Source organism: Manduca sexta, chromosome 27 (assembly GCF_014839805.1).
Source record: "Manduca sexta isolate Smith_Timp_Sample1 chromosome 27, JHU_Msex_v1.0, whole genome shotgun sequence".
Classification (NCBI taxonomy): Eukaryota; Metazoa; Arthropoda; class Insecta; order Lepidoptera; family Sphingidae; genus Manduca; species Manduca sexta.
This window is the reverse complement of record NC_051141.1, coordinates 13,099,289-13,243,467: the sequence shown is the minus strand read 5'-3', so window position 1 is coordinate 13,243,467 and position 144,179 is coordinate 13,099,289. Positions and strand designations below refer to the sequence as shown.

Below are 144,179 nucleotides of genomic sequence, written 5' to 3'. Positions count from 1 at the left end.
TTTTTAAAACTCTCCATACACTTGGTATTAGTAAAATGTTTGTGTACCGGGCTATTAATAGGTACAATGAGACCTCCTCTGTTTGTGACAGAAAAGATCTGGCCGTCCACGTAGTGTTCGTACGAAAAAGGTGGTCAAAGCAGTAAGGGAAAGAATTCGAAGAAATCCTGTCCGAAAGCAAAAGATTTTATCTCGGGAAATGAAGATAGCACCTAGAACCATGTCGCGTATTTTAAAAGATGACTTAGGACTTGCAGCCTATAAGAGACGCACTGGCCATTTCTTAACTGATAATTTAAAGAAGAATAGGGTGGTAAAATCGAAACAACTACTGAAGCGGTACGCAAAGGGAGGTCACAGAAAAATTTTGTTTACGGATGAGAAAATTTTTACAATTGAGCAACATTTTAACAAACAAAATGACCGTATTTATGCTCAAAGCTCTAAGGAAGCTTCCCAATTAGTCGACAGAGTGCAACGTGGACATTATCCGACTTCAGTGATGGTTTGGTGGGGTGTTAGCTATGAAGGAGTGACTGAGCCATATTTTTGTGAAAAGGTATCAAAACATCGGCACAAGTGTATCAAGATACCATTCTTGAGAAGGTAGTTAAGCCCCTTAACATCACCATGTTCAATAACCAAGTATGGTCCTTCCAGCAAGACTCGGCGCCGGGTCATAAAGCTCGGTCCACGCAGTCTTGGTTGGAATCGAACGTTTCGGACTTCATCAGAGCTGAAGACTGGCCGTCGTCTAGTCCCGATCTTAATCCGCTGGATTATGATTTGTGGTCAGTTTTAGAGAGTACAGCTTGCTCTAAACGCCATGATAATTTGGAGTCCCTAAAACAATCTATACGATTGGCAGTGAAGAATTTTCCCATGGAAAGAGTGCGTGCTTCTATTGATAACTGGCCTCATCGTTTAAAGGACTGTATTGCAGCCAATGGAGACCACTTCGAATAAGCTTTTTATATTTTTAATTGTTTTATATTTATGTATTAAACTGACACACTGTAAAAGTAATAAATGTTATTTGCAGTTAACAATTTTCTTTTTTCTTTATTACAATATTTATGGCAAGACTAGGTATATAAAATGAATCCCTATTTCCCTTGGTCACGACATCACGCGTGAACGGCTGGACCGATTTCACAATTTTTTTTGTTGTTATGTTTGTTATTGTCAGGAAAAGGTTCTTGAAAGAAAAAAATCAAAAATTGCGCGGAATATTAAAAAAATTAAGAAAATTTAACGACAATATTAATTTTACATAACTGTCAGTGGTTTGAAATAACTGTCAGCGATCGACAGAATACGCGCGTGCATACATAGTTAAGACAGGACAACGTCTGTCGGGTCAACTAGTTATCAAATAAATGTCAAAAAGAATTACGTGATGACAACACATCTCCACATTAACAGTAAAAAAGAACACAAAATGATATTTAAAATTACCAAACGCCATGGTATACGGCAATCGGCTTACTAGCCTGAGACGCTGCTTAAGGCTCTCCCTGAGTAAACGGCCTTGAGCGATTCGTTTCGTACTTAGCGGCGCCCGAATTACGGGTGAGAATATACAAAGATTAGCCTAAAGATATTAAGATACCTAGTAATTACTCTGATTACAATGTCATTAAAACCAGAACACCTCATTATGTACACGATTCTGCGCTAATAGACATTGGGATGGTACGTGTCATGGGCACGTGTTCAATCAAAGTTACTGACGAGAAAGCACCAAGAAAGCGGTGAGATTTAGCCTTTGTTTGTTGTACTTTATTCGCAGACTAGTTTAATGTTATTCTAAAAAAATATGCGTACCTACCTGTAATTGCAAATATTAAATATTATTTTTGTACGTTTGTTCGTTTATTTGGAATTATTTAGTACATATCTAGTTTCTCTAACAAGTTTTAGTAGTCACCGACTACAAAATTATTAACCAGTAACCAATATAGAAATGTTAAATTATATTTAAAGTTTTATCGATATTAATGGCGGTTTAAATTTTTGTAAAAAAATTTTTTTTGCTTTTTTGTGTTAGGTAACAACTAGACTCTCTGGATGGCGTTGTTGTGTTGTGCACGCGATACGACTATCGCGCTGAGGTGTTGCATCTCTGTCTACCCCTGAATAGAGGGAAAGGTATGATGCTATGCTTCGTTACATGTAAGTATTAAACTCAACCAAACCCAACGTAAAACCGCGGCTGAAATGTCACAAAAGCGAAATTCGCAATTTCGTTTACTTGGGCGATATAACATACTTATTCCAATTATTTTCTTTCTTGGACCCACTTCTATTCGTTACCTTCATTGACGATGTAAATTCCTGTTTTTGTCACTCTAAGATCATTATCTATGCTGACGATATGAAAATTAAGCCTCAGGACCTTTTATACGTGCTGCAAGCTAACGCAAACCAACTTTATTACATGTCCCAAGTCTTAGCATTATACACAGACAAAATAGCTTCCTAGTACGGGCGTGCAAACTATCATGTGAATTTGACTTGGACTTGTTGAATACCAGTCTTTATTATTTTATTTTTATCACTGACTAAATTTCAATACCTGTTTAAGAATACTTTAAATAGCCATTAAACTAGAAAATCTATACTATTATATAAAGCTGAAGAGTTTGTTTGTTTGTTTGAACGCGCTAATCTCAGGAACTACTGGTCCAAACTGAAAAATTCTTTTTGCGTTGGATAGCCCTTTGTTCGTGGAGTGCTATAGGCTATATATCATCACGCTATACCCAATAGGAGCGGAGCAGTAATAGCTAATCTCAGGAACTACCGGTCCAAACTGAAAAAATCTTTTTGCGTTGGATAGTCCTTTGTTCGTGGAGTGCTATAGGCTACATATCATCACGCTATACCCAATAGGAGCGGAGCAGTAATAACTAATCTCGGGAACTACCGGTCCAAACAGAAAAAATCTTTTTGCGTTGGATAGCCCTTTGTTCGTGGAGTGCTGTAGACTACATATCATCACGCTATACCCAATAGGAGCGGAGCAGTAATGGCTAATCTCAGGAACTAGCGGTCCAAACTGAAAAAATATTTCTGCGTTAGATAGCCCTTTGTTTGTAGAGTGCTCTAAGTTATATATCATCACGCTACAACCAATAGGAGCGGAGCAGTAATGGCTAATCTCAGGAACTATCAGTATGAACTGAAAAATTCGTTTTGTATTGGATAGCCCTTTATTTGTGGAGTGCTATGGGCTATATATCATCACGCTATGACCAATAGTAGCGGAGCAGTAATGAAACATGTTGCAAAAACGGGGACAATTTATTAGTTTTGAGAGCTTCCGTTGCGTGCGCTGCGTAAACGGTTAAAGTTATGCAACAGTGATGTATGACGGGATTGTTCCTCTTAAAAAGTTCTAAAATATTATTATAAAATAAAACAAAGTCCCCCACTGCATCTGTGTGCCTGAACGTGTTAAACTCAAAAACTGCCCAAAGCATTAAGATGAAATATGGTATGAAGACAGTTTGAGACCCTGGGAAGAACATAGGCTCCCGGGAAACTATTACTTTTATAACGGAAAACTTTAGCCTGAAAAACTTTATAACGCGGGCGGAGCCGCGGGCAAAAGCTATATTTTATAAATTTATTCGATATACTGTTGTCTGATAATTTAATTGGCAAATTAGCCCCAATAAATTATTTTATAATATTTTCTAATGTTTATATTACAATAAGTGTACATTTGTGCTGCCGACCGATTAACTCTTGTACTGTATTCTATTTGTGAAAACTTTAAATGGCTTTGTCATATTAAGTAATATTTCTCTAATATTATTTAATCTAGCTGTAAGTTTTTAGAAAATAATAAATAGAAATGAATAATATAATCATCCAAAACCTATTTGATTTGAACAGTTTCCCTCCGCATATCCGCAGTCCTAGGTTCTATAACAATAAAACTAAAATAGGATCCTTCCGGAACTATTCGAAATCCAACGTAAAAATAATCACTTAAATTCGACCACGGGGCAAAAATTTATCCTCGAACATATATGACAAATGGATAACCTCTCTCCTTTGGAGTCGGTTAAAAATAATCTCAAACAAATCAAATGTATTAAATATTAACATAGTAAGGGCCGGGTTACGTTTTGTAATAAGAATGCCTTGTTAATGATTAAATATAATTAAACGAGAAACAATAAAATAATAAAAAATTAAGGTTCAAGTTAAAGATGCGGTCCTACTTATGAGTGGACAGCGAATACCTATATACGTATATAAAAACTAATCTTTATTTCCCTTCGTCATGCCATAACTTGAGAAAGACTGGATCCGTCTCACTCATCTTTTTTTTAATTTTCTAATACTTTGTGGAAAGTTTTTATAAGAAAAATAATTAAGAAAATTGTGTATTCAAATCCAAAATTTCAGAAAACTTTAGAACTATTTTAAGTTCGCGTTTGATGAATTTGAATATAGCAGACAGCTGTATTTTTTGTTTTGTTTTGATAATTATATATAATTTTCTGTATGTATGTCACTGGACTCCTAAACTGCTAGACCGATTTTGTTGAAATTTTTAGGTGTTTCCGGATGGGTCCATGGATGGTTTACATTCACAATAGATGGCGCTGTACGCGGTTGCTAGGATTTTATCTACTTTTTAGATTGGAAAAACGTCAGTGAGGACTCTCTGAGCTCTCATCCAGTATATGAATAACAATTTTAATAAAATGTAGGTAGACCGTACTATTTTGTTTCAACTCTCCGCGCAGAATTGGTACAATAATGCGAAAAACAAGAGATCCTGAAATTGCTTTTCATAATACGTTCGGGTAATTAAGTATAGTTACCGTCATGGTTGGTAGGTTACTCGATTTCTTTCCCCGTGAAAACCAAATTAGTCAATGTCACTCTACACAACAGTACAATGTTATATAATATTTATTCGGCTTTATTGAAGTTTATCTGAAACAATGAACTTACTAAATAAAAACGGTAAGATGACGTCATAATAATGCGCATACCTAAAGCAAACACTTTAAATTGGACCGATTTGTATTAATGTTGGGACGCTATCGGTTTTACTGAAAAATTGTCTCACCGGACTTATATCTAACAAAGACTATTATTATTCAGTCTAAGTACTGATGTTTTAGAATATTCAAATTCTGGTTGTAATGTTGCTAAACCTCAAATTCGATTTCGTGTAAATGACAATATTAAGTGAGAATTCGTAATGAATTCCTGTGTAATTCAATTGTAATGAACAGACAGTTGTCGGAAATCGGACAAATAATTATTGTACAACAGCAGTTGTGCCATTAATACGTTAATTTATATTATTACCATGTTAGCATCCCAGCGTCACAGTAATTAAGAGATATTTGGAAAAGCAAAACATTATAAATTATATGATAGGATAAGTTTAAATACAATAGTTACACACTCGCTTTGCTTTGTTAAGTGAGAGCCGACGAAGGTCATGACCAAAGCTCTTTAATACACAACAATTTATACGGTAGCCGTGCATCGGCTGATCATATGAAATAAAACGTTGCGAGAGCTGTATTTATTATATTTTTATAATTCTTAATGAAGGTGTACGCAGTCAGTCCACCGCCGCAGCAGCGCACAAATGAACGGGTGTGCATAACAATGTAGCGGCCGAAACTTCGACCTGCCATATTATGATATCGTCGAGTGAGTTATTTTCTTGTCGTATAATTATGGTACAATTTATACATTTTTATATTTAGTAAATTAACTTGATGGTTACAAGTTAAATTTGTCATTCTGAATGATCAAGGACATAATGTCTAATAGTGTACCTTTAAGGGTGTTAAAACATGGTGACTAATTTTATTTATCATTGCCTCACGAATGCGCCCGCTTGAAAAAGTTTTTCCAGGGTAAAAGTGTAGCTATATATTTTCCCGGGATAGAAAGTAGCATATCCCAGGATCTCAAACTATCTCCATACCCAATTTAATCGAAATCCGTTGGGTAGTTTTTGAGTTTATCGCGCTGACTGGCAGACAGATGCGGCAGGGGGAATTTGTTTTATATTTTACCGTATTTTTTAAGGATAACAATTCCGTCAAAGATATTTGTTGCGTAACTTTAACCGTTTACTCAGCGTGCGCAACGGAAGCTGCCAAAAGGAATACATTTTCACCATTTTTGGAACATTTTTCATTGATGCTCCGCTCCGATTGGTCATAGCTTGATGTTATAAGCCTATAGCCTCCACCGATAAAGTGGCTTTCTAACACTAAAAGATTTTCGATTCTTGCCAATAGTTTCTGAGATTAACGCGTTCAAGCAAAACAAACAAACAAACAAACTTTTCAATTTCGTATAGTAGTATAGATAAGTATGTTTTAATATATTTATTAGAAATAAGCACGCGTACATTTCCTTACCTTGCTGAAACTGTTTCCATCATTTTTGTTGCATGTTTACTGGCTGATGTTTACATAAAAGCCGCAGCATAAATATATTTAAATATATAGTTTTATAAAAGTCGGCTTGTTTCCATCATAATACAGGTTGAAAGATGTGTACAAAAATATAAAGCACTAGCTTTTGCCCGCGGCTCCGCCCGCGTTATAAAGTTTTTCAGACTAAAGTTTTCCGTTATAAAAGTAGTAGTTTCCCGGGAGCCTATGTTCTTCCCGGGGTCTCAAACTGTCTCCATACTAAATTTCATCTTAATACGTTGGGTAGTTTTTGAGTTTAACACGTTCAGGCAGACAGATGCAGCGGGGAACTTTGTTTTATAATATATTTTTTAGAACTTTTTAAGTGAAACAATCCCGTCATACATCATTGTTGCATAACTTTAACCGTTTACGAAGCACAGGCAACGGAAGCGCTCAAAACTCATAATTTTCCCCGTTTAAGCAACATGTTTCATTACTGCTCCGCTCCTATTGATCATAGCGTGATGATATATAACTTTGAGCACTCCACAACAAAGGACTATTCAACACAAAAAATATTTTTTTCAGTTCGAATCGGTAGTTCCTGAGATTAGCCATTACTGCTCCGCTCCTACTGAATATAGCGTGATGATATATAGCCTATAGCACTCTACGAACAAAGGGCTATCCAACGCAAAAAGAATTTTTCAGTTTGGACCGGTAGTTCCTGAGATTAGCCATTACTGCCCCGCTCCTATTGGGTATAGCGTGATGATAGGCGCACAGGCGTTACGTGGCAAGGTTTCTTGATTGACGGCTTAATGGGTATTTTTGGGGGTAATTTTCTTCACACGCAACAATTTGTAAAGTTACAAGATACTTTGAAGTTACAAGATGCTTATAGCACTCCACGAACAAAGGGCTATCCAACGCAAAAAGAATTTTTCGGTTTGGACCGGTAGTTCCTGAGATTAGCCATTACTGCCCCGCTCCTATTGGGTATAGCGTGATGATATATAGCTTATAGCACTCCACGAACAAAGGGCTATCCAACGCAAAAAGAATTTTTCAGTTTGGACCGGTAGTTCCTGAGATTAGCCATTACTGCCCCGCTCCTATTGGGTATAGCGTGATGATATATAGCCTATAGCACTCCACGAACAAAGGGCTATCCAACGTAAAAAGAATTTTTCAGTTTGGACCGGTAGTTCCTGAGATTAGCGCGTTCAAACAAACAAACAAACAAACAAACAAACAAACAAACAAACTCTTCAGCTTTATATAATAGTATAGATAAGAACATACAGAAGAGCAAAGGCGTCCACACAACCGACGTTCTAAATTCAATTCTAGCTTAATTCCCAAATATAATTCTAGCTTAATGAGAATTAAATAACAATTTGATTTTTTTATTTCGCGGCGCTGCGGGCGCCTTTGAAATTGTTATGTTACGTTTAAAGTTTGAATGAATAACACTTTAGAGGGCCGCAGAGGACGCCCTGCGGTCACCGAGAGCCGCCTCGGGTGACGACTGTTCAATATAACCCGCTTGTCAGTGGGGTTCCTCTTCTACGACAATGGCTCCCAATTTTTCGACATACGACAAAATAATATAATTAATTATGAATACTGCCAAAAAATGTCTTTATAATGCAAAGAATAAGGAGTACAAAAATGATATACAGTCTCCTAAGAAAATTTTCTTGTGCCTACAGCCGTTAAGATTGCTGCCCTTGCTGCCCCATCCCAAAAATTCATCTGTACCTACATAACGAAATATCCGAACGCTTTTAACTATATCGCAGGCGATCAACTTCACGTATGCTAATTTAAAACTGTTTTATAAAAATTAACTACTGTAGATATTGTACTGATAGACCTTAATAACTGCCACTAATGTATTGAGTGCCTACAATTATATTCATAATTGTAAAATAAATGACATCCCTCAGACTTGTACAAAATCACACAGATGAACTTTGAGAGCCGCTGATGCAAATAACAGAAAATGTGGGTACTCGAAAGTTTACCGGCGGTTTTCGGGCGTGGTAGGCACTCGTTCACCCCTAAATGTCGCGGGGACATAGTAAATCTAATTTGGCAATTTGCGATATGATTTTTGTGTATTCCTGAACGTGAAAGTGACATATCATATAATATAGTTATAAAATATCACGAACATAACATGTTTGTCAATTGTAAATACCCTATTCAGTATGTAGATACAATAAATGTAATCGGGCGTAACTAGCGGGCGGAGGGGACAAGGGTGGGCAGCAATAAATCTCTGAACAATTTGTCAACGAGCAACACAAAACGACTAGTATTATAATAATAAAGCACATTACATAGCGACCTGGACGTGCACTACATGCGCACGTAATGTTTGCGCTTCGAGCGGCGCGGCGTGTGGGGTTCGACGCCGGACCGTGTAATTTCTAAGTCATAAATATCGGCCGCAAATAATACAATATTGAAGTGGAAAACAATTTGATTGATGTAAAATCACCTATAAACACGCGTTTACAACGATTTGACACGACCGCCGCGTGATGGGAAACGCGCACAGTTTCGGCTTACACGGCCTCGCTATACTATATATCACATTTCAAAATTTAACACCAAAATACGCCCAGGCAAATTGAGCATTGTTTTGCGATGGAAACAAACCGACATTTTATAACAATATTATGCCGCGACTTTTATGTGCATTGAGTATACATCAGCCAGAAACATGCAACAAGAATGATCGAGACAGTTTCAGCAAGGTAAGGAAATGTGTGATAATTTGTAACAACCATATTAAAACATAATAATCTAATATTATATAATATAATAATAATAATATCAGCCCTGTATTATATACTTGCCCACTGCTGAGCACGGGCCTCCTTTACTACTGAGAGGGATTAGGCCTTAGTCCACCACGGTGGCCTAGTGCGGATTGGTAGACTTCACACACCTTCGAAATTCCTATCGAGAACTTCTCGGATGTGCAGGTTTCCTCACGATGTTTTCCTTCACCGTTAAAGCGAACGATAAATTCACAAAGAATACACACATGATTTTTTTTAGAAAAGTCAGAGGTGTGTGCCCTTGGGATTTGAACCTGCGGACATTCGTCTCGGCAGTCCGTTCCACACCCAACTAGGCTATCGCCGCTTAATTATATAAAACTGAAAAATTTATTTTTTTGTTTGAACGCGCAAATCGTATCCTGAGATATAAATAAATAACAGTATTTGGTGAAAAGTTAGTTGAATAAAATACACAATTGAGAGGTTTAAGAGAAGAAAGAAGTAATATCAAACTTACCTCAAAAAAGTTGTAATATCAAAGTTATCGTATCTTTGAGACATATTATTGTTTATTATGGAGGCTTAGTATGTTAAATATTATAAACGACAAAAATCCCTAAGCCCATTAATTCGTTTTTTTTTTTATATTAACGATAAAACGTGTTATTTACAGTGAAACCGTTTATACCAGTGGCGAAGAGTCTATATAACTCGATTCCTACCGGCTTCGATTTATGCAGAATTTATGTAGAATCTAATAATCATTAGAACGATTCGCAGATTGTATTTATGTATATTAGTACCTATATATTGAGTCGGGTTCCCGTTCGGAAAATTTCACCTTTTGCCACTGGTATATACCATGGATTTTTCTAATTTCTCTGCATTAGTAACATTCCATACGGTTTAACTCATCAACATAAATGTTGAGAAATATATTATAACCAGGTGAGAAATATATTAATTCCATGATGATTTGCCAATCGTCATAAATAGGAACTATTTGGCTAGATATTGCTACTCATGCAACTATTTCGCGCCCGCAGCCTCGGCCAAAAGCTAGTTTAGTATAGCTTTGTACTAAATATATAAAAATTCATCGACGGAGGTCTTCAAACCACGCTAGCAACAATTAAATGGCCGAGATCTCATATTTATCAGAAACACTTAAATATCCCGCGATATTTTAAATGTTACCCTCACATCTATAATTTCGGCTGGCCGATCGTTAAACTTTTGTATTTATAAAAGGTAAAATATAATTTTTGCGTCAGGAGAGAACAATTTATTTACTGTAAAAAGAGCAGAGAGTTTGCGGATGCAACATGTAATCTGTGATAAATTAAAGCCGAGCTCAAGTAATGTTTAATATTGCTAAGTATTATATGTATGGAGCGGGGTAGGCCGCGGTGCATCTCCGATAACTCGACATTATATAAATTATTTCTACTGATAGCATTAACTGCACTCGATATAACATTAGCTAGAATGAAGCATTATTAAATCATCGCCTTATATTTTTCTTTTTTTGAGGGTAGGTGGAGGTGATTGAATATATTACAATCACATTTTGCCAGCTGTTAATTATAAGTAAGTGTGTATTGCGAGTCTATTTCCATTTACCGAACACAAAATTTAGGACTTCAATCTGATACTGAGAAGAAAAACCTAATATAATTTTAGGTACCTGTCAACCTGATATTCATAGCAAATATAGAAATTAGCACAACAAAGGCAACACGTGGTACCGCATACGCAATATAGGTCGTTACGTCGGTTAGCAACCACTTAGTTGAGTTAGTAACTTCAGTCCAGCCAAAATATATGTATTTTACATGTAAAATCGACGGGACCCATATAAATTGGTCCTTAATGTATTCAAATTGGAAAATAAGATCACCGATGTTGCCTGGCATACACTTCTGGGGTGTCAATCTACTAGGGGGCATAGGTTACCGTCTGCTATGTGTAAAGGATAACCCTGTGTAGGAAAATGCCAATTACTATAACTATTGTCGCAGGATGTGTAAAATATTTTAAAGAAAGCAGGCAATTTCAGGTACTTTTCAATCATTAGGCACCTGTTTAATTAAATCAGGGCACTAACTTATTAGATATTAGGAGATAGGACTAAATTTGCATGACCATAAGGATCTGATTCCGTCTTAAGTTAATATTTTGATTATCTGGGTCGATCTATTTTTACTTAATAAATCAATGAAAATGTGTGAATTGAATTAAAGTTCATTATTTGAGAATTTTGGTTATGTGCAATCGATGAATTTTATTACATATTTTTAACATACCTACTATTCAAGTTCAAAGAGTAAAATAATATTACACATTGACATGCCTATCTCCAGGCGATAACAATAAAGCCTCAAGTTATGTTTATATGACCTCGAATAAGGACACAAAATTAGCCTTTTATATATTTATCCTGTGAAGTCGAAAAATCCTCAGAGTAGGTAACTCAAAAACAAAAATATTATAAGAACCTTAAACTTAATAATTACCTTTAATTTAAGAAGAGTTACAATAATTCATAATTTAATTGGAATTAAGATAACACTACTAACGCCATCTTTGATGAATGCTTTCATTTCAACACAATTTCATCAGGTAGCTAACAATTGAAACTCATTTTAACGTTTCAACGTTGAAATGGATCAATTGTAATAAATAAGAAACCATGAGTAACCGTTATCAATAATTCATAATGGTTTATTTTCATAATGCTGTGCAATATATTGTCGTCTCTTAGGAAGAACTTTATATCTACTGGCGTGCTGACTTAACGTATGCAAACACTACACATGCCATCGCTTCTAGAAATCCTGATGGATTTGCTGCAATAGTTACCAAAGATTCAAACAATTAGAATCGATGTTCGGAACATCAGATTATGCAACCGATGTCAGCGGTTCAAGGTGGAGGAAGTGACCAGGAGGTAAAACTAATAGATTTTTAGATTATTATCCCATTTCACACAAAGGGGCGAGAGTGACGCAAAGCTTCGATTTGTGTTAATGAGCAAGAATTTTCATAAATGCGACACAAGCGACATGTGTTTTAAATAATTTTGTCATTAATCTATGTCTATACTAATATAATATAAAGCTGAAAAGTTTGTTTGTTTGTACGCGCTAATCTCAGGAACTTTTGGTCCGATCTATAAGTATATTTTTATTAGAACTATATAACATCACGCTATTGCAAATAGGAGCGGAGCATAAATGAAAACTGATGCAAAAACAGAGAAGATTATTCCTTTTGAGAGCTTACGTGTGCTGAGTAAATAATGTAAAATTACATAACAATCATGTATATTGTATAATGGAATTGTACTTCTTGAAAAGAACCACCCAACAGATTTCGACTAAATTTGCTAAAGACATAGTTTGAAACCCTGGGACGACATAGGCTAATTTGTATTCCGGGTAAATATATAGCGGCGTCAATATTTTATAATGTTTGTCATATTAAAAAATATTTAAACAAACTAAAGGTCTGGAAAGTTTCTTTATTTATCCACACTGTGGCTCTTGTGTCGGTTTGGCGCTGCTACCTATAGTTCGTCCATGTTCCCTATCGACGATGACGATTTCATATTTTGTAAAGCTCATTTTGCGAAGAACACTTTTTATAAGATTAAACTGGAAATTTATTCTCCATTAATATGTAGGCACACCTATGCAAGTAAAGAACATAATGTCAATAAAATTAATTTGCCAGATAAATAAGCTAAATTGTAGACTGGTTTCAATTGACAAATTTCTTAACTATTTTGGGTAAACATTAGATGCGCGGCTAAATTGCACTTGTAAGAATCAAACTACGGGAAAAGCTGAACCGCTGAATCAATCGTGATGAAGTTTGGTATGTTTAAATATTTTAAATCCTAATCTACTACAATAAAACAGGAGAGAAATTCAATTGATGTCTGTTTTTTTCATTATTATTTAGTTCACAAAATATTTTTACGCTGAATAAGAACTCCTTTCAGCCCAGAGTAACAGGAGAAAAACTGAACTGCGAAACCAATAAAAACAATGAACTAAATATTTAATTTGAGATCGTTGGATTTTTAATCAGTTTTTTTTTATGGTTTTGTAAAACTTATCGTAAAAGGAAAACCCTCAAAATTATGCAAAACATATCCTTAAATAAACAGACGATTTAAACACAAGTATTTTTTTCAAATCACTAAGCCTTCCAAAACGAATTCAGCATGCATTTTACATCTCTCATTACGCGTGCGGTATTACATTCTCTCGGTAAACAATGAATGTAGAAAGAAAAAGTTAAGAACACATTAAATACCATTGTGGACATAAAGTTTCACAATGGTTAATTAAATCTTGAAGTTAATTGAATCATACTCAGCAGGTATAGTTGCCTTGGTATTGCCTACTTCTTGTTTAGTAAAGCGATCATAGACAAATTAATAAAAATAAAGACCGGACATTGTATTGATCAGTTAATGCCTACTGCGGTAGGCGCAGTCGAGACAATGTAGTGTCGCAGCATCCATGTTACACTTTATAGCACAATATTTGTTGTATTTGTGTGATACTGCGATGCCCACATCTTCTAAAAAAGTCATCAGCTCTTTAAAATAGGTACTTGATTTTTTCTTTTATTAATTAAGTTCGAATCTGATTTATTTTGTTTGTATCTTACAAAATATCTTACGGTTAAAATATAATTTAAAAAAGAACCCATAACTATTTTTCATAATAATCTGTATCTGTATATATGTCTGTGGTATCGTAGTTCCTAAGCGAATGGCCGATTTTTATGTGGTTTTTATGTTTAAAAGATGATTTGTTCGAGATGCTTCTTATCTATAATTTATGAAGATCTATCTACTTAGGTGTTTAAAGATCATTAGCTCATTTATTACTTTCATAGTTCCCATCAATTTGATATTTGGTGTTTTATTACTTTGGTGGTATTTCCAACATACGGTATGCTTTATCTGACGCTGCAGAATTAAATAGTTCGCGGGGTAGTCAACTCCTCACTAACTTACAGCAAATATAGCATGTTTAGGCTCATAAAAATGGTCTCAATGAGTTGCTCATAGTAGCTCATAACAAATGTTAGATAGATGTGGATCGAGGCCCCATAGTGGAGAAAATAGTAATTAAAAATTACATAATCCCGGACACAAAAAACCCAAAAAAATAATGTTTTCATGCTTATTCATTAACTTAATTACAAGAACCTAGTAATATTTGGTCCAAGCACATTATAATTTATAACATCCATTTGTCTATAGGCTGCAACTATAGACTCAAAAGTTATCAAAAACTTAATCTATTCCTCTTTGACTGTCTTAATGCCATAGTTATATTGCGTACGCTGTACCACAACCGCTCTGTGGCCACGGGTACGGACCCCTAGCTGGGTGAAAAAAAAATGTGCCTGGGTTTTTCTGTCCTGAAAATGATTCAATCGCAGCTCAGAACCAAGAAGTTGGCAGTGCCATATCCCCGCATCATGCCTCGGAAAATGTGCAAAACCGTTGGTCTTCGCCTTATGTCTCTCTTGTCGCGTCGGATTGCCGACTCATCGGACTATGAGAGTGAAGAAACAGTGTGCTTATGTATTGCGCTCACACTTATGCAGTATTAGTATATTTATTAAAACCCTGACCAATTTGTTGTAGAGATTGGCCGCTCTGGCCAAAATTCGGCTAGGAAGATTTATTTACTCACTCTTAGACTTCACCTACACCTAATAATTGTTACCGAAATAGTTTCCAATATAATTAATTAAGGTAAATGTACCGTATTACGGTATATTAAGGCATTTGCTACTTTGAAGATGACTTTCAGAAAATGTAGAAAGGCGATAGGTATGAAAACTGTTTTATTAGAAAGGCTGTTATTATAAGATGAATTTAGAAAATTATTTAACGTCGTAGCCTTTAATTTATAGAAATAGTTGTTATTTTACGGCACCTCGAGTTTGTCTCTAATTCCGTGCGAAAATTTGGCTCCTAACATAATTCCGGAATACGTTGTACGTAATTCCGTGCTGTGTTGAAGCATACGTTTTCTATATAAAAGCAATAACAAAATTAAGTGTCTTCAAGTAGGTATATACTCAAATAGACTAAAATAATTATAATTAATGAAATAAAAATCCAAAATTTGTCACAATTTTAACATTTCTTAAAATGACTTCCATTCAAAAATGGAAAGATAATGAAGTCAAAATTAAAAAAGGAATAGATAAGTGCCTAAATTGAAATAATGAACAAACAAATAGAAATTGTTCTTAATTTCATTGCTCTTCTTTTCTCTTTCTAATATATCTTTGATTACTGGAAAACCCATTTGTGCCATCATTATAACCCATTCAACTATTCCTCTTTAGGGGTCAGTACAGTTGGAGCTCCCGTATAATGTTGCTTTTGTATTTTTCATGCACTTTGTCATATAGCGTTGGTCTAGAAATTTTATATATGTTGGAAGCTTTGTAAAAAGATATAGTTTCATCATTAATTTCTTTTAAATTTTTTGAAGTGTTTCGGGCGTATATTTGTTTATTTATTTTTTACATCAGACTAGACTATTATTATAATTATTATATTTGTTCATAATTTCGTAAAATTATTAACTCTGTAAATGATACGCAAAATTGACCCGAAACATATTTAAATTTGAAAGTCGTGTTATTTAGGTTGTATTTGAACTATAGTTGATGTGGGTACTATAAAAATCATGATTTTAATGACTGTTTTCTTATTTTGCGATAAAAATTAAAATGACCCGGCATAATGTACTATACCGGCATAGTGTACGTTTACCTTAATTTACAAAAAATACCATGTGATTTCACCAATACTTTTATATTATTTACCTATAGTATTGTGCTTGTAAACGACACGATTACCAATTTTTAATAAATGTTACTAGACAACAAATAAACACGTGTCGACGCGATTCATTGTTGTGTCCTGAGCAATATCGGTGCAATATAAATCAAGTGGCTACTCTCATTAACTTGATCTATGGAGCGACGATGCAAACCTACCTGGGTAGGAGGCGACGCAGCGGCGAGGCGGCGCGCGGCGTCCGCGTCCCTTTCTCTCAAGGCTACCTTATAACGCGCGCCAAAACTAACTTTATCCACAAGGCACAGAGTCGTGTCTTTGTTGCAAGACGTAGAACTTTTTTTGACTCATGCATACCGGACAATCAAGCCTTGGCAAACTTAAGGAATAGTGAACGAGAGTCGAGAATTATAATAAAGGAATGCGACAGCAAAATATGTCTCAAATGATGTGTTTAAATTATAAAATTATGACCATTTGTTACCCTACAATTGGTACGAAAACAAATACAGGGCGTACTAGAACATAAACAAAAACACCGGTTATCTGTCACTGTCAAAGCCTCGTGCGCGGGCGCGGTTGCGGCGCGCGATGAAACGTATTTTTTGTATCATAACATGAATGATAAACTTACTGCGTCACATTTTGATATAAGAGGTAGCACCAACACAACACTATATCACAGTTTTAACACATTTTCGCACATCTTTGCAGTTGCGCAAGATTGTTTGTACAGGCGTCGCGTCGGCGTAAGTCCCTGTGTCATAACGGAATCAGGCGCCGTCGCAGGTGACCGCCGCGACGGTGGCGCCGCGGCGCTCGACGGCGACCCTACAGAAACGGTAGGACGCCCGCCCCGGCCCGCCACACGTTCCACACCACCCCGCGATTCCCTACTGAGCGTCTGGAGTCAGTATGTTGATTTTTTCAAGGAAAGTCTGGAATGTTCGTCAAAGTAATAAATATTATAAAATATGTATTTATTTTAAGTTAATTTAGACCTATTAACGTAAAGAATAATTTAATAATATCAAGTAAGTATGTAGTAAGTAATTACTTAAGTATATTAGGTAATGCTACACCGCTAAAAAAGGACATCACTTTTTTCTAAGGTTTAAACTTTTTATCTTATAATACGGTACAACGCCACGAAAAAACTTCACACTCAAATTCTTATAAATCGCTTTTTGAATCAATTTATAGCAACAAAAGCATTTATGACTCAGAAATAAAAATAATTTAATTAAAATACCTTTTACACAAACAACTAGGAATAGGGGTTTCTTTCAACGGCCGCTCCTAAAGAGTTTTTTTAATTTTTTTACAGTTGCTAAAGTTGCTGCTGCTCTAACTACACTTGGAATTAGTTACTAATTAGTTATAAATGATTATACTTTTTGGAAATACCGAAAAGTATAATATATAATCATTATAACTAATTAGTAATTAAAGATTTTTTAACATCATAAATTATTTAATTATTATTAGGTAAAGCAAAATCCAAGGTGTAATTCTTAAATCTTTAAAAACAGTAATTGATATCTAAATAAAACAATAATAATATCAGCCCCGTATAATATATTGCCCCATTGCTGGGCACGGGCCTCCTCCTCCTGTACCACTGAGAGGGATTAGGCCTTAGTCCACCAAGCTGGCCTAATGCAAATTGGTAGACTTTACACATCCATAAAATTAAAACGTTACTAATAAAAAATAAAATTAATATCTACTTATCGAAAACTGAATTATTTTGTCAATCTACTTACATTACGCGAAACATTGATTTTTCTCTTTTAATTTATCAATACAATAGACGTTATTCGTGGTTGCGCCCTCAGCAGACTGCCCAGTACAACGATACTTCTGTGTACTTTTTATAGACAAACAAAAAAATTTAAAGTTAACTTATAAAATATTATAATGAAATCAAGCGATCTATGACACCAACTATTTAAAAAGTCAGTTGAAATAATTTTAAAATATACTTAATATACTTAAATTTTATATTATTAATTGTAGCTTATACCCGATCGTAAAAAAATCTTCAGGTTTTAAGCCTACGGATGCTCACGGAGGTGTGACGATACACATTAATTTTGTATATTCGTCCAATCTGGAAATAAGTATGTTCTTTCAAATTCATTTCATTACCAAAAAATACACATTGAATTGAGAACCTCCTCCTTGTTTTTGAAGTCACTTGAAAAAACATTTTAGACGAACAAATATCAATAAGTACTTACCTATGTTGAAAAAAATAAATTAATATTGAAACAGGCATGGACAAAGGAATATCGAATGCAGTATAAATTAACTTAAAAGTCAATAAAAATATATATTGGAAACACTGAGGATGCCGTATTATAAGTCGAAAGCCGCCACGTTCATAGTAAGTATTCACAATAATACAATTTTACACAGTAGGTAACTGAAATACATTTAAAAAAAAAACAATATTATGATAATTGAACATTCTTTAGTAATTCACCTTCTTTATTTGAATAATGAAATCGAAACTTTCAAACAGGCGTTCAAACATAAACTACGACAAAATAAAAATACGAAATTTTAATTATTAATTAATAATTAATTTTTTTATTGCACAATTAAAGACAATTAGAACTAAATATTTGATATGAGTTTCAACTTGATGTCTGTACGCGTTCATGAAGAAAAAGGTAATAAATTTATAATTATTAAAAAAAATGTGATGTAATAACGAAAAAAATTAGGATTTTCGGAATGTTTTCTTTATATTTTTTCTTTATGCCAATTTTCAAGAGTCTAGATCGACTGGAAGTACCCTTTAGGTTTTGATTCCCTTGCGAGTAGTTGCGAATTTTAAAATATGCGGCTTAAATTGCTGTTTCTTTTAATTGTGTTGACATAGAAGTTGAATTTCGTTAAAGCTTAAAGGTATTATAGACATTAGACCTGAGTAAGGTAAACGTACACTTTGTCGGTATAGTACATTATGCCGCGTCATTTTAATTTTCGTCGGAAAATAAGAAAACAATCATTAAAATCATGATTTTTATAGTACCCACATCAACTATAGTTCAAATACAACCTAAATAACACGATTTTCAAATTTAAATATTAATTCTAAACGCCGTGTTGAGCCTCTGGAAGCTTCTGTCGCAAATACACTAGATCCGTACGGCTCTGCTGTCGGTGAGAGTAAGGGATAGTGTAATTTTCATAAGAATTTCACATGATACCGATAAGTTAATTTAATAGAAATTTGTGAAATGATTGACTAGTAGTTATCAACAGAAAGTTTTATAGCTAATTCGAGTAATTATAAAGCATATTTTTACCGAACCTGTTATTTTTAAGACTACCGTCATAATGTGCAAAGAATTAAGGCGGTGAATAATATTGCGTACGTATGCCGCAATAGTGGCAAATCAAACCGAAATGGTTTTGTTTTTTATTTCTAACAGGTGTTAAATTTCTTATTAAATTTAATATTAATATATTTAATGATGAAAGCAGATTATTGTGAGGTAATTACGGTATAAGTTTTTTTTTTTGTTTTACCTCTTATAATCGAGTCTGAAATTATTACTCTTTATGTTAAATTAACGAATTGGTGTAGTACGCCATCAATTTTAAATTAATTTTATTTTATAAAATCATAAAAAATACATATTTATATCGATGGTATGCATATAATTGTCATGTGACTTTATATACTATTAAGAAATTTTATTAAAAATATTTAATTAAATCCATTTTTTTACGCCCGTAATAAATTGCACGAGTTTTTCACTCATGTCCTTTATTCTGGTATACCCGGAGTATAATTTGGGGAGAAGGGAAAACATTAGTTTCTGTGTTTTTTATTTTACAAATAATGATAATGGAGGTGGGGGGGGGGTGTTTCGGATCATTTTTGCGTATCATTTACAGAGTTAATAATTTTACGAAATTACTAACAAATATAATAATTATAATAATAGTCTAGTCTGATGTAAAAAATAAATAAATGAAATAAATAAATAAATATACGCCCGAAACACTTCAATTATTTAAAAGAAATTAATGATGGAACTAAGTATATCTTTTTACAAAGCTTCCAACATATATAAAATTTCTAGACCAACGCTATATGACAAAGTGCATGAAAAATACAAAAGCATTATACGGGAGCTCCAACTGTACTGACCCCTAAAGAGGAATAGTTGAATGGGTTATAATGATGGCACAAATGGGTTTTCCAGTAATCAAAGATATTTTAGAAAGAGAAAAGAAGAGCAATGAAGTTAAGAACAATTTCTATTTGTTTGTTCATTATTTCAATTTAGGCACTTATCTATATTCCTTTTTTAATTTTGACTTCATTATCTTTCCATTTTTGAATGGAAGTAATTTTAAGTATGTTTAAAATTGTGACAAATTTTGGATTTTTATTTCATTAATTATAATTATTTTAGTATATTTAAGTACGTCTATCTAAGTAAGTAAGCTACACTTAATGTATTTTGAAGACACTTAATTTTGTTTTTGTTATAGAAAACGTATGCTTCAATATAGCACGGATTTACGTACAACGTATTCCGGAATTATGTTAGGAGCCAAATTTTCGCACGGAATTAGAGACAAACTCGAGGTGCCTTAAAATAACAACTATTTCTATAAATTAAAGGCTACGACGCTAATTAATGTTCTAAATTCATCTTAAGTATAATAACAGTCTTTCGAATAAAACAGTTTTCATTCCTATCGCCTTTCTACTTTTTCTGAAAATCATCTTCAAAGTAGCAAATGCCTTAATATACCCTAATATGGTACATTTACCTTATTTGATATTAATTTCAATTTAATACCTCTACGCGTTCATGAGGAAAGGTGTAGTAACTTTAAAATTATTAAAAATATTTTAATTATATGATGTAACTAAAAATTTACGGTTTCCGCAGGTTTACTTTGTCTGTGCCATAAGACGTTGCTTCGTACCAAATTTCTAGATTCTGAGTTTACAAAGTACCCTGTAGGTTTTAATTCCCTTGCGAGTTTCAAAAGTTTGCGAAAATTTGCGGCATAAATAGCTGTATCTTTTGATTGCGTTGGCTTAAATGTAATTTTTTTCACAGTTACAAGGGACAATAGACCTATTAGAGTATTTGATATAAATTTCAGCGTAATGCCTCCACGCGTTCCTGAGAAAAGGGGTCTTGACAGACAGACGGACGGACGGAGAGGGATTAGGCCTTAGTCCATCACGCTGGCCTAGTGCGGATTGGTAGAATTCACACACATTCGAAATTCCTATAGAGGACTTCTCAGATGTGCAGGTTTCCTCACGATGTTTTCCTTCACCGTTAAAGCGAACGATAAATTCACAAAGAATACACACATGATTATTTAGAAAAGTTAGAGGTGTGTGCCCTTGGGATTTAAACCTGCGGACATTCGTCTTGGCAGTCCGTTCCACACCCAACTAGGCTATCGCCGCAATATAAAAATAAATAAACGAAATTTTGACTTATCAATGACTTATTTTTATGAGTTACTCCGCCACATTTCTCTTTTATTTTTTTTTAAATATTGCATATGTGGTAGTAAAGATAATTTAAGACCCTGGGAAAGCATTAGCTTTCCTAGGAATTATCCTATCCCGGGAAAATATATAGCGGGACTTTATCCCTAAAAACTCTTTGACGCGCGCGAAGCTATAAGCAAATAGACTGAGTATAGAATAATAAAATTTATATATAACCATGTAAGTATAAAGGAGGACTGATGTACAGACGTAGAGGGACGTTGGGATAAAATCAGACTTTTCTTCAACATGCTAAAATGGTGTTCGCGAATTATTTTTTATCAGCATTAAAAGAAATATGTAATTACTAAGTACGTATACGTGTAAATAAATAATAAATTCATAAAATAATTAATTCCACAGATCCAAGTAATAAGAAATAGTTAAGTTCTGGGTTGAGAGGTCTTCGTCTCAAATCTTGACAAAAACTTTTAATAGGTATTTTACAAGGGCAAGTTGCAATGATTGTAATCGGTTCTTTAACCACAAATAATTGCAAGCGTAAAGATCAGATATCAGCGTATAGACATGTTTCAACAAATTGGAATAAACAAACCAGAAGATTACTTTCCCTTATGGCACCATCTAGCTCCAAAATCAATAAAAACAGTAAGTAAATACTTAACTACATAGTTTCTTCCTCTCTTGAAAGTTTTCCAAGCCCGACGGGTCCACGGTTACGTCACGTGTATTCAGTCACGGATCTTGATTTTTTTGGAAGCGGTGCAAAATCTGGATAATGCCGCCCCCGACCACCTATATTTTTAACTTTGTTCATTATCATCATTTCGCGCCCCGCGGGAAATTATTTATACATGTGTAATGCTCTGGATGTCTCAGTAGTCAAAGTTTTGATTTGCCGCCCTCTGAATTCGCCGCCCGGGGCATGGACCCCGGTTTGCCCCCACATAGATCCGGGGCTGCGTGTATTAAAATGAAACATATTTTATATACCTATAAAATGATTGAGGAGTGCAATAAACTTTACATTTGAATAAATATCTAATCAATATTAAGCATAATATTTTTGCATACATAATATTATGTATAGACTGACCCCCTCATTCATAGACGTTTTTTATCTAACGACCGAGTAAGGCTGTGATAACAAGTCTGTTTCTCAGTGCTGACGGCATGGCAGTCTTCGCAGTGCGTAGACGTAGGGCCGTTGTGATTGGCTAATATTGAAATACAACAATAATAACCAATCACAACGGCCCTATGTCTATTTCTCCGTGCCGTTGGGCACTGAGAAACAGGCTTGTTATCACAGCTTTACTCCGTCCTTAGATAAAAAACGTTTATGAATAAGGAGGTGAATCTCTAAGAAAATGGCGAAATAGAGGCATTCTGTTTGTTAGCACCGTTAACATAATATTTTAGATTACGGAAAATATTTTTTGTCGCATAATGAAGTAAGTACATACTTACTTACTACTTATTTATTGGACCGGAACTCTCTCGTCACAGTTTTAAGTGGTAGTGCAGTCCTTCGAGCTATGCTTTTTGAGTCGGTGTTTTCGGAGCTGTAGTAAAGGTACCTCATATCATAGACGTGTCGTAAGTGTCATGGTTCTCACTTCTGAGGAACTGGCAAAGGTCTTTTGCATGATTGAGGTTGTACTGAACTCGCGACCGCTGTTATACCACCGGACCCGAATGATTTGGAAGACTTAACTCTTATGACGGGAGGTGCTCTTATAGCGCTTCTAGAGCACCCATATATGACAAACGTAGGTCACAAGATAGTAAGACGCAGGCCAGACAATTCAGAAATAGAAGCTGATTGGCGGCCGTATTCCTATGACTGACCAATAATTTTATTTTATTCAAAAGGAACAGAAAACAGTTACACATTAAATAAGTAAAGGGTAAAATTACACATGTACTGCATTAATAAACATGCAACCAACAACACTGTTCACAGTTTAACAAGTTATAAATTTTTAAGTTATAAATTGTTTTTTTAATTTTTTGCTTTGTAAGAGAGAAAATATCAGCACTGTGGAAATGCGTATTATAAATTTCGACGATTCGACGGGTAGGCACACGAACCCCAGCATTGGTCCTGCATGCGTCCATGAGGAACAGCCTCGGCACGCGCACCCCCCGTCGCATAACAGTCCTAGGTACTATATAACATAACTTATTTGTTAAATCTATACAGCCATCTGTTATTGCATATACCATGTAGCATCATTGCAGTCATAAGTAAACGTCTTGATTGTAGAGTAAGCATCTTGTGTTGCATTAATAGCTGCTCATACGCGACATTTGATCGAAAGCAATTATAATTAATAACGCGCATAATTTTTTTCTGGACTATTTCTAATTTATCATTATAATTGTCGTTGATAGGATTTCAAATCGGTAAAGTATATTCTAGTTGGGATCTTATTAACGTTTATACAGCAATAGAAAAGTAGAGGGACGAACGAAATCACACGAGGATCACATAACAAAACCAAACATCTTATAAGCATTATTTACAATAACGTCAATGTGTTTTTAATGTGCAAAGAGGAGTCCAACGTAATTCCTAAATCACGAACAGAGTCTACTTTATTTAAGAGTATACCATTTAAGGAGTAACTGAAATGGATGTAATTTTTAGTAAAGGATATGGAATAACATTTGGGGGGACTAAGAAAAAGTTTGTTGTCACGGCAGTAAATGTTAAATAAATTGAGGTCTTTTTGAAGAAGCAAGCAGTCTTGTATAGTTTACAAGCTTTATACCTATATTTTTACATTATCAGCAAACATTACAAAATTTCGAAGAATTAAAACATTTTTTTATGTCGCTTACATATTAAATAGGAAAGAGCTAAAATAGATCCTTGAAGGTCTCCTGACTTGACTATTATTATTTCGGATTCAAGACCGTTAAGGATAACTTTTTGAGTTCTGTTGAAAATATACGAGACAAACCAAAGAATTAAATTGCCACGGATCCCATTGAAGGCAATCTTTTCCGTAAGTAGTTTGAAATCCACCATGTCGAAGGCTTTCTGAAAATTGGTATATATGGAATCTACCTGAATTCTACGATCCATATTTTCAAAAAGATAATCCGTGTATAACATGAGATTCGTTGAAGTGGAACGTCTTTTAACGAAACCATGTTATTCAGGTATGATGAGATGGTGGAAGTGAGGATACAACAGCTGTGATGTATCCTCATTTCACTTATCACCATTGGTTTTTGTTACATAATATATTCTACGCAAGCCTGTTTCTGAGAATTGTCTAGTGTTACTTGACGATAATCGGTATGATGTTACCCTTGATAGTAAATAAACATAATGAACCAATTTTTTAAAACGCTATTAAAATATAATAAGTACTTCAATAAAACAAAATTCTTAAAACTCATTTTCGTATTAAAGGTCACTTCATAACCTATTCTTAATATGTTAAGTGCATCACTTCTTTATTGTTTACTAGCTTCCGCCCGCAGCTTCGCCCGCGTGGATTTCGGGTTTCAAAACTGGAGAAGGTGCTCAATTTGTCGGGATGATTTTTTAATTTATGGTGGTATGCAGGTGGTCCGATTGTCCGGTCAGGGTCTGATGATGGGATCCTGGTGAAATCGAAGGAACTTTTAACCATTAAGGTTGCACACGAAATGACGGAAGCTTAAAAAATGGAGTAACTTCTCCCGTTTTCCCAACATTTTCCATCACTGCTATGCTCCTATTAATTGTAGCGTGATGAAAAGTATACTATAACCAGCTCAGGAGTATGAAAAATAATTGTACCAAGTTAAGTTAAAATCCGTCGAGTAGTTTTTGTATCTATAACGGTTATACAGACAGACAGACAAAAAATTTACTAATTGCATTTTTGGCATCAGTATCGATCCCTAATCACCCCCAGTTATTTTGGAAATATATTTCATGTACAGAATTGACCTCTCTACAGATTTATTATAAGTATAGATAGGCAAAAGTAGCTCAAAAATTGTCCATAACGAAAACATGCATTTTAAAGTAAAACAAAAGAAATAATATCGTGAAGCCAACCAAATAATAACTAATGATATATTAAATTTTGTGACTGTTCAATTTAGTCGGGTCCGCGATATCACTTTTGTTGAGTTTCAGAACGCGACATTACATTATTATATTCTGTGCTCCAACGCACACTGCTTTGATGTTAGGAACACACCTACATTGCTTAGACAACAGTGAACTTTATACAATAGCAATAAAGCTCAAATTGACTCTACGTATTAGTTAGAAAACGTTTGTATGGGAAATAGAAAAATGCTGTTTTGAGGATTTTCCCGGCAATTATTCGAATTTTTCTCACCTTTTAAACCTTCCCTAGACCTCCACGAATAATTCAAGACCAAGATAAGATAAATCCGTTCAGCCGTTCTCGAGTTTTAGCGAGACTAACGAACAGCAATTCATTTTTATATATATAGATCACTTAGTTATATGCCTTATATGCTATTTGTAATGCAAGACAACGCTGCCTAGCCGTTTTTTAGAATTTCCCAGACATTAATCAGTAAGGTGCGTTCGGGTAAGATCGGATACTGGGTACGATCGTATAAAGAAAAAATACCACGAAACTATGGTTATTTTTTAGTTTAAGGCACACAGACGGCTACGCTGTCTCTTTTTGCCCCGCCCTATATACCACAGTTGATGCTACGATCAAAAACGGTTGCGCTGTGTGCATTGAAACAAAAAAGGTGGATTTCGCTCTTCTTAATATTTTTGAGACTTCTGTTTGATTTTGTAGACCTTATCATTAGAACGAAGTCCGAACTTACCCCGCGAAGGTCCGATCTTTTCTAAGGGTTTTAAATTCCTGTATAGGATGATAATATCTGTATAGATATTATCATCTATTTTTAAGCTTACACAGAGAGAATTGAAAGATGATTAAATTATCACATAAAGTACCATTAATAATAACCAGTTTTATATATAAAATGCCGGTACCGCGTAAATATTTTATAAGAAAAAAATATATTTTCGAGACTCCTCGCAACACACCGAAAAACCGTCCAAAATTAGCCGAACGCACTTTATAGTATTTTTGAGTTAGGTTAATCCTTTTTTTTTATTGCTTTTGTGCGATATACACGCACTAATTCCGGAACGCGACCTGTTTACGTAGGCCACTGCGGCGGATTTTATAATACAACTTCAATGCTTCATAATCTATTATTATATATAAAAACTAGCGACCCGCCCCGGCTTCGCACGGGTGCAATGCTGATACTAAATACACTACAGAAAAAAATGATAATTAACATCACATTAGAAACCTCAAAAATAACAGTATTTCTCCACTATTTAATGGATGTTATTATACATATAAACCTTCCTCTTGAATGACTCTATCTATTAAAAAAACCGCATCAAAATCCGTTGCGTAGTTTTAAAGAATTAAGCATACAAAGGGACATAGGGAGAGAGAAAGCGACTTTGTTTTATACTATGTAGTGATGAATGTCTATTTCCCTTGGTCATCGCATCACGCGGGAATGAATGGACTGATTTCACTTATTTTTATTAATTTTTTATGTTTGTTATTGTCAGAAGGTTCTTATTAAAGAAAAAAAATCAAAAAATTGCGCGGAATTATTTTTTTATGAAAACTTAACAATATTAATTTTACATAACTGTCAATTGTTTGAAATAATTGTCAGCGATTGATAGAATGCATACTTTAAATGCATACTTAGACAGGACACGTCTGTCGGGTGAACTAGTTGTAAAATATTAATAAATGTGAAATTAAGTCATTTCTAAGCTTAAAGTGTAATAATGACTGCATTAAAACTAATAGCATTTAATTAATAACTAATTTTATAAGATATGACATCAAGGAATAAAACAATATTATGAAAAAATAATTTTAATAAAACACAATTGCTTAAATCAGTTAGATTACAATACGAGAAGGATACTTAAAAACATTAAACTAGACCACCCTAAGTTACATTTGAATAAGAACTATAAAACTTTACATTATAATATTATGTCATTATATTTGAAAACTTAAGTTAGTCGCTATACTCAATATATTTACTAAATATTAACCGCCTCACTTATAAACTTTGTAAACATTGTTTTGTCCCTTTTACAACACTGGCAAGGTAGAAGCGACAAAATAATGGATGGTTAAAACTCTGAATAAAATAGTTTATAAGCAAAATGCGGTGTAGAAGAGACTATGTTAGCGGCGCTGAGCGCTGCTCAGTCAATCGAGTTATCACTTAATGTTTACACTTTATATTATAGATCTAGAGAAGTTCCGCGGTCGGTCAGGCTGGTCGCGCGAACTCTCCGTGCAGCTCGATGTGCGCGGGACCAGCACAACAGACCCCCGTCCATGTGGAGTAAACTACGCGTAATTATTTAGGTGCCGCACTTTTCACACCACCCCTGCAATTTTAAATATACTAAGCAACCCATCTCGGATCAACACAGCTATCCAACTTTGCAAATCGTATTGTAATTACTTCAAATGACAATATTTACTAGCAATAATGTTATGACAATCATTATAACATACTCCTCTACTTATTATTTAGCATGATCAAATTTGCGCACACTATGCGATTACGTCGTTTATCTTAAGTAATTTAACACAAAAAATACAAACTTAATTTACGCATCCACGCATCATTAATTGGTATATTAAAGTAGTGTTAAACTATTTAGGTGAGCGACCATGATGCAGTCAAAACTAGGATTTTTTTAATGAAAAAATTGTTAAGTCCTCATGGCCCCAACATGTCTCATCAACTCTACAAGTCTACAAGTATAAAATCGTTTAAACTATACAATTGAATTACATTATAACATGCGTCAACAGGGGACAAATTTAAAACCAATCTAATAAAATCTTGACGATAAATCCATAACAATATATCAATCAATACTAAAAACAGCAATATTTTACAACTTTCTTTTATCACTCGAGAGACTTATAATTATTATTTAGCGGTCCATGTTTAATCAACGACCTCCATGTAGACCATTCCACATTTCAAATTTTAAATCATAGCTTGGATATCAACATACGATTTTTTTAAATTATTATTTCTACCATTTCGCACACTGGCAACATAACTTATAGAGTTAATATTAAGTCACACAAATCCTAGAGAATGTTTCTTGATCATATGAACGGTTTCTGTACGACCGAAACACAGTATGAACTGTCATCTATTATCAGATTTACCAATTTATTATGATGAATTATCATTTCACGCATTACAATTGTTCTGAACGGATAACTGCGCACTATCACGTATATTTAACGTTTAAACAATTGGTTCCACAGGAAAGCTGAAGTTCCAGCTGAAGTAGAAGGCTGTGGTTGAGGCTTGGGCGGGGGTGGCGGAGGTGCTGGCCTTGCAGCTGCCTCTGCTTGGAAGTCTGCGCCAATAGACAAACAAGTTATACAACTAGAACACAAGACATATGCTCGAAAGCGATGATCAATTAGATTCATTTATTACCTGCCAATGTCGGACCAAGGAACACGGTCTGGAACGTGACAGACTCCCAAATGGCGCGCCGCTACTCGGCTATCTCCCGTTCAAGCCCTCCGCCACCGGCCTTGTCCGAGATGCACGAGCGCGCGACAGACGCGAACAATCTGCGCAAATACCACATTCATCAACGTCGACATCACGTAACGTGGTGCCGCGGGACGACCACCAACACAAATGAGTGATATGAGGTTAAAATATGAATTTAATAGTTATTTCATGATAGATGGTTAAGGATTGATGAGACATGTGCAACTGTAAAATATAGGAATATGACTTACTTCTCAATCTCTGGAGCGCAATGCACGAACTCATGAGTCCAGAACTTGTAGATGGGATTCTTGATGAGCTCGATGAATGTAATGAGCAGCCCCCACGGATGTGGTCTGTTGACGATGAGCCGTTCGAGCAGCATGCGCGTGATCTGCTCCTGCACCGCCTCCGAGTTGGCCTCCGCGAACAGGTACAGCAGGCAGCACGAGAAGTAGTGCGTGTGACTATTCGGGTACCGCAGCTGATTCGCGATTGCGTTCAGGAACAGGTATCTGGAGGGGACGGCGGTAAGTTAGGTCAATATATCTCAAATGGGGAGTGGAAGGTACAGTTAGGAGAAAGGATAGTATTTATTCTCCACGATTGTTAGGGACGCGACAAAATGAAAGATAAATTATATCCACACATTTACCATTAGCGCTATACCCTACTGCTACTATACTATACTGCTTAAAAACTCGTTTTTCTTTAGATTTCGATTCACTCCAAATTGGTTACATATTTCAATGGTATGAGACTTTGTAATGCGAAGATACAGTAAAAAACTTCACAAAACAAAGTAAGATTTTGATGATTATTTTTGTACTAGTTTTGTTTAGTTTAATTCTTACTAGCAAAAACAGAAAATATAAACACTTTTTAACAAAAATAAAGCCTACGAGAACTAATAAAAAAGATTTACCTATATGGGTTAATTTTGAAAATTATTATATTATTGCAGAAATGACAAACAGGTCACAATTAAAATTGATACTTATAATACGAAACTTTTGATTGATAGCCCTATTATTATTTGTCACTTACGCGGTATTGTACTATCACGCTGCTCACGCACATTGTTCAGGCGAAGTAAAAAAGTGAAAATAGTGGGGCGCCTCTTCGTGTATGAAACGATCTATGAGTACTGTTTGAGTTTCTAAGAGCAAAATTAACAATGTAGATGATGCAGAAATAAAAATATGAACTGAATTTATTTGTTTGATTTAATCCTGCATGCCCTAAGAGTCTACCAAAAGTGTGTAAAATCTGCCATGTTTTGATGAAGCGTGAATTCTCAACAGTGCGCCTCTGCCTGGCTCTTCAAGGAATACGGGCGTAATAACTGATGGTGTTTTTTTTATATATATGTATACGATTATATATAAAATAGATAAATTCTGAAGGGCAAGTACTCTAAGAGGATGTAAATACTACATAATTTAGGTACCTTTTATATAAATCAAGTCTTAAAATAGCCTTATTAAAATAGAAAATAATCAGATACCTACATAGTGATGGATCTTTAGTGCTTCGATACATTATGTTGGATACCTTTATCAATGTAAAGCATATTAATTAAAGCGTAAATGATGGGAATTTAAATCTACCTTGAACATTGAAAACTATCAATGTTTACGCTCAATTATAAACTCAAAATCTAATCGTTTTTCTGGATTAATGCGATATCCCAGCTTGTCCGTTTTATAAATAACTAGCTTTTGCCCGCGGCTCCACCCGCGTTATAAAGTTTTCCGTTATAAAAGTAGTAGTTTCCCGGGAGCCTATGTTCTTCCCAGGGTCTCAAACTGTCTCCATACCAAATTTCATCTTAATACGTTGGGTAGCTTTTGAGTTTAACACGTTCAGGCAGACAGATGCAGCGGGGGACTTTGTTTTATAATATATTTTTTAGAACATTTTAAGAGGAACAATCCCGTCACACATCATTGTTGCATAACTTTAACCATTTACGCAGCGCACGCAACGGAAGCTCTCAAAACTAATAAATTGTCCCCGTTTTTGCAACATGTTTCATTACTGCTCCGCTCCTATTGGTCATAGCGTGATGATATATAACTTAGAGCACTCCATAAACAAAGGGCTATTCAACACAAAAATAATTTTTCGGTTTGGACTGGTAGTTCCCGAGATTAGCACGTTCAAACAAACAAACAAACTCTTCAGCTTTATATAATAGTATAGATGTAACGCGAACTTAAGTTACATACATCTACACCCGGCTTATAGCATTGTCCCAACCGAGATCGGTTCGGACAATGCACCATGCACCATGCCTACCGTACCGTCCCCTCCGTCACCGCACTCCTCCATCCAGTGTCCAGCGACGTCACTCGAGAACAAAACGTGCGCGCACGCCGATGTCGTATGGACAATTTAATTGTATTAGCCCGTTTTATGTTAATTTGTTTGTGTAATATATGATTGTGCTACGAACCCCGTGTTTTAATTAACACCCCAAGAACAACACCCAACACAAAGTATTCCAGCACTACAATAATATGTTATGAGAATTTATTAATAATTCTAAATGTTACAAACATTTTTCCATTGCTGTCGGTTCAGGGGCGAATTATGTATGGGCACAGAACAATATCCTTTGTGCTCCAAAAGTTATTATTATTTTGAAATATACGGATGACATAATGTCACAGCGTCCTTAGATATTAATACAAAAGTAACATAATTACAGAAAATACGCTAATATGCTCATTAAAAACTTGCAAATCACGATGTGGATAAAATGTTAAGTATTTTCCATAGATGTTTTGCTATATCACTAGATTAGTTAACTCACCCATAGCATGAGGGCAAAATTTTTGTATCACAAATTTCCTAATATCTCCTTGAAAATTAACTACTTTGATTTGATAATTATGTCAGTTGAGAGCTGTTAAAAATTTTACAGAATCGCATATCAAACGCCATTGAGTTTTTAGATCGCTTATTTTAGGCTAGTCGCAAGATTTAATTTTGTCTTGACAAGTCATTTTGGTCTTGATCAAGTTACATAATTATTATATCATCTACATAGAATGTATGTAAATACATACAAAAAATTCAAATTAAATAAAAGTTTGTGATAATATGATACATTACATAATGTATCCAAACAAGAGTGCGCAATGCCGTGAAGTTATGGATAATCTCTTTCATACGGCAGTCCACAACGTTATAATAACGAACGAATTAGGAATCTCGCATCTGCACAGATGAAATTATGTTGCTATTTATAGACATAAAACAAGCGGCACTAACCGTCCCTCGTAGTCGAAGTCAACGGTGAAGTTTTGGAAGATGTCCATGTGCGCCGAATGCGCGATGGTGGACATGTTCGGCGTCTGTCCTTTGGCGCGTATGTGTGCGATCGCCTGTGTGCCTACGTACAGCACTACCGCGTTCATTAGCTGGCTGTTGTATCGTCGGCCGGGCTCGGTCGCCGCCGGATCGTCGCTTATCTAATTAAATTTTATTGTCGTCAATATAATCACATTACAATATCAAATGCCATAACATTAATGTTTTTTTATAAAAAAAAAAAATATTGTGTTTATGTAGAAGTTGCGATTACTGTGCATCAAATTGCCGTGTATAGAAAACTGGATGGATTAGTCTGTTTTGTGACCAGTAAGTTTTCTTGGTAACTGAACTGAGTTATACGATATTTACCTGCATATTGCTCCTTAATTCTGAAAGGAAAGTGACAGGAGCACGCGCTTTCAGATACGCGTCGAGGTCCTTCTTGAACTGTGATGAAGGTATCATCGTGGCATAGTTGACGACTGCGCGCGGCGACAGCGTGATCTCAGCCAATAGATCTACCTTCAGATTGGGAGTGAAAGGGTCCGGGAGGCGCATGTTTCTTGGGAACGCCGAGAGAATTAGATTCCTCATTTGGATGCAATTAGGCGGTATCTCGTCACAGAAGCCGTAGTGGTAGTCACACAGGAATTCAGGAAAGTCGTGAAGCAAAACCAACAGCACTTTAAGTGTGCCCTTGTAAAGCATCATGACTGGTGCCGCGAGCTCAGTGTTGCGCAAGAACGGGTCGAGGAACTTGAATAAGTCGATCAGCAGCGTCGAATACATGCCCCAGCCCTGCACAATACCATTGTCATTACTAATTAGTTTGACCACAAACCTTGACAAGTATTAGTTATTCCCTGTCAACTATAGACACAATTACATCAAACAGTAATGCCTGACTTTATACGTGCAGCAAAAAAAGGTCTTAATTTAATAATTTATTTGCAATACATCATGTTTTTAACTAATTAGAAACCTTTTGCTGTGGCGTGACGGCAAGTACTCTGTTGACGAAGGCTCGATGTGCGACCACTTCGAGCCAAGCGTAGCAGAAACCGGGGGCAACACCGGGCCGGATAATGCGTAGTGTATGGCAGAACGCGGTGAGAATCTGACGAAAAATATTAGTCAATTAAGAATCTTAAAAAAAAATTATAGTTAAATTCAATTCATTACATAATAAATTACCTGATAGTTCATAGATTCAAGAACTGGCTCAGCCATGTTCATGTCGAGAAACAGAATGAGCAGCAGACGGTGGTATGGGAGCTGTTGGAAGTTGACACCATGCTCTTCATGGTCTTGCAGCAGGCAGCCAGCAATAATTCCCAGAATCTAGATGAGGAACATAACTTATACACGATTTCGCTTTTAAAAAGTTTACTACTAAGTTTACTATTATGAAAAGCTGTATAGGTCATACAAAAAAGCAATGTTTATCAAACAGTCAGTACTAAATCACACCTTATTCAAAAGATTCAACTTGGGCGTAGGGTTGCCGCTATCCGCCGTGTTCTTGATAAGCAACGACACCAGTTTAATGAAGGAGTCGCACATGGTGTAGTATTTGTCCCTTTTGGGAGGAACCGGCGGTGGGTTGAGACGATCTTCGTTTAGTTGTTGGTAAACATTCTCGATGCACATTTGCGTGGCGATTCTGAAGAAGCGTGTGATCATGTCATCCGACTTGAGTATGCCATTCATGTTCATCCTGTGCACATACAAGTTGAAGTTCTGTGCTAGTTCGATCTCAGTCAACGGGCTGAGCAGGACGTTCCTCCACTCGCGGAGGAGATTCTCAGTCTTCTCCTGAAGGCCTGGTGGGTCGTCGTAGTTTTGTGACTGTAGGTGCAAACAGTTATTCAAAAGTTATATTGTGTTATTCAAAACAGCAAAGACGTTCAATATTGATAATAGTATACAATAGAACCACGTACATAAATGTGAAGTAGGCTTACCCGAACTTGCAAAATGCCAGAGTGTATGTGCGCAGTAGGGCCTAACGGTGATCTTTCGCCTAGATATGCGCTTGGATCCTGATTAACCCTCAGAATCTCGATAAGCGAGCCGAGACCCTCGGGCGGCGGCTGTCGAGACATGGACACAATCCTCACGAGTGTCTCCGTGGTGTGGTACAAATCGGATTCGTTGACATACATGTTGTTTCTGTCGTCAACAAGGTACAACTGGACCAGCTGCATCGCAAAAGCTACAGCCATATAGTTATTACCATTGTCCATCATGTGAGCCATTGCGATGTCATACTGGAGACAAACAAAACGAATTTAAATAATTGGTGGTTAGGGAGTGATAAAACTATTTTATAATCACGTTATATAACTATGTCTTACATATTTCACTTGCTAAAACTGTACTTTTATATTTAATTAACAAAAAAATATGCTTGTTGTTGATAGCAGTTACAATACCTGGGGCATATTGACAAGGTGGTTCCTGATGAGACAGTCCACTGCCTCGATGTTGTACCGCAGCTCCTCGCGGCACTCGGTGATGCAGCACGTGATCTGCTTAGTGGTCCAGACGTGGCCGTACACCCGCGCGTCTTCGAGAAGCTTCAACACGCGCAGATGGATGTCACGGTAGCGGCCCATCATTTCAATATGTTCGCTGCTCACAGCGGACTGAACAATGTGACCGTCCAGAATACCTTCCACTGCCTGCAACATATATATCTTTAACAAACACTTCACTCAAGTTTTCTATAGTAATTCGTTGAATAATAATACCTTCTTTTAATACAAACATTATTTGCCATTTACGATGCTCAAATTCAAAATTTTAACCAAATCAGACTAATTTTAGGAAAAAGCAATAAAATAGATTTTTTTTATTAAAATATACAAGTTATATAGCGCGATAAAATAAGAGGGACTAACAATAAGAGCCGAAAAGACTATTACTTTTCGATGCACTTTATGTATCATTGATAAACAATACTTACAATATTTGTAACAAAACTATTTAATGTAAAACAAGTCAATAAAATGTGTTTACCTTTTGCAACAATGTGCAACCAGAAACTATATCGCGATTCCTCCGTGCTATGAACATGCACTCAAGCAGAGCGTGCATATTGGCAGATTGCATGGTCAATGAAGCCACGCCCAGCGAGTTAGCCAAGAACATCTCTGCTGAAGTGATCAGCGCGCTCATCTCGTCCGTGCCATACAGTTGTGCCGGGTTGATCACCTGACTGAAAGTCAGTTGCGGCATCTGCTCCTGCGCAGATGGCTTCGGGATGAATATGCCGGCATCTCTTACAGGCACGAAGCCGGGAATGTTGCAAGCAAATTCGTCGTAAACAGATATCTGCAGGTCGACGGGTCCACCGACACGCAATCGAACACGTTCGGGTATTCTCTCGGTCTGGTAAGACACTACCATGGCGTCGTAATACCGCCTGCCTTCTTGGCGGGCGATTTTTCTCATTTCGTAATCGTTCATTAAACGTTTATCGAGTTCGGGTAAAGCCTTCTCGACAGCTGTTTTCTGAATAAAAGCGCAGGCCAGTTCCATGTTTTCTGTAGCGAGTACTGCAGCCGCGCTTTCAATTATTTCCTTCTGTAAAACAAACAGTGTTATGAAATCATTTATATGTTATATGGATATTTGATAATTAAATCAATAATAGATATACCTGTTGTTGAGTAGAAGGCATCAAAGCAGTGATAAACGCAGTTTTCAGGTTGGCACTGATGGTACTGATGATCTGTTCTCGACAGGTGATCATCGCCATACCTGCCGTCAGATTTCTCATCATGTGATGAGCGCACGTTCGCATACGCACTTCATCAGGATCAAGTGCGAAGTCTTTCCTTATAATTTGTTCGCAAGTCGTCAAAGCGTATTTTATCGATCTGTCTACAACAGGGTGTATCCATTCTTGGATCGAACGTTCGATCGCGGGCTTAACAAACTGTTTCAAGTGTGGATAGTTCTGGAACAGTATGATGTGAGGATTGAAAGATATCTTCTGTCCGAAAGCAGAGGTGGACGACACATTCACGTCTAGATAGTTAAATCGCGGCTCGGGGAGGCCCAACACGCCCATGAGGTGGGGGTCGTTGGGCACGAGGCCACCGGTAGGCATAGGGGCTGGGACCGTCATGTCTTCCGTCGGAATCATCGGCGGAGGCATCATTGTCATCTGCGGAGGTGGCACCATCGATTGATTCACAGGCATTGCGGCAACCACTTCCTTGTTCGGTTTTGGCTGCGACAGTTGAAATTCAATCAGTCTCAGTTTCTCCGGATCTTTCAAATAGATTGACGGCTTCAAATTGGCAATGTCTAAGCTAAGATTCTTACAAAGCACTTCAATTTCAAACTTCAAGTTCAATTTCAAGTCAGGCTCTTGATGAAGTTCTGCTAGAACATTCATCAAAGCCATGGTCCATGGATTGGGAGGTTTGAACACGACGCTTTTGGCGCACGATTCTAAAACTTTGGCGACGAAAGGCACGACGTATAACAGTTCCTGCTGTCCTTTATGATAAGCTTCCAGTAGTAGAGCTTTCAAATCAAGGTCCACATGAAGAATGGGCTGATTTCTCGCTAGAGTCAGCATGCCAAGCCAGTGACCAAGATTCTTGAGCAACGATCGATCCGAGAAATTAGCTATTCCCTTGTCTGAGCGCAGCAACACTCTTATGTTACGATACGTCTCTTTTGTAACCATTTTGTTTATTTCGCGGATTTTAAGAACGTCAAGGAAATTGGAATATAATGCGTGGAAGTTAAGCTCTATAGAGGCACGCTTCATGACTAGATATTGGGAAAGCCATGGGAAATATTCTTCTGTAATAATTTCCTTGAGCTCTTCACATTTCGTCTGTAAATTTAATTGACTGAGGTTATTGAAAATGAATGCTGTCTTGTCTTGAATCGGTTCTGGAGGTGAGTTGATCTTTTCTTCCCGATCTGTAGCTGTGAGGAGTGTGTCAATATTGGTGGCGTTGGCTATAGAAGGTCTACTGCCCAGACTACCACCGGGGCAAACCGCCACTTTCGACATTACTGAGATCGCCGCTGGCGCGCAAACCATCGCCCTGAAAAAAAGAATACGTTTTAAATACTTGCAAATATTAAGCTAATATTATTACAATCACACGAGGGCAACTAACCAAGTGCAAGAAGTTTATTAAATTAATATTGAAATCGAAACTATTACGTTTAAGTATATATACTTTCAGCAGACTTCCAAATTGAAGGAGGTACTCAATTCGTCGTGTATTTTATATTTCTTACCTCAGAACTCTGGTCATTTATAAATCGATTTGAAGAAATATTTTTTTAATGATATACTTCCGCATTGGTGGCATAGAAGTTATATCAAAATTGGTTCAGTAGATACATACTATTTTAAATAAAATAAAGTGGAAAAAAGTATAACATCCATTTAAACAAAAATGCGTATTTTCTTTTCCAGTGACTTTTCCCGTGGTGATTTGTGTTGGGTTCCGTTCAACAAATAACAAAAAAAACTTTTTAACAATATTTAAACAATCTTCAAAAATAAAACAAAAAAATAGATTATAATATACTAGTTACCTATTTTCGAGACAGTATCTAATTAAAATTGTAAGTTAAGATACGTAAATAGAAAAGCAAATATACAAAAACATAGTTCAATGTAAATATAAATAATGTTAAATTATTTTCAGTGTTTTTCGGAACACTAATGCAATCACTGCAGACACATTCAATGAGTGTGAATTTACGTAACTAACCTGTATGGGGCTGTGACAGTGACGACAGCAGTCTGATTCAACATGGCGGCCAAGCTTGCCGGGAGCACTGGACCCTGGGGCTTGGTCGGTGGCTCCTGGCTCTGTAGACCGTATTCGACATATTCTATTAAATGTGGTGGAAATTCACTAAAATGCGGTATCGCCCGCACGTGCTCACAATATTTGTGGTAATCTTTGAGGCGCGACTTAAATCTGTCTAGGGCTGCTATGCCGAAGTAATACATCTTCGAACCTTCCGCCTTGCGTAATGCATCAAGGACGAAACGCAATGCAAGACCCAGAGATACGTAACTCGGCACCAATCCTTTCTCAATAATCCCACCAAATAACTGTGCTGTTATGTGTAACTCTTTGTCAGGGTACTGTGGGAAAAATTTATATTCCTCGAACAGATTTCTAAGCATGCACGAGAATACTTCACGTTCTCTTTTACTGGGCGAATCTTGAAACTTCTTAAGCATATCAAGTACCTCATCTATAGACAGTGTAGGATGCGGAGGATGATTGTATATCCTCTGGAAATATCCGTTGGCTTCATCTTCTATCTCCTTCGCAACGTTGTGCATCATCTCAGGGAAATGAATAGGATCCGGCAAACGCGGTTTGTCCATCATCGGAGCCGGAGCCATCCTAGCAAGCGCACCAATATTCGCTACGTTCGGATTGTGCTGTATTGGCATCATAGCAAAGGGGCTGTTGGGTCCAGCACCCATCAATCTCACTGGAGACCCAGGCGCCGTTACCAAGGGTCCAAGCGTTCCAGGCATAGCAAACGCGGTATTACCAGGAGCTCCTAAACTCAAATTCGCTACGTTAGGCGTTAAATTGACTATAGGATCAACATGTGGAGTAAATAGTTGGCCCCCAAGACCAGCTGGATTGAAAGGTGTCTCCAATATTCTATTATGAGGCCGAGCTATGCCGGCGATATTAGACCTTGTCTTACTCAGTATTACGGTCTGGCAAGCGGCTATTACGTTGTATATGGCTTCCTGCAACTCTGGCTGCACATTAGGAATACATAGCTGAAGGCAAGCCAACATAGTAGTGATGGTGTCTGGCGGCAGTTGTGCGGCCTTCGGCAATTGCTCCTCTGGACCCTTGCCCAGTATTTGCGGACATCGCCGCTGTAAAAACTTCACCATAGCTGAGACGAAAGATTCGCCATGATCCCTTATTTTATCGGTCAACCACTTGTCTAATTTGAGATATTCTCGCCTAGACGCTAAGCACGCCAGGTCAATCACGAATGGGAATGATTGAACATTTAACAAAAGGGAAAGAGCCTTTAAATCTTGCGCCACATCCAGAATCCTGGACAGTTTGGACTGATCACTTTCACCACGCAGATACCAATCGGCCATTGCATGCATAATGAGAGGCTTTACATTGGGATTTTGTGTATGCCAAGCGTGATGCAGGACGATGCCTGAGTTTGGATGATTTCCTAAAAAAATTGGAAAAAGAGTTGTTAACAACTCCGTTCTGAAAACAGTGATAGGCGGGCCTATCTGTATTAATGCCAACAGCAGAATGTCGGGACAATGCTGGAGTGGCATCTTGAATAGTTCGTGAACTTGCATGTAATAACCACGCTCGGCGGCATGTATTAGTAATTCTATCAAATACAGGCAACGCCATGTTCCCACTTCCTTGTTGTCTACTTCAGGAGGTGACTTCAATATGTCTATTGATACAGGGTGATAGGGGTAATCGGCAAAACTGAAGATGTCTGGATGCTTTAGTACGTGGGTGATAAGCGACATCTGTCCATCCAGGTTTGTCCATCTACGATAAAGATATTCTGTGGGAAATACGTTTGCTGGATATCCAGCACTCTGCAAACCCATTCGTAGAATGGTAAAGAGGAGGCTCAAGCCAATTCTATCAGGGACAAGGAACTCTGGATGATCCAGTTGTAATATTACTTCTTTCCAATTTAGATTCGATGCGAGATCTTTCAATGTCTGTACAAAGACTTCGGCGTTCCATTCATTTTGTAGATCTTTTTTGGACTCATGGGTCATCCAATAGTTACCAGGCGTCTGTATTGGTGGTACTTCTGGTACTGGTATACCAGATGTATGATACCTAATCATGACAGATATAATCCTGGCTACATCTATAGCTGTCGGCTCTCGTGCGCCAAAATTCAACATGTGGTTCTTGCATTCTTCTACCGATGACGTAAACGCGTATCCGATTTCTCGAATGATCTCCGCTAACGAGTTGTCCATCATGGCTACGGCCATATCGTCAGCTGTGGTCATCTCCTCAAGAGGAGTCTGGGTATCGTCCGGATACAACAGAGGAGCGAGTACGATCGGCACTACTTCTCTAGGAAAGTCGCCTCTCAATCGCTTCAAAAACAAATCCTTAGTCACTGCTGCCAATCTAAAATTTTCGTGTGCAAGGCTGGTAAGTAGTGTTTGCAAAACTTCAGGGCTGCATTCCTGAAGTCCTGCTCGCTCCACTTGATGACCTCGTTCTGAAAATTAAATCCCATCAGTATTTAAGTAACTTTTATGATATAACCATAGTTATTGAAAACTGACCTGCGTCGAGATAGCACTGCACTAGATCCAAAAATCTTTTCTTCAAATGTTGTTTTGCAAGTGATACGATTTCACTCTTTGTGGAATTGCGTCTCAACACCAAGGAGAACGCAACATCCTCTGCTGTAGTTAATTTCAACAACCTCGATAGTCGATTAAGTAACGCATTTGAGGGTTTTAATACCTGAAAATGACATAACAATGACAACCAAAATTATATTGCATAATATTTTTCAATTTTATTAAAGCATAACATCAAGAAATTAATTTTATTATCTTTAAAACAATTTTCATCTAAGCCCATTCAGCGGCATAGTGTCATCATCAATCGTCATCATTTTCGCAATCATTTATAACAGTGAGTATGTCATATTCCTTTACTGTTCCAAATTCATACCCATAGTAGTAATATTTGTAGGTAATTCTTTAAATACTTCATTAAAATTGGTTGAGCATTTCAAAATTTCTCAAATATTTATCATATTTACAAAATATTATTAAAAATATATATATGCCGTGTAGTATGATGCGAACTGCATACTATGCTTACATATAAAATTACCAAAATCAATTATATATTACAACCCTTCTCAGTAGTAAAATATAGGTATAAATTTAACAAAAAAGTATATACTTATAGATGTTTATTATTCATCGCTTCAAGAATTACATTTACTACCAACATAATTTATCTATCATAGTTGACACTTAAATCAATTAATATATATTTTTTTATTTTAATTTTATTAAGTACCTCAATTCTCGATAGATTATTAATCTTACTATTCACATATAATCGTACTATTCATTTTGACAACCAATAATGTTGTAAAGTAATAAACGAGACATACCTTCTGAAGTGCGCGAGCGGGCTGGTCAACCGCCCTGCAGACTACAGTCGATTTTGCAGGGTGATGGAGCAGAGACGCCAAATGTTGTCCTAAAAGTGATGCGTGGATGCTATTGTATGTTGAGCTGGGACGATCACTGTCCCAGAGTGTCTTTCCTGCCTCAGAAAGCAGGCACCTCAAGAGTTGATTTTCTGCTTCCAGCCCATATAGACTGACAAGCTGTTGGGACAAAATAGACATATTGATAACTTTATTTTAGTGTGACAATGAAGGAAACAAATAACATAAAATACATGTCAGATCGTTTTGACAATAAGACACTAACTCCAATGAGATATATTTGTGTGTACCATTGTAGCGAATGTCTTAATCAATAAAATTTAGTACGGATTTAAAAAACAAGATTTTAGTATATCATGTATGTAATTCATTTATATAATAAAGCTCACATTTCATACTAGTAAAGAAAAACTCAACTCTTTACTTAGTTATCAAATATCACTTAATTTAATAAAATATTTAAATACCTTGCACCACTATTCTATATACTCGTAAACATCTTATCAACCTACATATACAAAATAAAAGAAAAACTATACTATAAAATATAAGAGTAACACCTTAAGGCAGTCACAACATGCAATATAATTAATATGCTTTCATATTCATTGAGTATCTACATAAAAGGACATTTTACGAATATATGAGTATTATTGTAAACCTTTTATTCTCGCTTAGTGATGAGTGATGACACATTGTCCTATTTCATCATTTTTTTTGCGATAATAACGAAAAAGTTATTGTTATGTAACAATGTACCGATTTGTATCACAATAACCGCGCAATACGTATAGAATTTGTAAACAATTTTGACTACAACTATCTACTATATAATAACACAACAATAAATTTCGTACCCTTTACGCAGTAGATTAAAGAAGCTTCACGATACAACAATGCAAAACAAAAATATGCTCTTTGTTGGCACCACCGTATCCATGGCTGCACTACGTAAACATAATGCACGTCTGAAACATTAATGAACCCAAGACTTTTAACTTCAACGATCGAACTTTAATCACGAATGCTGATCGTGCGATATACCGCGTGCAATATTGAGTTCAACTACAAGTAACATGATGTAGTCGGCTACAACCATGTAGTGCCGACGCAGCGCATGGTGACAATTTACAATTGCGGTCATCCGACACTACTGTCCAATGTCCATAGTTTCACGCTCTTAACCAACTTAAATTTGACAAATTCGGATATGATGATTACACAATTGAGTAAAGTTATTGCCTCTGATGGCAACACTTCCACTGTAAAGGTAGGAAGTACAAGGTACACGGAAGATATTTTTTAAGTATCGAAGGTGCGATCTAGAAAAAAAATTACGATGACCTTTTAGGGCGCTTTCAAATTAAGAACAGACACGTGCGAGTTGGCCTCGCGCACCGAGGATTCCGTACAAACGCCATAGGTACGAGTGCATTTAGAAAACGACTAACATTATTGCTCTAAATAAAAGGCCAACTATGTTAAAGGGCAATTACTTGGCTGTTCGATCTCTAGACACTGTTGCACTAATCGCAAATAATAAGTTTGTAATAATAAATTCGCGTTTTTTGTTATTAAAGTACATATTTAGGGGTTTCAGATTTTTTATTTTGCATGTACTATAAGACGCATCTTCTTACCTAATTTCAATATTTTAGATGAAAGGAGAAGTACCCTATAAGTTTTAATTCCTGTGTGAAATCGCAAAATATGCGACATAAAAGGTTCTCTCTATTGATCGCGTTACCTTACATTGAGTAGGTCCTTAGAAGGTCTTGATAGATAGCCAGACGGAAAGACGCATAACAAAGAGAGAGAAAGAAGGCTTCCGTTTGAGGTACGGAACCCTAAAGAGTGCCGCGATATGCCAACGAACACTTGAGCAAACACGACAAAAAATTCAGTTATTATTTTACGTGCTGTTACCTGTTCGTGTTTTAAAATTATTTATGTAATTATAAATATTTAATGTTATATATTATGTAGGATATTGATCCAAGACGTATATTGTATGGGATAAATAACCAATGACTAATATTCTTTCTATTCGGCGTACCTGCTTACTTATGTTATAATTTACATGAGAAACGAGATAATTATGTAATAAAACCGCGTATTACAATGAACATTATAACGTTTCTGTAATCCAAACCACTTCTAAGAAAATTTAATACAAAGGACTGGTCAGACGATCGATAGTGTCCAAATCCTAAACCATCCTAACAATGAAACATAATCGTGTCGTAAGTTTTATAACCTATATAGACTGCTTCTTTTCTCCAACAAAAGCGAAAGAAATAACTCCAACCATGAACTACGTCATATAACACCATCCCGAGAACTTGGAATGCAATTAGGTCGAAGTGCTTTGCACTCGCAGCGAGGAAATAGCGACCTAGAAAATAGATAAGGACGTTACTATCAGTCTCCGGGATTAGGAATTTGTTATTAAGAAAAATAAAATTGCGTGGAGAAGACGTAAACAACTGTAAGTCATAATTTTATGTAGTTGCATAATAAAGTTGCTATTCACCCTTTCTATAATTGTATGTATACTTGATAACATGCTTTACTGTTTGAATATTGTTAGCCACGTATGTTACAAATGTTCGGTGAATATTTGTAACATACATGGCTATTTCAGTAATTCTTCAGTGAAAAACATTTTACACCACAAGTCGAGGAATCTTCTTTATCTGAATTATGAACAAACCTATTATTATTATATAGTATAAAAGAAAATCTATTTGATGAAACACATTGTCTTCATATTAGATTAATAAATTTCTAATAGTTATAGTAGCAGACAAACCTTCACGTATATTATAATTCATTGATACCTTATTCATTATGTATGTCCAATTTAAATAATTCAATGCAACAATATTACTCACTTCAATATTTATAAAAAAAAAAGAATGGTACAGTAATAGAATATGACAGAATAGACTGTAACTAAAATAAACAGAAAGGTCTTGAACTGTGGAAGTGAATATAGGATATTTATATTTTTAATCAATAGTCAACCAGGATTTTGTTTTTAGACCAGGAAAATGATTGTATTTCACTAACTATTTACATTATTGAGTACTCACACAGGAGTAATAGTGCAATCTTTACAACAAACACTCCACCAAAATGGAATCAAACATAAAACATTAATCATCCAGAAACAGGCATCTATATATGCAACAATTGCAATAGACAAAGAAGTACCAGCAGCCTATATTTTCAATTAAGGGGGAAACTGGGTCACACTTTCCGTTAGTATCTTATGGCAAATGCTCAATATACCTATCTTGGATCAAGTGCAGGAAAACATTTAAAAGCATATTGAGTATTCATAAAAGGAGTCACAAAATGATTTGTGGAAAATTTGGATAGGTGCCAATAGTCAAACGTACCGAAATTGAAAATATAATGGGCAAGACATGTTTTTGTGAATATATATATACTGAAGAACTAGTTCAAACTGACAAATTCGTTCAGTGTTGGATAGCTCAATCAGCTTACAGCTTATGGCTCCTTCCTATCCCAAGAAAATATATATAATAGTGTGACTTTTATCCCGAGAAATTTACACACGTGTGGAGCCGCGAGCAAAAGCAAGTGTTCAGATTAGGTTTAAACATTATTATAATTTTTTTTTACTATTCAACAAATACGGCAAAAAAATATTATTAAACAACTACATTCGCTTTGCAAAGTTAACGCATAACTGTGCTCTTGCATATAAAATTTACCTAGCTCATTGCAGGAAATAACATGCAGTATAATCAGAAACTAAGAAATAAGTCTAATATAAATAGTATAATTAATCATTAACATGGCTCATCATATTCTGATAGACATAAAAAAGAAGGAATAAAAATATATATTATTATTTACATTACTTGGATTTACATTTATAACTAAAAAAAATGATGAACTGTGATTTATAATTAGTGATTATAGAATAAAATAATTTAAGCTACAGTAGAATTTGTAGCTCTTAAATGTGTGTTACGCAACAGCAATTATAAAAAATTATTTTCTCTACTTTGAAAATGTCATGAAAATAATTAGTGTCACTCATGTTAGTAGTTAAATGTGAATAAACTAACATATTGTTAAAAAAGTAAATATGGTAAAGTGAGGATACAGCGGCAACTAATTGTTACCTCTTTCTCACAGATTTGAGAACCAATATAGTTGGTTTTTCATTAAGTCTCTAATGCATTGCCACTGTTTTTAAAATGAGACTTATAATGTTACTCATAAAATGCAACAATATCATTTAATTAATGATGTGATCAATATGCAAGGTGTAATCATCTCTCAGTCAACATAATATGAACCCTACGCCACTTACCATCAGGTGCATTAGGGTCATTTTATACTTATTTTTCACCATTTAACATGGAACAACAATAACAATGACTAACAAATTTTGTTTGTTCATAATTTATTATATTATACTTAAAAATGTGCAATATTAATCTGGATAGTAATTTTTTATTGATATTGTAGAACAATGTGTGGATGTTTTACTAAAACATGCCCATGTAATTAAAAGAATATTGCACTGTCTTGGGTGAAAAGCATAAAATTTGTATTTTTGGGCTACAATAAGTAAAATAAAAGCAGTAGTTTTATACTGATTAATTATTTAGACATATAATAAGTATAGTTTCAAACAATAGTTTGAATTCACTTTAAATTTGAATCATATTATTGATAAGCAAAAATAAATAACCCAAAAATAAATCTGAGTTTAAACTTAACATTAAACGTAAGTAACAAAATTCTATAGGAACTAACATATTTTTATCCTTATCATTGATTCTTGGGGTATCCAATTAAAATACATTAAATAAAAATGTTGATGTGGTTTCCTATAATGCTTTAAAATAGAACCTAATATCAGGTAAACACATAGATGCATAATGTGCTTAGTAACAGGGTTCTGTAAGCATAATATGTGACTAAAAAGAATATTAACACAAAAACTGCAAAACAAGTATCCAATCTAGTATTTCCTTTCAATTTAACAAATATGTTTGGTATTTACTTTTTTAAGAATAGTGACTATCAATAGAAGAATGACTCAGTGCAAATTCAACTCAACTACTTTTACATCCTTTCCTCACAAATTAACATTCTGAATAAACCAATCAATGAGGAGAAGAGACTTATAATAAATTATATAAATACAGGTAAGCACAAATACTACTACTAGTGATATTGTTTATGTGGAGTACAAACAAATAACATATTATGGGTAATCTAATTATTATAAATACTATAACAGAATTCGAGAGCACTTGAGAGTCTGTATAGTGAATTGTTACGTTTTTTTGTGAGAGAATGACACATGGTGACTTCTATATATTTATCTAGTTGTTTTGCATTGAGTAGAAAAACTGTAGATGAATAAGTTTTTTACAAAACAATAATTCCTTCTAGATTGATGTGTCATCGCTAAAGCCCACCGATCTGACTTTATAATAAGTCTGTGGTTGAAAAAGCGTCGACACGCAGGCAAGGTGGTTACGATCACGGCACCGCTGCTCGCGGCCATTACTCACCGATACGCATCGCTACTTCGACGTAACGCAATAAATCACGCGCAAAGCATTATCTTACCACTACAAACACCATTTACAACTATATAGAGTTATTTCATCGCTCATTCCGTATTCACAATATGGCGACAACAGAAAACAAAGAATGAAAATTGCATCCACACAGCGGTCGTATCTCACCTGACTCAACTCTTGACTCGTCTGCTTAAAGTTCTTCTTGTTTAAATTTACGACAAGATAATTGATTTGAGATAAGCTAAACGTTAAAGAGTCCAGGTTCATAGTTCCATTAATACAAAAACGAAAGCTTCAAACACGTTTGAAGCTTTCTCGACTTTTGACGGATTACTACAGTATACGTAAGCTGTCTTGCAGTTTTATCTCGAAATAACAATAATCCTAAACCCAACATCACCAAATCTATTGTTCACTTCTATAGAATCAACATAATTTTAGCACCCCATTCTAAAGTATGGTAAAAAATCTACACACGATGACGAAGGCACACGCTCTTTCTCTAACAGATATATCTACATTGCAGCGAATAGTCGTAATCAGTGTTGCCATTGAAGTACCCAAAACATCTAAATGGGAATGAGAAATACGATAAAATTATTATTATAATAATACGATATTATCATAATATGATAGGAAAAAAAGCAGAATTTAATAAAAACGAAACGGAAAACGAAAACGGATGCTTGCCTAATGCTTTATACATTTTATAAATTCAAAAATGTTGCCAGTTTCCAATTCGTTGTTATAAAAATAACTTGACCACCTTGGAAAAGGTAAATTTGCTAAAATAGAGCGGAATTATTTTAAAAGTTCATTAATACAATTAGGTAAATGAAAGCAAAAGTTTCCTATGTAATATGACACTCACGAGGTGGTAATCAATATGTGCAGCTAATAGCGCAATATAAGTATTACTTATTATGAATTATTATAAAAGATTTTTTTTTTTTCATATAACATTGAAACATTGGTCCATATGACCTACTTATAAACTGACAGAAATGGAATGAATTTTGAATCTGAATCGAAAACGCTCGCCAACGGCATTCTTCCCACAGAATAACGACGCCATAGAAAAAAATCTAAAATAGCTAAGTGCATCCTTTATAAAGAAAGATTTTCCTTACTAAATGTCAACTTAATTGGTATTTGAAAATAAATAAAACATTATACAGAGATTACACTAAAGACGTAAATGAAAATAATAAAATGCGTTTAAATTGAATAAATTTCGAATTGGAATCAGAATGCTTGCAAACGAATATCTTTCAGATCAATCTTATAAAGATAAAGAATTATTCATTACAATTCGTTTGCGGAAAAAAAATGTTTGTGTGGGAAGAAATAACTTTTGTTTGGGGTCCGGAGCGTTCTGAATTCCAATAAAATTTAAATAAAAAATTGAAAAAACGGATGTGCAACATGTTTATAAATACTGTTGCTATCCTTCTGAATAACATTCAATTACCTTTTTGGCGGTGTAAAATGCACTGCAGCGGCTCATTCCAATTAATTACATTACTGATCAGACATCGATTAATTTATATCAATTGTTTGACAGTTTTTTTAAGGTTTAAAATAATACTATTCTATATGAAAGATAACAAATTATGTTTAATTATTCAATTAGAAAAAATATTTTGTTTTAGTTCTGATAATAGATTTTGTAAGCTTTTAGAAATTGAAATAACAGTTTCATAAAAAAGATGTATTATTTTAATATAATATAGAGCCGAAATTTATGGGTCTCTTAAATCCAATACCGAATACAATAATGAATAAAACTATAACTGGTATAATTCTATATTATTAAAATGAACTAATAAGTAATATCTCATAAAATATAAATTTACTTTGAAACTAAAGTGATGGTTTTCTTAATACTCCACATAAAATATTTAAAATGTTGTGAAAATGTTCCCATAAACATATGGTCACTAAAACTTTTTTGGGTATCAAAATGATTTAACTTTAACATATTTTTGTGGAATATATTTATAATGTCCCAAATCTCAATAGTTTAATTTAGCAGACTGCCTTGAATATCATCTGTAGGTATTTCTGTAGTTGATTGATGCGAATGAATAATTGCTTGTCATTGTTCTGAGTGAATAATAAAAGGAAGAAAATGTTCTTCTATGCTAGTTTTTACTATTGTGACCTCAAACTATGCTTGTTATTGTTTTGAGCCAGAGACCAATAAACTAGATTTTGAGCCATACACTAAAGATTTTGACTTCAACCTAGATAAAAAAAAATCCCTGAATATACTAAACTATAGTACTAGTAAAAATATTTATTACGGGTTTTCTAAAATAAATTTGTCAATTTTAGGAATTTTAAAAGTTGGCGTCGGATAAACATTTTGTGGGATTCTAAATTCTTTACCTTTGTATAAAAAAATCGTTTCCTTTGTTGTCATTCAAAGAGTATTACTAGTCATTGGTGTAGCACACTGCACAGCACGCCAATGCTTATATCCATTAAAAAAAAAAAAAAAAAAAAAAAAAAAATTGGAATAGGTAACTCTGAGCAAAGAAGGGCATAAATGTCACGTTATTAAAACAAGGTTAGTTCTTTATTTTTACTATTTAATTGTAATTTTATACATCATTTAAGAAGCTGTCTATATATGTGATAATTTTGGCATCATTCTTATACTTTCTGCTTATTTTATCAACAAAAACAGTCTCCCAACGCTTGTGTAAGAATCATTTCATTTCAGTATTTAGCTATATTTTGTTACCTTAATTAAAATCCTTACTTATAAAATTGAGTCGTATTTGGTAATAAAATATTCCATTATGCTTATCAACATAAGTATTTGGCATACCTTTGTTGTAAAATGTTTACTGTATATTATGTAACTAAGGCGACCATTTTTATTTAAACCATAAATCTTACTACATCCAGGAATAATTGAAAACATTAAAATAAGTTTTTCCATACCAAAGTACATTAGTAATAGACCATTCATGAACTATAAATAATGTAATATTTGTGTTCAATGTCCATAAACCAACTAGGATCAATATTGTACTAGATTTGTGGTTCAATTTATAACAGTTTGGTCCTAATCAGTGTGTTATCCCATATTACATGAATAATGAATTTTCAAGTCAGTACTAAAAGTGTAAAAGTAATATGTATCTACATTATTAATAATTTTTGATAGAAAATAATGAACCAAAGTAACCAATATAGGTTTTACTATGTAGGATAAAGTTTATTTCACTGGCATGCAATCACATCAGATACCTACATGATATATTTTGTTTACATTTCTATAATTGTATAGAATTACAATTGTTTACATCAAAACATATTTTTATGGAATAGTCAATATAACTGTATAAGTGCAATTTTCTTTAGCTCCACATACACATTTAGTGCACAGATTATATAATACACTCATCATTCATATTCACAAATAATAATATTAGGATACACAGCGCAACCTCATGTGTTACTCCTAAAAAAATGTAAAAAAAACAAATCTATTTTAATTTGAGTGTATTATATTATTATATACATTTCTGCTCAATACTATAAGGAGTTGGTAGTCACTAATGTTAGTTTTTTTTGCTGGAATATATTAATTTTCTTATTGTGCCTTTTTATTCACATTATCCAGTGTGTCCATATTATGTAAACAAAAATCTCTTCTAAAGGATTATAATTGTTGTAAATAAATGAAAATAAAATCTTAGTAAAATTCTAGAAAACCAATGAAATTTACTTGAGTCAATTTCAGGTTGTCATTCAACTCTCATTTATAATTTTCTCTTTACACACCATAGTTTCCTAGTGACTGTTAGTGGTGAGAGGTGATTGAAATTTTATATTCTTATTTTTATTTGCAGTTTTTCCATAGGTCAGTGGATATTATTCCATGTAGGTATTTTATGTGATTGCAATATTTTATTTCAAATCCTATGACATGATTTTGTTGTAGGATTTTAATTAAGATTATCTCTCCTTTACAGTTTATGGCGTTTGTAAATTTCTTACGTCGGAATCTTGTGAGCATATCATTCCCGACGCTGACTGCTACATTCATATTTCTTGACTGGAATCACACCAGGAAGTGGAAGCAGGCAAACAAGCAGAACTAAAATGGCCATATTTGGTATCACAACTCGCTTTGCATGGGTTGCCCTGCCCATGTCTGGTTTTTTCATTGGAAAATATTTGGATGACCAGGAAACACTAAGAATGACGAACTTCAGAGATAAATCCGCCCTGTATGGTGGCAATGTAAAAGAGGGAGATCCACCATCCTGGCCTTGAATTATTATTTAATTTCAGTCTTTTCATTAAGCACCAGTTAAATTAGTTATTCAATCAGCTTCTTGTTTATAACTGGTTTATGTCAATGATTAAATACTAGGTATTGAAAATTATTCCTTTGTGAAACTAACAGCTGTCTGAATAAACAGGTCTATGTAGACTACTGGTTTTTGTTTTCATAACAATTTTTTTGGAACATTATTTACCATAGGATATAAAAGGGCATTGTACTAAACAGTAGCAATCTAGCCCAGTATCATAGGAATCTATCTTTGTCAGCATCACAATTTCATTATGTTTCCAACTTATACTTTATTGTTAATAGACAGCTCCACTGTTGGGAACTTTAAATGAATAATAATAAGCAATAGCCAGTAACACATTGCATATCAAATTATAAGTAATGGATTGAACATTATGTGATGCTGCATAAGGTAATTGTGGGGCTGATTTCGCTTAATTTACATAATTATGTTACTACTATAATCCCGCAGGTTTTTAAATATATTGGGGTGGTTGCAAGGTGTAAATGCATAAACTGGTCAACAAATTAGGACAATGTGGCAAATGGATAGATCACATCCTGGATTAGCATAATAAATGTTACCGTTTATCCTAGTGAATTTTACTCTGATAAGAAATATTTAATATTTTGTTTATCTATAAAGCCATGTGTAAGATAACATTGACAATATGGGTAAAGCTATTTCTTCAGAAAACAATCTAGTTGTAAATAGGCTAACTTGGTATGCTGTGGTAAATTGCAGTTGGGATTCTAAGGAGTACTAACATAATATCTTATTTATCTAACTAGACAAGCTGTGAGCACACATGGAAAATTCTTTCCTTTAAGAATTGAATTTGTTTTGAAATTGTTTATACTTCTATTTACAAGTACCAATTACTTGTAATGTTTTAGGAATGTGGTCCCCTAATGGTGCAAAATAGGGGTAAATATTGCATTGGAAGTAGATAATCTTATAAGTTAGCTTTAAGCCGGTGTGAATGGATGTACCTGATGGGATTTTATTAGATACACCAGTTTCTAGTTTCTTGGGTTAACCTAAACTTGTTAGAGTAAGTACACAATTTTTTTTTAAACGATAGATGTGTGTAAATACTTATAAAATAATCATTTGAATTTGTACCTACCTATTTTTTGTTTAACAAGAATATTTTGGTACTACGCTGATTGCTTGGTACTTATATCTTATGAATCATGAAGGACAGGATGAAAAATTAGAACTCTGTTAATAGTCTATGTAGGTATGTATAAATATATTACAAAGTTTTCTTTGCCATCATATACCAAAGAATTGCAAACGGAGACCACAGTCCAATACCGAAGAATATGGAAAAGAAGACTGTTGCGAAATATCTGAAATCAAAATAACATTTATTTCCACTGTCAACTACAGTGAATATATTGATCGAGAGGGGGAATAAGTACAGGTAAACAGCAGCGAACTGAAATTGTTATTTGTTGTGCTGTTGCTTGTTTCTATTTGACTTCATGCAAAAATATTCACAGGAATTCTATAGAGTGGCGGCCTTCGGGCGGGGCGAACCGGTGACAGCCAGGGGCTTGGCTTGGTCCAGTAAAGTCCTTCTCTAGACTGTGTGTCGTACATTACCGCCCGCCTCACCCAAAAGGCGGTACTGGAAATTCCTACACACTTAGGTACTAACCGGTTAGGCGGTTCAAATGGCATATTATCGAATGGTTGAGGATTTCCTTCATGGTGTTGTTTATGTTTCTGTATTAGTACAGGGATCTGAATCCTGTTCAGAATAGCCCTAGTGTGTGTAATTCTTGAAATCAAAGATCGTAGTCCAATCATTGCAAAAATTACAGAAAACTGACTAGCTTTTTTTCTGTCGATAGTTGACGTTCTTCGGTTGACGTTTCCGTAGTAAATGCTCCTTGCGTGTGGCACAATAGGAAAGTTTGATATAGAAAAATGGAAGAGATTAATTCATAATTAAAAAAAGAACGAATCATAATTTGAATATACAGCCAGTTACAATATATTATTTTTCATTAATAGCGCTATCTGTGTTTATTAACTGAAATTATTTACTCCATTACTTTTACAATACATGTGAAATTATAAAGCGACATCTGTACGTTACGTAACAAAACTTGTTTGTGGTAAAACTCAAATAGATGGCACAGCACGTTGTACATGAGTAGCTGTATTTGTACCATGAGTTTTGAGGCCTTCTCAACATATTAATAATATTAAAATGTTATACAAATTACATATTAGAAAATTTAAAAAAAAAATATGAATGAAATCAGTAAAATCTTTCTCAAGTTATGGCGTAACTAAGGGAAATAGAGATTTATTTTTATATAAGTATATAGATAAATTGTAATCGCTCTTTTGTGTGCTAATCGCATAAGTAGGCTTTGGACTACGAGCATCTGGGTATTGATAAAAACAATTATCTTAGGTTCGATTCTAAAGTCGGATAACACTTTGTTTAAACTAAGATTAACTTCTTTAAATTAATATTATTTCAACATTGAGTCGTCTTTTCATTTCTTGTGGATATTTACTGTGTAAAGATAGATGGAAGTTGCTTAGGAAAATAGTATTATATCTTAGGTACCTAAGTACTTCGCTGGGCCCTAATTATACAGAAGTATATTACAGGCTTTTTCCCAAATCAAAGCTAGTATAAACTACCTTTTGTTCGCGGCTTTGTTTGCGTGAGAGTTTTTCGAGATAAAAGTGTCGCTGTAACATTTTTCATTAATGCTTCGCTTCTTCTGGTCATAGCGTAATGTTATATTATAGCCTATAGACTTCCTCGATAAAAGGGCAATCTAACATTTAAAGATTTTTTCTATTGTAATCAGTAGTTTCTGAGATTAACACATTCAAACAAACTTTTAAGCCTTATAAGAATATAATGGTATAGATAAGTTACTCATAAGGCCATCTCTGGCTACATAGGCATTTTAAACGGTACATCATTGCCAATCAGAACTTCAATTTAAGAAAAATTGTTTAATAGAGGGTGCCTCTGGTGATTTTTTTCAGCAAATACAAAAAGGCCCCAATTTGATTAATAGAGAGGATTGCACTAGACGGGTCCACTATAAAAATTTTCCGAGCGGTCCATTAGGGCCGCAGCATCTGTACAAGCCGATTCTCCAGTAATCTGTCCTTACATACATCGGGGCCCCTAAAGGTCGGGGGCCCTTTAACATATATACCGCTGATGCGGCGATAGCTACGATACATCATACCTCCAGTGGAGATTCAGTTGTTGATTCAGATTTCAAGCATTAGAACTGCGATGTAGCGTTTATACAGAATTTATTAGATGTGGTGTAGCATACAGCAGTTTGTATCTGATGAGTGAAGATAAATGTCACTTGAAAATTGAGTAGGTATTTATGCGTAACAGCAATAATATGGAATTGACATTTGCAATAGTATCGTTGCAGAAATATTCGTGGGCGACCCCTAATAACAATGCTCTTTTCATTCTTGTACGTACAGAGCGCGGCTCGCGTTCTTTAGTTAACTACATGTCGAGAGTCGTTTCAATAAAGCAATTTATTTTCGTTTCTTTTTTATTCATTTCCAAATACAATAACATCTATACAAATGTAATCTCTACGACTAAATGATTCCATTATTGACACATGCATTAAAGTAAATTTATTATTAATTAAAGAACATTAAAAACGTAAATAAAATTAATAAACAAAATATCGTAAGCTTTCATGAATGGAATCTTATATTTCATCACATTTATTATCGGTAACTAATCGTATATTTAAAATTAAAGTTATGTGAAATAATTAAAACTAGTATGTAGTACAATGTTTTTACGCATTATTCTCGCAAAATTTGCCATTTTATCTCACTCAATAATATGATCATCATACTAAGCGTGCTTAAAATTTAAAACTAAGCTCAAAACGTGTGAATTATGAACACCAAAATATTTTTTAATATTGTTCGTCCATCTTTGGCCATTGAAGAAAATAATGAAGAAAGCTTAGCATGATGTCATTTAATGATAAAAACACACAATTAATAAATTAATATAAACATATGAAGAAATAAATAGTTGACGATATACACAATAAATTAGTTTATGATTTTAATCATTTTAATACAGTCTAACCCTATAAACACTATACGATTGCACTTTTAAATAATCTAACATATATATACATACCAGCTTTTGCTCGTGGTTTCGCCCACGTGAAAAAGTATTCAGGGATAAATGTCCCACTGTATATTTTCCCAGGATAGAAAGCAGCCCATGTCCATCCCAAGGTCTCATACTATCTCCATACCAAATTTTGATCAAAATCTGTTGCGTAGTCTTTATGTTTATTGCACTTGGGCAGGCAGACAGGTGTGGGGGATTTTACTTTATATTTTTTATAACTTTTTAAGAGGAACAATTCCGTCATACATGATTGTTGCGTAACTTTAACCGTTTACGCAGCGCACGCAACAGAAGCTCTCAAAAGGAATGAATTCTACCCGTTTTTGCAATATTGAAGCTCCGCTCCCATTGGTCATAGCGTGATGTTATGTAGCCTATAATCTTCCTAGATAAATGAGCTATCCAACACTAAAAGAATTTTTCAATTCAAACCAGTAGTTATTGAGATTAGCGTGTTCAAACAAACATACAAACAAACAAGCAAACAAACAAACTCTCAAACTCTTCAGCTTTATATAATAGTATAGATATATTATTAAACAGTTCACAATTAATGAGTCGGTAGGTACCATACAAAAACTTTTGAATCTCATATCCAACTTTTTGGAATTGCTGGTTTTATAACGCCTAGATATTTTTATGTATTTTTTAATTTTTATTTGCATCTAGATTAGTGGCTTAAGTTCTTTTCACAGATACGTTCATTGTACAAGTATTGAATAAAGAAGTGCTATAAGTATATTTTCGAGTTTATTTAATTTAAAATTTTGGTTATCGACTAGCAGTAGACAAGTGCTTTTGTGTAATCGTAATAGTCACATCGTATCGGTTAATTGATTTTTAGATTTGGTGAAATACTTATTTTGTACCTATTATTCGATATAATTTGTATGCAGTAAAGTTTATTTTTTAATAAATTAATATTATTGTACCTATGCTCAATTTAATTTTTGTATCAATGAATACGATAAATCTTATTGAAGATTTGACAAAAGACAACATAGGCATATTTTATTTATTTTTCGCTTATTTATGTATACATATTTTTGTATAGTACCTGGTTAACATTTGTAGCTATTTAGATTAAGAATGCAAATGACTTGTGGTCATTAATTATCTACAACATTTAGATTATTTTAAAAATTTGATGATTATTAGACACATTTATTTTGAATGGTACATTCAGAGTGTTAAACGACTATGTGATAAGATGTTTATAACCGAACATTTTTGGAATATAGAAAATAACATTGGAAAATATCATTCAGGTTATATCGTTATGTAACTATTATTTTAAATTATTATGGATTTTATTTATGACACAGGAGCGCGTTAATTGTCTGTTTACAGTCGGTTGAAAAGGGAATCTTCAAATATTTAATTATATTTCATGGATTTAAAAAAAATGATGTGCTCAATTATTTTTTAATATTATGGTATTTCAAGAAATAATTTTAGGTACATTACAAAGATTATTATCTTAAAATAATTTCATAATATAATTTACAGATTTTTTTAATCCTTTCTTTGGTAGGTTTATATCGGCTGCTAATTACACTAGTTGAAGGTTTTATACAACCATAAGTTCACGGATTCATGGCGTAACCGAAAAGATTGTTATTACGGTAGCCCCACATATTATAAGAGCGAGGCTTTTTCTAAGGTGTCACGCTCGTCGTCTTCTAGCTACGCCTAGACATAAGCCACTATACAAAGTAATATTAAAAGTATTCACGTAAGTAGCTATATACTTATTTATTATTTCTTTAAAAAAGGATATTATTACCTTAAATTTTGAAGTTCCACGTGCTTTCACTTCTTTTTTGACGTACGTGTTTGTTTACATGTAATTTGCTGACATGTTTGCGTTACTTCTGAATCTTTTTTGTGTTTGTAATGTTCCTTGTATGTTGCCACGGCTATAAGGTCTTTATATCCTTCTTTTTGGTTTCATTTTTTAAATATTTTCATTTTTAAGAATTTAATTAGCAACCGGTATATCGATAATAATATTAAAATTGATTAGTTTAGTAAACGTATTTCTTAAAAGTTATCACACGCTTTTGAAGTTTATAATAATAATTATTATAATGGCACAAATCATATTTTGAGCTTAGTTTTTTAAGTCTCTTTTTGTAAAATTGCTTTCGGTTTCATCATAATGCTGATCGTTTACTACATAGTTTAAAATGTATTTTACACATTATTTTAATACTGAATAATTTATCACCGATATTCTATTTGGTGAACATAATATTTTGACTAGCGAGAACCTGTCTGCTGAGAGTTTTTTTAATTTATAGCCAAATAAAAAAAAATGAATAAGTATATAAAACCAATTTTGAAATCACTTTAATATGGGTAATACCGGCGTCGGAAATAGCATGTCCTGTAATTAAATACTATAATATATCTATTCAAGTTTGTTTCATGATTAATTTCGTTAATCGAAGAATTAATAGGTATCTACTAATGATTTGTAAAATTGAGGCCCTAGGTTGCACGTGAAAGAATAGAACTTATCACCGCTGATTTTAAATTAATTTCTGATTATGAATTAAAAATAAATTATATTAAAAGCTAAATAGTCTTTATTAACCCTTCGAGCGGCTTTCATATCATTGTTCAGCTTGAGAAAATGTAATGGATGCAACTCAGTAACGAAATTTAATCAAAGACAAATGTATATATATGTATATTATGTAGATAGTTATTTTTTTGACAGATTAGGTACGTAAGAAGTAAGTGTAGCTAGTAATATTGTTTTTTTTGAAAATTATTTTGCGTTTACTTCTTAATTAGATTTGGAAATAAGGTGAGTTCAAAATTGGTTATTAGACAAGTTTTTAAATAATATTGTAGCTTAAAAATAGAAAATGAATATATAATCTTGAGTAAACAAACAAAATAGTTGATAATCGACTAAAAACGCAAAAATAATATATTAATTTATGTAATTGGTTGGAAAACAAAGCGATTATTTTATTTTTTCATGCGACAGATAAAATTTTATTATTCATTGGTATAATTATACCCTAAATAAATATTTCTACTTAATTTTATGAGTATCTATTATTTACAACAATATCATTTGATAAAAGACTAGCCTTCACACTACTGCAGTCCATTTAAAAAAATATAATAGTAATTAAATTAACGTGAACATGCAGTTTACAATCATTTACCATACGGCTAAAAAAATCGGCAGATGCCATTGTTTTGTTTGGTTCAAAGTAAATTCAAATCAGGATTATTAAATTAGATATTTTGATGACATTGATACTGAGATGTCACGTTGAGAATTCCTTTAAAGGACAGTTTAAATAATGCTGCGCACTTGTCATACTTACATAACGAGTTGACTATTATTCATAAAGCTTTACATTTTGTTTTTTTTTATATTGTTTTATTTCTTTTCAGCATACTATAAATCTTGACAAACAATATTTTTTCTTGAGGTATGAGCAATTATGATTGCGGTTTCAAATATACCAACATGCAATCGATATTAACTTAGTCTGTTGGGTTATCCTCCTGCGGCATCAATATGGTTTACAATATTAACTGATAATTAAGACGTTATCTCGTCAATTTCATCAAATTATCTATTTTATATTTATCCGTATAGTGTAAAGTAATCAATCCTTTCATTAGTCATTTATATGACTGGTCATGCGTAGTGGGGATATGATCCAAGGTGTGACGTCACATGGGGGGGTGCCATTGAGTGCGGCGAGTAGAGGTTGCTGCCGCCTCCGCCCCAGTTACCCCACGAAGCTGACGGGAATATCGACGCTGTAACAATAGAAGGCTAGGCTCAGTTAATACAGTGTTATAGGTGTCATTCTTGTTAACTAAAATTTAACTCTGCCGATTTGGAGTAAAGTTGCTTTTTCGTTATATGGGGTATGCGAGCAAGGTCACGTGAGGTTAAGTGATCTTTACTGTTTATAAAAAAAGAAAGAAGAATTTTGGATGCATTTTCCGCCTTAAAGGAAAGGAATACGGATTAGGAAAAAGATTGGAGGTATTTGGCCCCCAAGTAACCTCTTTGAACATATAAAACACAATAAGAAACTGACACTTCACGGTTTCCAGTGTGACTATCAGTTTTCAATTATTTCAATATATTTATTTATCTGGGGCAACATCAACCAAATCCGAACATTTCAATACATTTTCTGTTTAATCAGACCCAAGCTAACTTATTTTGTACAATTGTAACAAAATACATATTTGTAAATCGCATAAAAAAGGTAAAAACACGTTCGCTTAATGATACATAAAAAATAAAAAAAATATCATTGATATATTCGGATATAGAAATAATTTTCGTGATCACTAAATACATAAGCATATATTAAGTCTTACTGATTATGAACATAATATTTTGTTTTTTATCGATAAACACACTCCTTATTTCTATTTGTGTAATTATTAATTTCCGAAAAATAACCAGTGTAATTTAAGAGTAATGGCGATTATAGTAAAATGATCTTAGTGAGCGCCACGGTTGGTACTTTTATCGAAATGTCTAAGTATGACATGGGCAATTTGAATAGTGTAGTACATACATTAAGTCAAGTGGTCCGGGCCGGCGCGGCGCCCGGCGGTGACATGCCGTTTCGAGCGGCGTGCAAATATTTGCAACCGACAGTATGCCGACGCATTAGCACTAAAATACGGATTACTGGAGCCACTTCTGCGGGTGAAGGGTTCAATATTCGCATTTCGGAGATATTTATTTAACATTTTAAATATTTAAATTGTGTCTGTATTTTAAGATGTTTAAGAAAAAAAAACGAGAACTACTTAATACTTTTTGAGTCCGTTGGAATTCTGTTCTGTGTCTTATGCGACCAATGTACACAGAGGTATATATCTATCGTACAAAGAATAATAAAAAATGATTTTTGCACTCTGCCGCCCTGCAACAACAAACAGTGAAAGATAGCGTTGTATTTGTGATTCCCGGAAATCATTTCCATATCCTCAGTTCGCAGTGGCTATATAAATACAAAACAATACATTACCTGTAGAAGTCGGCATAGCTGCGTGCGGGGCCATGAAAGACGAGAGTTTAGCCGAGTGGTGGTACGAGCTCATAAACAAATCGCTCTGGTACTTGTAAGCGGGGTCGCTCGCGGCCGGCTGCGTGGCCGCCGCAAGCCCTTGGAAATCGAATTTGTACGCATATCTCTTCCCGTGGACTTTGGTCATTATATTTTTATCGTAGTAGTATCTGCGCAAAGTTTATACACGTTAAAAAAATGAACACAGACGTTTCTTGAGGTGAGATCGCACTTTGTAGAATGAGAAAAGAAAAAAATTAAGTAAATGGGTACTCTATACCTTTGAGTAGGGAACGTTGAAGTGTATGTTTATTTATATTTTTTTGCGGTATATGTTGATAATAAAGATTTGAATTATGTACTATCTCACCTCTGCATAAGTTAACAATAAAAAACAACGCTATTGCTGCAATTCTCGCATATACTATCGCAGAGCATAAACGGGTACCCGAGCAATCGCAGTGGCCAACATGTGGTCGTGGAGGTTACCTCAACGCTCTGCTCAGTTTGTCATAGTTCATGTTCGGCTTGGATTTGCGCTCGCCCCAGCGCCTCGCCACCTCATCGGGATCCGTCAGCTTGAATTCCCCGTTGGTTCCCTCCCACGTGATGCAGCCGGCGTTGCTCGAATCACTCAGCAGTTCGAGCAGGAACTGCCACAGCTGGATCTGGCCTGAACCTAAAAGCATAAGAAATTTTAGTAGGGAAATATATTAAATAATTTAAAACTCACCTTATTGTAGTTTAAAGGTGCTTTGTTGCTAAGAGCTTTAGAATTTGAATTTGCTTCAACGTTTTCAAATGCGACTAAGCAAAAACCACTTCGCAATTTCTATAGCATATTCCTGTGTCAATTATATTTAATGCTTTCCGTTCAGCGTCGTCAATACAACAAGCCTGAAGCTATGATCGTCGAAGTCATGATTTGCAGAGGTAGAATGTAGCCCAGAAAATATTCATAACGTATCATGATTTATTAACGGTATTCTATATATTTACGTTTATGATTAGATACTTTATATAAAGTAGTCAGATTTTCCGTTTCCAATGAACGACATCTATTGCTTTTTTTTCGCGTTATTCAAACCTAATTGCATCACGGTGAAAACATTTCCGTCGATTCCTTCGCACAATAACTATTTTCCCGTCGAAATAAACTATGGTTTAAACAATGGTTACACTATACAAGGGCTGCGCGTTGGATGTCGTGATATTGCGCGGGCTTGTTCCCGCGCGCACGACCGACTCCGGGCCGGTCGCGCGGAACGCACACTAGGTACCGTCGGCACAATATATTGCTGCATTAATATTTATAGATATTTCCATGTTATATTCTAGATAAGTATATATTTTATATATAATAAAGTATTATGACAAGTCAAGTAAAGTATTTTTAGCCGTAGTTAGCAGAGACTTAAAGAATAAGCTTACTATACTTGACTGGGTATGTGGATAAATATCTACGTGAAAGACACTACGTTATTCGAAATAAATTCGCCTACAAATCGCATTAGTCCCATTTAGTTCTGTAAAACCCGGATTTCAGGCAATATCTAATGTTTTTCATAAGTTTGTTCGTATAAATTAAATACAATAACTTTGTATTTAATTTTTTATCCATAAGGAAAACAATGCACGCAAATATTACCAAAAAAAAAATATGTTTATGCGTACCGTACTACACAAGGACAAGATCGTATGAGAGTAACATCCCGTGATTTATCCCCGGGCATAGTTGGAAGTCACAACGTTTGTACCGCGATCATCTCGCTCGATTCGGTCCGTTGTGCGCCACGGTTCATCGGTTTTACGACGCACAATTAATGCTCTGATCGCCAAAATATTGTGCCCTCGGCCTTATTGCGCGGGAAGCTATTTGAAACATGGCTGACAATTGAAGGGAGGGTATAGAATATTACGTTTGCTGAGCTTTGATTCTCAGGAACATCACAAAATATATTTTGTAAAAAAATTCATAGATATTAAATTGTCCATATGACAACGAATAAAATGTAAATAGCCAGACTTTTTTCTATTCAGAAATAGAAAGTAGAGGTTTTTCTTAGTTTGTAATAAAAACTCGACTTATGATTATGCGGATTATGTAATAAGCATTTGTTCAGTTCGTTGAAATTGACAAGTTAAAACTATTTACGAACTGTCAATTTTGTATTCATTGTATTTAGGGCATAATACGCTTGTGAATGAAAACGAACTTTTAATAATATCCCCGTAAATTCACCAAGGGCTCTTATCTTTTATATTCCGTGTTATCTATACTTGAACCCGCAACCGTGCACGCTGACAGTTTTTTTAGTTTACTCATAACCTTACCCCATGTCGGGAAAGTCAGAAGTTAGGTAAGACATGACCGTGTGACTGTAATTATCACGGTGGGTCACGTGCCGACAATTGTTTCGGGCCGGAGCGTGGCGCGTGCGCACCCACCTTTATATAACACTGATTTAAAATGTGCGTGCAATTGATTTCGATAATAGCTGTGAAAGTAAACGAAACCGTAATTGCCATTATAATTTTGATTTGTGAGGTTAAACAATTTTACCATGGTTATGGCTATAGGTTATTATTAGCCATAACATTTTCTATACAGCCATGTTACTGAAGACAAATGATATTTAAACAGCTTAAGTAGTATGGCCCTCTAATTTCTCAAAAAAAAAATGGTTCAAATAATACACAACATTTCATTAATTATTTATACATATTGCTTATAAACCTATGCTAAACATTAGATTATCTCAAAGGATATCCCAAATAATTGAATGTAATATCGTGCATACGTGTGGCGTGTCGCGGTTTGGCTTAGCACAGCTTATTAACATTTTGACTTGGAGGGTCGATTAGATATCGCTTGCCGAGTGTACAGAACGTAATCGTTAATAGCGATTAAAAATATTTAATATGGGGCTAGTGAAACATAATTTGACTTAAATGTTTTGTTTATTGGCTATGTAGAAATGGAATTGATCGGACTCTATATTTTTGGTTGAAATCTATGAAGTTGTAGAACCTCTGACTGTTTATGATAATGTAAGAATTGTAAGCCCTTAGTCCTCAATATTTAATACAATTTGTAAATATATTATACTTATTTATAAAAAAGCCAAACTTACAATAATACATGTATAAAACATTTCGATCTTCCAAAAAAAAGTCTAATTGTTTTATAATTTAGAAGTGTGAGATATATGTATGCAGCTTAGAAGAGGTGATTCTACCATCAATGAACCTTTTACGCAAGCTGTACCAACACTTTAAAGTAACTCAAAAAATATATAATAATACAATTTCGTGCGCATTTGCGACTGGTCAACTCTATTGGTAAGAAGTATTATTTTTTGTAATTCAGTAAATCTTGTGCCAATTATTACTAGGTAGCATTTACACGTAATAAGCGTAATTTTGTAGTTCTAAGTGGAGTATATATTCCGATTCGAATTATTGGTTGTAGGCACTTTAAGTCCCTGACAAAGTTGTTGCACGTAGACCATGACGTGGTTTTCCTTCTTATATTGAGTAGTGCGGTTTTTAAAGCCATCTACAATCGCGTGCAATCGTTTTTTCGTGACATGATGTTGGCCTCCAGTTCTATGTTCTCACGGTAATTTATTTTAATAATCTCTCATATGCCAAACGGAATAGCAATAGAGACAATCTTCCGAAGATTAGAGGAGACTGAATCTTTATCTTAAAAATTGGCCTTTGTTTGGACTGTTCTTTGGCTTCTTAAAGACGCGTATAGAAAACAAATTCATACTCGTTCGATTTAGTGTGTTCATTGTTTTATTACCACAAATACTGAGTATTGTGTAATCGATTCATTATATTTTATTTTTGTAAATTGTACAATTATCAGGAAACAAACAAGATTTTACAACAAAGAAGTATACAGTGTCGTGTTTTAAGAAACTAAAGGGTCCCCGGTAGATTGTATCGGATCGCGTGTAACGGTATAAGGTTCTTGGTCAGCGCGGCGCGGCGCGGCGCAGTAGTGGCCGACCGTCGGCTACACTCACCTTATGAGCTAATTTTTATACATACAGTTCGAACTATTTTTGTAATTGGAGCTAAATAAAGTTAAAATTAGTTTGTAGAGTAAGTAGTAGCAATGTTACTAATTTTATTATGAAAATTATGACAACTCTTAATCTCTGAAATAGTTGCATTAAAGCACAACTAAAGGAGAAGCGGTGATGAGGCTAACATATCGACATATTCATATCTATGACAAATCAAACATAGTATTGCGAAAGATAACTCACAAAAAATTTACTCACCCAGAACCTCGTTAAACATTTTTTTTAACTTAGGATTCGCAAGCCTATGATCCATCCATTTTACTTCATGTAACATTTGTTAAGGTTAAAATTATTTACCCTTATTTAAGGGACACAAGCATAAAGGGTAGCCGGTTCTTTTAAATGGCATTGATACGTGCGCAAATACTACCAAATTCAACTTCATAATATAGTAGTACTCACCCGAATTCGCTAGCCGACTGCTTGTGGGTCCAAACATCTGATATGGATCTGAAATAATAAAATAGAGTAAGTCATAGTCTTTACTCAATTCCAGATTTTTTTTTTATTTGTCTTCCAAAGCGTATTTCAATTAAAACAATTGTTTTTAACCCCCGAGCCACAAAAAAAAGTGAGACGACTTTATCATGGATATCTACAATCTACATGTCTGTTGAACAGATTTATATATTGTTATTTTTGTAAAAACTACCTAACCTACCTAGACTAATACCGTCTTTAATATTCACTATATTAAAGCGGTTATAAATGTATCGGCACCGTTTGTGAATAGGAAAGAAAAAATTTAGTGTTGGGGGACTTATGATGTAAGTTAATGACATTAAAGTAAGATCCCTATAAATGCAAATTCAGCACAATGAGGTTATTATTGTTTTATGTTCTTATCTATAATAAGGTTGTTTTCGAATAACTAGATTTTTAATGTATAATATAAAAATGATTCCAGCGTGATTCTCCCAAACAAAAATCACTCACAACATTCGCTAAATATGAACTTACGTTAATGGAGACTAGCGTAAAACAGAAACGGATTTAACGCAAATAAAACATTACAACAAAATAAAATAGAGTTTGTTTCTATTCCAGTAACCAATATTTTAATTTTTATCTGTCGTGTTTTTCTGTTTCTTTCGGAATATCTCTATGTTGGGGAACATTTGTTCTGATTTTTAATTTTATTTTTACAGTAATTTAACTTTATATCGACAATGACAATAATACATATATTTATATTAATAAATAAAAACTAGTCAAAACTTAAATCATCGACCAATTCCAGGAAAATCGTTGGGCCACTGAGAAAATAACACGGTTTTCTGGTTATTTACCAATTTAAAGAATGTGAAGATTCTATGTTTTTAGTTTAATTTTTATCAGTGAATGCAATGTTGCTACAACTGAGCTGTTTAGATCATGGAATGATGGAAACCAGATTCTGCTTTTAAATTCGTTGATCGTTATAGCTTGTTTATTCATGCAAAATTGTAAAGTATTTGCAATAAGCGTGTCAACGGTAGACTCAGCTTGCTCCGTCGCGTTGTATATCAGGGTGCGGGTGTCGTAAAAGATAACTGTTACCATGACAACGCAGGCAACAACACGGCCGACCGAAAAAAGCCAGATATGCTGCATAGATTGCATCACAATCAGAGGTAATGAGGCCCATTCCCCCCACCTAGCTATTTGCATAGATACGTGAGCACTCGCCTGTCGGCATCCATCGCGTTGTACCGCCGAAGGGGTCGTGCAGTGACTGACCAAGATTAGAATGATGACTAAGTTGTTACGAATGAAAACGGTCACGTGACCTTTGACTGGATCGTCGGTTAGTATCACAATTAGTATTGTAGAAGTATTTATATTTTACACAGTATTAGATGCTGTTGTCAATTGTATTGCCATTGTCGGGAATTAATATTACATTTTGTCACTCATGGAATTGTACTTATAGGAGAACTTATAGCGTGAGGTGCCATCGGCTGAGAAATTTCAGAGGTTTAAGGATCTCCCTTTTCTTTCCCCAAAGGTCGCTTTTCGTCATCTCATAGCTCGTTAGCCATCGTTGGAAAATACCCTGAGAATCTGTTGTATCTTCTTGTTGTTTCTTATCAAGCAGGCAGTAGAATGCGTTTATCAAATTTGTAAATCGTAGTTGACTAATTCTTTATTTAATAATGAAAAAATAACGATCGTATTTCATTTGCATTTGTTATCTAGGAAATGATCATGAGAGTCGTTTTTAACGATTCTTGAAATCAGTCAGTATCACGAGTATATTTTGTATAAAAATATTTTAATAAACTTGATTATTGCATTTTTATTTACATCTGATCTATTTTCTGGAAGGTGTGGGGAACTAGTACTGTTCGAACTACAGCAGGAAGTGTACGACCTCAATCGTCGCATATTCCTATTGAGGCGTTTCCAGGATGTAATTACGGCTTTATATGTATATGGAAGCGGATGGACAGACAGGACGAATAGAGAACGTCGCCGGATTGACTCTAGAACAAAATAACCTAATGCCTTTGTGGACATACTACACTGTTGTAGTTTAGAGAGACAGATCATAGTTTTAAAACATTTCCAATCGATCGCGAACTATCTATCTGTAGCGTGATTACTGATTAGTTTTGTTCGTTAGTGGAATGAAGCCGTCGATATTAGGTAGCTATTAAAATTATAAATCGGCAGCTAAACTGAAAAAGTATCAAAATAGACTATAATATATAGTTTTTGAGAAGGCTTAAATTATTGAATTGCAGAATATTACAGATCTTATCACTGTAGAACCCGGTGTTCTTAATTACTGAAAGGGTTTCTTTTGATCACATCGGTCTAATGCGGAACGGCGGACTTCACATACTTACTTTTGAAATTCTAATGCAGAATTCTCAGGTACGTTAATAACTGCAATGCATTCCACGTATTGTTAGAAATGTTTGTGGCCTGCAATATATTCCCGGGAATGGTTGAATGATTGGTAATCACGCCAATTTTCTCCGCTTTCCACCAACCAATTTTTGTATGGAGACCATTATGAATTGTTAAGGGGAAGAGAATTCGTCACAATGTGCCCGATTAATAGCCTGCGCGATAATTCGAGTGTCATTAAGTATTATAACTTTATTATAATATTAACAAAGGCGAGAAATAAAATTAGGGGCGTCTCCATTGTTTCAATACGAACCACGCTTGGAAATTATGAGTGTGATTTGCATAGCCACTATTAGACCTATAAAATATTATGAGGGTCGCATTTGTTTTAAAGTGTACCGTTGGCTACGACGCGTTTTGTTTTTATGCCAACGGGTCACACAAAAATTGAATGAATTTTATTTTAAATGCGCTTACACAATACCTATTTTTATAATTACTAATGCTTCTTTGATAGAACAGTTTCGATTAGTAATTCCTTTAATCTTCATTCACTATAGTATGTCGATATTTATCCCATTATTAATTCAATATCGTTTTATAACAAACTAAGCAATAATTAACAGAAGTGTCATGAAAATAACCAAGGCATTCTTTAGAGACGTTTGCTTTTGTATTTTGTATTAAATAAACTCCGTCCAAAATATGTCACCGACCACTGTACAAGTTAATTACGCAGTTTACTAGTTAGAATTCAAATTGGAAACGAACTCGTGATATTAAAGGTACGATTGGATAGTATTTTTATTCCCGTCACCTAAACCTGATTGGTAATTTCCGAAGTGGCTCCAGCAGTGCAAACGATTTCATTCGCAAACAAGTTTATCAACACATATATGTTCGTCATAGATATGATTTTTTCAGGAAAAACTATTTCATTTTTTTATTCTATTCTATAAATATAGTTTTGTTCTGGACTACCATGTAAAATGCCAGATCAAACGTAGTTGTATTAATCTTTAAAATAGCACCGCAATGGTCGGCAGGGTAGGTAGAGGCATTAATTTTTGAGACGATTCGTAACGCAGCAGCAAATCTTCATGTCGATTTTCTATGAGACATTCGTGCTCATGGGTGGTAGATTTGCTTGTAAATACCTATCGGCACAAAAAGGGTTATTGTCTACGCTATGCTACACCTGGAAAAAATTATAATTTGAGCGTTTTTTGGTTTAATATTAATAATTTGTCTAAATACACGAGGAACGATCATGCGACCTCTTCGTCCAAAATATACAATTTTGTTATAACATTTTACTAGAAGGAGTTAGTAACGACTGAAGAAGATCAATTGGTAGATTCTGCAACATCTCAGAGGTCGTTTGTATACAATATTGGAGAAATTTATATCATTATATGTTTATGTTATATGTTTTGTTAATAGAACTACGCTCCTTATAAAATAATTGCATTAAAAAAAGTCTACACACATAGGTAATATATACATAAAAAACAAAAGTTCTATGCAGAAAATTAAAAATAACTATGACATGTTTTTAACATAATAAACATAACATTCATGTATTATCTAATTATAATATTTATAAAATCGACAACTTTAATAATTCTCTTTTTGAATTACGTATATTACTAAAACAGTAACTTTTTCTTGTTTCGAAAAATCTTACGGATATTACATTTTCACCCAAATAAGGGGTGTGCGTTTCACTGAGTCGTTTCAAAGTAACAGTTACAAGAATAAGCGACAAATCGGACGTGAAGCCCATCGGGGGCTGTCGAAGCGCTAGTTACAATGACAGATTCAGTCGACAGTGCAAGTCATTCACAGCCCTTCGATTGACTCGTGGCGAATGCATTATTATTTAGAACTAGCTTCCGCCCGCAGCTTCGCCCGCGTGGATTTCGGACATCAAAAATGGAGCCGGTCGCGAACGTTCGAGAATGTTCGTTTTACAACTACTCGCTAGGTGATTCGCTAGCCTCTAGGTGCCAAGCAAGCCGCCTGCCTGTGCGTTCGCGACCTTATATATATACAAAATTAATCCTTATAGCATGATTCAGTATTCACGCATGATGGCTTATTATTAGCGTATTTCATGTATAACTTTGGTGTTTCTATACCGATTTCTATGATTCTTTTTTATGGAATATTTAATAATGTTAACATTTTTAATTAGGGATGACTGAGAGTGTTATAAACGTAAGAGTAAGCTATCGGGAGTTACACGTGTTATTGTGAGTCAACCATAAAAGATAGACATATGCTGTCGTGGGATATTTTTTACATAATTTTAAGGAGAACATTTCCGTCATACATGATTTCTGTGTAGCTTTAACCATTAAGGTTGCACACGCGACGGAAGCTTAAAAAATGGAATAACTTCTCCCGTTTTCCCAACATTTCCCTTCACAGCTCTGCTCCTATTAATTGTAGCGTGATGAAAAGTATACTATAACCAGCACAGGAGTATGACAAATAATTGTACCAAGTTTCGTTAAAATCCGTCGAGTAGTTTTTGTTTCTATAACGGTTATACAGACAGACAGACAGACAGACAGACAAAAATTTTACCAATTGCATTTTTGGCATCAGTATCGATCCCTAATCACCCCCTGATAGTTATTTTGGAAATATATGTCATGTACAGAATTGACCTCTCTACAGATTTATTATAAGTATAGAAGATAGATAGATATAGATTAATTGTAGCGTGATGAAAAATATACTATAACCAGCACAGGAGTATGACAAATAATTGTACTAAGTTTCGTTAAAATCCGTCGAGTAGTTTTTGTTTCTATAACGGTTATACAGACAGACAGACGGACAGACAAAAATTTTACCAATTGCATTTTTGGCATCAGTATCGATCCGTAATCACCCCCTGATAGTTATTTTGGAAATATATTTCATGTACAGAATTGACCTCTCTACAGATTTATTATAAGTATAGAAGATAGATAGATTACACCTTTGTTGTTAATGTATGGTAACGTTTCGCGCTACGTGATTAGCAAGTCGTAATATCTAAGACTTGCAGTGGCGAAGCGTCTATACAACCCGATTCCTACCGGCTCCCCTTTTAGGTTTATTAACATTTGTGTTAGTTTTCGTTTTCTGTTAAATTGGCCGCGGTATGTTAACCATGTTAATTGCCTCGGATTAGCTTTTTTAAAATTTCACCCTTCGCCACTGAAGACTTGTGAAAATTTAAAATAAACTATTACTGAGGCATATTATGTGAAAATATCGAAACGTTATAATCTTTACAAATTCCTCAAGCACGCAACAAAAATTGTCACAAGTCACTCGTCACAAGACATGTCTCGTCGAAAAAATATTCACAACAGCAGTTAAATCGAGGGTAACTAAATAGCCGTTCGTTGGGGGCGAGCTGCGATATAATCGAGATGATTATGATTAATGACCCACCGTTCAGGGGAGTGTTTTCTGCGGACTTACCCGCGGCAGTGCTACGTGCAGAGCTTGGAGACTGCGCAGTGCTGCGTAAGTGGAAACTTGTCGTAGCACTGCGGCCTGCGTAGCGTAAAGTTACGTAGACCTACGCGTAGCTATTTCATGAAAGGTTTTGTGTGGACGGTGGAGGCGACGACTTTTAAACTTTTTCACGGAGTGTTTTAATGGATTTTGCCTACAATGTTAGCTATCTGCAATTTTATGAACTCGCATTGTGTGAATTTAAAATTTAACTTTATTTGATTAGTTCTAATTCATACGGAGTATTAAAACTTGACTATCGCCATACTAATTAGAGTTATTTAGAAGTACAAATTTTTACTACAGAATATTCTATTTTTTTCAGCAGTAAAGTGTAAGTATTTTCCAACCGATATTGTAGATTCTATATAAATATTTGCGGATAACACATTTAATTTGGTCTCATACGAGAATAATATAAATATGAATCATTTATTGAGCATGTAGGAAATTAGTTTAGCTTCTATTGACATAAAAGCTATATAGTTTCTATTGGTAAGTCAGAACAATAATAGAAAAATAAATATCGGGGTAGTATCATCAATACAATGGCAATTGTTCTACCGTTTCAGTTTACATATTTATAAACTATGATTTAAAATAATAATCATCTGCATTACTTATATTTTTTATTCAAGGAAAAGAATCGACATCCAGCCAGTCGTTTTACTCATCCGCCGGCGTGCCACGAAAGTTCTAGAACATTCGTAGTAATTGCTTTTGTTGTAGAAATGGATGGAACAATGTTAGCACAATAGCTAAATGTAAGCGGCTAGCGGTTGGCACGCGCTGTGATTACCATCGTGACCGGTCGGGGATCGGGAGCACGACGTGCGACCGAAATGTTTATAATTGCAAAACCCAATTCGATGCTGCCGCTTCTTAACCATTTTAACAATGGAAATAGATGAAGCAAGCTGTTGCGAGAATTCTAACACCCGTATTTACAAGCAATACTGCGAGGACGCACGGTGCGCTCTAATCCATTGTGTCCGCAGTATTATAGCTTTGTGTATCTGACGGGCAAATGAAGTAATGATGTGTCAATATTAGCCTATCAGGACACTCCTCTGTCTACGCACTGCAAAGGCCATGCCAAAAGTACTGAAAAACAGATACAGAATTTACGATAGAATCGCACCATACTCAGCTAAGTAACGTTTGTGATTACGGGCTTTAGATTAGTCTCTGATGGCTGTTATCGTAATAACTGCATTGAAAAAGTACTGAGACGTATCAAATTAAAATTTCTTATAGCAAACTAAACATCAGTGGCTAAGGATGAAAATTTCAGAAAGGGATTCCGATATGAGTTATACATATTAATATAATACGAGTCTAGAAATCATTGGTTTTAAATAAATTACGTAAAGGAAGCCGGCAAGAATGGGGTTATATGGACTGCCACTGCTAATCGAATTATTTCATATTATTGGGCTTAATACCACAATAAGTTCCATTTGTTTAACCTACACACTTAAAAATATTTATGTAATCCAATCATGGAACTATTTAGTTTGCCACATCCATCGGTTTACACAAACGTGATCGTAGCTATATCTTTATATACTCCCTGCGCTCCATGCGCTATTTAATACAATAGTTGAATCCATATTGGCGACCATTTCGCAATATCCCCTGCAAAAAGCCGCGATTCACCTGAACAGTAACAAATTAGGTTACATCTCGCAGCCAAATAGAATTGACGAAACCGATTACGTTTTCCATTTGCTACCAAAATTGGTGGGATGAACGGTCGGCGAACGCTTCTGTTCTGCTTTATTGCACGCTCTGATATGATTGTTTTTGTTTTTATTTATTGTATTGTTTCATCATTACCCCGGGAGATCGGCGCCATGCTGTTGTTTTTATATTGTTTTATTCTCTTTTGTTTTTGATTAACATCGTTTTTATTAAGAGTAAAATTATTCAATAATAATTATTGGATTCGTTGATGAGTTGAAATTTTATGGATAAATAATTGTAATGTTATGTTTAGTAATATGAATTGAAAATATAATGAAGTATACGTCAGTTTGGATGGTATTATTGGATTACGTTTGCTTGGAAATATAGTAGCATGGAAAAAACGCTCGCTTTAAAAATATAATAAATACAATACATTAATTTTTTTCGTCTGCATCAAATCCGAAATTAGCCGAGTTCCATAAATATAACATTAAGTTGATTAAATAATTCCAATACTGTATCTTATATCAAAGATATCTAACATATCTATAAAAATAAAGAATCCGTCTATCTATAAGTAAGTATATCTCTCCCTCGAAAGGGTTCCAGACCTCCCAAGGCGTCAGAAAAACGTGTGTCGCGGTTCTGCAAGTAGTTCAATAAATTTCATATAGCCATTATGTTTGCACGGACTACGAAGTATTGTTGACGCAGTGTCGCCACGTCACGGGTCGCGCGCCCGTCGCGCCCGCCGTGCGGGGAGGCGTCGAAGCGACAGATCAAACACAGCGGGACTCTATCCTAACAGAAATATGCTCTTATTCTCGCACGATAGACTTGGCTTTGCAATTCTTAAATGTGGAAAATGATGTCACTTGAATTTCTTTAATCGAAGAAGAATTTTTTGAGCCTTTTGTTAATAAGAACCTGAGAATTAAAAAGGGTTGTTGACTCATTTCTGTGCCTGGAATTTGAAAATATGAGATTACCAAACAATGTCTAACAAAACTGCAAAAATGGATTCAGTAGAACGGTGTGGTTACAAGTAATGTACTGGAACAGAGACAGAAGTGAGAATATACTTAGAACACGCGCTATATGAACTGATAACAGCGTTGAATTGTATTGGCGCAGAATACTTTAATTGCTTTTACCATTTCCTAAAAATTCGCAGTAAGCTGTAAATTAAAATGTTAAAATTAAAAGCGTGTCCAAACAACACGAATGAAGAAACAGCAACAAAAAAAATATTATTTATAATTTTATTATGTTGTCATCAAGTAAAAGTTAAAGCGAAATATCTTTCCAGCTAGCGGAATCTAAGATACCCTTTTATTTTTCCGAAAAAACTATTTCCTCACTAAGCAACTAATCACCGAGCTCAAGAGTGCTTCCCGTTGTTCGTGGTTAAGTGAATTTAAGCTGGCTAATGTCCGAACTGGTACTCAAACTGAAACCCCTTCACGACTGATTGGCGCGTACCAAATGAACCTCACCGTGTTAGCCTTTTCTACCGTAATTGCCATCGCCGACACCAATCTTAGTCGCTGGATCGGCTACCACAGATCCCACACAAATAAGTCATATTGCTGTAAAAATAAGGTCCACCTTCCATTACCGGTTTATCCTATGCGAAAACGGTCTTATTGCGTTTGCTTCGAATCGAAAATCGACGATGTCGGTTTTGATGTGCAAAACCATATCTTATTGCGTAGTCAGAGGGTATTTATTCTTATGCGGCGTGTGAAGTGTGGGGTGCAGGGCTGAAGGAGTTAATGCGTGCCGCACAAAGGGCCAAATCACTGCCCTACAGTCGTGTAGCGTCAAAGAGCGAATTTGTATTCCAATTATAACGCTTGCTAGACAGTATGCGGTCGATAACGTTGGACATTTAAGGAACCTTTTCTAAAAATATATCAAAGATGCTATTATATAATAATGTTTTGACGTACCATTACAAAACGCGCAAACTAAATATTTTAAACGAGTAAAAATAGTTGAGCCAGAGTATACGTGTTTCAAAATCTGTATGTATAATTTCCGATCATACCGAGCTTTTAAAGATTTTATATTTGAGTAATGAAAAACAAAACATTCATTCAAAGAAGTAGCCACAAAATCTACAAAAATCGGTCAGAGATTTGGTGAAATAATGGACACAGAATCACTTAAAGACGCATTCGCAACAAATATCAACCGGCAATCTGGACAAAACTTATGTGATTCGCAAACAATAAAGCAGTGCTCATGCTGAGGCCATAAAATAATAATAAAAGGATAATTAATCGATTTTAGTGCATTACTGGCGGTCCCCTAGCGGTCGTTAGTGCAATTCCATCGCCCCCTGGCATTAGCAGTTTGATTGCGATGCGCCGTGTTCTATGCCCCCATCTCGAAGGCGATTTAATAATATACGCCCCGCAGATGTATTTTGACATTTCTATTTGTTAAGACATATGATTATTGGTCGGTAATTGTTTTGAGATTGGTTGGAATGTGGAATTGATTTTTTATCAATCTCATGTATTGATTAGAGGAAATGATTTATAAAGTGTAAAAAATTACGGGCTACCTTAATGTTAACTATGTAAGAAACATAACCGACTAAAATAAAACCAACTAACATAAAAGTTTAATTTTGCTTTTGAATTCCTCAAAAATAAATGTAATATTTGTTATACTAAACTATGGTGGAAACACACAAATAAGCTACAACAAAAGGCCAGGTGTAAAAATTTGCATCGTAACGATAGTGGGGAATATGCCTTCACACGAATCCTTATCCTCCTTCCTCCATTATCTTTTCTGCCGAGCATCAACCGCGACAGCTTTTATCTTTCCATTAGTCACTTAAACTATTCTGCAGAAATTAGCATAGACTCGCTACATTATTTTAAAGATATGAATTGTAATATTTAAGTAATAAATACTATTTCTCGTGATCAAAAACTAAAAAAATCATGTTATATACCTTTACATGTACCGTATTAATTTATTTTTGTCGTAATATACACATGAAATACTAATCAAAAGACATGTCCGCTTTTTGTATGGGTGCTGGTATTTTATTTCGAATAAATTCCAATCAACCTCAAACTTATTGGATAATAAAGTGAAGCTTGGAATCATTAAAAGAATAATTTTAGACTCATCAATTTATAAGAAATATAAGAATGTGTTGCAGTAACTCATAAAAAAATTTCATTCATCCGTAAAAGAAGTGGAATAGAAGGTTGTTTTTTTATGACAGATGTTGTATGACATGATCAGTTAGTATAATTCGCGGGTATAAAGGAAAGTAAAAAAAATTACAAAAGTCTCTAAAGTCTAAAGTCGTGAAAATTAATGATTTGTTTCAATAAGCTCGTTTTGAACAGTTCTATGTAAATATTATGTATACGTTAATTATCTTGGTAAGAATAGCCGTCGAATAAAAAACCGTTTTTGGGCATGTCCTTTGAAGAAAATTTTATTGTAGACTAAATAAACTACAAGAGGTGCGAAAACAACGGAGCCCCTAAAAGGCATTTGATGAAAGGAATCAAAATGATAAATTCCGAAATCCGTCCCTATGTGCAAACAGAACAAAAAAGACATTGTCGGCTGTCACACGCACGTCGGTGAAATAACATAGTGATTTTCTTTGGTTTTCGTCATGCCCTTGTTTGCATGGCGCGTTGTTTTAGCGGTGGGCCGCTCGACTGGGCGCGTCCGATCAAACTTCGAGCAAATAGTCTTTAACCTACAGAGGGATTGTCACGATCGTGATGGCACTGTCACGAATCAGGTTCCAGTTAATGATTCAGGATAAAAAATCACGTGGCATTTAAAGCTGTTAGGGACTGACGTACTACTGCGCTTTGTTTCCGTATATGAATTTTGTTTTCAAACGGCATTATTAGTTCAAGATGTTATTATTAGCATATTGGTTAATGTTTTCCGTTGATCTTATTTAGGTATGCAAAAGCGTTGGAAATTTTACGCACTAGCATGTACACACCTTGAAATTTACACCACACTTTAATTAAGTATTTCTGATATGGAATTTATAAGTGCGACGAATTTCCCTTATATTTAACATTTTTATAGTATAAAAACCACGATAATTTAGATGATGTCTGATGATACCTGTCGGAGAAGCGTATCAAATTTCGCCCAACTATATTTCGTATATTCCTCTTCTGGATCTTATTAAGCATTTTAGAAAAACGACTGTTTACTTAATTGTCTAAGCAACAATGGTATATAGGTAAATGGCGTGGGTAGGCTTGCGTGTCTGACCTCAGTTTCTTCAGTTCGTGTTTACAATTTACCAATGTACAGAGGCGCCTAGCGTAACGCCACCAGCCGCCTTGTTTTATGGTGATCGTAATTGTGGGGTGCACATATTTCGGTAGAGCACATATACTTTTGTTCGTCTATATTTGGAATTAGTCGTATAAAATGTTAATAATGTGGCACGAAATTTTGTTCTCTTGAATTATTTTGAAAAGTTACGCTTCTAAAGATCTGTTTCTGAATTACGGATCAAGAATTCTTTGTTGTCAAGAGTCATTCGTCAATTGACTCGATATTTTACTCTATTTGTAACATTGAGAAAGGTCAGTTGTTTAAAAGTGGTATGTGTTAATATATAGAGCTCAAGAATACTTAGTAGTTAGAAGTTACTTGTCGAACGTGGCGTGCGCTATTTGTAAAGTTTCGTCCAAAGCCATCACCATTATAATATATATTTTTCAAATAAAATTTCTATACGACTGGTCATAGCTGATGCGGCAAGGGAAACGCGTCTAAATTGTTATACGTGTTACTTTTTAGATCTTAACGTCTGCTAAATTTAGAACAATGGATCTAGTAAAAGATACGAAGTAAGTAAAAATACTTGAAATAATAATAGCGATTTGTTATGCGTTTATTCCGACCGCATTTTTATACACCACGATAGAAAGGGCATATAACTAAGGTAACTGGAGCCAATGGTAGTTCGCTTGACAGGCACGCGCCGGCCACGAGCGCAAACAATCTCGCTCAATGTTTTCTAATGAAATCGAGAAGTGACGTATGTCGCCGCCATTTTGTGACGCCCGCTTTATTAAAACGTACGCCACGGGCTATTGACCGTCGTGTGTTTGTGGTGGCTTTTTGGGACGAACGCTGGTCTGATGAAAACGATATTGCAAGCTCGATGGTTCTTTAAGGGAACTTTGATTCTACATTTATATCTTGCGGCAAGATGAACAAGTGACATTATATTATATAGAGATTGGATTATTCAATGATATGCATCACTTTAGTTTTAAAATGACGGAACCAAATAAGTACAATGGGAATGCTATCAATTAACATTCTCTAATAAATTATATATGTTTAATTGTAATTGTATTGTGATTCTTAAGCAGTTGGACTGCCACGAGTACCTAATCTTGGCCTAAAATAAAAATGAATTCGAATCGAAATTCCAAGATGAACAAATGAAAATGTAACGAAGTATAAATTCTTGGCCGGCGAGGGTCGCTCGTCAAACATTCGCGCCTGATGTTTGCATTGCACGGTCAGTTACATGGGCTACATAAAAGCTTATTTGTGTCTCCAATGGACAATGTGACCCTGCTCACCGAAACACTTCTGTTTGAATGGGAATTGTTTTGTTTCGGTCTGTTTTGCTGATATATATCAAAGATTAAAGTAAATCCTAGAAAAGTTAAGTGCGATATAAGACTATGAATACAAAATTGACACAGCCTATTTTTTATTCTTGAATTATATAATAATTGCATAAATTTTACATTTAAAAGGGGCGAAATAAGCGAGAAAACCATAGCGTTTTAGGGTTGAAAAGACAAAAAATCTCTTGGCAAGTCTGATTGTTTCAAATGAATTAGTTGCCACCCTAATCAATACATACACTCGACACTAATAAAGCCCGTAATGAGAAGTGGCTGCCTGATGGGGACCTGATGGGCCCTACTTCGCACATTACGTGAGAGTTTTGCTTGATAATCTTCGAGGATAATCTTTGCCATGGGAGCCGTGATAGGCTATTAATTACAAGCGTTTCATGTTGTGTTTCAAAAATAGCCAGAAATAGTTGGAAAGGCGACCGTACTTGATGTCAAAATGATTTAGTCTGTTACATACTTTGAACCTAAATTCTTTATTTTTTAGGCAATTAAATGCTTCTTATTGTAAAACAAATACCTACTCTGGCTATGATGATTATTAATGAATTTAAAACCGGAATACAAAAGTGTTTGGTTATATAATTGATTCAACGTCGCAGAAATATTAAGTAATTAGACATTGCAATAGTATCCACCCAAATGGGTTATGGCCGCATTAGAGGAACTAACTGTCTATGAAGATAAAATCTAATCTCAACAAAAATCTATATATATAAAAATGATTTTTTTGGTCTATTTCCCTAGGTCACGCCATCACGCGTGAGCGGCTGGACTGATTTCACAATTTTTTTTTGTTGTGTTTATTATTGTCAGGAGAAGGTCGTTATGAAAGAAAAAAATCATAATATTGCGCGGAAAATTAGAAAATTTAAGAAAACTTTACGACAATAATTAATGCGACAATATTTAATTTAACATAACTGTCAGTGGTTTGAAATAACTGTCAGCGATCGTCAGAATGCGCGCTGCAAATTCATAGTTAAGACGGGACAATATCTGTCGGGTCAACTAGTAAATTATAAAATCTAATATGACATTTAATAATTTCATGTAAACATTCCAAACAATTAATAACTCCGTATCATAGTTTCGGGTTGATATTACAGCCCCCTATGAATCTTTATGGATAAAAACTAGACTTTGGAACATTACTGATTTTCAATTTATAATAATAATAATAAAAGTTTTTTTTGTATGAACGACAAAATATAAAATTCCACATACATTAATAAACAAAAAAAAGAAATGGTTCCACAATTGGCAGCGTTATCGCTTAAAGCGGTTTCTTCCAGACAACCTTTGGATGGACAGAGATAGATGTAAAAAAATACTGGAGTATTATATGTGGGGACGTTTACTAATAACAAAAAACGAACCTCTGTGTTTAGCGTAAAAGTGCACTTACCTGGTTGGCGAAGATGCGTGTGCGCGTCCAGTGTCGATTTCGACATGGCCGATAAGGAATTGGTGCCATAGCCTGCAAACAAATACATGAAGAAATGAAAATGACAGTCATGTGCGGGAAAATAACAGACCTAGAAAACAAAAAAAGTATCACTTCAAATCGTTTTTATATGATATTAGTACCACTGATAAAGCCTGCCCATTCATGATGTAACTAAAAATGGTTTAGGTATGTCGAGTTATCTTTGGATCAGGGGGAAGATCTTTGATAAAAAATTACATTAATACATACAGCCAAAGGTTTAATATTATAGTATCTATACTAGCACAGTAATAAAAAAAATCTATTATTATAAAGAGGAAAAATTGTAAGATTGTTGCTTTGTTTGAGGGGCTAAACTCTGGAAATACTGACCCAATGTTGAAAAATTCTTTCAGCAATAAGAAGATAAATTTCTTCTGAGTGCTATAGGCTACTTTTTATCACGGGAAGATATGTCCCGGAAAAACATTTTACGCAGGCGAAGCCGTGGGTAAAAGTTTTTGTATTATAATTCAGTGGCCACAAAATATTACATGGGGATTTTACATCACCTGTCTTTCATTGAATCGAACTTACTCATCCATCGGTCTATCACTAAAATCTGATTACATCAATTACAAATGTGTGCGAAGTTTAAACGGTGTATGTCCATTTGTGTTTATTTGTTTGCCGTAGTAAATGGATGCTTTCATGGGCCGGCGTTAGTCGCACAACTATTTGGTTTCGTTTGATCGATCGCCTCGGATAGTGCGCTGGATTTTGTTGACTGTCCCAACATGTCAGTCAATATTTCACATTCATTACAATTCCTAAAAGCTATAATATTGTTCGATAAATTTGTTTTAAATACACCAATAAATCAATTTTCTAAAGATTCTTAACATGGTAATGATGAACTGTCACGTACCTAATGTAAGATTGAGATGGGGATATCAAATTCTAAGTAATTAGTCTCACATTTTGACTTAAGCTTCTTTATTTTACTTTTATATTGCTTCTCAAGTACATAGTATGAAGAAGAAGTAGAAGTTGTACACGCAATAGTAAAGTACATATCTTGTTTATCTGTTATATTTAAGTAGTAATACTTAATAGACTCCGCACAGAAATATAAAAATTACTTTGTGGAGAAAACTAAACTTTCCAAGGCCCTTCACTCCAAACTATAACATTTTGTATTTTCGACAATCCCAGTTAGTGCAAACATCCGAGCCCCTACATTGCGCAAATACCGTGAAACATGAAATCAAAAATACACCAGGAATCAAAGGAGCTTCCACAAACTTGTTCTAGTACTAACAACGCGTGAAATCGCGTTCCAACCATCAAAGACATATTTTAATCCTATGCTAAAGCCGTTGGATCTGCTATGTGCCTTATGTGGTTGATGTTAAAGTCTATATTTGGTGTGAACAGTACGGAGCGCCTCAGGCGTCGTTCACCCCTAAAAAGAACAAATGCCGGGTGCCTTAATGTTCTTTTGTCCATTGGATCGTACGTGTTAATTATAAAACCATTTGTGCGTCAGATTTAAAGTTGTAAGTATAGCTAGCGTTTGTGCAAACGCTAGACTTTACTTAATAATCAAATTCTTTATTGCAAAATATATTAATCAACGTCATAACTGCCGTCAGTGGGCTTGAAATTGTGAATAAATATGAACCATTTATAATCATCTTAATGGCATACATGACTACATGACGACAAAAAGCGGCGATAGCCTAGTTGGTTGTGGAATGGACTGCCGAGAAGAATTTCCGCAGGTTCAAATCCCAAAGGCACACACCTCTGACTTTTCTAAAAAAATATGTGTGTATTCTTTGCGAATTATCGCTTGCTTTAACGGTGAAGGAAAAATCGTGAGGAAACCTGCATACCTGAGAAGTTCTTTATAGGAATTTCGAGGGTGTGTGAAGTCTACCAATCCGCACTAGGCCAGCGTGGTGGACTAAGGCCTAATCCCTCTCAGTAGTAGAGGAGGCCCGTGCCCAACAGTGGGATAGTATATAATACAGGGCTGATATTATTATTATTAATGGCATACATTTAATGCTTTATTTAGTAATATTGGTAATATGTTCAGCAGATATTTGGAGTAACAAAGGCATTATTCATTTTGGTACCAAGTTGTGTCAAACGGACCGCAGGTATTTTCTGAAGGATACCTTTCTTAAGCAAATCCATTCGAATGTCAACAAATATAAGAAGTTATTTCAGCAGGCAGTTATTGATTCAAGTTTATGTTTTAACAATGACTACAGGGTAATTCAAAGAAGACAATATTGGAATGAAAGTCTAATTTGTGTAAGGTATCAACGGGTATAATTATAAATAACCTTATAATCTATACTAATAGATTAACCTGAAGAGTTTGTTTATTTGAACGCGCTAGTGTCAGGAATTACTCAACCCATTGTGAATTTTTTCACGAATAGGAAGCTATACTAATCCTAGTGCTATAGGATTCCAGAAAAAAAAATTACACTGGCAAAGCCGCAAACTACTTTTTATCCCAGAAAAACTTTCAAGGCGGCAGAGTCGCAGGCTAATAAAAAGTGTAAATATTTCTTAAACCATACTTAAGGATGTCCTAATCTAAACCCTTCTATTGACAGTGGAAGTACCCGGATTGATCCTTTATCTTAGCATTACAGGACCGCTGTATCTGTTCCGAACGCGCAAACATTTAAATACGCAGTGAATTAATTAAATCCCTTACACTAGGGGCGACGCGTTAAGGGGGTGAAATAGTGTTTTAAAACCCTATTAAGCGGTGTGATAGCTCGTTTAGTATCGACACGCCTCTTGGGATCGATTGGGATATGGAAGTATAATAGTTAAGGGGCCAGTCGGTTAGTAAAAGATTATAAAGTATTTCAAATTATGCAATTTTATGATCATGAGATTTGAAATAAGTAGTTAATACATTATCGAATACGTTGCTGCAATATGACCATTTGATTGTAAATTAACCTGACTGTGACCTGTCTCGTTTCAATTCTAATAGAAACGGATATACTTAATGTTGATTTTTTATGTTTACGCGAAATTTAGATATCCATATAAAACTACTCGGATTTTATCACGGTTTATAGTTATTTTTTTAAATTAAAACGATAAAATTTAATAACTAGTTTTATTTCGAAATAGGTATCGACTTAATATGCTTTAAAATTATTATAATGAATATGTTTGTTAATTAGAATCCTTGTAGCTTCCAAGAGAATACCTATCTATCAGATAGATATTTTTCTTTTGAATTCTATGTAATTCAAATTGATATAATATTTTTTTACGTTTGGGTGTAGTCGCCATTAGATGAATAAGTAATAATAATGCTTAAATTATAATAATGTAAAAACTGAAATAGGAAACAATTGACACGCAACACGGGATCCACGGAATATGACCGACAGCATTTGCAATTTAAAAATTCTTTTTAGTTATTAAAAGTTTGTTAAATATTATATTGACATTGCCTTCCAGTGTTCAAGTGAAGTGCTAATAAAAAATGTATGTCGGCATTTATCATCAATTTGTTAAAATAAGTTCACTCAAGCTCACTTAGTGTATTGCTTGCCGGCATGGGGTGGTGCCCGTAAGACTTATTTACTCAAAATAGAGAGAGCACAAAGGGCCGTCCTCAAAGTTATGCTGTGTAAGCCGTACACTTACCCGACTGCAGAACTTTACAATAACTGTAAAGTCCTATCGGTGAGAAAATTGTTTGTGCTTCAATGTATACTAAGAAAACACCGTGAACCATTAGTAAGATCCGAAAAACGTCGAGCCGATATTTTATTCCCTCCTATTATACATCAAACCAACTTCATGAAAAATCAGGTCTGCTACCTTAGTTCTAAACTGTATAATAAAATAAATAAAATTCTCTCAATTCACAAACTTAACTAACACCAAACTAAAAACAAAGTAGATAAACAAAGGAACGATGTTCTTTAGGGCCAGATCAAAAAATTAAATCCTCCATAATTTGTATCTAAACATTCTATTCATAATTCCTTCAAAGCCTTTCTTTGTCTAACTTATGTTGAACATTCTCGGTAGCATGCATCTAGTTAATAATCACCGACACCTGCTTCTCATATACTTATACACTGTTTATATAAGCGTGGTGATTTTCATTTAAATCACAATCCACCGTACACTATAAGTATATCAACCATTTTCGCTTCACGGAGTACAAAACAATGGGGTGCTTACGGTTTCCCTCGTCACGCCTGAAGCGCTGCTGCTGTCTCGCTCACCCCTACGGGGTTCACAATGGGTGCGAGTAGTAAGGACAATGGCGACAAAAGCCACTTTCAGCTAATTTCCACCGCCGCCGTTCGTATCGTCCCATTTCGCTCCAAACTCCAGTGAGATTTAAAAATACTGCTTTATTTTTTTCCAACGCTTTGATTTGATTTTTTATGCATTCGCCACGTTTTCTTATGCCTTTATTCATTAGCCAGTTATAAATCTGCAAATTGCCTTGATAATACTGTTTATGCAATTTTGATCCTTAGTCTAACCAATTATTTAAAGACGAGATCTAAAATGTAACTCAAATACTTTCTGGTGAAACGTATGGATATTTGTTTTATATGTATAACTTTAGAATTCATGGTAACTAATCGTTTTAAAATCGGCAACAGAAACAATTGTAATGCAAAAATCAAATCCTTTTCAGGCACGATATACATTTTGATAATCCTTAGAAGAGCAGTCAGTCGGTCGAATAAATCGGCATACAATATTATTTGTAATATAAACGGAAGCGAAATGTTCGCACTAGGTTGCGCATATTCTGTATTGTGTTATTGGTGGATGCACACGGACAACCAATAATGCTTTATGTGCATACTAATTTATTTTATCTTATAAGTGCAACATTATAATGATTATCAATCTTTTGTGATGTCAATTGTCACTGACCGGCAGAATGTCTTTCAAGTATCTTAAATCAAAAATAAGTAAATGCATTTAGGGTCCCTTATTACGTTAACTAAATCATTTTATCCTTCTATGTTATTAAATCCTAAATGTGATAGAATTTTTGGGACACTAAAACGACGCTTTAAACCGTAAATTGTGAGTTCAAGTCCGCTTCGTATTTGACTCATACAAATAGAGGTGATAATGGTGTAATTAATATCAATTACTAACATCGAGGCCCACAAGCGTTGGCTAATGACCGAAGTTGACTTTATAGACACCGTGGTTCAATGTTTAAAGTTAATTCATAGATAGGGGACGAGTGAACTATTATTAAAATCGTTCGAGATGTCCATGATTATTTATTCATCCTGGTGGGTAAATTAAAAATATAATATTTTGCACTGGCGAAGGGTTACATTTTTCATAAGGTAACCCGAGACAAAAGAATTGCCTTAGCAAACCTATTGCAGCCAATTTAATAGAAATCTAAAACTAAGATAAACTTAAATAAACCTAAAAGGGACGCCGTTGGAAATCGAGTTGTATGGACGGTTCACTACTGATATTTTGTAATCATGGAGGTTCTATATTAAAATTGAATTACCATTTACTTTAATAAAACTGACAATTAATTTGTATATTGAATAGGGTAGATAACATAGACCGAAAATTGGCATCTCGATAGAGAGTTGGTGGAATAATGCATCATACAGAATCATTAAATCACAAGTAAATTGTAACAAGTATTTATTGATTAAACATAAACTAAAACCAATTGTTTAAATATAATTTAACATAAATGAGAATCGTCATATTAATTGCATATACTTATAGTTGATTTTCTTGTCCATTTGCTCATCTATCATTATGTGGCATGCTCTCGTAGTTGGATATACGATATGATATATATTAATGTGGTTTTCAATTAATCTAATGAGGTTTGTAGTGGCGGGGAAATTAATTGTGGTATTGCTTGGGCTAGCAAATTGCAATGTATATAGGGATATTGCGGCGTTTGAATACTGCAAACTAAGTTTTGTCTACGTCCGCGGCTGAGTATATTTCGTTTTTATTAATATTTGTGTTTTTTAATACTGGTAGTACGGTTCTCATATGTGAGAGTCTGCCTGGGTAGGTACCACCTCAATGTCTATTTCCGCCGCCAAGCAGTAGTGTGTAGTCACTGTTGCGTTCCGGACTGTAAGACATTGTATCCAGTGTAATTACTGGACATAATAAGATTTAACATCTCAGGTCTCAGGATGACGAGCGCAGTGGAATACCAAACAATACTTTATAATTCAAGGTATTGGATGGTGTTTCTACTGATTATGGGCGGTCATATCACTTACTATCAGGCGAACGGCAGGCTCATCTCGTCATTCAAAGCAATAAAAAAAATATTTTACGTTACAAGATAAAATAGATCTATGTCCCTGAAAAGGTAGCAGATGTAAATTTACTGTTTTCCGATTTTATTATTGTTTAACTATATGACCGAGTCATGAAGTGAAATTTACGCAATCGGAGATACGACTGTTAAAATCGATTATGTAGAATTATGGCAGCAAACAAAATAACTCAAATATTGTAACAGTAAAACATTTGATTATTTCATTTGAGAATACCGGTAAGAATTTCAGTATTTCACATTCAAGGCACCCGGGGAATAAAGGCTAACTAAATTTGTATTATTACTTCAATAAATTTATTTTCAAGGTATCGACTCAATCAAATTCTTCATTTATTCGAATACACGACTTTTTCATTATGACATGCATACTCTAAAATTTATTACAATAAACATCGGTGATAAGTTGGTAATAGACAAAACTAATCATACACCCATTAATGGCAGAATAATTTTATAAGATTATATAAGAAAGTTAAGGTGGATGATAATACTTTTTCTTTATTTACGCTATTTGTTTTTATTTGATATGATAAATGTAACCTTATTGATATTAATCGGTAAAGGCGCTTTCTTCTTTGTAACTTGATAAATTTATTTAAATGGCAAATTTAATATTCATGTATAAATTATATTAGAAAGGTACATCCTACCTACGTTAAACAAATTCAGTATTATATAGATTAATTTGTATGTTCGCTCGTTGCACCTAGATTACCACTTGTGTTTTGATCAATAAGGTATCATTAAATGCGTACTAGTACTCAGCGTGGTAAATAAAATTATAAACTAACAATCTAATTAAGAATAATCTATAAACTTTCAACACTGGAAAGTATAAAACAAGTAAATATTTATAGTTAAATGCGTGGTTTGTAATAAGTATAACAAAGGCCGCCGTCGGAATAGTATTGTTCTGACAGTTTTTTTTATTCACTTCGGGGACTCATAGAACAATTATTTCAATACCGTGTAATAAATAAATAAAGTAAATAACGTAACATAAATATCATAATATTTATGAAATTATCTAACATGTCAACACCAACATCGCTCGTATGTTTTCTAATGTTGAGCGGCTAAAATCGGCTGGTGCGCGTAATAAGCCCCTGGGGAGAATGGGCTAAATGGTAATGAGTGAGCGGGGGTGCAAGTCGCCACGGTTCGGCAAGCCCCGGCTTCCCTGCGAACCAGGGTGCGACCGTTTGCATGTTTTTCACATTATAACATCATTGCTTTAATAATTTATTAATATTTATTGTTTATACACATACTGTTGGGGTCGCAACATATTTTTGTGTAATAATGCTACCCTTTTTATTGGTTAAACATGAATAAAGAGTTAAAATCATCTTTTAAAAAAAATATAATCATTTTAATTTACAATTTTAGTTAATATTGCTGGTAATTTTTTATCTGTAAGAAACTTACCTAATTAAGATACCGCATAGTCAATAGTTTATAAAACAAATTCTATAAGACCAATACATTTATTGATAAAGTGGGCACAGATGCGCATTATGTATCATAATAAGTCAAAATTGTTCTTCAAAGTACTATGAAAAGAGTCATTAGATATACCTGAATAGCTTAAACATCTTAGTCCGAGAAACGGACTATCAAGATGTAAGTCACAAGCTTCAATCTCACGCCTTAAATCTTTTACTTCACGACACTATATGTGTGTCAATGCAAGTAAGCGCTGGCTTTCAAGGGGAAGATAATTAAAAATAAATAAGCACGTCTACTAATTAATGTAGAAGTGAAAACTTCAATTTTGTCATCTACGAGCTATTAAGTAGTGGTATAATACAGTGTGAGGCTGCCAGTATTATATTATACATAGTAAGTTCTGTACTGGCATTAAATGGTACGATGCATATTAATTTATTTATTCGTAGTAAACTAATAATATTCGAAACCAGCTAATCCCCATTACATTTTAACACAGAGCATATCGAGACACCTAAACAATTGGTTTAACAATCTGTAAGTCAAGAGCCGACGACAATAGGACGCGACGAGCGAAGCGTGTCCGATTATATTCCCCTGCGTTTGATAATCATCAAAATATTGCATCACTTATCGAAATATTGTAAGTGTCAATCAAAGAATTAAGTCCAGTATTGTGTAGCAATGCGGCCGCGTGCGAGGCGCGCGTTCGACGTTCGCCGCTTGGCTGAACGCTCGCGTGCGCCATTTTAGCCGCCCCATTGTTTTGATTTTTGCGCGTGAAATGTGACGTCATGCCGTTACGTTAGTATTAACTTGCGTAGTTACAAAATATATTCAAAATATATACTCTATGGTATAAAGGTTTTTAAATGAAAATACAAGATAACAAAATTTAAAACCGTTGTTGCTGAAAATTGTTTCAGTGATTTGGAAAGCACCCGTGAATGATAGATACAGTAGTCAAATTATAGCTGTTTTTCCTTGCGGTGTGACAAAGTTACTATTACACTGTAGTGGCAAAGGTTAAAATCTTCAAATAGGAAGCCGACATATTATTTACTACTAATACTAATAAATTGCTCGCGGCTCAGTCCGCATGAGAAAGTTTTTGTGGGATAAAAGTTCCGCTTTATATTTTCCGGGGATAAAAAATAGCCTATAGCACTGTCAAGTAATGTACCTATCTATAAGTGAGAAAAAATTAGAATTAGTTAAGTGGTTCATTATATTAGCGCGTTCAAACAAACTCTCCAGCTTTATATTTTAGTATAGATTAATATTACCTATCTCACAAGCTTGCAAATATATAGCGGTGCGAATCACATTCATCCTTTACAATTGATGTATTAGTTTTATTGTCGAAGAACACTAATCATTACGCTGTTCTAATAAGAACAGTAATACCATATCCCAAATATGACGACGGTCAACAAGAGATGTTGTACGTAGAATTGTTCCGGACCGATTTTTTCATATGTAGTCATAAGGCAGGTGTTTTAAAGTTGTTAGTAGGATATATTTTATATCCGCCCACGTTTGCTAGTAGGATATATTTTATATCCGCCCGGATAGCGACCACCCTACACAAGTTGTTAAAACTACCATAGTGGCCCATGTAAGTGTATCGCGTTCTGGGATCAGCCTGTGTATATCCGGTTCCAAGCGGCCTGCATAATTGTGTCGACTGACAAAGGGTAATGATCATTCTTCAGTTGAAATTCTATTGGACCCCACTCTACTTACCATCAGGAGCAGTGCAGTCACATAGCCGTTCACATATAAAAAATGTGTTTTTAAAAAAAGCAAGTCAAAAGAAAGAGTTTTCTTTGCATTTTGGAATATGAAATAATAAGTAATATTTACCTTGTGTACCCTGTGACGTCGCGTGAGTAGACCACGTACTTTTGTAGGACGCATCTGGAACAATAATGTGTTATAAATAATCATCCTTAACCATATATAAATTAGTTTTAGTTTATTTTAATTCATTTACGAGTGCTGTATAACATACTTGCTAAAATTACCAACGGTACCTAATTGGTAATATAAATGCACCTAAGTCACTTTGTCTAGTAGATCTTTTTGATTCTAATGCTGCCGTATTTTTGTACCAGTTTAAGGATTTTTGTTGGTTTTTTACTACTATATTTTCTTTTTTTACAATTTGTTTAAAATATAAACAATTTTTTCGTTGGTACTTCACAGGCTGATTGCATCAAAGCATTTGCATTTGATTTTTTTTATAATTATTGTACTAATTTAAATTTGCACTTGTTTAAATATTGAAATTTATATAAACACAGTATCAGTGTGTTTATATTTTACAATAGATGTTTGTTAGCTTCGTAATTCAAATTAAATTCGACATCATTTAAAGAAAGAAATAAAGAAAGAGGTTTAATATTGGAACAAAGATAAAAAAATTTAAAACACAAAATCCTACATAACATAAACAATTATTGCACCAACAATTATTATGAAAGTCGTTTATTAGTCGCTTTTGTGTTTATTGCGTTCAGATAGACGGAGGCGGCGGAAAAAATTCATGTTTCTAAATATTTAAGATTAGATTCTGTATATCAAGGTACTTATTAAACAAAAACTTCGTGGCAGAACTAATCTAAAAGTTAAAATACATACACACACATGTACATATCATACATTCAAAAGACTATACTCGTCTCATCTCCACATCCGATTGCACCTTGGGGGCTCTTGGGGTATACTAGGGCATAATTATGACACTTGCTGTCGTGACACCTACCCAAGTGTCGGATAGACTCGTACACAAATGTGACACTCGTACGAGTACGGATTTGCGCGCTTTTAAAGGGCTGTCTTTAGATTTTGAGCACTTCATTTACCAGGCATTCATGCACTATGAGAGTTTATAAGTAAGGTGACAAAAATGTTCAATTGTACTCGTGTTTTAACGCCACGGTTTATTAAAATGATAGAAATATTTTATTTGTAGTGAATATTCGTCACATAAAGACTATATATTGTAATTGGTGTATCACTTTAGAAATTTATTTAATAAATAAAATAATCATAGAATCGTACATGTATTTTTTTTATTAAAATGTTAAAAGTCCCTTATTAGTTATGTTATACCTAGTTTCCATTAAATACAGTTTGAATGAATTACTATAATAATGATTAGTGATTGATTAATTCCTTCCTAACTGAATTTTGGTACGGCGGTCAATCTGAACCGATATCAGCCCGGTACGCAGGATATATGATAGTGCACAAGTGTAGGCGCAATACAAGATGGAAATCCAATCCAATCCAATTTAAGATGGAAAACCCCCGTCACAACTATTTTGGCCTGACCGGGGACTTGATCCCGAGACCTCTGCGCGGTAGTTGTACTCGTACCTTGTAAATAACAACTATGCTACCGAAGCAGTAATATTTATTAGTACTTAACTATAAAATATATGGATTTCAAACTTGCTTAATTGTTGCACAATTTGAATTGCATTCTACTTTACTTACATATTATTAATACTGTCAATATGAAAGTAGGAATTAAAGTGGCTTTGATTCAGATGAACGTACATATAAAATTTACTTTAAGGTCTAACACCCAAGATGTTATAATAATAATTTTAAGCCTAAGTTCTAACCAAACAAAGTTACTAGTTCCAGAAAGTAAACATGTTGAGTAGATAATTTTCTATCTTGTGAAGTAGTAAAGTAAATATTATATTATCATGAGCTCGTTGTTATATTTTGCACAAAATGCGGGTATGTTAACGAAGAATATTTCTTTGATAATTTTTAATCATTTTAATAAATCACCAACATCAACGGTGTTATGGCCTTGTTTTTTAATGACCTGCTTCCGTTGAACTAGAAAATATATGTATTTTTTTTACCTCCTTATATATATACATATATAGTAGTATGACTATAAAGAATATTAACGGAAAATAATCAACTTAAGGAAGAGTAAACCTAAAATCTATTGTTAGCCAATATATATATTTAGTTTATTTATTTATTTACAAAGATACACTAAACATGTTACTGACAATAATAATCTAAGTTTCATTACAGTAGATCTAATGGCTAGACAAAATCCAAATAGAAGTGTATACAACTTATTCAAATTAAAATATAATATTTACGTATAGTTGTTATAAATATATTTCAAGTAGGGGCCAGTTCACAATTTCTAACTAAATGCTACTCGTGACATAAATACTATATAAGCCGACCTACAAGTCACAGTAATCTGTACTCCCAAATAAACGGCAATAAGATGACTACTACCTACATTAGCTATTTAATTCGATAATTGTCAAAATTTGCTCTAAACTTGCGAACGAGGTCCATATCTGATAAATCCCCATATTAATTACTATTATTCTAATTATATATTGACGTCATTAATACTACCAAACAATAGGTTTACTACACTTCTATTTGGTGGAAGAATTGGGGTAAGCTGTGGCTTCAATATAGTTGATATTCGCATACGAAAAAACTTATAATTTGGAAGTAAGGAAAATAATAAACAAAGAAGCACTTTTACGAATTTCATCAAATAGTATTATAGTAATTCATTATTCATGACTTTCAAGCGAGCGTCACAACTTTAATTCATAATATAGGTCATGGTGTTAGCTAATAATTCTTATAATAATAATAATAATATCAGCCCTGTATTATGACTTGCCCACTGCTGAGCATGGGTCTCCTCTACTACTGAGAGGGATTAGGCCTTAGTCCACCACGCTGGCCTAGTGCGGATTGGTAGACTTCACACACCCTCGAAATTCGTATAGAGAACTTCTCAGATGTGCAGGTTTGCTCACGATGTTTTCCTTCACCGTTAAAGCGAAGGATAAATTCACAAAGAATATATACATGATTTTAGAAAAGTCAGAGGTGTGTGCCATTGGGATTTGAACCTTCTGACATTCGTCTTGGCAGTCCGTTCCACACTCAACTAGGCTATCGCCGCTTATAATAATTCTTACTTGTTAATATTTGGAAAATGGTTTATAGAATATATTATATTTCAGACGCATAGATATGCAGGTTTTATTTCAATGTACAATTTTAAAATAAAGTTTTATTAACAGATTAATAATAAAAAGTTATATGTGAAAGAAATATTATCAAGTATTTATGTGTTTTTGTGACTGTGTTGGTTGAAACCAATTCGGATACCCTACCCTGGACGCTGTATTTTTAAGGAAACCTCGTAATATCAATTTTGGAAATGGTTTTAGCAAAAGCTGTTTAATAGGTAAACATAATTGAAATTACACTATAATATCTTATACGGTTATTTTCTACCTTGGAAACAAATGTTATTTATATTTTTTTCTTACGGAATTTATATTTCAATTGTTATTAAATTAAAGGTATGAAAGAAAACCGTCAATATAAAAAACGTTACATAGTTACCTATATAAATTGTTCAACAAATAAGAATTTAAAAGGAAAAACAATAATATTGATATTTTTTTCATAGGAAATATACTTATCTACGTCCATGAAAACTAATAGTCCCATCACTTATGTACTAAATAAATTAACGAAAACCGGCAAAACGGTCACACGGCACATGAAACATCACGCTTTCATCACAGAGCACGAGCACAATAATATAAGAGGAATATTCACCGGCAAATAACATAGAGAAGTTGGTAAATGTGCCCGACCGACTGAGATAGTCGGCGGAACTCTTTATGTCTAACATGGTGCTAGCGACGCGGCGGCATCACGGGCGCGCCGGCACTCGCTCCGAGCGGCGGCGGCGGCAGGGTGCCGGCGCCGGGGCGGTGGGCGGCGCCGCGTCGGCCACGCCCGCGCTCACCCTGCACCGACACCCTCCAATCGTGACACACTACGGCTAATCTTTATCTCAGAAAAATAAACACGGTGGGCGTGAGATAATGACTCGCTCCGGCGGCGCTTGTAATCAAGAGGCTTTGAGCCTGCGGCCGCTTGCCACTGAGCGGCTTATCCACCGACGCGCCACGCGGAGACACGCTGGACCACGCCGAGCGACGCCGCGTCACGCCGCACTATATCGCGCCGAAATTGAACTTTGATTCTCTTTCTTTTTTTCATTAACCGCCTATTGAGCGAAGTTGGCGCTTCGGTCGAAGCTTGTTTGTCGCGGTCGGGCTTTGTAACTTTTTTTAATTTTGCCCACAAACAATGTCCGCTCGCCGAGCGCTTTTGTATTTTTTTTATAAATCGGCTGCTCCGGCAGCTGCCTCTTTCCTATCTTGATAATTGTCCATATAATTGGTCGGGTTTAGGCATATTGTGCACTGAATTTCAGCGCTATTGTTTTCAGATGCTCACTCGGCAGACGAATGAATTTTTCACAGCTTTCCATTCTGATGTAAATGATTGCTTTGTTCTGTTCACATTTTGTTACACGTCCTACATAAATTGGAATTATTACCAGATTCTCCAAAAAGATTTATTGTTGTGTAGGTAATATTGTTTAGCGTTGATGATGAAATTTTATATTTGAATTAGATATTTAATTTTGTGTATGTTTAGTCAACATTCTTCATGACACCATCACAAGCATTCTACCATATATATATCTATATATAATTGTATTAAGTACATATTATTATGCGTTTTATTTATGAACCTTACATTATAAATCACACAATAAGCGAATTTAACAACACTATTAGTGTTTCATGATGCGTATTATATAATTTTGTAGCCATATATTATATCCATCAAGGCTCAATGTTTGAGGCTCGAATATTTCGATGTGTTTAATATCTATAAGCATCGATGAACAAAGATTATATTCAACTACAGCGACTAGAACAATTTGGAGATTCCGCTGTTTTGACATTTTGAACAGTACTTCTAACTCTGATGGTTTCCAGAATTTATTACGAGGCCGAATGCATAATGCATATTAACGTCGAATACAGGTTTCCTTTTTCATTACTAATAAATTATTTATGTAGATTTCACGTAATAAAACTAAAAATTGTAAAATAGGAGCTAATAAAGTATACAGTTCCCATATCAATCTTTTGTGTAATTATCAGGACCTTTAACTGAAAGATGATTATAAATACGCACTCATTATTTCTTTGTTGAATTTAATAAGACGATATATTATTTAGTTGCTTAAAATAGATTGCTTCATTTCGCACTAGGTAGATAAATAAGTTACTTTCAACGAGTAACGCCGCTCATATAATAAATACCAGTACGCAGGGACTTTGCTATGCTTTGGGTTTCAAATCGATTGCAGATAGATAAGTTGTCTAGACAAAGACGAAACTTGTTTCGACGCTCTATCATTCTAGTGTCCTAGTTGTAATTTATCTCGGGTCTTGTACAGTTTGGTCATCATTCAGTTCTGATATGTCATAAGCTGTGGATAATATTTGCATTTAATCAATACATGTAGTTTTAATACATTTTACATCATATCTTGCTAACATTGTAAATGCTAAAGATTTTGAAGATAATTAGATGATTGTTACAAGTAAACGTTAAACGGTTTTGAATGAAATTTGGCACATACTTAGGTTGTAACATACACGAATAATATGTTATTATGTACCTAGGCACTGTTACCTCAGTTAATTAGGGCAATTTTAATTCTAGTATAGGTAAACGCCTAACATAGTGTATTTTGACCTAAGTTGTCATTCACATGCTAGCGGTGTTGTTCAATTGCACCGGTAGACCCCTTGTGTCATGGCGACAGTGCGTCACGCGTTGTGGGAACGTGAGGGATTCGCGTGTAGCGTGCTGTGTGCCCACATTGCAAGCTGGGCCCTTATTCTGTATGATAGTGTAAACGCGTAACGCGGCTGTGTCATGTTATCTTCGAGAAATGTGCGTGGAAAGGTATTCTGTAAGCCAAATTTCTATAGTCCTAAACATGATGCGTTGTGTTACGTGCTTGTTACGCACTGTTGAAATAACGTGCGGGATAGAGAATAAGGCCCTTGAATATGGTAATTTATAATTTGGATAACGGGTTTAAATGTTTCATTACTTAATTTGAAAAATAGTTGATGATTGCTATTGTTAATAAAACAAATAGGAAGCTACCCAATATTTTATTACTTAAAACGTACGTACTTATTTATACGAATCAATTAAGTAATGCTAATAATGGTCCGAAATTATTGAAACAGGCATAAGTTACTGAATTTATTCCTTTTATCAGCTTCAGAATAGCTGAAGTAATACGATACACTTCTGGATCCTTAAACTGATTAAAGTCTTTAAGAAATATTAATACACGGAGTCATTTTCACATTGCTTTAAAAAATAAAATCACATACTTGTTAATGCTCTGCTAATATTTTGTCAATAATAATCCTTGAATAACCAAAAATCCCAGTTTTACTCTTCAAATTTTTTATAATTTTGTAGTTTAGAATGTATATGGCGCGTTAGTACCAATATTTTTGACTGGAAGGTTTATGTGCAACGAATTCTTTAAAAGCAGTGGTAATTGGAATTTTAATTAATTTTAATAATACTTTAATTAATATGTATTTTGAACGAAAACTACACTTTTTTATTTAGCATGTGCGCTGAGTAACTTATTGTAGTGTTATTATTAAGAACATAACCATCTGGTTACTTTTAGTAACGCAATGTATAAATGACCCTGTATATATATATATATATACAGGGTCATTTTGACATTGCGTTGTCATAGAGATCAGCGTAGTCACTATAATGTATTATTAGTATTAATAATACATTATAGTGCATAGGCTGATCTCGAAACGCGACACACCACGGTGAGCTACTAAGGCGGATTATTACACCTTATGTACGGTGGTCGCTATCCATGCGGATATAAAAATATATCCTCCCACCAGCATGCTCCTGAAGACGGAAAAGTGACCCGTAATATTCAAACACCTTCACTTTCATATTTAATTATCCCCATTACTGTATTATATGAAAATTTTTAGTAAGCTTATATGAAAAATATGCTTGCATGTACAGATATTGAACATAAAACTTTTTTTTTATTGCTTTGAATGACGAAACGAGCTTGCCTTTGGCCCGATGGTAAGCGATACGACCGCCCATAAACAATAGAAACATCATCCAACACCTTGAATTACCTAGTATTTTTTGGTATTCAATTGCGCTCGCCATTCTAAGACGTGAGATGTTAAGTCTCATTATGTCCAGTAGTTACACTGGCTACAATGTCCTTCAAACCGTGACTACACACTGCTGCTTGGCGGTAGAAATAATATTGCGGTGGTATCTACCCAGGCGAACTCTCACATATGAGAACCTACCACCAGTAAATTATGAGAAACGCAATACATTAAAAGATAATTTATCACGTTGATTTGTAGCGGGAAAGAGACGTGTAACTTCGGGATTAATCATGAGATTTTCTTTTATTTTACATATGTATAAATATTGAGTTTAAAAACTATATCAAATAATAATTTACATTAGTGAAAACAGTGGACACGTTGTACGTGGGTTTTATCGTAGTCAATATAAAAACTATTATGCTATACGTATCTAATTATGGAATTATTAAGTACTATATATTTTTCACTTCCTTATATCTGATAAATTTTTATTAAATTTACTGGTTTACTATAGGTATATAGTACTGATCAAAACACATTCCTTTGAAATAAAACAATCAGAAAAATTCAACAGAAGCCCTCAATTTGAAACAGCGATATTTGAAAATAGAAACGTACTATCTGAACTAAATTTGAAATGGACTTTATTGCGTCCATTGGAAACTTCCAATTTTCTTTTGTGAGATCACAGCGGGTAGCAGAGCTGCAACTGCAGCCCGCGAGAGCAAAATGAGCAAAATATCCGCAACGCACACATACCAGAACTTAATTAAACGGGTACACTGCTATCTATTTCATAGGAATTCTTTTTGTTATAATAAAATCGTTTTTAGTTATTGCATCACGTATTTTGTATTTTGAAGGCTATGGACCTCAAGTGGCCATAGTGGCCCATGTAAGTATGCGCGTTTCCGGATCAGCTTGTTTATATCTGATCCTAACAGGCCGGCATAATTGTGTCGACAGTCTAGGAGTAATCATCTCTCGTCATTCGACATTAAATTGGACCCTACTCCGCTTACCATCAGGTGTAGTGAGATCACTTTGTCGCGACTATATAAGAATAAAAAAAATAAATGTCGGGAGACCCAGAGAGAAAAAGTAAGTCCGTAGTTCGAGAGGTTCAGTACAGCAATCTTCCTGCACCACTGAAGAACATGTTGCATAGCGTAAATAGCCAATGTTGATGTCAAGTTGAATAATATTTTGTTGAATTTCATGTTAATAGTAACAGGAGGAAATCCGTTAAGATAGAAGTAATAACAGCGATGTGTTGAGAAGTCCTGACTTATGCTAAAGTTACAAAGTATGAGGAACACATATATTGTTATTAGCTGGTAAAATATTTTGCGGGATTGAAAGTAGCCTATAGCACTTAGTAGTAATGTAGCTTCGTATTAAACAAAAAAAAAACAAAATCATTTTAGCAGTTCTCAGAAACTACAGAATTAAACAAACAATTTATTCGGCTTTATATATTAGTATAGATTACTTTCATTTACCAACCATTATTTTTTCAGTGTTTTCAGTAACTTGCTTTATGCTCCCGTCCGTTTATTATCCAATACACATTAAATATGTAAATCACAATAATTTACTTGCAAATTCGTAAATATTATTCTTTAAGAAGGTTGTATTCTTAAAGAATAATATTTACGAATTGGATACGATTGAAGGTTGTATTTCTTTATTAAGGTTGTATTCTTTTAACCTATACTCATGATGCTATACAAACAAGTAATATTTCTGTGTAATGTGCCACGGGTGTTAACGCGTCTATGCAATGTGCTGTGTGATGCAAAATTTTCCGCAAATATTGCGCGAGCGAAAGATAGTCATTAATAATGAATATTAATGTCAAAATAAATTATATATATGCGTTTATAAATTATACTTTAATGGGTCATTATGGCATAAGGATTCATTAAAATTTGATGCTCAAAGAAGTATATTTTATTTGGTGTAGCCCTTCAGAGACATCTTAACAGATAACTGAACTTCGCTCGACACTTGACCCGCTGCCATTTATATCAATCAAGAATGTTATGCTTTTGGCTAACTTTTTCAATGTAATGAACGGATCTCTAAGGCAAGGAATTATTTTCAATCGTATTTAAAAAGTAGAAAAATAATGTTATTTTCTGGCAATATTTTTTCTGTAATTGCCTTTCAACATAAAGGACTTCTTTTCAAATTGCCAAAAAAAAGTACAAATAATTTTATGTGTTTTTAAGTCAGCCCTAACTGTATCGCCGTTTATGCTTTTGAGTTATACACTCAAATTCGTGGTCTCAATAGCTATCAGGTTGGTTTTAAAGTAGACTTAGAAAAAAAAAAAATTCTATTATTTTTACACTATTTTCAGATTTACGTTCATTAAAAGACTACTATCTAGCAGTGGCGATGAGTGAAATGATTCAAAAGGAAATCGGATCCAAAAAAATATCTTAGTTAATATTATGTCCGGCCAAATTAACAGAAAACAAATTAAGATAAACATTAAAAGGAAACCGGTAGGAATCGGGTTGTAAGGATGCTTCGCCACTGCTATCAAGACTATTAAAATATATACTATATTATCATAAAAAAATGCATCTTTATTTACGGCTATTTTAGTGTATGTCATTAGACAAAATATACTGTACTAAAAATAATATTGATATTACTAATAAAATATAATATTACGCTACACGATAATTACAAATAAAACGAACATAAAATTTTATTTCTCGCATTTATGTTACAAATGCGACCTTATCGCCCACGATATCGGTAAGTAGGAGAGTGGTGACGTAGAACGAAAATTCAATAATAAAATGACAAGAATTTATTTAATAATTATCAATTGATCATTGTATTAAAATTATAAATTTTTGTTCAAGTTTAAATATAGGGAATTTTTTACTTGCAGTTAAGAAAAACGTTTTTCTATAAAGCTTTTAGTATTCTAGTAAGGCATACGTGGAGCTCAAGACAGGCTACTAGGTGTGCGTAATACACGCGTAGCGCTACGCTGGCTACGTATTCACGCGCAAGTGTGCGTAGCACTGTGATCGATGACGGCGCGCCGGTGCCGTGCCGCCGGTCGCGGGCTTTCCGCTCGCGAGACGTTGCCGCTCCACCCTTTAGGCCAGTTACACGCTCAGCTTAAACCCAGGATTAAAAGGCTGTATTTTAGTTTAACGGAATATACTTTTATAATAAATACTCAATGGTTTGATGTCCATTCTGTTTTCAATACGCCTGTGGCGGTCGTCACGTATTTTCTGCTGAATTTTATGGCTTTAATTTCCTTCTAATTGTGAATGTTGATGCAAATGATTTTCAGCTATTAAGCGACTGAATTGCAAGTTCGAGTTTCCATACACACGTGGTTTTGTTTTATTTTACACTTTACATGTCTGATATCATACGTTGCATAATAATTCGGTGAGACATCTTGAGGTTTAAAATAGGAAATAACACTGTGTTGCAAAATTGAATTTGGCTAGCATACAAACATTTTTAGATTCGGAATAGTTCTTTCCATCTATTTCACTTAAGTACAAACTCTAATTCAGAGTTAAAATAATAAAATCATTATTTAAAATTATCAAGATTTTTTCAAATATCATTCTACTTATTTCGAAACAATAACAAAGTGACGAATTTTATTAGAAAATAGGAATATAATACCGTGGCGCTTCCTGCAACTAGTCTCTCACACGCTGGGAGACCGGGTGTGGAATGGAATATGCGGTGGGAGGTTTGGCTTGTGCATTACAATGATCGAAACAGAATGCCAAATGAGATTTCAAACAAACAGGTCCTTAAGGATATGTACAAACAAACGTTATGTGAACAGTCCTGAAGAAATCGACTTTACTCTTTTGTTACCTATGCATAAGTGATTTGACGTAATTTATTCAGATCGACTTCCTGCCTGATGTAAAAAAAACCCTCACGCAGTATTGGCCCATAGTTGCGTACTTTACGTTGTTCAATGATGCATCAAGGTGAATAAACTATTTCAAGGAGCGGATCATTTTACTGCCCGTGCGCGTAAACTGTTACTATTAATTTCTAACTAAACTTATTTTTCCTGTTACTAATTTCATTAATGTTAGCTAACATATGTCCAAACAATTTAGAAAAAAATGCAAGAATAACTGGTTCATTACTTTCTATTACATTGGTATTATATGCTTTCATTGGCAGTAATCTAAGACATTAGGGAACGTTTGTGACGAGTAACTTTTGTCATCTCATGTGAAAGGTAAGTTCCTGCTATTTATTGTTGTTTAAGTGAGGGATGCTACTAAATATATATAATGCGGCTAATGTACTATGTTCAACAGAATTTAGACAATAAGATTGTCATAATGTAACACAATGCTCCCAACCTAGTCTATCCACGTAGTCGTTAAGGGTTCAGAAAGATACGTCCAAAGTCATACACGCTGCATAGTCGTATGATTTACTGTCAATAGTGGCGTTTATCAGCAATTTCGAAAAGTAAAACAAGAAATTTTGCATACTTGCGCACAGACAGCAAACTATGTAAGCCAAGCTATGTTTTACATGTTATTTGCGCAACCATGCTAAACTACCTTAGTTTAATTTTGGTCTGTAATCAGCATAAAAAAAACATAATTATCTACATGGTATTAATTAATCTACTAAAAACACACACGACATTTCCTATTCTAAACAATAATTATTGTTGCTATATGAGTGGCATAAAATTGCAGGGTACTAATGTGTGAGTAGTTTTTTAATTTAATACCTAGTATTTTAAAAGTTAGGGAATATATGTCACGAGTAAAGTATTAAATGAGATTATTATGAAATTGACCAGTCAAAGAACTCCCCTGTATTTAAGAAAACGTAGAATATTTGACATGGTGGAGTCATACTAAAGATATATTTGTTTACTACAAATAAACTGTCTTTAACTGGGTTGTATTTTTAACTGATAGTGTGATGTTTTCGCTCGAATGATTTTTCTTAGAGTAGTAGTGTCATTAGAGCGTGTAGTCAAAAATTACTTTTTGTTATTATTTATATTGTTTGAAAATTACTCTTGGTTATTCTACATCTACGGTCAAAGTAGCTTATTGTAAAGTGTTATTTTCAAGAAGATGAGTATGTGGTTTCATTTAGTAACGGAATGTGAAAATAGCCTCTTATAGTAGCAGTAACGATCAGTTTTTAGGAACGATTTAAATTTATATACACTATTAAATACATTAAATGTGCATAAATTTATAATTAAAGTTTTGACATAGATTTTTAAGGTGTTATTTTCTTAATTAGGCAAGTTAATAAGTCGAGGAATAATCTAATTAGGTATAATAATCCTCTGCCCGCACACATTGATTGCACTCAGTCTAAAATTACAGTTGCGTATGACAGTGTATATACAGCATGTTTAATGACAGCCTATTATAAAAATATATTTTAAGGTATATTTTATTCGTGCATAAATATTAATAGATTTGCAATGTTTAAACAATCCTTTTTCATTATTACAATATTGGTATTTGATATTAGTGGAGAATATAAGTTTGAGGATTTTTAATTCTAGTTGATATATACTTGTAAGGTATTAAGGTAAAGGTAGCTTAACAAAAATGGGCCACCTTATCATTAGGTGGTCTACTTTCTCTTTAACAACAATACTTTGCTTTAAAAAGAATGTAAAGAATGAATAATGAATTGGCAGACATTTCGTGTCGTAATTTATCGTAATTTCGAAATTGGTCGCCTAGACTGGTTTGGAAAATAGAATTCCGCCTCTAAACGTTCTGTTTGTGTTGCAAATAGTACAATTGATTTCAAACGATGAGCGTTTGATGGACATATGTTTGTTTCAATCAAATGCTGCAAACATTGTTTCGAATTGATTGAACTGTTTCCATGAACGGATATTTATATTTGACGAGAGTTCTAGGGCACCACGCGTTCGTGTAAATTATGACTCTATTTGAAGGCAGCAAATTCTAGTTTCAAAATTATAAAAAAATTTATATATTGCCATCATGCTTGGTTTTGAATGTATAGAATAAAATTTATGTAATAAATTTTTCATAGTTTTTGCGCGTATCACTATAACACTGCATTAAATATATACAATATATCTCCAAAATCATTGAAAAATTTAACGCGTCTTGCTTAATAGGATTTAATGATTATAAACCCTACCAAATAATTAACGAAACATTGTGCGTCGGTCAATAGTTTTAAACAAAACTTGTGTGTCGATCGGTATTTGGTCTATACCACAGTCTGTACAAAATGTCAAGAATTCTTCTCTAACGAGTATAAGGGCGCATTTTATAGGCGTCGACAAAGTTATTCATTTTTGTAACGCGCGCACACTGCGCGTTTTCAACGCGCACGGTTCCGTGTGATCTACGCGTGTCGTGCATTTGAATCGCGTCGTCGGCAATAATGGTAATGTTTTAAGTAAAAAATTATAGATTATGATTGATAGGTTTACCAGTAGGAATAAAATTAAGATCTAATGTTTTAATTAACCTGTGTTTCTTATTATATTCCTCTCCTTAAATTATTTTTTTAGAGTGGAAGCCAAAAAGTTTATTAACATTAACTAGGAGTTGCTCGCGGTTTCGCCCGCGTGCAAATAAGTGTTTTTCACTACAAAAGTCTCTAAAAACGATACGACGCTAGTACCATCTAATTAAACAAAACGGATTAATAAATTTTATTATTTCGATGTGATTATTAAAGAACCCGTGAATTCTATAATAATTAGTGTATAAAAATAAAATATTAACAGGTCGTTGCCATAATATGCATGGCGATAATTAAATGAAAGGTTTGCAGTTTGCACAGCGTAGCGCCTTAATCAGCTCGGTACGAACAATAACACAACATAAAATATAATCATCAAAAATATTAAATACACGAGCGATATACTAAATAATGAATATAATATAATACATGGACATTATACATGTTTATTAATAAATATGTTTACATTCGTGTTATACATTGGCTCGCTTTAGCCGTCTTTAATTTAAAATTAATACAGCCAAGCGGCGCACAGGAAATGAGCTTAGAGTTGAGCGGGTGATGGGCGGGTTGCCGAAGGAGAGGGGCCGAGCGGGATCCAGCGGGGCCGAGAGGGGTGGAGAGGGAGCGGAGGGTGGTGCGACCTCCAAATTAGTTAGGAACCGTAGCAATAATTCGATAACTGTCAGTTATTACACGTCAAATTCCAGGCTTGTCGTTCGTTTTTTACTTTTTGTATTTTCGAGTCGGATTTATCTGATTTGCAGGTGGAGGTGAATAGCTGTTGGGTGTAATTCAGTCATGTAATGCGAATATGATGATATTTGTATCAATTGATGGTGTCGACGTGAGGTAGCAATTCAAATGTTGTTTGTGACTGGCATTAATATTCTGTATATATTAGGAAAACTTAAGTACCTACGTGCTGTTTTTTATGTTATGTTACCGAATATTTTTTGTGTAAATTGTAAAAGACTATAACTAAATGAGACAATGATAGGTATCATCTCTCATCTCAATAAAATATTGTGTCGCGTAGTTTTTATCATGTCAGTAAAAGATTAGGGCCGTTCCTTTACAATTAGTTGTGTTGTGACTTTTTGAAGACAAGAAGGAATTAACAGAGCTATAATGGATAATTAAAACATTGATTCACAAAATTAGTTATTGCCAAGAATAAAATATTTATGCAGCAAGACCCAAAGTACAATTTCGGGTTGCTTCACTCCTTGAGGATCGAACACAATAATATTTAATTTATAATTTAATTGAAAAGAGTGAAAGAAGCATCGTCTATATATATAATTACATCAGATTTATCGCGAGAGGAGGGACTGTAGTAGTCCGTGCTTCTGGCGTATGACAGAGTTTCATAAAGTTAAACATACGGGTGTTATTTGCGACTTAAATCGAAGCGTTTACTCACAATTTTTAATTGTCTTATTCATATAAAAATAGGCATAAGATTTTCAATACTTACTTGAAGAACCAAGTTTTATATGCGAAATTTATTAAAAAAAAGATAAATCTATAAGGGAAACCTATTAGAAGGATATCGTTGGATGTAGGCTGTTTGAACAGGTCGGTTTGAAAATCTTTGGCGGAAGTTTATATTTAGCAATTGACATCCTGGAATTGGTGATGACTTTCTTGACTTTCAACAATTAATTTTAATATACAATTTTGTTAAAGTGATAATGCTTACTAAAATAGAATGTTAAATTCTCGAAGAAATTCAATCAAATCGGAGACCTCTTAAGATATCAAATCATATAAAGGATTATAATGCAAAATAGGTTTTATTTGTAAAATGTAATATATAACAACGGAATTCCCCGACGAAAGAAACCCCATTTTTGCTTAAGGTCATTGTTTTGACATAGGGCGGTCAAGGTTACGCTTGGTTAAACAGTAGCAATGATTATTATAATATAAGGGAGGTAATTAGGTACAGAGAGAGCCATCAGTCGAGGAAAGAAATTATTCTACAGAAAAGCGAGAGAATCTTTGAATATCGATTAGTTTTATTTAGCAACTTTTGAAAAACAAATGAAACTTGAACTACGTGACTTCATAATTTATTTTTTAAGGATTTTCGACAGATTTACATAAAACCTTTGTTTAAAGCGTTTATGAGTAAAGACTTCATTTAAAGTCAACGAACAGATTTCAATATTAACGTATCTAAATGTGCCAGCAAAGAATTGATCTAACAGTTACCTACTATCAATCAAGTTTTAAATATAGTTAAATTATTTATTTATTGGACAAAAAAATAAACAAGAAAACGGTTAAATTATATAACAGTATGTTTACATTGAAATTAAACTTGCTGTAGAATTCAAGTTTGCGCTGTCGATTGTTCCTTTTGCGTCTGTGAGTTCAGTTATTATAAATTCAATGCAATGTGTTGAACGCTATGGCTTTGTTACATTTGCATATAAATACTGACAAACTAAATGCTTATAGAAATGCTGAGAATACGGTTCGTAAAGAAATAGGTTTTGATGGTATACTTAGAAATGAATAAGTTGTAGGTTCGGGAGTATGCGTGATTTCCGTAGTTTATTGGCTTACCTATTTTACTGGTGTGCAAGAGTACAATTGTGCCACCTCTATTGCCCTGGTCGAAAGATATTACAATCGTTATAGTTAATGAACATTTTGGAAATCAACACCTTAGGGTATTGAGCGCAATTCATTGTAAAGTCGAACTCTTAGTATCAGTTTTGTTGCTAATCGTTTTAATACGTGCCACTTATCAATTGAATTGAAATATTCTACTGATAAATCATAATGTTTTGTTGCTGACCTGTGCATATCTGAATCTTAGCTTCCCTTTAAACAAACAAAATGGGTATTCTTCATTTGAATGAATATCCGTTATTCCTTAAACCAAAAGAATACTTCAATCGCCTTTACTCCTGGTTACTTCAATCGGTACATTGAATGTTTTTATACACGTCGACAGTCTATAATCCACATGATAACAAACATATAAAGCGGTATCGAATGAACTCCCCCAAACCTTCACATGCTGTACCTATAGAGCAAACTCCGAGGACTTCGCGATAACAGCGGCGGTAAAATGCGCTAGGAAATTGTATTCATGCGTTCCACGGCTACCAAAGGACGGTTTCATTGAAAAAGTTTGAGCAGTGTCTACTTTAATTAGTTCAGTCTGAGCCAAACGGTCGTGGTTTGGGATTGCGCCGCGGGCGTCAGACGTTTTGACAAAGCAATTTCAACTGCGCTTGGCGTTTACCATTCGAAGTTATTTGAGGGTTGTGTACAACATAGATAGTAATGAGGGATATAAACTGGATTAACTTGTACATGTGGTCTTAGTTGTACACAGTTCCTTGAAATTATTATGAGGAAGGTGGATAGTTTCTAGAAGTCGATCAAACATTTAAATATAATAGAACGTTAATACGCGCTACGAGTTTAGCTCTAGAAACAGGTTTCCTGGTAATTAAACACGTATTTTCATATCTTAATATACGTAGGTCATTTTAATAAACATAAACTGGCAGAAGACTTAGTAGATCATCTATTGTCAATGACTTCCATCGCAGATAAGTATCACAGGCAGAGAGTTGTTTGAGTTCCCAAAATCACATACACCTAACTTATGCATCAGAAAGATGTCACTTCATAAATCAGTTTAGTGCTATCCCAGCTGAGTGCGCAGATTCAAGCGGTTGCAAAATAAGTATATACATTATAACTCTGCATCTTCCACAGATAAGAATTAAAACTTGTTCCAGTTCTCAGGGATGGATGGATAGGATATTAAGAATAGAATACTGAAATTAGAAATATACCATCAAGCTATATATTTAAATGTTTTACTTCTCACCCAAATACATCACTCATTGCTAGACTATAAAGCATAATTAGAAAGTAAAGCAAGGTAGACGAACAAAGAGCTCGGAGAACTAATCATATTATCAACTAGATTAGCGGTAGGAAGACATAAAGGGCCATTGTAGTTGCGGCGGTGTCGGCGGAATCCCCGCTTGCCCGATCGGCCCCGCTCACCCCCGCTCGCCCCCGCCCGCACTCCGCCGAGCCCCGCCGGCGTCCGCGAGCTCCGCTGCCGGCGGAAATGGCGGCGGGGCGCGGAGACAGCGGCGTCCGGCGAGGTGAAGGCTTGTCGGCTCGTTGTGAGCTCAGGGTTACCAAAATGTTGTGATTGGCGGATTTGTGGTCAATTGAGCTTAATTTGTGTTTTGTTTGCATGTGGGAATTTATCAAAAAAACTATGATTTGTGGCTTTGTCTTTCAGACCTATACACAAATGACTTCAACGAAAAATCGTAGAGACGTAATCTTCGTGGATTAAATTATTATAGTCGTTTTGGTAATGTTAAAAAAAAATCATGAACTTACATTTATCAAAAACTCGTAAGATAAAATATAAAATAAACATATAAGCTTACTTTAAATATACACAAATAATATGATCACATACAGACTTAAACACTATCAACAAGTAATATCAAATGTTTTCACGCTAATTTCATAGTTTACGTCTGGTAACCCTAGCGCAGCTTAGTACGTGGAGCATTGTTACCAGCCTACGGAGCGACCCACTTTGGGACATTATTGGTCACCCCGGCCTGTGTCCTGACGAATGGCGTCGCTTCCTCCGCAGTTTTGTCTATAGCAATGTAATAAATTGATTGTGTCCCATTCAAATAAAAACAACACACTAAGCCAAAATAATCGTTAAAACATTACGTTTACCGTTTCCTAATTTAATTGTCTCAATTTCACTATTTTTCGAATGATATGTTTATGTTTACCCAATAATGATTATAAATAATAAGAATTATATCTTCTATACGCATATGTGTTTTTTTAATCTACGACGATATGATGCAAATTCACTAACGTGGACAAAAGACTTCGTTTTCTGTTCTTTTATTGGGTACGTTGAGTGATTTATTATTTATTCAAGGCACAAAGCTTCCAGTTCTTTGAAATTTTCGAGTTTAGAACAGTGTGTCGATACAGTAACGTTCAGTGCAGACAATCACTATTCGTAGCGCGTACCAACACAAACGACCTCCGAGCGGCGGCGACCACACGTAATAGCGCCTTGCCATTGAATGGGTAGAAGATAAGATCATTATTTACAGTAATTTTTATTTATCAAATATGCAGTATCTATAATTATCCTTATTACCTAGGTTATGACAGAGAATAAGGCCGATGAATTAATCACAATTACGGGTTTTGAAGATGTTAAAGCCCGTAGGATTTATTTTTTACCGTGTCGTCTATATACTCCGATTTAGAATATCAGGAATAACTCGCTAAAATAAAAATAAATAAACATGGGAAAGTGAAATTCACCGTACAAAGACTGCTTGAATTTAATGTATGCTTAGGAATGGTACATTGGAAAATTTATTCCTCTCTCTGAAATAAAAAAAAATGTACGAGATTTTTGTGTTTATTTGAAACCTAAATTTACTGCATTTTTACTGTCCTATTAATCCACTTTATTTTATTCTACGTCTCCGATAAATCTAAAGCAATTATTATTGCTTTAGATTTAAACACGGGACTTAAACTTATTAGGTTACATCCTGATAAAAATATTTAACTACTGCTAAGTATTTAGATTTGTTTTTCGCATCAAAATGTAGTTCAGTAGGTACAGGTTATTAAGTCATTATGTGTCATCTTATGCTAGTGTTATCATCATGATTTATATATTTCATTAACATTACCGCAATCAAATTTTTACGCATTTTTTTATTTATTATTGTAAATTATGATAAATTTCATGTTTTTTAGTCGACGCCATCTTGTATAGTAACGCCATCTATGGATGAACTAAAGCATTTAATATTTACTAGTGAGAAATAGTACGAAGCAGCGCCCTCTGCATTAATTATCTTAAACTACATGTTCATTGCGTTTAGTAAAGCTTCGAGAATGGTGTTGGAAATCCTATGATACGCGTGGCAGTTCGTAGCACTAGGAAAAGTCTTCGTAGGTGTGCGTAGCACTTGTGCTGCCAATTTTGTCTGTGTTAAATTGGCAACAGAAATAAATGAGATGTAATATAATGTATTTTGTTGTAATATACGATATAATGTATTTTGTCGATAATGATGAATGAATAATGAAACATACTTACACAAAAAAAACAAAAATATTTTTATGTAGAATAACATATGAAATAAAAAAGTATTCAAAAAACATAATACAAATATGAAATTCACTGATGCAACTTAAAAGTTTAAGTAAATCCTTTGAGATATTATATATTTTAGACATAACAAATTTTAAAATATCATATTATATTTTTCACCTTGTCACTCAACTCAGTTATTCTTTTTGTCTTGTTTTAATTTGTAATTATACTGAGCTTCAATCATATGCATGTAGTCCAAATATTTCTGTCCCCAAGGAGTATAGGATTCGTACCATTCTTTAAACATAAGGTAATCCCATTCGTCGGTGAAACAGGCCTCTTTTTCATCTAAGACTGCTACCATAATCTCAAACGGGTCCAGTGGTTTGTGAGACAATTCCGCCACCCTCTTGCCCGATAATAGTGTTTCAACAGCCTTTCTGATGGACTTGATATCATACCCTCTTAACGCTTGAGCCACACTGTGTACATTAAATTCTCTGTCTATTGCATGATACTCCATTAACATCTGTTTTAATATTAGTGATATGCTACCGTAATCAGTCCTTGGAATTAAAATTAATGATGGAAATGCTTTGTACATTTGTGGACCTTTAGCCAACCATGGCTCGCTAGCTGTACCTAATATTAATATTTTATCATGAGACCCTAATGGTTTTACGATTTCTTTGAAAAAATCCCTTGAAAGTCGTGTAGGATCAAAATTCTTCTCTTCTTTCGGAACTTTCTTGTAAAATATTTTTTCTGCGCCATCAACCATTATTATAGTTGGTTGCATCAATCTACTTACTCTGTTTACATAGTTAAACATTGTTTTAAGATTTTTTGGTCCTGGAAATTTGTCGTATACGTTCAGTGGAGAAAGATCCATCAGTATAGAATTTGTTTCTGTCGCGACTGCGTATATTAATGTTCTTTTGCCGGCTGCTTTGGGTCCAACTATTAATTGGGATCTTTCCGAATTTGGACAAGATGATCCTAACGTTAAAAGACAGCGCACCCTTACTTGTTCTCTAACATCACCGATACAGGGTTGCGGGAATGAAGGTGTCCACAAAATAGCTCTCACATCTGCAGCAGCATAATTTTGATCACCCCAGTAATCGTCCAGGGTCGTACGAGGATACTTTTTCACGATGCCTTCATCAACCAAACATTGAAACATCGCAGCTGGGCTAACTTTATCTGGCTTGGGTGGTTTGGGGATTTTTGGTTTCTTACGTTTTCTACTTTGTGGTGGTTTCATGATTCCAGCAGCTTGGTAGTCCATTTTTAAGGAATTCTTAAGGAGATTTAATTCCAATCGCATCATTTCGTCGACTATTGGTCTTAATTGAAGATGTATATCTTGGTATACATTTTCTGTAATAAGTTGCATTATGTACCCCTTCATTGCTTCAGCAGGCGCATTGGGTAAATCTATTTGTTTCCATTGATTTTCATAATCATTCCAAGTTTCTCGTACTGGTAAAATATTGTTTCCTATTGATATATAAACACCTGGATCATTATCTGGATTAAGACGTGATTTCTTGTAGTCCAATAGGCGTTTCTTTTCTTTATCCTTAGCTTCCAATTCCAACCGCTTTCTCTCTTCTTTTTCCGCTTTCTGTTCAGCTTTTATTTGTTCTTTGCTCTTCGCTTGACCCTCTTCTGCCTTTAGTCTTTTATCTTCTGCTAACCGCCATTCAATGTATTCTTCAATAGAGAATGTTTCACCTTTTACTACTAAGATAGTGCCACCTTCTTCGGCATAAGGGAATTCGTCGAATAATCGAACTTCTTTGTACCATTCCTGAAACCATTGTCTAATCTCCGCTGATATATCTTCCATTATATCGTTTTCTCTTAGTTTCAGTACACGAGTTTTTTCCTTTAAGTTTTTTTTTAGCCACTCTTCATAGTATTTTCTTCTAAAATTTCTACGTGCTTCCTTTACTTTTTCTAACTGTTCTTTGGCTGATGGGGGTTTCCACGCCGGAATGATCATGCCTAACTTTTGCTTTAATTTAGTTTCTTTGATGTGTTCTCTTTTAACTTGCATAAACCGTCTATATACCATTTGTATTACACATGCTGCTCTTGTTCGTAAAGCTTCTCTTGCAGGTGGCTTTTTTAAGCCAGCAAGCTCCAAGTACAAATTAATGTCTTTGTTTGCTTTATGGGTGATTGACCGCGTCGCTGTTCTAGATCTTTCCATTCGTTGAATATTATTTATATTTCTATCATATTCTTCCTTCTGTCTTAATTCTTCCATTTCTTCAGGTGACAGTTGTACTGATGGTTCGGATTCAGTTATATCTTCGCCCATGGCAAGCTTTCTCTTAATTTCCGCATCTCTCTCCTCTTGTCGAATTCTTTCTCTTTCTTTCATTTCCTCCTCTTTTCTCAGTATTTCCGAAGTCGTAGGAGATGGGTCGCCGATACGGTTTCCAGCGAAAATTTGATCTATTATATATTGCATTTCTTGTTGACGTGTCTCAAAAGGATAGAAAAATGGGCAAAGTATCTGAATATCCTGCGGCACCATAAGCATTTGTTGTAAAGCATTTTCTGGGTAAGTAAATTCGAAAACTTCTACTTCTTCCAGGGTCCATTTCAGTTCAAGTAGGCGACATGTGACGGCGTCTATTATCTTTTTAATATACGGCCTTCGTTGTACTTGTTCCATCTGATCGTAACACTCGCAAAGTTTATTGTAAAGTTCACTGTACTTGCAGTAGACTCTAGCTACAATCTCAACAGCGGTAGCTTGAGGTTTAATTCCAATGTAGCCAATTGCTAATTCTTGAATTTTTTCATCTTCAGCTAGAGTCAATTTAAGTTGTTCCTTTAATTTTAACCATCTTTCGTAGTAATCTTTGTTTGCCATGACGAAACTTATATCGCTAGATCTAACTGTTTACTGCATAATATCCTACAATTTTATGAATGATAAAATCTATTTTATGTAAATAATTAAATTTGATAAGCATTCACTTTAATTGACTTAAAAGGATATCACAAAGAGAATTTTCCATAGTATTATAATGCTCTTTCATTATAATGTATGCCATGACATGTAGCTAGTTATTCAGTCAATTCATGTCATCTTTGTCTAAACAAAGAGTATTTTTATAACCAGTTAAAATATGTTTCACAAAGAGTATTCTATACCATGGTACATACCTATGCAAATTTAGGAGCCGAAAGCAATCCAGTTTTTAATTGCAGTTATTGGCACGACTAGGAAAATAACTGTATTAAAATGTTTAGGTTCAAAGTATAATAGCTGACATTAGTGACCTGAGCATTTCACAAAATCTAATCACATTATCAAATTTTCATATTGTCCTTGCCACAAGATGTATCTATTTCTTGTGGAAGTTAAGGGGACTGTAATAATGCGCGATCCCCTGTCTAGCAACAATAAAAATGTTTTAAGTGCGCCTCCGTACGTGCCATTGAGCGCTGCCATCGCGAGCGCACGCGCTGCGCTCGTCCGCTCGTCGCTCCCTTCCGGTGTATGACGCGTGCCGCGCTCTATCGAGTGAGTGGTGTGAGCGACGAGCAACTCGCGGTTAACATAGCGAGAGCGGCAGCTTTTTAATATAGAAATTTGTTTTTGTAATTATTACCTGAATGGATAGCAATTAACTGTAATATAGGAATCTAAAAATTTTATATTTAGGTGACAATTATTTTAGGTAATGCTTTTAAAATATATTTTTATGTAATATTCGAATCTGCTTTTATTGTCGAATTTGGACTATTGGCGAATAAATATGATATTGGATTTTTAATAAAAAATCTTGACACGTGTTATATTGTTTTTGGCATTAATATTGAACTTTAGTACCTTATAATTCCATATATGTATTGTACACAATTTAATACCTAGTATGTATGAAAAAAGAAAATTTTCTAGAACACAGTATTGGCTATTGGCTTATATTTATATTCATTTTGGTGGAAATACCTGTAAATAGTACAAGCATATAATAAAATATTGGAGTTATCAACTACATACATATTTTAGATAAAATTATACCATAAACACTTAGACCAAGTCTAAAATTATGTAGCTGAGGCATAAAAACAAAAGACAAGCGTGATTAGATGATTGCTTCCTTTACAGATGCCGCGTTGTCTTTTACTGGGGTCTGTCAGTCTTTATTATGCCATGCGTTTATGATACAGAAAATAGATGACTTTAACAGAGCGAAATACCACTTGTTCAGTTATAGAGTAGTCGGAAATCTCAGCATCTCTAGCTGCAGATATGTATTTGGAGGATATATACTTTATTTAGTGTTATCTTTATGGGTTGTCTTAATATATACAAAATAAATTAAAACAATTTTGCAATTATTCTTGTAGAAATAATTTGCTTTATTCATTATGCTCGTAAACCTGCCTGATGCAAATACGTCTTGAGGATTCATTCCTGAATATATCACGATTTAGAACAATCCTCAGAAAGCGGTTATTGAAATGGGACTATCACCATTTTTTTTTATTTAGCGCACAAAAATTGCTATGTGAGAAAGTTTTCGAAAAAAGAAAAATAAAACAAATTTATATTATGTTGAATAACGTTACCTCTTATAATTTATGCCACACCAAATTCCAAATGCAACGCAGCTATGTTTTATAGATCAACCCTCGCATGTATTCATTAAGGGTGTAGAAATTTGAGCCATTTATTTTGTTAACTCCACGCCAAGCCATAAACTTTGCAAAGGGACTACAGAGGACAGAGGTATGAACGGGGGAGAGTCTCTGTTCAGTTTTGTAATCTTAATGTTTGTATCAAAATCTTGTAATGTATGTGTTAGCTGATTTGTAAATAGTTAATGTATTCATGAGCAAAACGTATTTTAGAATGTAAATTAATTTCCATTCTCGGTATTATCGTGTTTGATTAATGATCATTGTTGATAAAGCATATAGAGCTAAATATAAAGCTTTTTGGCGCAATAGCTAAATGAAGAAAATAACTTGCCTGACCAAGGTTTTTCCAAAAGATGGAATGTTAATTGCATTAATAGATTATTGTAAAAACAATTTTGGTATAATAATTGTTTTTAATAGCTACCCAAAACATTCATAGGTACTTATAATATTGTTTAAATGTTAAACGTAATTTCTATTGAACAACAGAATCTGTTCAAAATATAAAATGAAACGTATTTTCAGAATTGAAGTTGATAAGTTTGGCAAAATCTTTACATATAAGTGCTCTTTAGAGTAAAAAAATCAGACAATCATACCTGATTTTGGTATACAACTAAGATATTATGAAACATAAATATTTTAAACAAATTCAATAAAGGCATTCATGTCCAAATTTTCTCACGAATGAAACGCACAATCAAGGTTAATGCGTGGCGAATGTACGGTTTCGGCACGCTGCCGCCCGGCCGGTTAGCGCGCCGTCGCACCAGGAAACGAATGGCAGAATGATTGACTGTCTAATAGACTGAGGGCGATCTCTGATGTGTAAGTGTGACGAATTCGCGCGGCAATTATGTTGGTTATGTCGCTGGTGGCTGAGCTCTTGAATGTGTTTTGGACAGTGAGAATTAACATCTCTATACTCCGTCTTAATAATAATTAAGTTTTTGATTAGTGTGTTTTGAGTCAAATACCGGGTGATATTAGGTTTTTATGTATTTATTTAAAACATTTTGTACACATCGTAAACTAGCGGACTTAATGCCGGGGCAGTCCCTCCCAGTCAATCTTAGGGTACTGTATAGATGGACGGGGCATGTGTATAATAAAAAGGGATAATAAGAGTACAGATAAAACAATTGTTTTTTATTGTTCAGTATCATCACAGAGTTTGAAATTTGTACGTGATATGGCTATAGACTCGTCCCCTGTCACATAGTAGGACGGAGCAAAGGTGGCGAAAATTGGGTGCCCTGGTTACAACTCATCTGCCTACTCCTTCAGGGATGGGATGTTATGTGAGTGCACGTGGATAAGTTTTTTTTCACTGCACTTTTTTTTAAAATGTATATTATGTCAGGCCAAGCCACTGAGTAAAAAAAATTGGATTGATTGATTTGTGAAAGACCTATGAGGTGTCAAACAACTTTTTATAAAGTACCTAATTTCAGAGGAGACCGCGTTGTATAAATATTTATCGGCTTTGGAATTTTATTTTCTTCATGACTATGAGAAAGTTAACAGAAAAATTGCTCCTTAACGTGCCTGCTAAAAATATTTCATGGTACGGTTGTGTACACTACCATAAGTGTCATCGTGGTTCCACCAGCCTGGGAAGCATTTCTAGCCTCAGCATTATTGGTATAATTTTAATATTGTAAACTTATTTGATACAAAACACATCCTATGGCGAATTGAATTAGCACAACGTAACCATTACAAATCCAGTGAAGTGTTTGTTAACTACCCATACTCGTGAGATAGCCCGTGCAGATATGTTCACAATCAGTGCCGATAACAATTAAACCATCCCTATCAATGAAGCTATGAGAGCGGCACGGTTGTCACCGCAAATTGGCGAGCGCGGCGCACGCGCTGCCATCCGACACGCTTGGGGTTGACCCCAGCTTCATTGAGCCCTCATTGTTATATAAACTAATAAATTTGTTTCTGTAATCTCTATTTACATTCAAAAAATGTTTGTGTGCGGTCGATTAAGTATCGAGATGATCCTGACTTGGTTTATGTTGTTGAATTTCCATTTAATTAAATTCAAATGAAAATGTAACTGAACTGTACTTGGCAGTTTATATGATAATTTTTTTTAACCGACTTCAAAAAAAGGAGCAGGTTATCAATTCGACGTGAATATTTTTTTTTTTTTTATGTTTGTTACCTCAGAACTCGCTCATTTATGAACCGATTTGGAAAATTCTTTTTTAATTCGAAAGAATTTCTCTCCAGATTGGTCCCATAAAATTTTTTTCAAGATCACTTCGGTAGTTTGGTTTTAAAATGAAAAAAACTAGAATAATTATGTCGTCCAAGAAAACGAAATCGCGAATTTAGCTTTCCTGTGACGTATTTAGTTATGTTTTTGTTAGCAATTTTAATTAGGCACTGACTCCAAAATTGGTATCCAATATATACTTGTTATGTGAAATTATTTTTTGGTTTTGAGTGGTTTTTGAAGGCGGTTTAATTTTTTGTTAGAATTATTTTTATTAGTTCATTTAGTTTATTATCACACCCCTATGATTTTTGAAATTATAGTGGAACAAAGTTTAAGTTCAAATTATGTAAAAATCTATAAAAGTTATAAACTCTAAATCTTTTTTCTTTGGTCCTTTCAAATTATTAATGTTTATTATTCACGTGTACAAACGTGACAGTTTGTTCAACTAAATTAGATTATCATAATATGCTTATATAAGATTTTTAGCGTCGATTGGCGTCCACATAATTCTTAACGTCTATTAAGTTTTCCAATAACATGGAATTATAAGAGATTATTGGTCTTGTAATGTCGATAAAGCTATAGAGTTCTTGTCGCTTTGCAATATATTAGGGTCCCTAAAATTACTTTTAAAGCAGGTGCGGGCCAAGAATTAAGTTTAGTTTAGCTCGCACAGGAGAGGGAATTTTTCATACTTGCATATATAACGCGCGTAAACTACGTTATAAGTACCGAACTAATGTTTGTCTTACAATAATAATAATGTTGAAACAACAGCTGCACCAAAGTACTAAAATAATGACTATAGGTATATTTTATTACCAGAATTTAGCGTACAATAGTTTTTTGCATGATTAAATATTTCTTTATGTAAATTTATATACAAATCCATTACGACGTTTATTGCTTACAATACATCTTAATTTTTTTTACCATTATTGATATTAGTAAGATGTGAGATTTTCAATTCACTTTATGAAATACATTTTAATAACCAGAGTGTGTGACAGAGTTATTAATTAACCAACGGCTCTTGGACACGTGATCCCATTTTGTGAAGAGCTCTTTAAGCCATTATTGGTTTCTAGTGGCTCACTAACGCGTACAAAACTATTGCAAAATGTATCCAGTTCAATAACGGTGCTAGAAGTTTCGAGTGTCATTATGATATTTTCTTTTAGATTGTAATAATAAAGTATATAAAAATCAAATATTGATTGACAATGTGTATCTTTGATTTTCTAATATTATAATTATTATAGCAAGGAAATATGTTAATTTACGTATTTACTAAAAACTAAGATACGCAGCAATTGTCAGATAATAATTTGCATACAATTACGTATCCATATAATTTTTTATTGCTTTATAATAAAAAATCGAGCATTGACATAAAAGCATACTAAAACGTGTAATCACGCGTAATACGTGAGGTTTCGCGATGAAACTTAAAGGGACAATTTAACTCTCGCGAGTAACCCAACCGTGAGTTCAAAGGCGTAGCGAGGGTCATCAGTCCACAATTAAAAGTTGCGCCAAAGGAACGTTTACGGTTGGCGGCGGCTTCGAACAGCCATTGTGTGGAGATAATATCTCGAAATACCAAGTAGGAAATTGTAAAATTTTTGCAACTATTTGTTGCGATCTCAATAAATTGGCAACGAGGGATTCGCGATTTTGCAGTTTTGTCGTTGTTATTACTTTATCATATTTATAATTTGCTGTAAGAGTTGATTAAAGATTACGGACAGAGATAGGATATTTATTGGATTGTAATACACATTTTAAAAATCACTTCAGTTTGGTTTTCTTGATGCTAACGTTAGTGAGCTAAGATATGGAAAATTATATAAATGGATAGTGATAGGCAAGACAAGAAAGTAGTAATTAATAGTTACGCAGAAGAAGCGGTAATCAGTTGACTGAGTTTGCTTGTAATTGATATAATGATGCGATCGCAGAACATATCGCGAATTGTTTGATGCTCTGCTTTATCAATTTTAATATGCAATAGTACAGTGTTGGCAAGTAGAGTTATATACATATTATACTATAATTTCTTATAACCCTACGTCTAAATTTGATCAAGATTTCTTGAAAGAAAATAGGATTGACTCTTTAATAACTTACACGTAAAGTTTATTAAGTATTCTATTTAAACTTCATTTATTATGATTATAAGAAAATCTGGTCATTTTTTCGCATATGAAGTATAGGTTCCACAAGGTACCTACTGTGCATCACAGTAAGATCCGTCGATATTTATTTATTTATTTATTTAATAAGGTACACCAACAGCATACATATCCTTAAATCTAAAATTAAAAAAGTATTGCGTGTTGACAATTGGCTGATATGCATATATATATGATATTATGGCGGATAGCAGCACTGCTAAGAATTCTAATTAGAAATTTGGAATATTTGATTACTTATATAGGCACCCTTTACTTCTTAGTCTGGTGGCAATGTATAAATATTTAATGCGGTACTAAAGGGTTTACAGTCCGACACAAAAGTAGTTGACCGAATTAAATATTTCAAACTACCTTTTAACTTTTGCAGCCTAATCAACAATCGTTTTTTCTTCATTAATATAAACTTCCAAGGGCTTGCTTTAATTAAAATAAAAATCATAATATTTCAATTGAAATTATTACGTAGAAGTGTTTAATAGTTTTGAACTTATTTAGCTAACTCCGCAGCTGCCTGTGCATAGACTAATAAAAGTCCAGATTCGAATTAAAAGTTACTATTTGACAATGATTGAGGCCTTAAAGGACTTTTTAAAACCACCAAACCTAACCGATCCCTATCAGAGAATTGAACCCCTTCTGTGCTATCATTTACAACCCCTACATCACTGAAATACCATACGAAAATAATCAAACGTGCAAGTTATTTACATTAAAAATACCTAGACATAAATTCTCGGGTGACGTTTATGGTACAATAAACAACCCTGTTTATGGATAACTGGCTGATAGTGTTGTATTTTTTCCGTGATATATCGCGTGATAACGTTGGAATCCGTCCAGGTGTGCTAATTCCAGCACTGAGTAGACTATATCTGTAAGTAATGGATTGCTTGAACTTCGCAGTGATTACTTTATTTATGTTTAAGGCACAAACAGTTACACATTGAGAATTGTAGACAAATGAGTATAAGTTATTTATAAAAATACAAATGCGTAACTCACAATGTTGTCCACAGATTATATATGATAACGTACTTGGTAAAAAAATTACGAAGACAAGATAAAGTTACAAAAGAAATTGTAGTTAATTTGATTACAAAATATCGCAATTTTAATGAATTACAAGTTGGAGGCAACAATGATCTGTGTTAACGTTTTTGATATTGCCCAGTGGAAATAGAAAATATATATAGGTCTGCAAAATCTTAGTTATAAAACACAGTAATATGACGCAGGGGTGCGCGTAGGCCAGCATTAGTGTGGTAGGAAGAAACAGCAAAAATGATATCCGCGCCCACCACGCCTCAATACTGCTCTCGGAATTATTAACAAACTCGATTATTAATTCTGTTGCAGTCACATTTATTATTGTATATGTCAAAAAGAAACATCATTTCTAGATATAAACATCTGGATTTTAAACTCACGAGATTATAGTTTTTCGATAAAACGGCATAGGATAACAAATTCCAATGACAACGATAGATCGAAAGAAATGTTCGTTGTACTTTCTTTAAATTTTCCACGTACTTTTTGTAGTGAGGATTTCATACTGCTGCAGCGTACTCCAAGTGGGGTCTGATGTGGGACTTGTAAAGGTGGATATAAGTGTTTACTAGTTTAAAATCAATCATGGGCCGCATTACAAAATATCCATTTATATTATAAGCGTTATTAACTATGTTAAATATATAAATCAAGTTGTAATTTCTCATCAAGCAATACACAAATATCTCAGATGGATTTTACTTTATAATTACATAATACAATAATATTAGTCCTGTATATATTGTCCCACTGCCGGGGGCGAGCCTCTTCTGATCGCTACTTGCTAATGAGGAGTTTATCTTTGCCTAGTCCACTACGCTGGCCTAGTGCGGATTGGCAGACTTTAAATTATATAAGTATAAAATATACCTTTTATTTATAACGTAGGATTTCTTGGAGATGCTTTTCTCGCTTGAGTTTCTTTGGACATTAATATTATTTTAATAAATTATTCAGGGGTTTAAACAAGCCAACTTTTATGAGAACAGGGTTTTTTTTGTTTTTTTTTTAATTTCTATGCATATACATTTGGCTAATAATTACACATATAATCAATTATTATAAAAATGTAAAGAAAATTCGCATAGCTATATGGTATAGACATGGGAGACACTTACCTGTACATTTGGTTCCTCGTAGTGTGTCTGTGAGCGTTGGTGTAGAATATCCCTTGCTGAGACCGCCTGACAGCTTATCAGAACCTGTACATTGAAATGGTGTATAAATGTAAATACACTGCCTCGATGCCGCAGTTGTAGCGAGTGCGTTACTTCTTCCGCTGCGAGGTTTCGGGTGCGAATCCCGGGTCTGGCAAAGGGATATTGAGTTTTTCTTCTCGCTATCAGCCCGAAGTATGTCATGTATGTAGCAGTAATTATGGCGGTAAGCATGCAAGTCGGCAGAGGCACATTTCTGCGTAACCCTTCAGTGATAAGGGAGGAAGGAGGTGTATAAATAAAAATATTTATAATTCACGATAGACCACATTTAACATATAACGGTAATAGAATCGCTTTTAATTTCGTTTTATATCAGTGTCTTACTGTAGTTCAATTATTATCCTGCAGATTAATCGAATAGACTGAAATTAATAGATTTGGTGTTGCTTAGTGAGATGCCCAACAGTGTGACAGTATATATACAGGGCTGATATTATTCTTATAGTGAGATTACAAAATTACTACTGTTAAAAAGCTGACGTACCCAACATCCTCTTAAACTGGCAATGGTATACCAATAAACCGACGGATTAAAAGTCAACAGTACAAATATAATATTTAACCAATTAATAACACAAATAATAAAACTGTTTGACGTGCGATCCAAAACAAATCTCCCACTGGAGTTTACAGGCAATTGAATGCGTACAACAGTAAGCTCATAAGTCGCCACTTCTCAGGCCATCCCTCGCAAACAAACAATTATGGGACAATCGCATGCCACTCGTGCGCACCATAAATCAGCGGGTGATAATGACGAGCATTGCTCAATGACATTTCAGTTTCGATTGACCGGCAATAGATGGTGTTTTTGGCACGCGCGCGCGCCCGCGCATCCAGTAAACAACGCACGGGTAAATTATGGCACTTGGGAAGAGCAATTGCGATCATTTTATTAGGGAAAGTTATTCTATAAATTTCGCTATTATTGTGCTTATCCTTTATTAATAAAAGTTTTTGAGAATTCATATAACTGGAAAAAATGTGTATGCGTGTATGGAGGCTTAGGATTGGATAGGTTATTCGTCAGCTAATACTAAATTATCCTCTGCAAGTAGTGACATAAATGCATAGCGGAATATATTGAAATCTTCAAAATATTTATTGGTCATAAAATGTAGAGTTCTTAACGCTGAAGACATTTAAATATCAAAACGTTTAATGCTTTAAACAAAGCATAAAACAAATTTTTGTCCAAACATAATAAAAAATCTTCGACGTTTCGAAAATATATTGTTTTGCTGACCACATCGGACAAGTAGATACATGAAATGATATAGAATCACCCGCTGTTACCACTTTTGCTTATCAAATCACTTCTCTAATGGGCTGACACTTTATCTGAACCTTTCATGGGAACCGTGAACCATACAATATAAACTTAATTGCGCGATAGATACCAGTAATGATGCGACCCCTCTTTTTAAGATTTATGGATGAACTGTGACCGGCCGAAAATGCCCCCTCAATATTTATTCTAACAGTAAGCATATTGTAACGCTGTGATTTTGTTTTAAGCGTGGGAGATTTTTTTTAAGCACGATTATTTGACATGAATAATTTTAACATATCTTAATTGTTAACGAGTAATACAGTAATTATTGAAGTATGTTAAATTTTGTTGTATTTAGTTATGTTACAAAGTACTTAAATGGGATTAGGAATATTTTTAAATGATGTAAATAAAGCTGTGCAACCAACATTGCATACTCGATCATCGAGTTATCAGAAACGTCACTAATTAAAAAAACAGTGTATAGTATTCTTAAAAACTATCTAAGTATAATACCTACAATGATCCCCAATATAACACTTACCTATAGAGTTAGATAATATCAATAAACGGTGCCGGGTGCCAAATGTAATCATAAAGTTAAAGAACCCTTCCCGTCAGTCACTGGTTGAGTATAATTTATAATACCTTACTCTGTACGAGGGAACATTAAATTTACTTATTCACCATTCGTACGGTGCAACGTAAGGAGATAGTGGGATTTTCGTAGTATGTTTTTTTTTGTATCAGTAAGTTATAATAATGCCCTTTCCCAAGCAAACGGCGTTGGGCATTTGTTCCTTATATTTATTGCGCACAACTATAATAGTTAGCTTTTAAAATACAGGTAGCACACCATTTTGTTTTAAAACGCAAACAATCAAATTTATTCGCTGTCGAGGCTTGTCTCAAGCAAGAATCGGTTTATGTAAGTGTAATTTTAGTGGCGGTGAACTGAGCGCCAATAAGTATATATTTCTTGATTGATATGAGGCTAAACCGTTTCATAAGGTAATGGACACGGAACTTGAAAAACGATTAAGGGCCTGTTTACAAGTTGACTGACTCGGTGGCGTAGTTGAACTGCACGTGCGGTGCGGCAGCGCTCTGAGGTCCTGGGTTCGAATCCCGGGCCGGGCAAAGTGGTATTTGGGTTTTTCTGCTCACTATCAGCCCGGAGTCTGGAATTTGTGCCCGATATGGCGATAGGCTCACGCCCTATCACATCATGGGACGGAACAGACTTGATGTAAAGTGGGTGCCCTGGTTGCGCCTCTGCATACTCCGTGGGGGATAAATGCACGATGTGTGTGTGTGTATGTACAAGTTTCCATTAGATTTGATTTGACAGATAAATAGAGAGCACTCATTTTATTACACGCATTTGGGAGCATAGGTTACAGTGTGACTTTTATATTTGGTTGGCTTCAGGTTAGCTTGGACATTTTCAGTCTTACTTATAATCTTGGTTTAGCGTTAAGGGGTCGTTAAAAATTGCTTAAATAGCTGTCAAAAAAAATCACCGGTTTCCTAACTTCAAACCTTATTAAGAGGCAAGATGGCGGGTTTTGACTTACAGCTGATCGAGTAAATATGTGTTTTAACTAAGCATAGCTTTGCGAATTTTTTATAAGTAAGACTGTCAATGAGTAATATTTACTCACAAGTTGTGAATCGATTCCTTAATTTACTGAATTGTCAGGAGTAGCGTGTACCAATATCCTTCTTTATGCAGTACAAATTTGTGTTTCGAATATAATATTCCTTAATACAATAATCTAGAGTAGAGTATACAATAGATACATACATACATAAGGTATTAAAATCATTATCCTTTCCAACTTCGCCACAGTCGGGGAAGAAATATTATATAATACTTAAAGAATGTTATTATACCTAATAAAATTCTTAACATTCCCTCACAGCGGATGGCTTAGCGGCAAGACATTTTCCACACGAGTTCCTTAAATAGAGCATTAAGGAAGGATATAAGATTTATTCCTAAGAGGTTCCTAGGATTTTGCGAATGTAGTCATAGAAAGAACACTTACTTTAACATAGTAGTAATTCAATTTTCAAATGAACTAAAGCAATAGTTCACCGAACACGTCGATCGTTCCCCGGCTAATGAAAATAAATTAAACCACCCTTTGGTGTAATAAACATTAAAAAAACGATAGGAATATCAGCAGCGTTTGTGATTTATACATGTATATATTACCGTGATATCATCTAAAATGCGGCATCGTAATTGATGACGTTTGCACCGTGGAGATCGGCCGATAGCCGACGCTCATTATGGACTGGTTTTAACGAGTCTCCACTCAATTGTCGAATTATTTAATGAGAACAGGGTTTTGTGGGGTTAAACCTTTAATATTTGTTTTGCTGTTAGTATTTAAGTTTGTTGATTATGAAATATTTTTAGGGAGGTCTAATACTTCAAATTAAAATGGTGTGCAACGCTGAAGACTGTTTGATAGTACATGTAATACTTAAAAGAATATTAATACGTAATCTTTATATATAGTTTTATTTGTAAACTTGTTTTAGTGTTAAGAGGTGATTAAGATCTGCTTAATTATTAGCTATCAAAAACATCACCGGTTTCTTAGTTTAAATCTTATTAAGAGGCAAGATGAGGTTTGACTTACAGCTGATCTAGTAAATTTATGTTTTAACTAAGCATAGGTTTGCGAATTTTTTATAAGTAAGACTGCTAATATTTAGTAATGATATAAAATAATATTGTTCTATTATTTGTTTAAATTGGAGGATCCACGTCGAGAAATGCAGGTTATGTTATTATAATTTTCAAATCCCGTTTGCTATCTACCACTGTGTAGATAATCAAGAGTTTTAGTTATTCCGAGCAAATTTTCGCCATGGCCCGTGCATGTTAGATCTAGAAACAAGAATACGGAACAAAAGCGTCGCTACGCACAAAAGAAAGGAAATAATTAGGGGCCTGAATGCACTTCTTTTTAATTAACCATTCAGCCAATAGCTGAATTGTGAATCTCAAAGCGTTTTATTAACCGCATAGGTACTGTTATAACATCTTTACATTTAACAGTTATTTTCGATAGACAGGGAATAATTATGAAAATAAATTCAAATAGAAACCAAATCATACGCAGAATTTTTTGTTAAATTACTACATTAAATATTATAAATATTCGTAGCAAAAAATTAAGCACAAATACTAACTAAACAGTCTCCATGTCTTCCACGCGTAATACTGTCCGCGAATAACGATAAAGAGCGTGTGCCGCGGCGCGCGTACTTTTGCATTTATTACTATATTATGCAAATTACATGGAAGATATTGTTCATTGTTTTGTATTCTTGGCTGGTGTACGTCGATTTATCATGGGCGGGCAATGGATGGCGCTGTAAGCATTTTAACAGCAACTGTATCTCAATTATAGATGTTTCGTGAAGAATATGTTTATTTATTCGAAAAGATAATATAGATTTAAAAATACTAACGCTGATTTGGATTTTAAAGTGCAAGTAACATAGTCTAATAAACGTAGTTTAATGTCTCTATAGGTAATTTTCACACTAAAGATGGTTAGACAATTTAATACAGTATTATCTAGATATAATTTTTAAGCTTCTTATAAATATTTCTTCCATTATATCAAAATTTAAGCGATGACCGAATGTGATCTATAATAGTTTTATTTATAACAAATAATTGGCTCGATGTGTACCGAATCGAAATCTAACATTTATAGAGGAGTTTATGATATTTTATCTTCTAAGAGAAAAATCTCAAGGGAATTCCAAACGATAATATATAACGACCTCGCCGTATTCTTTGAAATTCTCAATAAAAGAACGCAGATCGAAACTCTGGATAAAAATCTTCAATACTTTCGCGAGAAAGAATGCCTCTCACCTCAGCCAACCCTGATAATGGATCGTCAGTTTAAAATGTAAAATTATTTTTTCAAGTGAATTGTCCACGTTTTTAATGGTGGAAAAGTTTATTGTTTCTCGTCATTATTTCGGCCAACTCTTCTACCGGATGCCTGGAAGGTTGCGAACAATAGCAATTTTTTCAAGTCAGTATTTTATGTAAATATGCTCATGAATGTTTTAATTAAATGTAATAAAATTTTAAGTTTTCTTTGTGTAGCAGAATTATTTTGTGAGAGACGTGTTTGCCTTTTTGAATTAATCAAAATGTTTTTGTTTTAAACGGGTCATGAATTTCGTGTACCAAACTAGACGAATGCGTATTGATACGTCTAAAGTATTAATAATAGAAAACGTTTTCTTTCTATAATATTGATAAACATGAGAGTCAGAAGTGACCTAGCTAGGTTGAATTCTAACCTCTGTCCCGACGATTCTTGGCAATCCCACCGAGGGTCGTCTTAAACATTATTAACCAGTCTTTTCCATAAAATTGTTTTAATACTTTTTTTAGAATTGATTAAAATTTGAACTGGTAAACCCTTATAGCGGTTTCATAAAATTTTAAAGATCACGTATTAAAAGGACCTTGTGGAATGATAAACTTAATGAGAATCAATACAAAAAACGACGTCGTATAAATAAAAATTCGGAATATAAATAATTTTTCGCCCAAAAATGTTTTAAAGTGGAAATAACGTTCATTTGCATTCGCCAAGCAATAATATTCCTTTATTGTCTCTTTAACTCACCTATATTGCATTGAAAACTGCACCTCGGCGATAAATTTCAACTGCAAAAATTTCCCTATCTCGTTAAAGCCGAGGGCAAGTCCCCATTCCCCCCCGCTCACCCCCGTGCCACAATTCCAGGCCCGGCTAACTTCACGAATAATGAACTGTACGCAGATAATAAAATTTTATTTTCACAACTAGTTAAGGTTGTGCGCGATGATCTTTTGGGCGGAGTGTGGGCGGGGGCGTTGTCATGGTTACCGCGGGGGAAATCCGCACGCCCCCGCTTTCCCCCTTGAGATTGTTATCTGTAGAAGACGCTCCCCACCATCTCTTTGTACCTACACAGCATCAGAGCCTTATCTAAAAGGGTTTATATGCAGCATCGTTGGAATATCATCTTACTATGTTCAAAATAAGGTTGTGATTTGTGTGTGGGGTATTGTCACGTGGAGAATCGATTTTCTTTGTGAATACCCGCTGTGTGTCATGATAGGTATCGGTGTTCGCACAATGGATCTTAAAATGTTGATGTCTCTGTATAAAACGGTTGATGGCGTGAAATTTAAGGTCAGGGAGCGAATTGGTTCGTGCACAGTAATGATGTGCTCCAATGTATGTGCTCGAAGCATATCTTTGTTATAGTTTTTTGAATACCTTTTAAAGATATTATGACGTTGTATTATATTGGGTATAGGTTTATAATTAACATAAAAAGTTGAAAAAATTACTTTCCTAATTAGTAAAACCCATTCTAAACTGGAAATAATATTTAAAAGAAAAACAACTTTGTTTTTAATTTCTGAATCCAAGACAACCTCATATGGGAATGTAAGTTGCCCAGAGGGTTATTACAATAAATATTATTATATTTTACTAACTGTGCCCGCGGCCTCACCCGCGTGGAAATCAGTGTGTCATAAAGTTTTTCCCGCCTAAATTCCGACCCACGAAATTTTTAACAGCCACGCGATGTCTTCCACAGTAATAGTTATATTTCTGTCAACTTACATAACACCGTCAAGTTATAGTAACGTAAACTTTCTTCAAGAATTGCACTATCTTTTAGTAAAAACCTCACAGAAATCCGTTCAGAAGATCATGAGAAAATTGATCACATACAGACAGGCAGCTTTTGGGGATTTTGTATTTTTATTTCATAATCAAATAAACATTTGGAAAAACGTTTACTTGTGACACAATAATGTGGTAATACTAGTTATGTACGTGCTTGCTAAGCTCTTACTAGCTCTTAAAAAGTAGTTTTCAAACTTAAAAGAAAAAGTAAAGTTGAATCCCAGTTGTAATTTGCGCTGACATCCATTGATATCCACCAGTGTGTCACCAGTGTTGGCTCGCGACTAATTCGCATCCTTGTCTTTATACTTCGAGATGTTACAATGAAACAACAATTCCATACACATACTAGTTTTGTTTTGGGTTAACTGATAGAGAATATTCATTAAAGTCCGCTTTTGCGTACTTTATATTGTAAATAAATAGATTTATTCAGCGCCAAATAAATTCAAATCGACCGAATTTTATAAATGTTAATTTTAATATGAGGTCAGCAATTCTAGTAAACATCCAAACACTAAAACATTTTCATTAGTAAGATACAGATTATTATCAGGCCTAACTTTATCCCATTTTCCGAATTCATTTTCATTTAATACAAGTAACTTTGGTGAGAATTATAAATGATATACATAAAACACTTACCAATCGTCTTGTTTTTGTCCATAGATCCAAGCATTGAGTCGTCAGTGCGAGCAGACCTTCCGAAACCAAGGGTTGTGCTCGCTGTATCTTGACCCAACTGTCCCCCATAGAAGTCACCGAAGGCGCTCGCCGATCCTAACAACCCTGATCTGTCTTGTAGCGCTGCCTTTGCCTTCTCCACACTCTGTTTCAACTGTTCGAAGGTGGATTGATGTAGTCTGTACGGAGGCCATTCTGTCGCCGGCCAAGGTTCCTCTTTCAACGCACTCCTCTTCAATTCAAGGGCCCCCGCGTAGGAGCAGCTGCTTTCGTACATCGCAGCTTTGAAACCGGCCCGGAGTGCTGTTGCACACTTGATACCGCGTAGGTCAACCCTAAAGCAAAATGATACTGTTGTTACAAAAAATATAAGTCAAGCATGAGATCTTTTCCCATTTTTAGAGATAGGCCGGGATGTACAGTTTTGTCGCCAACTATGTTAGGTCGCGTGTCAAAGAGGATGAAATATTGGACATAATATCAGACTCCAGGTTAATGACGTCCAATAAATAAGATCACATTTCTTGGCCCAAAGAATCGAACAAGGAACTGTTCGATTCTTTGGGCTTGACTGAAAATGACATACAAAAATTTACAAAGTCTTTGTATCTGCTGGCCCGCCAGGTGTATCGAAAATATTACATTTAAACAATGATTACAATTTGAGATTTCAGTGCGTCATTTGATGATTTTATCACATTTTTTAGGTCACCTTTAGTGGCAGAAAAAGTTTTCGTTCTAGGCAATTATTATGTATTCAAGAACATTATTAGTATTAGGTATTTCATAACTGCACAAATACACATCATTATTATTTAGTTTATTTTACAATAGAAAGGTAGCCATTACGTTTAGTCAGATATATATGCTAAAAATAAAAACGTAGTCCATTTACAGTTTACTATGTCTCTAGATAACTAGGACTTATCCGATAGATTCCATTTACTAATTGAAATAAACAAACATACTGTAGTTGGCCAAATATACCACGCGTAAAATTGAATTCGTCTCTCTTAAGGACGTGACGTAGAGTTAAATTGCAATACAGCAATATTATCTATTTATAGAGGTGACTTGTAATTGAATATTGCAAAAATACTTAATTAAAATTAGGTGCCATTATGAACACGCGGCACAAAATATATTATTATTTTGCTATATTCTGTAATTTACACAGGATGTTAAATTATGTTGAAGATTTAACACAATTCAATGGAACAGTATAAAAATGTCACTTATTGCACGTAAACAAAATAGAAATATTTATTGGACTTGGCGTAGGCGATTAGGTCGGTTCAAATACTATTACTATACAACAGCCAATTTCCATATAAAATCAGCCGAAATAATCAGACCATATCCGTCTATTTGAGAAATACGTTTCTACCCATAAATATATTAATCAGTTAAGTCAACCAAAGCTCTGTCCGATTCTCAAATATACGTATATAAAAAAAAATTAAACATTATTAGTTAAAATACATGTTAAGCATCGTAAATTGATTTTTCTTGGTAGGTGGATTAGATTTCCAAGTGTGTTATGTATTAAATCAGTTTAATCCGTGCCTCAGATCCAAAGCAATTGCGGATGATTTTTATATAAGTACACTCCCTCACCTCATGTCTGATATTCTCTTTCTTCTTGGCCGCCTAGGATCTTTCTTGACCTTCTCCGTCGTGGCTGTTGGTACGTGGTATCACATTTCAGTGATACCACTCTATGTACGCTTTATTTTCACTTAACCCACAGATTTTCTCAAACAAAATTATGTAAAGTGAAGTCGGATAGTATTAGTTAATTTCATAAGTAATATCACACATTTTCTTGTGACTGGTCTACACCATGCGTTCCGCGTGACTGTTTTAAATTTTAAAAAAACACTTAAATTGGTGTGAAAGGTGAAATCAATATGCCGTGTTTTCAATATTAATTAGTAATCGGAAACAATCGATTGGGTATATCCGCGATGATCGCTTCGCAGTGGCCTTTAGTACACTGTGGCTGCGCGTCTGCGCATTGCCACAACGAACAAATTGAAAGCATCCGGCAGAAGGGAAATATGACATATGACCAATTTATATTTACTGGTCGATTTGACCACGGACGCGAATTAGCGTTTTAAAACGCTTTTCAGTTTCTATTTAAATATGTTAATTGACTTATCGTTAGGCGTGGCGTCGGTCATTATATTAAAATTTTACCATTAATACTGTATGAAATGGAACGATAGCGCTTAACGTTACAAAGGTTGAAGTAAATTCGGTATTTCTTTTTATTTTTGGGGCCGAAAACGATGACCATGTTTCCATTTCTGTAGTCTCTAATTATTGAACTGTTAACTTTTCAAGTTTAATACTGAAATTTTACATCGGTAAACCTTAGATCGGTAATATAATAAATATTTACATTTGAAGTTTACCGTAACTTATGGAAAGTAAGTACTTACGTACTTTATTTGATTTACTAATTACATAACATTATTATAACAATTTATACCTTTGTAATTAATATCTTGGAATGATTTAATAAATCACGAATTAACACTTTTATTAATTCTGCGGTAAATATGCTGGCGCTAAATATAAACACGGTTTATTAATATTCTATTTGTTCGAATCAGTTGCAGTACTAAAGGTAATATTGCTTATTGTGGCTAAACTATTACAAATAGACATCCTATAACATTATTGTCTTCTGGGTGACAACATGCCAACACGAGTTCCAGACCGCCATTACCTGGCATGTAATATTTCCTGGACAGTTCAAATAGGGAACGTTCAGTTTTTACCGTATTTTATGTTTAAAATATTGAATTGAAGCCATACTGTAGCAACGCGTAACCATTACTTTTGAATGTGCATCTAACATATAATAAGTGATAGCAGTATGCGCCTATCAGTGTTAATTTGAAATGGTTTCTATATCCCAACCCATCCTAACCTAACCCCGCTTAGACATTGCAAATGACTATATTTAACCAAGCCGTACCAACAACACAATGTAGTACCTGCCAGTATTGTGATACGTGTATTGCAATGTGGGCGCGGTGACGGCGCGCGCGCCACTTAGCCGCAGGATGTCTGTACATTACCTTATTATATGCGACAAAAACTCACGTCCGGCTATAAATACGGCGGTGTTCATTTCTCTACTCAGGTATATGACCTTCAATATTATTGTTTATGGATGTTTAGCGATGGATTATAATATAAGTGGGTTGGGTGGGTGGGTTTAATGAACATAATCATTCAAAATGTAGCGTAATAGGGACCTATTAGAGTTCTGATGAGTACTTCAAGACAGATATTAAATCTTATAGGTAATAGGTATTAATGAAGTACCATTTTGATGCCAAATATTGAATGCTATTATTACGTAGCGTTCTTTAATTTTGTATTGAAATATTTGTCTCTAGATGTTGTCTAGACATGTATTGCAGTCTAGCTTTCTAATTAAACCAATATACAAGTTTTTACAGTACTTTTTACACAAATGAATGCTGAGACGCTCGCAACCCGCTCGCCTGATAGTAAGCGGCACGACCGCTCGTAAACAATAGCAACAACGTCTAGAACTTTGAATAAATAAGCATTATGTGGTCCTGTACCTAATTTATCAGTTAAAGTTTCATCATAATACTGAATATAAATAATAAGAAACGTATACTATTTATAGTCTGCAAACAAATTAAAATTTGAAATCGTTTTAAACCTTTTGTGTTTTTATTAACAACTAGCTTCCGCTCGCAGCTTCGCCCGCGTGGATTTCGGACTTCAAAAATGGAGCCGGTCGCGAACGTTCGAGAATATTCGTTTTACGAAGCTACTCGCTAGGTGATTCGCTAGCCTCTAGGTGCCAAGCAAGCCGCCTGCCATTGCGTTCGCGACCTTATATATATACAAAAATAATCCTTATAGCATGATTCAGTATTCACGCATGATGGCTTATTATTAGCGTATTTCATGTATAACTTTGGTGTTTCTATACCGATTTCTATGATTCTTTTTTTATGGAATATTTAATAATGTTAACTTTTATAATTAGGGATGACTGAGAGTGTTATAAACGTAAGAGTAGACAAATATAATGAAATGCTTCGAACTGCTAAGCTATCGGGAGTTACACGTGTTATTGTGAGTCAACCATAAAAGATAGACATATGCTGTGGTGGGATATTTTTTACATAATTTTAAGGAGAACATTTCCGTCATACATGATTTCTGTATAGCTTTAACCATTAAGCTTGCACACGCGACGGAAGCTTAAAAATGGAGTAACTTCTCCCGTTTTCCCAACATTTCCCTTCACTGCTCTGCTCCTATTAATTGTAGCGTGATGAAAAGTATACTATAACCAGCACAGGAGTATGACAAATAATTGTACCAAGTTTCGTTAAAATCCGTCGAGTAGTTTTTGTTTCTATAACGGTTATACAGACAGACAGACAGACAAAAATTTTACTAATTGCATTTTTGGCATCAGTATCGATCCCTAATCACCCCCTGATAGTTATTTTGGAAATATATTTCATGTACAGAATTGACCTCTCTACAGATTTATTATAAGTATAGATATAGATGATTCTTTGTTCACTAATATCAACTTCAAATGCCTTATCAAGCTCATTGCTTTAGCTACAAATATATTAGACACTCAATGTATGTGATCAAGCACTCTGTGACGCCTACAGCGTGTTTCTAATCTGAGGTTTCTAACTAAGAGATGACAAATTACAAAAAGAGGCAATGTTAGGTAGGTCAACATAACGCATAAACGCATAAAGCAGACATCTCTAGTCAATAATATTATTTTCGGATCTCATGATTATGATACCAGAAGTACATACATAATACAGCGTCTCTGTTGTCGCGCTAAAAAAAATATCATATGTTTGCGAGTTGTCTTTTAAATTATCTACGGATGAACATTTGTTGTACCAACCTACTAAATATAATTTTCTAATTTCAGCAGTATTGGTCAAAAGAAAAAAAAATGTTGATTGGAAAGACTCAATGTGTACAGCCCCTAACAAAAAGAAATAATAGGTGTATATAATATCTGGTAGTCTGTTATTAAGCTGTTTATTAGTGAGGAAAAAATATTCTGAACTAGCTAGGAAGACATGGTTTATTTAGCACACTAATTCATAGATTTAAGGCGGGAGCAACTGACAAAATTAAAGAATATCCTCAATGAATGTTGCAAAAGTAGATATCAGTTATTTCGTGTCTTATACTTCTTTTTATGTGAAAATAATAATTTGGTGCTGTCCACGGAACCCCCGCAATTCGCAGTAGACTACTTATCAGGAAACTAATCGTCTGAGAAATCGGACGCGATTCGAACAGTATGGTGTGCAAAAGTATACATATATACCTAGTCTTGCCATAAATATTGTAATAAAGAAAAAAGAAAATTGTTAACTGCAAATAACATTTATTACTTTTACAGTGTGTCAGTTTAATACATAAATATAAAACAATTAAAAATATAAAAAGCTTATTCGAAGTGGTCTCCATTGGCTGCAATACAGTCCTTTAAACGATGAGGCCAGTTATCAATAGAAGCACGCACTCTTTCCATGGGAAAATTCTTCACTGCCAATCGTATAGATTGTTTTAGGGACTCCAAATTATCATGGCGTTTAGAGCAAGCTGTACTCTCTAAAACTGACCACAAATCATAATCCAGCGGATTAAGATCGGGACTAGACGACGGCCAGTCTTCAGCTCTGATGAAGTCCGAAACGTTCGATTCCAACCAAGACTGCGTGGACCGAGCTTTATGACCCGGCGCCGAGTCTTGCTGGAAGGACCATACTTGGTTATTGAACATGGTGATGTTAAGGGGCTTAACTACCTTCTCAAGAATGGTATCTTGATACACTTGTGCCGATGTTTTGATACCTTTTTCACAAAAATATGGCTCAGTCACTCCTTCATAGCTAACACCCCACCAAACCATCACTGAAGTCGGATAATGTCCACGTTGCACTCTGTCGACTAATTGGGAAGCTTCCTTAGAGCTTTGAGCATAAATACGGTCATTTTGTTTGTTAAAATGTTGCTCAATTGTAAAAATTTTCTCATCCGTAAACAAAATTTTTCTGTGACCTCCCTTTGCGTACCGCTTCAGTAGTTGTTTCGATTTTACCACCCTATTCTTCTTTAAATTATCAGTTAAGAAATGGCCAGTGCGTCTCTTATAGGCTGCAAGTCCTAAGTCATCTTTTAAAATACGCGACATGGTTCTAGGTGCTATCTTCATTTCCCGAGATAAAATCTTTTGCTTTCGGACAGGATTTCTTCGAATTCTTTCCCTTACTGCTTTGACCACCTTTTTCGTACGAACACTACGTGGACGGCCAGATCTTTTTCTGTCACAAACAGAGGAGGTCTCATTGTACCTATTAATAGCCCGGTACACAAACATTTTACTAATACCAAGTGTATGGAGAGTTTTAAAAATTGCATTTGGCTCCATACCTACTTTGTGTAATGCTATCACAGCGATTCGGTTCTCTTTATCACCCCACACCATTTTAATATCGCAAAATATTTTACAATGTATTGGCGCCAAAATGAGAAAACACAATGAACAATCGTATAAAAATGACAGATTCGAAATTCAAATGTAATATTTTTTTATAATTAAGTGTAACAGTATTTATGGCCAGACTAAGTATAAATAGTATTATATATGTGTGACATCTTCGATCTTTGCCCGATATAATATTTTATTTTGTAGGCATTCATTGAATCTAATATCTACGGTGTAGGGCCTAGGGCCCTACACCGTAGACTTAGGTTTAGATTTGTGTTTTAGGTACGCGAATTAAAAATTTACAAGCTTTGGAGATGTCTTTATTGCCATAATTTATTTAATGTTTTTTTTTACTAAAGCTATTTTTACGCGACTTTTTGCGCATCAGTATTTGTAGGATAGAAATATTGATAACATAAAATTTACATTCACAAATCCTTAGTAAACTTGATCTCATATTTTAACCCGGAGATGTCTAGGTCATGTCACATTCGCTGTAATTGATTTGCCGTTAATAGGCCCTTATTTCATACATTCGCATTTCCCACACACACACGAGTGTCCGTCGAGTTCCGACAGATTTATGCAACTATGCTAATGTTGATGTTACATGTAATGTATTCACATACATTTGAATGGAATTTAAAAATGTTATCATCATTTTATAGCTTGAGTGTACTTGACAGCGAATTTACATACTGACATTAGCAAGTTTGTTTGTGGGACTTCTGAACTTTACGACGTATTTGCACTTAGAAATAATTTACGGTCGCGAAATACTTATTGTCATCGTAGAACTTTATTTTAATATTTAGAATAAAATTTATAAGCATCCTCGTTTTATAATTTTAGTGGTATATATTATGGCACAATAGGTATACAGATATACAGACATTGTGTTAGCCGCTTGTGTAAAATAGTCATATTGCATATTTTTAAAAGTATAACATCACTGATGAATGTGTTTTAGTACTGTTCATTGTTTAAGACTGTTTTCTCTAAACGTGTGGGTATTTCGAGTAACAAGGAATTTGTGACGTAGTACCTTTTTTAATTAATTTTCTTTAGTTTATTATAATTAGTGTGGTATCGTAGATTGTCGAAACATATTATATTGTCTCCAACATTGTTTTGAGCATCAACATCACATGTCAGATAACTTTATCGTAAAAATTATATGCGATGTCACGTTCGAAGAAATATAAGTTAGCAATCTTATTTATGATATGTTATGGCCACGAGGCAGACTATCTTATGTATTGAAGATAAACAAATAAATATTTACACTACTTTTACAGTTTGATCAAACCATTTTCAGTGTTTTGTGGTGAGGGATGAGAATAGCACGTTTTGAGATGTTTGTATCATTAACGAATATTTGTTTATATTACTTTGATGGTATTCACAAAAAAAAGATATTTTTTCTTTCTTAAGTTATTCGAGGAGTTTAGATTTCAAATAATGCAAAATGTTTTAGAAATCTTCTACCATTTTTGGGTATAATCCTATGCAAAGTAACTCACTTGTCTTATTGTGCAGAATTATGAAAGCAACATGGCAGAATCGTGCAAAATGATGATACGTCGTAGAGACTCAATATTCTTCCCCGGAATATGATGGTCCATACGATACCCGGAACATGTGGAGCCTCAGTCCGTGTTGCGGTGCAGACCTGGGCTGGTTGGGGCGGGATATAGGGAGACCCAATGGGAACAATTTCCGTCGGCCGCCTAGTGGTTAGTAAGGGATCTGAGCCAGGACAGGAGGGACACTCTTTCAAATTTCCTCCCCCGCTAACCTGCCCTCTCTCCCTCATCTCATCTAGTCGCCATGCCAGAGTGGGAGACGGGTGGATCCTGGCGATTACACACTGGGCATCGGTGGCCCTCCTGTGCCTCGTACCTGACCACGTCGCGGGACATGTAGGTGCCCAGGACTACGCTTCGCTTTCTTTTTGCCCATCGCCCCTAGGGTCATCAGATCACTGCCTGGTCTGCACGTCTTGCCCATTGGACTATCTATGTCGCCAACAGGCGACTCCAGATGTATTCCGTAGTTTGGCGATATGAATCAGAAGATAGGGATGGACTCCGTCAGTTTCTTACGTCTTTTCCATAGACACGATACGGTTTCTCTTTTGATCATCCCGCCAACTGTGCGGACTGCGTCAGGAATGCGGTTATATTGGGGATGGAAACGTTCTTCCCCAACACCACAATACAGATGCGTCGTAGACGGTCCTAGTATAATAGTACCTGTGCTGTCATTGCGCGCCTTAAAAAGTCCGCATACTCAGCTTGGCAAGCCGCCAGTAGGTGTCGGGCTCCTAACACCATAGAGGAGAAGCGGTATTTCTATTTCGTCTCCAGATTCAATAAGAGAGCGATTGCTACGGCCAAGGCGAACCACATGTGCCGGTTCGGTGAACGACTGAAGAGCCACCCACCAGGTAGTCGGGTTTTCTAATCGCTTGCCAGGTCTCTTAAAGCCAATATGTGTCTGTTCACTCTGTCCTCACTGCGTTAATCTGATGACAGTTTGGCTCATAATGCAAAGGAGAAATCTAAAGACTTGGCGGAATGCTATGCCTTAAACTCGACTTTGGACGACGGTAGAGCCACATCACCCGAAGGTCCTCGGTGTGAATAGTCCATGCCTTCCATGCTTTATATCCGCGTGGATATAAAGGGAAAATTTAAAAAAAATCTAAAAGGAATGTCATTCGCGGTTATTCTTAGAGATAAATAAGTACGTTTTTTGACATATTTTTTGTGTGTGCGTTCCATTGTAACAATATTTATATTTTGAATGCAATGATATTAAGTGCAATTTTAAGTAAAATAAAATTACAAAAATCTTAAAAAAGTTCTGAGTTCTGAGGTCATTAAAATCAAATGATTCATTTAATAAGCTTGTGTATAAGAGTTCTACACAAATATATATAAATTATCTTGATAAATTTTTTGTCGAATAAAATAACGTTTTTGGACATCTACGTTTTATTTAAGTAGTTAATGCAGATATTACTCATTTTATTAACATTTTTGGTGAGCGTAGATTAGAGTGTGACTTTTGTATTTGGTCGGCTTATACATTCACGTGAGAAGTAGCATTTACTTAGAAGTTGTGAAACAGGCCCGAAAACCAATGTGAAAATATCACACTGGCCAATACAAAATAACAAGCTGTAAGTTTATTAGAGCATATTTGTGCGCTCATTTGTGCCAACCGTTTGCCAAGTGCACACACGCAACCGGATATATTCGGCACCACGTCATAGTTTCGAGGCCTTAAACAATGTTTTTTTCATTGTAACAAGTTGGCGAGTTACAGGAATGCTTCACGTGTTGCTTTTTTAAATATATTTTCAAGTGTAATCTCTTATACGGAAATGTAAACAAAGAGATGTTTTCAATAATTCTTCGTGAGCACCTGAGTATTGTTGCTTGCTAAGACAATAGTAACTATATTTACTAAATGTAGATTAAGAAAACACACACATTCTAAATTGTTATAAATAACTAAATTACATTATATAGAATGTATTGTATGGGTTATCAGTTAGATAGATTTTTGCTTGTTTTAACGCGCTACTCTTTGGAACTAAGTATTATGAAAATTATTTCATTGTGTACCATTTTTAAAATGTATCTCTCTTTAAAGGATTTTTAATATAATATATCGTGGAAAGAATTTACGTATAAAACATTAGATTATGCAGGGTTTTTTAAGTCTGGATAAACATGATACTATACAAAATGACGTAAAAACTATTTGACAAATAGGATTTTGAAAAATAGGATATTTATGGTTTTTGATAAAAAAAAACCCGTAAACATTGTGAGGTAAAGATCTCAGAGTAAACATAATATTTTAGCTGCCAAGAAATTTATGGGCAATAACATTAAATTAAAATTTCACAAATTTGAAAATAGCTATGAAATAACATTAAACCGGAAAGGTACAGGCGACAAGATACTTAATATTAAATTGATATAATTGGTATTTTCTTAATAAAATTTCATATTGAACAATAAAAAACAGCCCTAAACTCCACTTAAAGTGTATTTTTCTAAATTCTGGGTAATTTTGGACTCACTACCTGTTTTCATTAAAATTTATAGCAAATAATTGAGATCATAAACATTCGTCGCTAAGGATCTATATACCCACAAAACACGCATTAAAATATTAAAATAATAATTGAATTTTAAGATCACATAACTTGATCGTCAATCCATATAAATGTGACTTCAAATGAAAGTTTTAAACACTAACACCGCAAACAAGGACGGTTTGCGTGTAACATCAGTGGCGACAATCAGGAACTTAAGGTGGAAATAGCGGGTGCCGGCAGGAGCGACGGTACCGTCACCGCACAAGCTATGATCATTCACAAGTTGGATGTCCACTCACCTTCACTCAGCGAGCGGCTCGGACGCGACGCGCCGACCGGACGCACACGCTCCGGACACCGTCCATTCTGGCCGCGACCCGCTCCGGACGCGGCGCGGACACCAGACGCGACACGACACTCGGAAAGGACCTGTTCCACCGCCCAACACGACGATCTCCTATCTATTTGTCTTGTTGAAAAAATAAACAGATGTATTGCCGGGGCAAGCGAGCGTCCGTGTACAGGAAGCGAGGATAATAGTGAGGTGCTCCGTCCGGTGGTAGGAGACTCGGCGCGGGGGTGGCGCGGGTGGAGAGCGCGCGGGGCGCGGCAGATGGGGTGCGCCACGCCTGTGGGCGGAGTCTTGGCTCGCGTGCGCGGGATAATCGCCACGAGACATGGGGTTGGATCGGGTTGGAATTGTTTCGCATTTGGGATACATTCGGCCCAGCTGTGGGCGACGCGATAACGCCGCTCACTTAGCCGCTTGCTACCGAGTTTAATGCTCCATCCGAGGATGCTTTCCAAACATTTAAGGCTGCAAAGATACGTGCTCTACCCTTATCGACATCTGTTCCAAATTGATTTCTACGTGTATCGATAGGTTGCCGTCGAAATAGTTTACGAGATTTATTAGGTTAATGAAATATTAATGCTATTACGAGTCTTACGCAATACTTACACGTGTCATTACTTTATAAAATTGAGGTTTCTCTTGTCAGGTTAACTACCAGCTTTTCCTTTAATTTTATGATGACCTGCGCAATACCTCTGGAATTTATGCCAGCAATATTTAAAAACCGTTAATTTTCATTCTGTCTGTTTTTTTTTTCAAATAATTTCGAAATGTTTGATTCGATTGGGATTGGTATTTCATAGACAGATCTATCTGATTTTATAAAACGTATTTTGTAGGTGTTTTATTCCGATATACCTAAGAGTAAAAACAAGCAAACTGTAAACACAAGCAATCAACGCCACTACAACTCCGTAGGCCAGGCCTGCAATAGTGACACAATTTATTCTTATTTTTTACAATCCAAGGTAGAAGGTAAAATGATGTTCATAAATGAAACTATAAATCATTGCAACATTGCTGGTTTACGTTTCACTAAAGTCCATAGAGATCACTCACCGTATTTCCCAGTCTTTAGCTATAAATCCTATGCACCTCTATGTTTTCCTCGTAAGCGGCGATACTAAATAAGAGTATACAGTCCACTTCCTATATTGCAATTCTCCCTATATTATTATTGAAAGGCAGGTTTTCGTGATACAACATGCACTGGGAAGCTATTTTCCAATGCTAAAAGTGTTTTGATAACTATCGTGCGAGATCACTCGATAGTGCGAGTATGTATCGAAATTTCTGTAGGACACTGCCCATCATAATTATGTCGACTGGCAAGCGATTGTCATGTCTCTTCCTTCAATGGGTCTCGACGCTCCAGCATTTAGAGTATTTTTGAAATATCTTATATTACCCATTGGTGGTATTTTTAATTTAAGTTCCAAGTTTAGGAAGTAAGGCTTAAGAAGCACGATAGCTACTCCAAAACTTAAATTTTAATATGTTTAAGATATTTTAAAACTGTCGTTGCTATATAGGGCAGTCAAGGCACATAAAATACAACAGTATAAGGACATAAAATACTACAGTCTGGGTTAAGATGTTTGGACATCTTAATGTAATGTACACATGAATTCGTAGATAGAAACTATTTTTTTAAGCTGTGAATCTCGGTGGACTCACTGGACTCTCGCGAAAAATGTGTCGATAGATACACCAACTTAGTCTTTCAATATAAGGCTTTATTGGATTAAATGTAACGTTAAGTTTATCTTTCTCTGTGGCATCTCGACATTTTGTTCTTTCCACCACCTGTCTTCAAATATCAAGATTAATTATTGCAAAAGACTTTTCACTAAGAATCATCATTCCAATTTCCAGGTACTCTGAAAGGAAAAAAGCGTCTTTCTCAGGTACATTGTGTATTTTTCTTTTGGTTTAAGTCGTTGTTGCCACTGGGCGAACTTTCTGCAATTTACTTTTTATTTAAGAAGAAGTCGTAATACTTCTTGTCGTCGTAATGTTTCTTTTTTGTGAAGTTTTCTGTTACGATTCGTGCATTCCCCAGTCTGGTGTTATCGGTAACTACTGCGAAGGACATTAGAATTGGAAACCCGTTATGTTTCAGCCACGCAGTTCAAAGTGAAAAATCCACCAATTAAGATTCAGCTACCGACATTTGAGCTACCCTGAGATTTTTAAAATCTTTATTTAAGGAGCTAGGTGGTTATTTCACGACTATGTCGCTCCGTTCGTCCACTTTTGCCCGTGTCTACTAAATTTTGATGAAATCAAAATATTTTTTAATAAAGCCTTAGCCTCTTCTGATACAGGAACCGACAAAAAGCTATTTATGCTGCCCACATTAAAGCTAAAAGTATGAGGCCCACTCCGCACACAAAATATGAAGTACGTCATCTCTTACTCCACAGTCAGAGCAGTTTGGGGAGTTTGACGCCCGCATAAAATGCTTAAACATATTTGTCGGAATATGCCCAGATTACTTCTATGTATTAAGACACGTTGACAACATGGGGGCAATACATTTTGAAGGTATTATTGGAAACGGATTTGAAATATTCAAATTACCGAAAATCAGTAACTTTCTTACGATGTAAAATCTCTTTTAGATATATTACTAAGTTTTGTTGGTGACTGTGCTCGACTAAAAGTCGTTAACCAGATTATATTCCTGGGATTATATTTCTGTATTCTACTGGGATAAAAGGATTCTTGGACGATGTTTATATGTGTATAAATTTTATCGATATCCATTCAATGGTTTATGCGTCTAATGAAGGAAATATATTCACTGACTTTCATGTTTACTAGTAGGATAAATTAATTAAGGCACCTTTCTAAATTGTTGGCAGATCATTTTACAGTAAGAAAATGAAGCGATAGGAAAGATCATCATAGTTAAAGTGGCGGGTATTCTTAAAAATTTGCCTATTGTTATAGTAAAAATTTTACTATTTCGATTGACTATAAACAAAATATTACCCCTATATTATTGAGTGGTTTATCGCGCAATTAATAATCGTGGAGAATGGCTTTAATGCTAAACATGTATGATTGATTTGGTGGCATAGTTGTATTGGATGCGTGGTACGGCAATGCTTTGAAGACCCGACTCCCACGTTCAAGTGCGGGTAAGTAATATTGAGTTTTCTGCTCAGTATCAGCCCGGAGTCGGAAATTTAGCTCCGTTACGGCGCCAAGCTCGCCCCAATCAAAAAAGGGAAAAATGCGTATCCTGGATTCACTTTTGCTTACCCTTTTGGGTATAATGGTATGATGTGTGTATTATTATTATTTTATTATAACTATTGATATTGGTTAAAAATATACCTACAAATCGTGCGACCTGCCGAAAGTGTAAACATGGCAGTTAAATCTAAGTTAAACACACCAAAGCCCCTCTTAACAACACGTAGTGACATCGGTAGGCAAACAAGGCGGTAGGTGATTAGCTATGCTCAATGAATGCGCAATAATCGCTGGGGAGTAGAAGGGCGGGCCGGACCACCCCGTTCCGACACCTCGAACGATAAACGACTCTAATAAAAAGCTGTTTTGTGAGACAACTTAATGTAATTATAATTTCACAATGATTCAAGGTCGATTAAATGCTTCCTACTATTTGTAGTACTCTGCAAAATACGGGACATGTTTTAGTTAAGTATTTCTTCTCTATCACTATCCCACTAAAGTGGGGGATACCTACACGCAAATTTTTAAAGCACCTAGCAGAATGGATTTGTATAAATTTTTACGATTGCTTGCATATACGACAGACATTCTCTGGGAGATTTCATTCTCGCCAAATTTTGATAATCCGCACATAGTGTTTCGTTTATTAGCATGTCAACAACATACATACGTACCACAGGTGCTCCAGCACCTAGTCAGATGCGGTTGCAACTCCTCGGTAACGATTTTTATTGTGTCCATTTCATTTATTAAGGGAATTCATATTTAATTTCTATTGACGCAATAATATCAAACGTTGATATTTTACGAAGGTTTACACAATGTATTCCATAAAGTCATACATGCTTTTATATTTATTATTATTCTTGGACTCAGTCTGTATGTTGCAGTTTTTTTTTGTATTTCTTTTAATCTGCCACCTGAAGATAATCCACTTTGGAGGATTCTCCCGAAAAAAGCCACTTAGAAAAACCCTCACAAATTATCTCTTGAACTAGGATTAGAACCTTGGACCTTATGGCTCCTATCAATATGCAGCCAATAGATTAAGGGCGCCAATTGTACAGACAAAAATTTTAAACCATTATCACTCCACTAAAAATTTAAAATATCTGATTCCATTTATTACGAATCGTCGTACATCAACTAAAGAAAGCAAAGCTGCT

The 144,179-nt window shown here is 34.7% G+C and overlaps 3 protein-coding genes and 2 long non-coding RNA genes across 6 annotated transcripts; 1 reads left to right on the top strand and 4 right to left on the bottom strand.

Annotated features, from left to right (window-relative positions):
- Positions 1-27,472: 27,472 nt before the first annotated feature.
- LOC115455773 (CCR4-NOT transcription complex subunit 1) lies at positions 27,473-47,848 on the bottom strand. Of its 2 annotated transcripts, XM_030184468.2 has the most exons (16): positions 47,472-47,848; positions 41,668-41,886; positions 40,817-41,000; positions 38,241-40,749; positions 36,149-37,559; positions 35,506-36,072; positions 34,920-35,168; positions 34,449-34,754; positions 33,955-34,332; positions 33,679-33,825; positions 33,467-33,601; positions 32,854-33,282; positions 32,443-32,642; positions 29,415-29,678; positions 29,101-29,240; positions 27,473-29,017 (listed from the first exon to the last, which is right to left on the bottom strand). In XM_030184468.2, the coding sequence occupies exons 1-15, from the start codon at positions 47,571-47,573 to the stop codon at positions 29,162-29,164; spliced, it is 7,179 nt and encodes a 2,392-aa protein (XP_030040328.1). In that variant the 5' UTR covers positions 47,574-47,848; the 3' UTR covers positions 27,473-29,017; positions 29,101-29,161. The 2 variants fall into 2 exon arrangements, with proteins under 2 accessions (XP_030040328.1, XP_030040329.1); XM_030184469.1 differs by lacking the exon at positions 29,101-29,240 and having other exon boundaries at positions 27,473-28,018; positions 47,472-47,573.
- A 1,862-nt stretch (positions 47,849-49,710) lies between these two features.
- LOC115455768 lies at positions 49,711-51,759 on the top strand. Its single transcript, XR_003939824.2, has 2 exons — positions 49,711-49,878; positions 51,296-51,759. It is a non-coding gene; the product is annotated as an uncharacterized LOC115455768 (long non-coding RNA).
- A 1,094-nt stretch (positions 51,760-52,853) lies between these two features.
- On the bottom strand, positions 52,854-53,564 carry LOC115455769. The gene is made up of 2 exons (XR_003939825.2): positions 53,289-53,564; positions 52,854-52,977 (listed from the first exon to the last, which is right to left on the bottom strand). It is a non-coding gene; the product is annotated as an uncharacterized LOC115455769 (long non-coding RNA).
- Positions 53,565-59,064: 5,500 nt separating this feature from the next.
- Positions 59,065-130,791, bottom strand: LOC115455759 (DNA-binding protein D-ETS-3). The gene is made up of 9 exons (XM_030184441.2): positions 130,408-130,791; positions 128,752-129,125; positions 120,994-121,077; positions 89,813-89,866; positions 80,104-80,175; positions 65,374-65,421; positions 61,361-61,550; positions 60,833-61,041; positions 59,065-59,594 (listed from the first exon to the last, which is right to left on the bottom strand). Exons 1-9 carry the CDS (start codon positions 130,410-130,412, stop codon positions 59,470-59,472), a joined length of 1,161 nt encoding a protein of 386 aa, XP_030040301.2. The 5' UTR covers positions 130,413-130,791; the 3' UTR covers positions 59,065-59,469.
- LOC115455758 (dynein regulatory complex protein 11-like) lies at positions 109,790-112,819 on the bottom strand. Its single transcript, XM_030184440.2, has one exon. It carries the CDS (start codon positions 112,608-112,610, stop codon positions 109,908-109,910), a length of 2,703 nt encoding a protein of 900 aa, XP_030040300.2. The 5' UTR covers positions 112,611-112,819; the 3' UTR covers positions 109,790-109,907.
- Positions 130,792-144,179: the final 13,388 nt, after the last annotated feature.

Coding starts and splice junctions, on each gene's coding strand:
- LOC115455773 (XM_030184468.2), bottom strand. CDS start 47,573: ATGAACCTGGACTCTTTAACGTTTAGCTTATCTCAAATCAATTATCTT. Junction 29,679..32,442: donor GACTTCGACTACGAGGGACG/GTTAGTGCCGCT, acceptor CGTCCCCTCCAG/ATACCTGTTCCTGAACGCAA. Junction 29,241..29,414: donor TGCGCTCCAGAGATTGAGAA/GTAAGTCATATT, acceptor GTATTTGCGCAG/ATTGTTCGCGTCTGTCGCGC.
- LOC115455758 (XM_030184440.2), bottom strand. CDS start 112,610: ATGGCAAACAAAGATTACTACGAAAGATGGTTAAAATTAAAGGAACAA.
- LOC115455759 (XM_030184441.2), bottom strand. Junction 89,867..120,993: donor ACGAGGAACCAAATGTACAG/GTAAGTGTCTCC, acceptor TTATTGTTCCAG/ATGCGTCCTACAAAAGTACG. Junction 65,422..80,103: donor CACGCATCTTCGCCAACCAG/GTAAGTGCACTT, acceptor TTATTATTTCAG/ATCCATATCAGATGTTTGGA.